Here is a 104,636-nt window from a genome sequence, read left to right as displayed (position 1 = left end):
CCTGGGAGCTGCCGTTTGCCTGTCCAGCAAGAGGGAACTCACAGGAGGGAATAGAAAATAAAACATTGCAAATAGAACTAACACAATAAAGATCAAAATATAATAATAATGATCCTTGCATTTGATATAGCACTGTTCAGTTCTACTAGACGTCCCAAAGCGCTTCACAGAATATACTGTAAAGTGATTTGACTGTATATTTGTGGGCGAACGGGGCAGCCAATTGCGCACAGCAGTGTCCCACAGAGAGTCATGGATTGAAAATGTCCTATTTATTATTGTTTTTTTGGGGGGGTTATTAAAATAGAAGATAGACGAATCTAATTTATTCTGAAGTGCTTTATGCTGTGATGGTGAATATGTATATGAGTTTGTGAGTCCTGTATCACCTGGAGACCTTGTTTGCTCATAATCATAATAATCCTTGCATTTGTTTTAGCGCTGTTCACGTCGGGAGGACGTCCCAAAGCGCTTCACAGAACACACTGTAAAGTGAATTGACTGTATATTTGTGGACGAACGCGGCAGCCAATTGCGCACAGCAATGTCCCACAAACAGTCATGGATTGAAAATGACCAATTTATCATTGTTTTGTTTTGGAGGGATTATTATTAGACGTGTGGAGTAAGGAAACTTGGCCAAGGTTTCGCCCTTGTGCCATGTGCCAAGTATAGATCATCAGGTAAAGTGTTAAGAGAATCACGATGGAATCCATGACCATATCACCACACTTTATTGAATGATTAGCATCTCTGTTGCTCAAATTATCTTATATTATTGACATTTTCAAATCTCTGTCAGCAAGTTATACGTGTCGGGGCTTGACGGATGGGTGCAGGATATTTTGTAAGAAGCGCCGCTCCCTTCAGTTAAAGTCAGGTTTCAGGAAGATTTCAGGTGACAAACAGCCTGAGAGCTGCCGCAGGAGGGCCAGACAGCAGCTGGTGAGGAAACTGGACCATCATCGATGGGTTCTGCCCCCTTGACATCACAGAAACACACGCACAGACACACACACAGAAACACTGACATTCATACATACGTACACACACACACAGAAACACACGCACAGACACACACACAGAAACACAGGCACAGAGACATACACAGAAACACGCGCACAGGCACACACACGGAAACACACACACAGGCACACAAACAGAAACACATGCACAGACACGCACACGTAAACACACACACAGACAGATACATACACAGACACATACAGACAGAAACACAGACAGAAACACATGCACAGTCAAACGCACAGATAGTCACACACACAAACACACACACAGACACACACGGAAGCACACACACAGACATACACACACAGAAACACAGACACAGACAAACATACACACATACACAGAAACACAGGCACAGACACACATACACAGACACAGAAACACACGCACAGACAAATACATACACAGACGCTCACACACAGAAACACACACAGAGACACGCACACACAGACCAAAACACAGACACTCACACACAGAAACACACATACACACACACAAACACACATACAGACAAACACACAGACACATACATACATAGACACATACACACAGAAACACAGACAGAAACACATGCCCAGACAAACACACAGACACTCACACACAGAAACACACACAGAAACACACGCACACGGACACACACACAAACACACACACAGAAAAATATATACCCAGACACATACACACAGAAACACAGACAGAAACACACACACGGATACACAGACACATACACAGATACACAGACAAACAGAAACACACACACACAAGCAAACACACCCACACAGACTCACACACAGACACACACACACAGACACACACACAGACAAACACACACACAGACACTGACACACAGAAACACACACACAGACACACACACAGACAAACACACATAGACACACACACAGGAACACACACACAGAAACACACAACAACAACAACAACAAAAAGATTCCATTTATAAAGCGCCTTTCACGTCAGGAAGACGTCCCAAGGCGCTGCACAGTTGGGTCATGACCCGAGCATTGGGGGGAAATGGTCAGGTTGAGGGGAGGGAGGGAGCGAGGAGGGGGGAAATGGTCAGGGTGAGGGGAGGGAAGGGAGAGAGCGAGGAGGGAGGAAATGGTCAGGGTGAGGGGAGGAAGGGAGGGAGCGTGGAGGGGAAGAGAGTCGAGAGGGGAGCTGAAGGCACGGTCAAAGAGAAAGGTTTTGAGACCGGCCTTGAAGGAGGAGAGGGAGGAAGCGGCGAAGGCACTGGGGGATGGAGTTCCAGAGCCTGGGGGCTGAGAGGCTGAAGGCCCGACCACCGATGGTAGGGCGGTTGGGGCGGGGGACGTGGAGCAGAACGGAGCCAGAGGAACGGAGGGTACGCGCAGGTAGGTAGGGGGATAGTAGGTTGGAGAGGTAGGAGGGAGCAAGACCGTGAATGGCCTTGTAGGTGAGGATGAGGATGTTGAAATCAATCCTCTGGGGGATGGGGAGCCAGTGGAGGGGAGCGAGGGTGGGAGTGATGTGGTCCCGAAGCCTGGTGCGGGACAGTACACGAGCTGCAGAGCTCTGAATAACCTGTAGTGTGGAGGGAGGTGGCGGGAAGGCCGGCGAGGAGAGAGGTCCCATAGTCCAGCCTTGAGGTGACAAAGGCGTGAACCAGAGTTTCAGCCGCGTGAGGGGTGAGGTAATGCCGTAGTCTGGCGATGTTCCGGAGGTGATGGAAGGCGGTGCCAGTTGTGGTGCGGATGTGAGGGAGAAAGGACAGCTCAGGGTCGAACAAAACGCCGAGGTTCCTGACTGGCTTTGAGAGGTGGAGAGTGCAGCCTTGGATGATGATGGTGTCAGCGCCTGAGGTGCGGAGGCGCTGACGAGAGCCAATCAGGAGGGCCTCGGTTTTTCGCACGTTGAGCTGAAGAAAGTTGTCTCTCGTCCAGGACTCGATGTCGGACAGGCAGGCAGTCAGGACATCGGTGGTCGTGGAAGGCTGTCAGGACATCGGTGGTCGTGGACAGACACACACACAGACACACACACACAGACACACACACACAGACACGCACACAGACACACACACAGACTCACACACAGAAACAATCGCGCAGACAAACACGCACACACAGAGACACACACACAAACCTGATTTTGCATCAAATTCAGTGACAAAAGACAGTGAAAATATCTGCAACTCAAAGGAAATCTGAACAAATCAATCACAGACACACAAGCACACACACAAACACAGACACAATTGGCACACGCACACAGACACATATAGAAACACACACACAAAGACACAAAAACACACACACACACAGATACACACAGAGACACACACACACAGACAGACACACACACACGCAAACACACACACACAGGCACAGACACAGCAAATCTATTTGAAATCTCTTCAACCCAAAAGGAAACTGAACAAATCTCTGCAGCAAATTCAGCTTCAAACCCAACAAATGAAGACACGGATTTTACTTTAAACCCATTTAAACATCGACTTTAACCAAGAAAAAGGAATTAATTCACTCACTTTGCGCGGAGCTGTGTCTATCTGTCTCTGTGTCTCTCACTGTATCTCTCTGTCTGTGTCTATCACTGATTTTCACTGACTTTTGTCACTGAATTTGATGCAGAATCAGGTTTGTGTGTGTGTCTCTCTGTCTGTGTCAACGCCCGCAAAACCGAGGCCCTCCTGATTGGCTCGAGTCAGCACCTCCGCACCTCAGGCGCTGACACCATCAGCATCCGAGGCCGCACTCTCCACCTCTCAAAGCCGTCAGGAACCTCGGGGTTCTGTTCGACCTGAGCTGTCCTTTCTCCCTCATATCTGCGCCACAACGGAACCGCCTTCCATCACCTCCGGAATGTCGCCAGACTACGGCACTACCTCACCCCTCACGCGGCTGAAACTCTGGTCCAGGCCTTCATCAGCTCAAGGCTGGACTATGGGAACTCTCTCCTCGCGGCCTTCCCGCCACCTCCCTCCACACTGCAGGTCATTCAGAGCTCTGCAGCTCGTGTACTGTCCCGCACCAGACACCGCGACCACATCACTCCCACCCTCGCTCCGCTCCACTGGCTCCCCATCCCCCAGAGGATCGAATTCAAGATCCTCATCCTCACCTACAAGGCCATTCACGGCCTCGCTCCCTCCTACCTCTCCAACCTACTATCCCCCTACTTAACTGCCCGTACTCTCCGTTCCTCTGGCTCCGGTCTGCTCCACATCCCCCGCCCCAACCGCCCTACCATCGGTGGACGGGCCTTCAGCCTCTCAGCCCCGAGGCTCTGGAACTCTATTCCCCAATGCCTTCGCCGCTTCCTCCCTTTCCTCCTTCAAGGCCGGTCTCAAGAGCTTTCTCTTTGACCGAGCCTTCAGCTCCCCTCTCGACTCTCTACCCCCTCCTCGCTCCCTCCCTTCCCTCCGTTCACCCTGACCATTTCCCCCCTCCACGCTCCCTCCTTTCCCTCCCCCTCACCCTGACCATTTACCCATTGCTCGGGTACTGACTCAAATGTACAGCGCCTTGGGACGTCCTCCCGACGTGAAAGGCGCTCAATAAATGGAATCTTGTTGTTGTTGTTGTTGTTGTGCGTGTGAGAGCACTCAGTGCGTGTGTGTGTGTGTGTCAGCAGTCAGTTTGTGTTTGTGTGAGACATCAGTCAGTGTGTGTGTGTGAGAGAGAGATAGCAGTCAGTGTGTGTGTGTGAGTGTGTGTGAGAGAGAGAGCAGTCAATGTGTGTGATCCTGAGAGAGCAGTCAGTGTGTGTCTGAGTTTTTTAGAGAGCAGTCAGTGTGTGTATGAGAGAGAGCAGTCAGTGTGTGTGTGAGAGAGAGAGCAGTCATAGTGTGTGTTTGTGAGAGAGCAGTCAGTGTATGAGTGTGTGAGAGAGCAGTCAGTGTGTGTGTGTACGTGTGAGAGAGCAGTCAGTGTGTTTGTGTGTGTGTGAGGGTAGTTTGTGTGTGTGTTTGTGTGTGTGTGTGAGAGCAGTCAGTGTGTGAGAGAGAGAGAGCAGTCAGCGTGTGCGTGTGAGCAGTCAGTATGTGAGGGTGTGTGAGAGAGCAGTCAGTGTGTGTTTGTGATAGTATTCTGTGTGTGTGTGTGAGAGCAGTCAGTGTGTGTGTGTGTGAGAGAGCAGTCAGTGTGTGAGCTGTCCGTGTATGTGTGTGTGTTTGAGGGCAGTCAGTGTGTGTTTGTGATAGCAGTCTGTGTGTGTGTGTGAGAGCAGTCAGTGAGTGTGTGTGTATGTGAGTGAGAGAGAGCAGTCAGTATATGTTTGCGATAGCAGTCTGTGTGTGTGTGTGTGAGAGAGCAATCAGTGTGTGTGTTTGTGAGAGAGCAGTTAGTGTGTGTGTGTGAGAGAGAGCAGTCGATGTGTGTGTGTGTGAGCAGTCAGTGTGTGTGTGAGGTAGCAGTCAATGTGTGTGTGTGTGTGCGAGAGAGAGAGAGCAGTCAGTGTTTGTGATTGTGAGAGAGCAGTCAGTGTGTGTGTGGGGGGAGAGAGAGCAGTCAGTGTGTGTGTGTTTGAGAGAGCAGTCGGTGTGTGTGTGAGAGAGAGAGAGCAGTCAGTGTGTGTGTGTGAGAGCGCAGTCGGTGTGTGTGAGAGAGCAGTCAGTGTTTGTGTGAGAGAGCAGTCAGTGTGTGTGTGAGGGAGAGCAGTCAGTGCGTGTGTTTGTGAGAGAGCAGTGAGTGTATATGTGTGTGTGAGGGCAGTCAATGTGTGTTTGTGAGCTGTCAGTGTGTGTGTGTGATGGCAGTTTGAGTGTGTGTGTCTGTGTGCGAGAGAGTAGTCAGTGTGTGTGGGAGAGAGAGCAGTCAGTGTTTGTATGTGTGAGAGAGCAGTCAGTGTTTGTGTGTGAGAGAGCAGTCAGTGTGTGTGTGTGTGTGTGTGTGTTAGGGCAGTTTGTGTGTGTGTGTGTGAGAGAGCAGTCAGTGTCTGTGAGCAGTCAGTGTGTGTGTGTGTGAGAGAGAGAGCAGTCAGTGTGTGTGTGATTGAGCAGTCAGTGTGTGTGTGAGTGTGTGTGAGAGCAGTCAGTGTGAGTGTGTGTGAGAGCAGTCAGTGTGTGCGTGTGTATGTCTGTTTGTGTGTCTGTGTGTGTGTGGGGGGGTGAGTGGGGGGAGTGCTAAAAGAGTTTGTGTGTTTGCTCAGCCAAGGGTTAAAAAAAATCGCGCTCCGGTGAGCGCTCGGGGAGAGGGTGGAAAGTGTTCGCGCCTTCAACCTGACGCCTCTGCTGCCTCTTTTATCTGCCTCCACTGCCTCCCTCTACTGCCTCCCTCCACTGCCTGCCTCTACTGCCTCCCTCCACTGCCTGCCTCTACTGCCCGCCTCTACTGCCTGCCTCTATTGCCCGCCTCTACTGCCTGCCTCTACTGCCTCCCTCTACTGCCTCCCTCTGCTGCCTCTACTGCCTTCCTCTGCTGCCTCTTCAGCCTCTACTACCTGTCTCTGCTTACTTACTTGCAGCAGCACAAGAGTCACCTCCTACACGAACACCCCCCACTCCCCCCCGCCCCCACCTTCTCCCTTCTCTTTCCTTTTAAAAATACCTAAATATTTATTTTAGGAGGAAGAATGTGTGTGTGGGGGGGGATCAGTGCCTGCGATGATTAGAATAAAATACCCCACACATCCACACACACACACATCCATCATCTCTTTAAATAATAATATTAGTATGATAATTTAATGATACTAATACGACAATAAAATAATATTAATAGTCCTTGCATTTGGCACAGCAACGCATTGTCACATCTTCTAGGTATCTCACCGGGCTTCACAAGATAGACTGTGAGGTGTAGTGACTGTGTATTTTCTGGGCGAAACGCGGCACCGATTGCACACAACAGTGAGCGTCCGTCACACAAACAGTCGTGAATTCAAGTGGCCGATTTACCTTAGATTTTGGAAGGGTTTATCATCAGCGTCTGTGTGTGTGTGTCTGAGTGTCTGAGTGTGTGTCTGTGTGTCTGTCTGTCTGTGTGTGTCTGTGTGTGTGTGTGTGTCTGTGTGTGTCTGTGTATATGTCTGTCTGTGTATGTTTATGTGTGTGTCTGTGTGTGTCTGTCTGTGTTTGTGTCTGTCTGTCTGTGTGTGTGTGTCTGTTTGTGTGTGTCTGTGTTTCTCTGTGTGTGTGTGTGCGTGTCTGTGTATTGGTGTCTCTGTGTGTGTGTCTGGGTGTGTGTCCGTCTGTCTGTGTGTGTCTTTGTGAGTATGTGCATGACTGTATGTGTATGTGTGTCTCTGTGTCTGTGTGTGTGTGTAGCTGTCTGTGTGTATGTGTGTGTGTGTCTGTGTGTGTGTGTCTGTGTGTGTGTGTCTGTCTGTGTGTGTGTGTCTGTTTGTGTGTGTCTGTTTGTTTCTGGGAGGGATGAGGGGTCTAACACCTGAGCTACAGGGACTGTGTGTGTGTCTGTCTGTCTGTTGTGTATGTCTGTGTGTGTGTCTGTGTATGTGTGTCTGTTTGTGTGTGTATGTGTGTCTCTGTGTGTGTGTCTGTGTGTGTGGCTGTCTGTGTGTATGTGCCTGACTGTGTGTGTCTGTCTGTCGGTGTGTTGTGTGTGTGTGTATGACTGTCTGTGTGTGTGTGTGTCTGTCTGTGTGTGCGTGTCTGTCTGTGTGTGTGTGTCTATTTGTTTCTGGGAGGGATGGGGCGTCTAACACCTAAGCTACAGGGACTGTGTGTGTCTGTCTGTCTGTCTGTGTGTGTGTGTGTGTCTGTGTGTGTCTGTCTGTGTGCGTGTTTGTGTGTGTGTCTGTGTGTGTCTGTGTATGTGTGTGTGTCTGTTTGTGTGTGTCTGTGTGTGTCTGTCTATCTGGCTGTGTGTGTGTCTGTGTGTGTGTCTGTCTGTCTGTCTGTCTGTCTGTGTGCGGGTCTGTGTGTGTGTGGGTCTGTCTGTGTGTGTTTCTGTGTGTGTGTGTCTGTGTGTGGGTCTGTCTGTGGGTCTGTGTGTGTGTGTCTGTCTGTGTGTGTCTGTCTGTGTGTGTGTGTGTCTGTGTGTGTGTGTGTGTCTGTGTGTGTGTCTCTGTATGTATCAGTGTGTGTGAACTTGAGAGAGTGTGAGAGAGAGGGTTAGTGTTGGTGACACTCTCACTCTCTCTCACAATCTCTCTCATTTTCTCTCTCTTAAACTCTCTTTCTCAAACACACTCTCTCCCTCACAATCTCTCATTTTCTCTCTCTCTCACTCTCATACTCTCTCTCTCACACTCTCTCACTCCTGTCACCAACACTGACCGTCGTCTCAGCCGCCATCACCACCTCCCGCGGTTCCACAATGCGGCCAAGTCATCCCCCCAGTCACCAGCCACACACACACACACACACACACACACAGTGACAGACACACACACACACACACACAGTGACAGACACACACACAGACCCACAGACAGACATCAGCGCAGAGTCCAGACCGGTACGGAACATATCATCTGTTAACGTGACACAATATCGCACTACATCGGCGGACACCGCGTTGCGTTTTGCACAAAACGCTGACATTTGCACTTATTGCTTCACTGCGGAGAGGTTTGACAAACGGTTAAATATTTGAGGCAAACGAGCAGCGACTTGTCCAACCGGTTCCATTTATGTTTTTCCAAGAAGCGCCGCTCCCTATAGTCAGAGCCAAATGTCAGGAGTGTCTCAGACGGAATGCGGCTCAGGGGCTGAACCTGTCTGTCACACAGGTGTGAGCGTCTCTCACAAACCTTCCCATAACCAGCCATTGGGCACATTACCAGCAGGTTGGTGCTGGTGGGTGGGAGAGATCACCGAGTGCTGCTGATTGGGGACCAGGAGAGAACTAGTTGAAGGAGCTGGTGGTTTCCAGTCACTGGGGAGCAGCTCAGCGCGTCCCTGTGATCACTGGTGAGCAAATATCTGCCAAATCTTCAGTTCTTCCTCTTCTCCATCTGATAATCTGTAAAAATGTTTCTCAATTTGGTGTCTGATGTTATGCGTCTTCTCCAGGCAGAGTGGACAGGGGAGTGGGGGCGCCTCATTCAAACGCCCTCCGTGGGGGTGAGGGGAGTGAGTGGGCGGGTTATCCGAAGGGCTGAACCGGCTCCGAGGTGGAAAGGTTTGGCTGCAGGTTATCGGAATCGAGCCGTCCTCCTGTAACCGACTCTGCTCTGTTTCCTGAGCCGGTGGCGGGTCCGTGGTATTCCAGGGCACTGCTGATAGCAGCACAGCCCAGTCCGGCTCATCGACAGCACCCGAAGGGCAGACCAGACACTGGGGCAGATATCCTCCTAGTCGGCTCCTATTAACCCTGTAAAAAAGTCCTAACTTGTACGGTGTTCCCAGCTGGAAAAGAAATAGGAAAGCTCGCCGGGCAGCAATATCAATTGCGAGCCATGGGGTTTTCGCTGATTAGATTCCAGCAGTTACTCCAACCCATGCTCTCGGGTGCCCAAACTTTGGCTCTTGCCATTCCTTGCCTTTACTCTCCGGAACAGAGTGATTAGGATGGAATTCAAGATCCTCATCCTCACCTACAAGGCCATTCACGGCCTCGCTCCCTCCTACCTCTCCGACCTACTATCCCCCTACTTACCTGCCCGTACCCTCCGTTCCTCTGGCTCCGGTCTGCTCCACATCCCCCGCCCCAACCGCCCTACCATCGGTGGCCGGGCCTTCAGCTCCCCTCTCGACTCTCTACCCCTCCTCGCTCCCTCCCTTCCTTCCCCGCACCCTGACCATTTCCCCCCATGCTAGGGTCGCGACCCAACTGTCCAGCGCCTTGGGACGTCCTCCCGACGTGAAAGGCGCTCTATAAATGAGATCTTGTTGTATCTTGTTGGGTGATGCATCACTCCAGCGGGAGTGAGAGTGCACATTCCATTAGAACAATCTCTCACTGGAAATTCCCTGTGTAGGTGGGATGCAGAAAATTCCCAGTTTGGTTTGGAGACTTATGCTTTGTGCTGGATTTCCCTCTGTGAAAGTTTTATCACAGCCATATTACGATAAATAAAACTCTTCCGATGAGATCCTGACATGGAGAAGCAGAGCTTGAACCTGCAAGTTTACTAATCCTCGCGTTTGTTATAGCGACTCATCACATGTTCAAGACGTCTCCAAGCGCTTGAACGGATGCACTGTAAAGTGCCGTGACTGTGTGAGCCACACGCAAGTCCCTGACGAGAGAGAGAGATTGGACTGATTCCTTCTCCACAGCCCCAGAACAATAAGGCTGATCGCCTCTCCTCCACCATCTGAGGGTTCCTTGTCTGAAAGCATCATTGCCGTGTGTCAAATTCTCCCAATCCCAACCCCTAACTAATCACACTGTCGACTCTCACCCAAATTAGCACCACTCCGCCCGCTCTTACCCCAACTAGTCCCACTACATCAATCTAACCCCAACCGATCCCATTCCCAGACATTTACCTCGGCTAGTGCCACTCACTTACCTAACTGTGGGGTCTTACTTTAACTCACCAGGTTTATCGCTACTCGTCCCCCCCAGCCCCCGCCCATCCCTCTGAGCTTAGTGTGTCCCATTGCCCCGCTACTAAGATGGTGACTGAAGGTCAAAGGAGACAAAGAGGGAATGAGGCGAAGGCAATGTGAGACGCAGTTCCAGAGGTGGGAGCAGATAAATCCAAAAAATGGATTTCTTATTTCTTTGATTATCGGTAACAGCTCTGTCAGTAAACACAATACAGAATGACTTGTCTGACTGGTTGGGGATGTATTTCTGAGAATCGCCGCTCTCTGTGGTGAGAGTCAAATTTCAGGAATGTTTGAGATCATAAACAGCCCGAGAGCTGCCGCTTGTCTGTACAGCAGAAGGGAACTCACAGGAGGGAATAGAACATAAAACAAAGAAACAGAACTAACAGCAGAAGACAGAAAATTAACCCACAGTTTTTCTGATGCGTTGTATGTCGCGGTGGTGAACACTTATATCAGATTTTGATTCCTGTATCGCCTGGCGACCAGGTGTTTGCTCATGTGTCAAGTACAGCTCAACAGGTAAAGTGTGAGCAGATTCATGTTGGAATACATGACCATATCACCATACTTTATTGAATATTTATAATCGCTGTTGCTGAAACCATCTCAATACTATTGCAGTTTTAAAATCCACATCAGCAAATCATACAGGTAGGGACTTGTCAGATGGTTGGAGGTGATTAAGCGAGAAGCGCCGCACCTTTCAGAGTCAGGTTTCAGGAAGGGGGGGTGCGTTGTGGGGGAGGTTAAGTGGAAACTCGTTGAAGCTAAACTCACTAAAGTAGCAACAACAACAACTTGGATGTATATAGCGCCCTCCGCGCCGGACGGCGTCTCAGAGCGCTTCACAGTAACAGATCCCGGGGCCGAGCCAGGGGGAGGGGGGGACGAAAAGAAAGGTCTTCAGCAGAGACCTGAAAATAGGAAGAGAAGGGGAGGGAGTGAGGAAGGGAGTTCCAGAGCCTCGGGACATCGTGGCTGAAGGCACGGCCGCCGAGGGTGGAGCGGACCTGTACGGCAATGGAATGGATAATCGAGCCAACCCTCTCTGATGGTCTCTAGTCCGGTTTCTGGGCCGAGGGTGTCCGCAGTTTTCCACGGCAGTGATGATGGCAGCACAGCCCAGCCTGGCTCATCAGCAACACTTATTAGGGCAGACCAGTCACTACAACAATTATCCCACTCAGCTCCCGTTAACCATGTGAACCAGTGTCAGACAACCAAGTGACACAAAAATATCAAATCGTCATTTCTCAACTCAAATATGGTAAAATAGGAATTTCATGCAGAGACTAAGGACTTGACCCTGTCTTCAAACTGCAGTTCCTGCACTTCCCTGGAGATTGTACAGTGCTCCCTGGGGCTGGAGGACAAGCTCAGTCCTGCTCCCTGGACCAGCAACAAATCCCTGGATACCGAGTGTCTGCTTGTCTGAACAACTCGTGTCATTGTGTGGATCTCCCAGGGAGTTGGGGAGGCAAAACATGATCTAACTTCAGATTTAAATTGCAAACCAGCTTCAAGTGTGAAATGCTTCCCTTGCTGACAGTTGTTATACAAATGCAATTGGTGCAATATACAGGGAAATTCACTTAACAGTGTAGGGCTTTGAGACGACTCGCAGACACGATAAGTCGCTGAATCAAATGTAAGGATTGCTATATTATTATTTATTATTAATTTCTCTCTACTGCAAAAGTGACAAGTAATGCAGAGCAGCGCTAACAGCTTCGGTTTTTGGTCAAGGGGAATCCGTCGCCCCTCAGGGCTTCAGCTCCACCGTCACTGTTGCAAATAATGAGAAGATGAGATTTTCTCCCCACATCCATATTCTCCCAACAGAACATGTTCATCACCTCCCTTTTGTTGAAGACTCTATTTCTCCCGATCACCAGAGATTCTCAGCCTCTTCTCCAAATCCCTTCTCACCCAAGGCCCTCCCTAAATCTGGAAGTATCTCCTGCGCCTCTCTCTCTCCTGATCTTCTCTCCACTCAGGCATCTCAACATCTGGTCCATCTGCAAGAACGACATGGTATTAGGTCCAGGAGTGAGAGCAGGGTATACATTAACAGCCAATGTTTACATTCAAGGTAATGAGTGATTTTACTGAAATGTCCTAAACTATTGAAGTCTCAAATAATCCAGAAACCTGCTATAAGACTATCAGAAGATCTACAACTAGAGGAAAGTGAACAGAATGTTTACATTAAAGTCTTTTTGCAGTGTGTCTACAACTAGAGGAAAGAGAACAGAATCTTTACATTAAAGTCTTTTTGCAGTGTGGTAACTTGGTAAAACTGTTTGTCTGTCCGTGGGACAGTTTGGTGGAGTATGCTGACATTGTTCACAATTAAAATCTGGAAACACCGTCACTTTACAACCTTACAACCTATCCCCCAAATGTACCTCCCTAACCATTAGAGATCAGGATTGAGGAATATAACAAGGGATTCCTGACACTGGGAAATGAAGAAAATAAGGCGTCGATAACTGCAGTGCATTGTTCAATGGTAGTGAGTATCATTTACACAGTGAACATAAAGCTCCGTATATATATATATATATATACATCCTTATCATGTTGTCCAAAAATCTGAAAGCTTTGCAGGATTTTACTCCGATGTGCAATGGCAGTGTATTTGTCGATGAACAGCCAACTCTAGCTATTGTGTGCGGTTTCGGGAAGCAGAGGGTCGAAGAGGCGGGTATTGAGACGTACGTTGAAGGAGCAAGGGATGGAATGAAGCGAAAGAACTGCGATGGTTTCCAAATGTGGGGGCAGAAAAGACAATGGATTTTGTATTTCTTTGACTCCCCCCTGTACATTATTGTCAATTTGGACAGCTCAGTCAGTAAACAAAACACACTGTAAGTTGTCACACTGGTTGGATATACATTTCTGGGAATCGCCACTCCCTGTGGTAAGATTCAAATTTCAGCAGTTTTTCAGAGCATAAACAGCCTGAGAGCTGCCACTTTCCTTTGAAGCAGCAGAGAAATCACAGGAGGGAAGAGAAGGACAAAACAGTAGATATAGAATTAACAAAGTAAGGAAAAATGTAACAGAAAGAAAATTAATGCATAGTTTTACTGAAGTAATCTGTTTAGCGGTAGGTAATAATTATATAAGTTTGTGAGTCCTGTATACCCTGGAGATCAGGTGTTTGCTCATGTGGTAAGTGCAGGTCAGCAGGTAATCTTTTAACAGATTCATGTTAGAATAGATGACCATATCACCGCACTTTGCTGAATACTTTAATCTTTGTGGCTGAAACCATCTCAATACTATTGAAGTTTTAAAATCTCGATCAGCGAATTATAGACTCAGTGACATGTCAGATGGTTGGCGGAGCTTTTGTGAGAGTCGCCTCTCCCTATAGTGAGTGTCAGGTTTCAGAAAGTTTTCAGATGACAAACAGCCTGAGAACTGCTGTAGGAGGGCCAGGCAGCGGGTGATTCTGAAGGCTGAGAGGCGAGGAGTTAGAATATATATTCCTGGGCGGTGGGGTGTTAGAATATACTCTTTTTGTATACTGCTAGAATCATAATAGATGTTGTGAATGGGATAACTTTTACGTTAAGTGTGGGGGGCAACTGGACTGACAGTCGTGGCATAGGACACATCTGGTTTTCTCTGTTTTTGAAAGAATAACAGGACAGCTTTGGAAAAAGGGCAGGGGGTCACCTCTTATCAACAAATGACAACACGCCCACAGAGATAACGGTCCAAGGTATCGGTCGACACAGGATCTCGACTGAGCAATAATTCGCTAGATTCTGACAGGGCCAAGCGACAGAAGGCAATCCTCAAGAATAGCAACTAATGAGCAAGTTGCTTAAACTGGAGGACTTTGGTACCATCCCGGGATACTGATAAGACATAACCAGTCACTTTAAAGGAAAGTACTAATGATCGCACACCACAAAATAATGAGCAGCCGATACAGCCCTAAACTGATCAGTCCTCTATGTTAGACGGTTAGATCAAATAACAGGGGTCTTAAGGACAATGTTATGTGCGTTGAGGCACGTACACCCCATGAGGTATTCAAGTTAACCCAGCATGATTTCGACTAAGTGATCTGATGTCCGCACTATGATTGGACGAGCATCGGTATAAGAGTTCTGTTAACTTTGTGAACGGGGCCGTCCCGGGTCGTGGAGACGAGGGTACGGGAGATGGGGCCGTCCCGGGTCGTGGAGACAAGGGTACGGGAGATGGGGCCATCCCGGGTCGCGGAGACCAGTGTACGGGTGATAGAAGATTGAGAGCTACAAACACTGAGACTGAGGATATCAGAGGGAAGATTGAAAGCTGTAAGCAAGAAGACTGAGAGCATGAATAATTAAGCTTGTGTGCTGTAAAAACACAGTGTTGAACTCGAGATATCTACGGTGGTACTGTTCTGTTATAAGATTTTGTTGATTGTACCGGCCTTTGGTCTGACCCATCGGGATATTGGTGAATAACGCACGAATAATAATAAAACAGTCGGATATCTGGTTGCAAACGGATTATGGCTGATTTTATTTTCTAACATGAGGTACCCATGCTTTGACTCTTGCCAATTTGTGCCGAATACTTTCAGGGACAAGGCTGAAAGTAGATATGCCTCTGGGCCATTCCATTCTAAGCAAAGCGTGTTTGATGTGTTGGTGGGTGGAAGCATTCTCAGTCTGGTTTGGATATCCTTAGTCACGGTGATGGGTTGGTACATGTGCCAGATTCCCGACAACCAAATCACATACTACAGGATCGAGTGGAGCGAGAGGATGATGGTAAAACAATAAAACATCACCTTTGTATAGCGCCATTCTGGTCGGGAGGACATAATGATAGAGATATGGAGACTGGTGTAGGATCGCAAACAAGCTGCAGTTTTGTATGGTCTGCAGTTTGAGTAGAGACCGTGTTTGAATGCCATTGAGTAAGGGATTCATATAGTCTGGCCCCAATTTAATAAAGATGTATATATGTTTTTGGACACACCAGGGGAAGGAGGTGTGAGAGGTGCAGCTGCAGGTAAGCAATATTATAGAGGTGAGCGAAAGCCAAGCGTGAGTGAGAGACAAGTTACACGGATTAAAGGACAGTTAACGTGGAATAAGACAATGATCTTCTCATTGGCACAGAAACGTGAATTTAGCTTTGTTACAAATTGATGCCGTCAATACCTAGGGTGAGTAAATACTGTCAGGACTCAAACAGGCGAGCTTCCGTCTTGACTACATTCAACTGAAGATAGACGGAGATCAATCAGCATTTGATGTCTTACAGTGTGTGTTTGTCAGTGCTAGTGTCATGGGGCTGAGTTGAAGTATGTGTGTGTCGGCGTTGGTGGCTTGAGGCTGAGTTGATGAAGTGTCTGTGTGTGTCAGTGTTGTGACTTGGGGGTTAGTTGTGGAAGTATATGTGTGTCATTGTTGGTGGCGTGCAGCTGAGATGGTGAAGTGTGTGTATCAGTGTTGGTGACATGCATCTGAGTTGGTGAAATATTTGTGTCAGTATTGGTAACATGGAGCTGAGATGGTGAAGTGTGTGTCAGTGTTGGTGGGTACACCATGGGGCTGAGCTGATGGAGTTTGTGTGTGTCATTGTTGGTGACATGGAGCTGAGTTGGTGAAGTGTGTGTATCAGCGTTGGTAACATGGAGCTGAGCTGGTTGCGTGTGTGTATCAGTGTTGGTGAGGGCACCATGGGGCTGATCTGGTGAAGTATGTGTGGGTCAGTGTTGTTGGGGACACTATGGAGCTTTGCTGGTGAAGAGTGTGACAGTGTCTGTGGCATGGGGCTGAGTTGGGGAATTGGATGTGTCAGACTTGGTTACATGGGGCTGAGCTACAGAAATCTGCGTGTGTCAGTGTTGGTGGCATAGGGCTGAGCTGGTAAAGTGTGTGTGTGTCAGTGTTGGTGGCAAGATGCTGGGTTGTAGATGTGTATCAGTGTTGATGACGTGGTGCTCAGTCGGGGAAGTATGTGATGGTGGCATGGGGCTGATTTGGGGATGTGTGTGGGTCAGTCTTGGTGAGGACACCATGGGGCTGATCTGGAGAAGTGTGTGTTTTTGTCACTATTGGTGGCATGGAGCTGGGCTGGGCAAGCGTGAATGCCAGGATAAATCCGGGAAAGAATGTTAAAACAAGGCCAGTCACACTGACGTCATTGGGATGGAAACGTCTAGATAATATAATCCGGGATAATATAAAATTTCACTCAATAAAATATAGGTTAATAAAAGACAGTCAACATTGGTTTACTAAAGACAAATCGGGCCTGAAGAACCCGATAGAGCCGTTTGATGAAGGATTGGAGAGTATAGATGAAGGAAGTGCAGTTGATGTAGTTTATATGGATTCTCAAAAGGTGTTCGGTAAAGTGCCACATAAGAAAATGGTAAGCAAACTGGAACCCCACGGTATCAAATGCAGAGTAGTAGCATTGGTACAGAACTGGCTGGGAGACAGAAAGCTGAGAGAGATGTTTTCACCGGTGTCCCCCATGGGTCGCTGTTGGATCCACTGCTGTTTCTGATCTACATAAATAACCTGGACTTTGGTGTAGGAGTACAATTTCCAAATTTCCAGTTGAGACTTAGCTCGGAAAGGTAGCAAACAGTGAGGAGGATCGTAGCATAATGTAAGGGGTACAGACAGACTGGTCAAATGGGCAGACACATGACGTATACATCTTGCTGTGGAGAAATGTGAAATAATACATTTTGGGAGGAAGAATGAGGAGGGGAAATATAAAATAGATGGTAGAATCTTAAAGGGGGTGAAGGAAAAAAGAGACTGGGGTTCATATAAGTAAATCTTTGAAGGTGGCAGGACAGGTATATAATGCTGTTAAGAAAGCATACAGGATACTAGGCTTTATAATTAGGGGCATAGTATACAAAAGTCAAGAAGTTATGATGAACATTTATTAAACAATGGCTAGGCTTCAGCTGGAGATTATGAAGAGTAATGAGCACCACATTTTAGGAAGGATGTCAATGGATTGGAGAGGGTGCAAAGGAGATTTACAGCAGGAGACCAGGAATGAGGGACTTCAGTTATCAGGAGAGGCTACAGAAGCTAGGATTATTCTCCTTGGAGCACAGAAGGTTTAGAGGAGACTTAATAGAAGTTTTCAAAATGATGAAATGATTCGATAGGGTGAACAAGGAGAAACAATTTTCACTGGTGGGTGGGTCGGTAACCGGAGGACAACGATTTAAAATAGTTGTTAAAAGAAGCAGCGGGGAGGGGAGGAGAATTTTTTTCGGATCTGGAATACATTGTCTGAAAAGGTGGTAGAAGCCGATTCTAGAGAAGAAGTAGAGAGAAGTAGATAATTATTTGGGAAGGCAAATTTGCATGGCTATGGGGAGAAAGCGGGGGAGTGGCTTTAATTTGGGTAGCTCTTTTCAAAGACGAAATTGTCTGTATGGCCTCCTTCTGTTTCCTATGATTCTGTGAAATTGGCTGCTATATAATTCACCATAAGCGGGGAAGTGTTTTGAGACATCTTCCTAACTTGAAAGAAAACAAATGCAAGAAACGTCAGTACATTTCCGCCTAACTACAATTGAGTAAGACACCTGAATATACTGAATTGCTGAATTTATCATGACGATACTCTTGCAATTTATTTCGTTGTAGGATAAATGTTAATTGTGAGGGAGAAGGACAGTCCATTAGAAATGCTAACCGGATGTTTTTGTCTGAGAGATCAAGTCTGGATTCCCTGTTAGTCTTGCAATTGTTAAAAACGCTCAGCACCTGTCGCAAATCTTACAAACTAGGCTGCACTTAGTAGCAATTGGGGGGATTTTTGAATATTGTTGGGAAAGGGGAAATATATTTCTGAAACACAGAACCACGGGAAAACAGATAATTCGATTAAATGGTCACCATCACCATTACTAAGCATGTGTACATCTGGCAGGACTGAAACAGCGACCACATCTGGTGTTGCCCAAATACATTGTGAATCGGTTCCACCAATTTGGGAGATTGGAGTGAGATGGCCTCCACGGAGACTGAACCAAGTGCCAGTGCAGAGGGCGATGGAATGACCCGTGGTATGGATCAAGCCCCCTGCAAAACACCAACAGGTAATGGCTTCCTTTAACTGAATTTAAGGAAAATTTCAAAAAGATGATGATGAACAAATGTAATGTGTTTATTAAGTACTTTTAAACAAAAGCACGTACATTTATCTCACACACTTTGGAAACGAAAGTTCAGTCAATTTCTATTGGGGTTGAGCAAATTCCCAATTTGTGAAATGGAAGATCAGGGACATGTTGGACGGTTCATGAACCAATCGCTGATAATGACAGATCATACAGACTGACCCGTGGCAGGTTTTGCAGTGAAAATACATCCAACCTGACACATGGGCAGGGCTTGCAGTGACATACCAGCCTGCCCGGAACATGGTTAGGTCTTGTTGTGGAAAATCATTCCTGGGGGATAGTATACTTCCAAATCAGTTCCTTCTAAGGTTGCCAGCCACAGCCATTATGTGTAAAGTGAACACAGCCCACATGTATGATAGACAAATCTAGTTCTCCGCTTCCTCCTTCTCCTCCAGCTGCAACTCCCAGTCCTCTAATGCTTTGTCAGTTTGTGTGACGGGCATCATGGCGTGGATGAGTGCAAACTTCCTGCAGCTGAACGTCAGCAAGATCCATCCATCCTTCCAAGCCATACACTTTGGCTCCCGTCAACGTCTTCTTTCATGTGGCTCCGAACACCTCAACCTCCTCGGGCTCTCCCACAAACACACCCTACCCGTGCGCAAACTAGGTATCAGGTTCTCTCTGTAGCCTTCTTTTCTCCCCCACATTCGTTCCCTGACCAGGACAGTTTGTTTTTCCACCTCTGTCACATTAGTGGAGTCCTGTAGCTCAGTGGTTAGAGCACTCGCTTTGCAAGTGAGAGACATGAGTTCAATTTCAGGCAGGGCGAAATCTTGGGCAAGTTTCCTTACTCCACACGCCTAATAATAATCCCTCCAAAAAAAAACAATAATAAAAAAATTGGTCATTTTCAACCTACGACTATTTGTGGGACATTGCTGTGCGCAATTGGCTGCCGCGTTCGCCCACAAATATACAGTCAATTCACTTTACAGTGTGTTCTGTGAAGCGCTTTGGGACGTCCTCCCGACGTGAAAAGCGCTATATCAAATGCAAGGATTATTATTATTATTATTATTATTACCCGCCTCTGTTCGTACCTCACATCCGCAGCAGCCCAAACCCTCATCCACGCCTCTGCCACTTCTCAGCTGGACATTTCGAATGCCCTCCCTCCTGGTCTCCTTAGTTCCACCATCAACATTATTTAATTATCTCCGCTATTCGGATGCCAAACCACAGAAAGGGAAGGATCCAAATCACTTCAGTCCTTGCCAGGCTGCACTAGATCCCAATTTCCGAAAGGATCGACTTTCAAATCCTTTTCCTCGTTTTCAAATCCCTGTATGTCTTGCACCTCCCTACCTTTCCGACGTGCTCAACCCCCACTCCACCACCTGCTGCCTTGAGAGAATAGGGGCTTTAACCTGCAAACTTCTGACTATGGTATGCATGTGTTCAACTTAATAGATCAATGAGAGATGTTCAAAATTAGGAAGGGTTTTGATAGAGTAGAGCGGAAGAAACTCTTTCCTCTGGAGGGTAGATTGGTAACCAGCGGACACAGATTTAAAATAAAGATCCAGCGAGGATACTTGCAGTGGATTGTCAGGCTGGTTTATGAGGTCAAAATCCTTATGTGGAACTTGAACCACAACCCTCTGTCTCAGGGGCGAGAGTCATACCAACTGAGCCAGGCTGACAGGTCTCTGATATCAGCTACTAAATGGTGTTTATGACCAACTGAGGTCTGTTTATTCAGGGCTTTTTTTTACGATCAACATAGTAATATTTTCCGAAACATGTTCCGAGGAAAAAGAGTAAAACAATATCTGACTAATGTTTTTATTGGTTGCTAGCAGGTACAAATACCTTATTCACTGAGACCCTGACCCTGTATGATGATTACCAGCTGCACAGACTGACAAAGTTCTACCGGGACAGATTGGAACAGGCCATTGAGGAAGGCGTGGAGGACATCAGCTCAAGGCTCAGACAGAAGGAATGTTTCAGCCCGCAGGAGCACAAAGTAGGTTTGAGACAGACTGCATCATTTTCCTTTCATTTGTTAAAGTCTCACCAAGTCAGTGCTTGCCTGCACGGCTCATGTGCTGCTTTTTTCAGAAAATCAACAATAGCAATCAAACAGCTTATACAAAAGCATAAGCAAAAGCATTTTATGTTAAAATACAGGACATGCACCATATGTGTGTCGTGGATCAGTACAGCGCAGTGTAAGAGGTGTCTATACGACCAAAAAACTGAGAACAGAAACTTGCGTTTATTTAACGCCGTTTGCGTGGCGAGGTCAAAAGGCACTGGACAGTGAAGCGGGAGCCCGAGCTGGATTTGGGAAGTGTCGGGGAGGGCAGATGATGAAAGGCGTGGTCACAGAGGAAAGCAGTTTGTGGATGGAAGAGGAAGCAAGTCCAGCAAATCCGTCAATGGAGCTGGGCATTGCTGATCACTGTCACTGTTCATGTTTCACACATTAATACATAAATGCTCACTCTGTGCAGAAACTCACTGAACTCAGACACAGTGGGCAGAGGAGACAAAGCTCCAAATTTCTTCTGAACCTGGTGATGGGGAAAGGTTCTGAGGCCCGGAGAGTGATGTGGGAATCTTTTGTGAAAATGAGGCCCACTTTGCCCAAACTGAACAAAATCATGACGGAAATACAGCAACAAGGTAATGTGTGGTGTTACTCTGTGCCTCCATTCATATTTTATTGATACACTATCCCTTAAATTTAATAATATTAACTCTATTCAAACAGGTGCCAGTCTAGTGGATGAGGTGACCATTGTCCGAAGTGTATCAGATGTCTCCAGTGATCTGAAAGGTATGTGACAGGGACAAGATACAAACTAGGCAATCACTTCTGAAATACACAGTTTGGCAGTTTACCATTTACTGATGATATACAGAAAATACGAACGAGGGGAGGGGGGATGTGGGAGGAGGGAGCGAAGATTGTACTGGAGAGAGGAGTATGTTGGGGAGAGGGGTGTATGGTGGGCAGAGAGTATTATGGAGTGGGGAGAGGGGAGTATGGAGTGGGGAAGGGAGTATAGAGTTGGGCAGGAGAGCATGAAGGGGAGAGGGGAGCATGGAGGAGACAGGTAAACATGCACGGGAGAGGGGAGCATGGAGTGTTCAGGTAAGCTTGCAGGGGAGAGGGGAGCATACAAGGGTGTGTGGAGCCGAGAAGGGAACATGGAGAGGAACACGAAGAGTAGAAGGGAGCATAGAGGGATGAAAAGAGCACGGAGGGGACCATTGAGGGGAGCATGGAGTTGCGAGGGGAGCAGGGAGGGAGCATGGAGGGCAGCATGGAGGGGAGCATGGAGGAGAGAGGAGAGGTGAATATGAACGGGAGAGGAGGTATGCAGGGGAGTGGAGAAGGGGAATATAGAAGCGAGACAGTATCATAGAGGCGAGAGGGATTATGGAGGAGAGAGGGGATTATGGATGAAGAGTGTATTATGGAGGGGTGAGCGACGTATGGAGGGGAGAGGGGCGTACGAAAGGGAGAGGGGCGTACGAAGGGGAGAGAGGCGTATGAAGGGGAGAGGGGCGTACGAAGGGGAGAGAGGCGTACGAAGGGGAGAGAGGCGTACGAAGGGGAGAGAGGCGTACGAAGGGGAGAGGGGCGTATCGATTGGAGAGGGGCGTATCATTGGAGAGGCGCATATGGAGGGGAGAGGCGCGTATGGAGGGGAGAGGCGCGTATGGGGTGGAGAGGCGAGTATGGAGGGGAGAGGCGCGTATGGAGGGGAGAGGGGCGTATGGAGGGGAGAGGGGCGTATGGAGGGGAGAGGGGCGTATGGAGGGGAGAGGGGCGTATGGAGGGGAGAGGGGCGTATGGAGGGGAGAGGGGCGTATGGAGGGGAGAGGGGCGTATGGAGGGGAGAGGGGCGTATGGATGGAGTGGTTAGCATGGAGGGGAGAGGGGCGTACGTAGGGGAGAGGGGCGTATGGAGGGGAGAGGGGCGTATGGAGGGGAGAGGGGCGTATGGAGGGGAGAGGGGCGTATGGAGGGGAGAGGGGCGTATGGAGGGGAGAGGGGCGTATGGAGGGGAGAGGGGCGTATGGAGGGGAGAGGGGCGTATGGAGGGGAGAGGGGCGTATGGATGGAGTGGTTAGCATGGAGGGGAGAGGGGATTATGGAGGGGAGAGGGGATTATGGAGGGAAGAGGGGCGTATCGAGGGGAGAAGGGCATATGGAGGGGAGACGGGCGTATGGAGGGGAGAGGGCCGTATGGAGGGGAGAGGGCCGTATGGAGGGGAGAGAGACGTATGGAGTGGAGAACGGAGTATGGATGGAGTAGTCAGCATGGAGGGGAGAGGGGCGTGTGGAGGGGAGAGGGGCGTATGGAGGGGAGAGGGGCGTATGGAGGGGAGAGGGGCGTATGGAGGGGAGACGGGCGTATGGAGGGGAGAGGGGCGTATGGAGGGGAGAGGGGCGTATGGAGGGGAGAGTGGCGTATGGAGGGGAGGGGGCGTATGGAGGGGAGAGAGGGGTATGGATGGAGTGGTTAGCATGGAGGGGAGAGGGGATTGTGGAGGGGAGAGGGAAGTGTGGGCGGGAGAGTGAAGTGTGGACGGGAGAGTGGAGTATGGCGGGAAAAGTGGAGTATGGCGTGGAGAGCGGTGTACGGAGGGGAGAGCGGTGTATGGAGGGGAGAGGGTGTATTGAGGGGAGAGAGGATTATGGCGGTGAGAGGGTAGTATGGAAGGAAGTGAGGAGCATGGAGGGGAGAGGAAGGTATGGAGGGAATAGGAGAGTATCGAGGTGAGTGGTGTATAGAGGGGAATATGGAGGGGAGAGGGGATTATGGAGGGGAGAGGGGAGTATGGAGTCGATAGGAGAGTATGGAGGCGAGAGGGGAGTATGGAGGTGAGAGGGGAGTATGGAGGGAAGAGGGGAGTATGGAGGGGAGAAAGGAGTATGGAGGGGTGTATGGAGGGGAAAAGTGAACATGGAGGGGAGAAGGGAGTATGGAGGGGAGAGGTAGGAGGGAGGGATAGTAGGCAGCCGAAGGAAGATGGGAGAAGGGAGATGAGGAGTGAGAGGAATGATCCTTATTTAATTCTTGAATTATTTCAGCAAATATTACTTTTGAATGATCTTTTCTACAAGAAGTCACGCATTCATCATATAATGCCCTGAATATCTACCATGTTTTCAATGTTCTGACGTCTGTTCAAATCCAGACAGGGCGAAAACTTGGGCAAGTTTCCTTAGTCCACACGCCTAATAATAATCCCTCCAAGAAACCAAAAAAAAGACAATAATTTGGTCATTTTTAATCTATGACTGGTTGTGGGACATGGCTGTGCGCAATTGCTGCCGCGTTTGGCCACAAATATACAGTCAATTCACTTTACAGTATATTCTGTGAAGCACTTTAGGACGTCTAGCAGACGTGAAAAGCGTTATATCAAACCAAGGATTATTGCGATTATTACTATTATTAATATAATTCAGATTGTTTACTCCCTGTTTGTTCAACTCAGTTTGTGTTCCTCTTGTCTCGCAATCAGAGTTATGGGTTTCAGTTCACAATATATAAATACGGAAATCAGGGTGGCATGCAGCAATAATAACACGGCTATAATGGGAGATTTTATTTTTCACATAGACTGGGAGAAGCAGGACACCTCAATTAGTAAAGTTAATGACGTAAAAAGCACTCTGTAAATGTAGTTTTGTTGTTGTTATTGCGGTCAGTTTTAGGCACCACATTCCAGAGAATGGAATCTCCCGGATTCCTGGCCAACAATCCCTCAAATAAATGTAGTCACGCACTTCCCGACTACTTGTGGCTGCTGTCGCTTTCCGCAAACTGGCATCTGCTCAACAAACACAGTCACCACACTTTAAACTAAGTCGTATGCAGCGCTTTGGAATGTAATCCTTCTTTCAAAGCCTTAACTGAAAATAAATGTCATTTTTTAATAATGCTAAATAATTCCTCAATTTATTCTCCGATTGATTATTGTTCCACATGAAGCCATTCAGCAATTGCACAAGGAGACGTTAAAGAAACAAACTGAGAAACTGGTAGTGAAGACCATCCTGATAAAGGAGAAGGTGAAGCAGTTTCAGTTGGTTGTTCGCTACACAGAGCTAACAATTATTTCTGATGTACGTGACCGGGATCTGGTAGAACATGAGCTGCTGGCGAGAGGCAGAGAACACGAGGAGTGGAGACAGAAGCAGCTCCGGGGAGAGCTGGAAAAAATCCGAATTGATAAACTGTTCCACAGCAGCTTCTCTGGAGGAGGTCCAATTTCCTGGTTGAAAAAATTCTTCAAGAGGAGGGGATCTGGCAATTTCACAGGGACTTCCGCAGTAGTGAGTGGAGTGGCGGGGATTGGAAAAACAACCATGGTGCAAAAGATTGTCCATGACTGGGCCACAGGCAAAATCTATCCTCACTTTCACTTTGTATTTATTTTTAAATTCCGAGATCTAAACAGATTAAACTGCAGAATTACACTAAACCGTCTGATCACAGAGCAGTATACTTACCTCAGGGGTGTTCTGGATGAGCTGTGGAAACACCCAGAGACATTGCTCTTTATATTTGATGGTTTGGATGAATTTAGGGGAAGTATTGATTTCGCTGACAGTCGGAGAGACACAGAGCCTCAGCGCAGGTGCACAGACCCTGAATTCCGTTGTAAACTTTCTGACATTGTGTACAGTTTAATACAGAAACAGCTGCTGCCAGGCTGCTCAGTGCTGGTGACCAGCCGCCCCACTGCATTACAGTTACTGGCAAAGGCTCAGGTCAGTGTCTGGGCTGAAATCCTGGGATTTGTGGGTGAAGAGAAAAGGGAATATTTTCACAAGTTCTTTGAGGATCAGGAGGTGGCGGCTGCTGTTTACAGCCACGTGGAGGAAAATGAGCTCCTGTTCACCATGTGCTTCAACCCGTCCTACTGCTGGATCCTCGCTCTGTCTCTGGGTCCCTTCTTCACACGGAAACACAGCAACAAACAGCGAGTTCCCAAGACAGTCACACAACTCTTCTCCTATTATATTTATAACATACTATCACATCACAGTGTCAAGATGGAAAGCCCCCGTGATGTGATGCTGAAGATTGGTGAGATGGCCTTCACTGGAGTCTCCCAGAGAAACATTGTCTTTAATGATGAAGATCTGTTCAAATATAACCTCCAGCCTTCGCAGTTCCTCTCTGGTTTTCTCATGGAACTTGTGGAGAGAGAGTCTTCAGAGCACAGTGTGGTCTACACATTCCCGCACCTCACCATCCAGGAGTTTGTAGCCGCACTCGCTCAGTTGCTGACTCCGAATCCAGAAAGTATTCAGGATTGCTTTTATCAAGCTCGCAGTAAAAGTGATGGCCGGTTTGAGATATTCCTGCGCTTTGTTGCGGGTCTCTCCTCCCCACGGGCAGCTCAGCCACTGGAGGAGTTTCTGGGCCCATTTGTCCATCAGACAACCTGCGCGGTGATCGATTGGCTGAAGGAGAAGGTTAAAACTCAGATCAGAGACACAGACACCGTCAATGCGAAAAGGAAGCTGCTGAACACACTCCACTACCTGTTTGAGTCTCAGAATCAAGCCCTGGCACAGCTCACACTGGGCTCTGTACACACACTGACATTTGGTGACTACTCTTCAGAGAAAGCATTGAGACTGACACCGATAGACTGTGTTGTGGTGTCTCAGGCCATTGGACTGTGTGACACAATAAAACAACTGAATCTGAGGAACTGCTACATTCAGGAGGAGGGTCTCCAGCGTCTGTTTGCTGCTCTGCACAAGTGTCAAGAGTTGCTGTAAGTTACTCTATTTGTAAATCTTATTCATATTATTCTTATTTCAAAGCCATTCTCCAGGACTTTAATGGCATTAAACACCAGCTGATCAATGGGAGAATGGTATGACACAGCTGGAGGGAACAGTAGGTCACAGTGTGATGGCCGTCACACACCACAGTCCTGTCCTGGGGGATTGGGATGTGAATGGCTGACATTCCACTGCACACCTGACTGCTCCACACCCTGAGCCCTTCGGTGGCATTCCCATTTTGCTGATGTTATTGGGATTGGTTGCTGACTCCCGACTGGGATGCTCACTTTATTGAATAAATTGTAACTTGATCCCAGGTCAGACAGACCAGAGCTTACGTTCAGAGACGCCATTCGGTTTTTCATGGTTATTCATACAGGAGATGGTTCTCCTGACCACAGAGTCTCTGACACACAGACACCCTTCTAACCTCTAAGCCTCTGAGCTTCCCACCAGCTTAGGACCCAAGGGCTCACTCTCCTGAACCGTGTGGTTCGGCCGAAAAATTCCTGTGTCCTCTGCTCCTGGCGGCAGCTCCTCCCTAAGTGCAGTATTCCAGGGTAAAAAGACCATCCCATTTATCCAGGGGCTGAAACACCCTCTCTCCAGTACAATATTATAACACTGATACAACATAATTCACCCCAAACACATCTCCCTCAGCCTGACATCAGTCTGACAGGTGTGGGCTCCCCTGGCCCTGGTGAAGAGTCTCCATTTCCATCTCCTGAGATCTCACAGCCACAGAGATTCTCTTTCCCAGGTCTGGGGCTCACAGTGTTTGGATAACGAGAGAATAGAGAGATACACTGCCCAGAACCTGGTGATTAAAGGCCGGGCTGCAGAAGCCAAGACATTAGCCTCACTCACACACTGACTGAGGGTTACAGTGCTGCTGGAATAGACTCAGCGTAAACTGTGCTGCTGCCAGGACCAGGCACTGGGGAGATCCCACTGCATGTAGCCCCAGCAGCCCAGAATGTTAAGGCGTCTTGTCCAGATAAGGTGCTGTAACAAATGCAAGGCTTATTATTACGATTATTGTTATCTGATGCTGTCTCTTACACCAGCTACACTTTGTCTCCACGAACAATTGTGTTTCTTTGTCTCTCCCAAAAAACATAGATTCGCTACACACACATATATATTCTTGCTCAGTCTCTGCCCATCTTTCTTTCTCTCTCTCTGTCTCTCCCAGCAAATACACTGGATATATATCTCTCACTGCCTTTTTCTCCCTATCGCTGTCAGTCTTTCTCCTCGTCTCTCTCTCGTTCTCTCTCATTCTCACTTTCTGTCTCTTGCTTTCACTCTCAGTCTCTCTCTCAATCTCAGTCACTCGCTGCTTCTTCCGTCGCTGCTTCAGTCTCTCTCTCACTCTTTCCCACGAAACACAGTCAATACACTTTTTAATAAATTCGCTCTGTGTGTGTGTCTCTCTCGCTTTCTCACGCACACACACACACACACAGTCTCTTTGCTTCTCTCTCTGCCTCTCTCTCTTTCTCTGTCAGTCTCTTTGTCTCCTCCTCTCTAAGAGAGAGAGAAAAAGCCTCCTATCATACACTTAATAATGTATTCTCCCTCTCAGTCTCCCTCTCTTCACTAACTCTGTCTCATTTTCTATTTCTTTTGCAGTTTTTTTCTCACTCATATCCTCTCTCTTTGTCACTCACTCAGTCACTCTCTCTCTCTCAGTTTCCTTCTCTCTGTCTCTCAAAGAAAAACACACAGTCACTTTGCATTTGCTTCCCTCTCGCTCATTCTCTGAAAGCACGAGAGACTGAGAGAGAGAGTAACTGCGAGAGAGAAAGAGACTGAGAGAGAGGTAGAGATTGAGAGAGATAGACTGACAGAGAGAGGGAGGTGGGCCGCAAGAGACACCCAGAGAGGGGGGGGGGGGTGGAGGCAGAGAAGCACTGAGAGAGAGTGAGAGACACAGAAAGAGAAAGATAATACGAGCGCGACTGTGTGACAGAAACTTAGAGCGATATACCGAGAGAGAGACTGAGTCAGAGGGCGAGGCACTGTGAGAGAGAGACTGGGAGAGAGAGACTGAGATAGAAACGGATACTGAGAGAGAGAGAGAAACTGTGAGAGAGAAAGATAAGCGAAGGACAGAAAAGGAGAGTTAGACTGAGAGAGAGTGTTACGAGAGAGAGAAAGAGCCTGGGAGTAGATACAGAGAGAGAGAGAGAGAGATAGAAGCTGGGACAGTCGGTGGAGAAAATATATTACAAACCGTAGTGACTGTGTGTTTTGTGGGAAAGACATTGGGACAGAGACTGGAGAGAAAGACTGAGAGAGGAAGATTGAGAGAGAAAGAGACTGATAGAGAGACAAAGAGATAAACAGACTGAGAGAAATGGGTAGAGACTGTGAGAGGAAATATAATTTGTGGTGACTGTGTGTTTGTGGGAGAGATTCAGCGAGAGACTGTGAGAGATGCTGATAGAGATTGAGCGAGAGGCTGAATGAGAGAAAGACGGCGACAGATGGAGAGCGAGACTGAGAGTTGGAGAAAGAGAGACACTGACTCAGGGAGCGAGAGAAAGAGAGAGAGACAGACTGGGAGAGATACTGAAAGAAAGAGAGAGAGATAGAAAATGAGAGCGATAGACTGACAGGCAGAGAGAGAGGCAGAAAGAGCTACTGAGAGATAAACAGCGAATTAGTGAGAGAGGGAGAATAAGAGACACAGAGCGAGAGACTTAGAGAGAGAATGAGAGAGAGAGACTGAGTGAGAGAAAGATAGAGCAATGGACAGATAGAGAGATAGTGTGAGTGAGAGCCTGGTAGAGAGAGAAATGGGAGAGAAAGGTCGATACTGAGAAAGAAACTGAAGCAGAAAGAGAAAGCGGCAGAGAGAAAGAAATACTGAGACAGATGGACTATGAGAGAGTGAGAACAAAATTGGGAGAGATAAACAGAGAGAGAGAGACTGAGAGCGACTGCGGAGAAAATATATTAAAAGCTGTGGTGACTGTGTGTTTTGCGTAAAAGATAGAAAGAGAGACGGAGAGAGAAAGAGGCTGAGAGACGCTGTAAGTGAGAGACAGAGAGATAGAGAGACTGAGATAGAAAGATTGTTAGAGAGACTAAGAGAAAGAGATTGATAGAGAGACTGAGAGAGAGACACAATGAGAGACAGAGAGAGAGAGAGAGAGACTACGAGAGGACATATAACATATAGTGAATGTGTTTTCTGGGAGAGCCATAGCGAGAGACTCTGGAAGAGACTGAAGGGGAGACAGAATGAGAGAAAGACAGAGCGATAATAATAATAATAATCCTTGCATTTGATATAGCGCTTTTCAGTTCAGAGAGTGATGGGTGGGGGGGGGAGATAGACAGACAGGGAGAGACACAGACAGAGAAACAGACAAAAAGAGCGAGAGATACAGACGGATAGAGAGAGAGAGAGAGAGAGACAGATACACAGAGAGAGACACAGACAGAAAAACAGACAGACACAGGCAGAGAGAGAGTGAGAGAGAGATAGTGAGACAGAGTGAGAGACAGACAGACAGACAGACAGACAGACAGAGAGAGAGAGAGAGAGAGAGAGAGAGACAGAGTATCAGAGTGACATACAGACAGACGGGCAGACAGGCAGGAAGAGTGACAGACAGATAGACGGACGGACGGACGGAAAGAGTGAGAGATTCAGAGAGAGTCTGAAAGAGACTGAGATAGCGACTCAATGAGAAAGACACAGCGACAGGCAGAGCGAGATTGAGTGGGAGAGAGGGAAAGACAGTGTGACAGAGAATATGTTGTGTATTGTAGTGACAGTACGTTTTGGGGGTGAGACAGAGACTGAGAATGAGAGAGAGTGACTGAGAGAGAGAGAGAGAGAGAGAATGACAGATACACAGAGAGAGAGTGAGAGAGAGAGAGAGAGGCTGAGAGAAAGAGAGAGATAGAATGTGAGAGGAAATATAACGTATAACTGTGTGTTTTGTGAGAGACACAGAGAGAGATACAGTAAGAGAGACTGAGACAAAAATATATTATAAGGCGCAGTGACTGTTTTCTGGGAGAGACAATGAGAACATGTGAGAGCGACTGTCAGACAGACGGGGACTGAGACTGTAAGAGACTGATAAAGAGACAGAGTCAGAAAGAGAGAATGAGAGTGACAGAGCGAGAGACAGAGAGAGATTAAGTGAGAGAAAAACAGAGTCGGGGATAGAGAGAGGCTCAGAGAGAAACGGAGTGAGAAACTGGGAGAGAAATGGAGAGCGAGAGATAGAATGAGAGAGAGGGTGAGTGTGAACATATTATAAAGTGTAGTGACTTTCTTGTTGCGAGACGCAGAGAGAGAGACTGAGAGAAAAAAGAGAGAGATAAAGAGAATGAGTTAGAGAATGAGAGACTGAGAGAGAGTCTCAGAAGGAGAGTGAGAGATAATTTGAAAGTGACTGTGAAAGAAAATATATTATAGAGTGTAGTTACTCTGTTTAGTAGGAGAGACAGAGAGAAGAATCAGAGGGAGACTGAGTTAGAGAGACAGAGACTGAGAGAGAGAGACTGAGAGGCAGAGAGAGAGACTCTGAGTTAGATAGAGAGAAACTGAATAAGAGATAAAGGGAGACTGCGAGAGAGAGAGAGAGAGAGAGAGAGAGAGAGAGAGAGAGAGAGAGAGAGAGAGAGAGAGAGAGAGACTCAGAGCGAGAGACTGAGAGAAAGAGAGACTGAGAAAGACTGAAAATATATTATAAAGTGCAGTGCCTGTGTTTCATGGGAGAGATAGAGAGACTGACTTACAGTCGTGGAGTCCTGTAGCTCAGTGGTTAGAGCACTCGCTTTGCAAGTGAGAGACCTGAGTTCAATTCCAGGCAGAGGGCGAAACCTTGGGCAAGTTTCCTTACTCCACACAGAGCCTAATAATAATCCCGCCAAAAAAAAACTCAATAATAAATTGGTCATTTTCAATCTACGACTGTTTGTGGCACAGTGGGCAATTGGCTGCCGCGTTCGCCCACAAATATACAGTCAATTCACTTTACATTATATTCTGTGAAGCGCTTTGGGACGTCCTCCCGACGTGAAAAGAGCTATATCAAATGCAATGATTATTATTATTATTATTATTACAGAGAAAGATCGGGAAAGAGTGACTGAGAGATAGAGAGAGATTGGGAGAGATTATGAGAGAAAATATATTACAAAGTGTAGTGACTGATTTGTGGTGGGTGAGATACAGAGAGTGAGACAATGAGAGATACAGAGCGAGAGAGAGTCAGTGAGCGACTGAGAGAGAGAATGGGATAGACTATAAAAGAGAGAGTGACTACGAGAGAAAGAGAGAGGGAAAGAGAGAGCACAACAGAAAGTAAAACTGAGAGAGCGACAGAGAGAAAATCTGAGAGAGAGAGACAGTGAGAGAAAATATTTTAAAGTGTATTGACTGTGTGTTTTGTTGGAGTAACGGAGAGAGACTGGGAGCGAGAGAGAGCGAGCCAGAGAGAGGGAGAGAAAGGGAGAAACCGCGGGACAGACGGAGAAAGAGATTCTGAGAGAGACTGAGAAAGCGATAGACAGAGTGAGAGAGAGACTGAGCGAGAGCCTGAGAGAGCCCGAGAGAAAGAGAGAGCGAGGGAGAGTCTTGCTGTGAGAGAGAGAGAGATTGAGAGAAAGAGAGACTGAGGGAGAGAAACAGACTGTGTTGAGAATATATTATCAAGTGTAGTGACTTTGAATTATGTGGGAAAGACAGTGAGAGACTGTGAATGAGAGAGAGAGAGACTGAGGTGGTAGAGAGAATGTGAGGAAGATAGAGACTGAGAAACACTCCGAGAAAATATACTGTATAGTGTAGTGAATGTGTTTTTCAGAGAGACCGAGAGAGAAACTGACAGAGAGGGAGACATAGAGAAAGAGAGGGAGAGACAGAAACAGAAAGAAAGACTGAGAGAGAGAGAGAGACTGTCAGAGAAAATAAATTATAAAATGCAGTGATTATGCTTTGGGGAGACACGGAGAGAGAAACTGTGACAGATACAGAGAGAATGAGAGAGAGAGACGAGGAGAGAGTGTGACTGACTGCGAGAGAGAGAGACAGACAGACAGTTGGAAAGAGAGAGAGCCATGGAGATGTACTGATAAAAGGGACTGATAAGAGACTGGGAGTGAAACTATATTTTCAAGTGAACTTACTTTGTGATATGTGGGAGAGACAGAGAGCGAAAAGAGAGGCACCGAGGGAGAGAGAGAGAGAAAGAGGGAAAACGAGTTTGAGAGAGAGCGCGATTAAAAGACAGAGAGAGTGACTGAGAGAGACTAAGAGTGAGACTCTGTTAGAGAGAGAGTGAGAGGGAATATATTACCAAGTATGTTAACTGCGGATTGAGCGAGAGACTGAGAGAGACAGAAAGAGAGAGAGAGAGCGATCGGGAGATTGAAAGAGAGAGACTGAGAGAGATTCAGAGACGGAGATTGAGATTCCGAGAGAGAGAGACGGAGAGCGAGAGAGAGACTGTGAGGGACAGAAATAGTTTGCGTGTGTGCACTTGTGTGGGTGTATCTGACTCTGGTCCCACGGTATATGTTTGTTTTGAATCTGTGTGTACATGCGTGTCTGTTTGCGGGTTCTATGTGTGTGTGTGTGTGTGTCCGGCTCAGACATGTATGATGTTGGGGCTTCCTCCCTAATCCTGAGATGTTTAACTCACTCAGGTCAATGATTCCATGTGTATTCCCAAAAGGCTTTAGCTCCCGGACGCAAATACATTTGTGGAGAAATCATGTCCTGAGGTAGTGTTTAGTTGGTAAATTTACAGCCAAAACGTCTGTGCAAAACCGTCCCCTAGAATAAAGTCTACACAGCTTTAGCCCTGAGTTAGCCTGTGTCTGCTCACACACTGCAGTCTGAGCCCTGTAGCTCAGTGGCTAGAGCCCTCGCCTCGCTAGCGAGAGGGCCTGGGGGTGATTCCTGACAGGGCAAAACCTTACGGATGTTTCCTTACTCCACTTATGTCTGTTTGCCTCACAGTCAGTCACAATCCGGTTGTTAGAGAGTTTGCAGATCGCGTTTCTAGGGTTAATAATCCCCTCAAAAAATATTTCGTGAGATATTATGAAAGAGACTGAGAGATAGAGGGGGACTGAGAGAGAGAGACGGACAGAGAGATACAGAGACTGAGAGAAAGACTGAGAGAGAGAGAGAATGAGAAAGAGAGAGACGAGGGTAGAAGAAATATAATGTGTTGTGACTTTTTTGTGAGAGGGACTAAGAGACAGAGACAGAAAGAGAGAATGAGAGAGGCAGATAATGGAGACTGAGTAGAGAAAAATCGAGCGAGAGACGAAGACAGAGACTGATATAGAGTTTAGTGTAAACAGTGAGACTGAGAGAGACAGACTGAGAGAAGAGAAAGAGGGAGAGAAAGAGAATCAAATAGAGACTGAGAAAGAAACTAAGAGGGAGATTGAGAGAGAGAAATACTGAGAGAAAGACAGACAGAGTGAGAGACTGAATGAGAGAAAAAACAGAGCGAGAGACCCAGAAAGAGAATGACAGAGAAAAAAGTAGAAAGAGCGAGACTGTGAGAGAGATATTATAAAGTAGAGTGACACTGTGTTTTGTGGGTGACAGAGAATTATTGCGAGAGCGAGATAGAGAGAGAGAGAGAAAAACAGAGAGTCAGTGAGAGAGACTGACAAAGAGAGGGAAAGAGTCAGCGAGAGAGAGAAAGAGAACAGAAAGAAAGGAGGAGAGAGCATCAGAGAGTCACTGAGAAAGACTGAGATACTGGGAGAGAGACAGAGAGTCTGAATGGCTCAGACTGAGAGATCCAATGGCTGAGAGAGAGAGACTGAGAGAGAGTGAGAGACTGGGAAAGGGAGACTGAGAGAGACAAACTGAGTGAGAGAATGAGAGATAGAGAGTGACTGCGACAGAGGAAAAGTAACAAACAGAGATAGACTCTGAGAGACAAAGTGACTCAGAGACACGGAGCGAGAGAGACTGTGAGAGTGAGACAGGAAGAGATACTGAGAGACACCGATACAGAAAGATAGTCTGAGAGTCTGAGAGGAATACAGACTGAGAGACAGAGGTAGAGAGAGAGATAGTCCGAGAGACACACAGAGAGAGAGAGACCGAGAAAGAGAGAGGCTGAGAGGCAGAGAGTTAGAGAGACTAAGCGAGATAGACTGAAAGACAGAGGCTAAGAGAATGAGAGAATTGGGGAGAGAGAGAGTGAGAGTTCGAGATTGAGAGAAAGAGAGAGACTTAAGGGCGAGAATGAGCGACAGAGAAAGGCAAAGGCAGAGGAAAGACTGTGAGAGTGACTGTCAAAGAGAGACTGAGAAAGAGAGGGGGAGAGAGGGAGACATAGTCTTAGAGAGCGACTGAGAGAGATACTGAGAGAGAGAGAGACAGAAAGAGAAAGACTGAGTGAGACATAAATGGAGAGAGATTATATTATAATGTGCACTGAGTGTATGTTTTGTCGGTGAGACAGAGAGACAGAGATAGTGACTGAATGAGATTGACTGAGAGAGAGAGAGATCGAGAGAGAGAGATAGAGACAGAGACTGAGAGAAAATATATTTTAAAGTGTAGCGAATGTGTGTTTTAGGGGGAAACAGATAACAGAGTGAATGAGAGTGAGGGGGAGAGATTGGGAGGAATTGCGCGAGAGATAGAGAAAGAGACTGAGAGAGAGACTGAGAGAGTAAATGACTCAGAGATACAGAGTGAGAGAGAGAATGAGGGACAGCCTCAGAGAGTCTGAGAGATAGAGACTGAGACAGTGAAAGAGAGAGAGAGACTGAGAGAAAGAGACAGTGAGAGAGAATATGTTATAACGTGCAACAACTGTGATTTGTGGGAGAGGCAGAGGAGAAACTGAAAGAGAGAGACCGACAAAAAGTGAAAGACAAAAGGAGACAGAGAGAGAGAGACGGTGAAAGAGAATACATTATAAAACATAGTGACTGTTTTGAGGGAGAGACAGAGAGAGAATTAGAGAGAGAGAGAGAGAGACTGTGATGTGTGGGCACATGTGTGTGTGTGTGACACTGGTCCCAGCGCCTTGGGACTTGCTCCCCACGTGAAAGGCTCCTGTATATACATGTCAATGTACATTGTGTTGTTACACTATATTCCCTGTGTTTGTGTCTCTGTGTCCAGGCTGGAGGGCAATAATCTGGGAGATTGTGGAGTGAATCGACTGTGTGAGGCTCTGAGGAACCCGGAGTGTAAAATACAGAGTCTCAGGTAAGTAACGCACTGTGTCTCCAGAGTCTGAATGACTCCAATATCTCAATGTGTTTATTGTGACTGTCTGATCAGTGCGGCTGAATATTGTGACAGGAATCGGTGTGACAGTGTGAGGCCACAAGCCATCGTTTACATCAAACTCTCAACATGTGGTAATGTGTGTGTGTCTTTCTGTGTGTGTGTGTATGTGTCTGTGAGTGTGTGTGTCTGTGTGTGTGTCTCTGTGTGTCTGTGTATGTGTGTGTTTACCTGTTGGTTGAGTTCAGTCACTATATTCAGGTCAAAATAGCAGGTAATGCACAAGTAAATGAAACAATAAAATAATACACAAGACACAAAACGGTACCGACCGGATTTCTGTCACAGCACTGGTCGTGTCCCGCACTGCTCCGCTAACTTTACCGAGAGAAAATCTAACACACCTTTGTTTAAAGACACTTTAATATCTCCAGCCAGTAATCCCTTGAGATTAAGAGATAGAGGAGGCCTGAGAGAGATGGACGGAAAGAAACAGAGATGGAAAGAGAAACTGAGAGAGAAGAGAGCCTGAGTGAGAGAAAGACAGAGTGATAGACAGATAGAGAAAAAGAGACTGGGAGACTATAGGAGAAGAAATATAACATGTGAGAGGTTTTTTTGTGAGAGGGATTAAGCGACAGAAAGAAAAAGAGAGAATGAGAGACAGATAGTGAAGAGAGACTGAGTGAGAGAAAGATAGAGTGAGAGACGAAGACAGAGAATGATAGAGAGTGAAACGTTCAGAGTGAGACTGAGAGAGAAACTGAGTTAGGGAGAGAAAGAGGGAGTGAAAGAGAATCAGAGAGAGACTGAGAGAAAGAAAGTAAGAGAGAGATTGAGAGAGACAGACTGAGAGAAAGACAGACAGAGTGAGAGAGAATAGGGTGGATGAAATATTACATGTCGTGACTGCGTATTTTGTGGGAGAGACAAAGAGGTAGAGACTGAGAGGGAAAGAGAGACAAACAGAGACACAGAGAGAGACTGAGACAAAAATATATTAAACGAATAGTGAGTGTGTCTTGTTGGAGAGCCAGAGTAAGTTACTGTGTGACAGAGAGAGAGAGAGAGACTGATAAAGAAACTGACAGATAGAGAGAGAGAGTGTGAGAGTCAAAGAGAAAGACAGAGACACAGCGAGTGACTGAATGAGGGAAAGAATAGAGCGCAAGACAGAAAAAGAGAATAAGAGAAAGAAAAGCGTAGAGAAAGAGAGACTGTGAGATATATTATAAAGTGTAGTGACACTGTGTTTTGTGGGTGATAGACTGTTACTGCGAGAGAGAAAGAGACAGAGAGAGAGAGAAACAGAGAGAGAGTCAGTGAGAGAGACTGACAAAGAGAGAGAAAGAGAGAGAGAGAAAAAGAGGGGACGAAAGAACGGAGGAGGTTGAAGAGAGTCACTGAGGGAGACTGAGAGACAAGGAGCGAGAGAGAGAGAGACTGAAAGACAGAGAGAGAGGGAAAGAGAGACTAAGAGAGTGAGTGACTGAGAGAAAGAGACTGTGAGAGGGTGAGAGTCTGGGAAACCGAGACTGAGAGAGACAAACTGAGTGAGTGAATGAGAGCGAGAGTGTGTGGCTGTGAGAGAGGGAGAGAAACAGACAAAGAGAGAGAATGAGAGAGAAAGTGACTCAGAGACACAGAGTGAGAGAAACTGTGAGAGAGAGATAGAAAGGGATACTGAGAGACCTCGATAGAGAAAGATAGTGTGAAAGACTGAGAGACAGGGATAGAGTGAGACTGAGACACACAGACACACACACACACACAGAGACTGGGAAAGAGAGAGAGAGTGAGAGACAGAGATAGAGTGAGAGAGAATCTGAGAGACAAACAGAGAGAGAGACTGAGAAAGAGAGAGAGGCTAAGCGAGATAGACTGAGAGATAGAGGCTGAGAGACTGAGAGAGAGATACTGCGGTAGAGGCAGAGGGAGAGACGATGAAGAGACAGACTAAGAGAAACAGAGAGATTGTGTGAGAGAATATGCTATAACGTGTAGTAACTGTGTTTTGTGGGAGAGGCAGAGAAAGAAATATATATATAGAGAGAGAGAGACTGAGACAAAGTGAAAGACTTAGAAAAAGACAGAGAGAGAGAGAGAAAGAGAGAAAGACGGTGAAAGAGAATATATTATGAAACGTAGTGACTGTTTTGAGGCAGAGACAGAGAGAGAATCAGAGTGAGAGAGAGAGACACTGTGATATGTGTGTGTGCACATGTGTGTGACCCTGGTCCCAGCGCCTTGGGACTTGCTCCCCACGTGAAAGGCTCCTGTACATACATGTCAATGTTTATTGTGTTGTTACACTATATTCCCTGTGTTTGTGTCTCTGTGTCCAGGTTGGGGGGCAATAATCTGGGAGATTGTGGAGTGAAGCGACTGTGTGAGGCTCTGAGGAACCCGGAGTGTAAAATACAGAGTCTGTGGTAAGTAACGCACTGTGTCTCCAGAGTCTGAATGACTCCAATATCTCAATGTGTTTATTGTGACTGTCTGATCAGTGCGGCTGAACATTGTGACAGGAATCGGTGTGACAGTGTGAGGCCACAATCATCGTTTACATCAAACTCTCAACATGTGGTAATGTGTGTGTGTGTGTGTCTGTGTGTGTGCCTCTGTGTGTCTGTGTATGTGTGTGTCACACACACAAACATAAAATTTGCGACTCTCTCCAACAATTTTAAAATGATCCGATTCCAGTTTACCTATTGGTTGAGTTCAGTCACTATATTCAGGTCAAAATAGCAGGTAATGCACAAGTAAATGAAACAATAAAATAATGCACAAGACACAAAACGGTACCGACCGGATTCTTTTCACAGCCCTGGTCGTGTCTCGCACTGCTCCGCTACCGTTCCCGAGAGATATCTAACACACCTTTGTTTAAAGACACCTTAATATCTCCAGTCAAAGCTGTTTTTTTTTAAGAAAAACAACTCCTTATATGGTTCTGTCCACAAAATGTTTCAATTCTCCCTTTAACCACATTTTATTCTCTCCTCATCAATCCCTTCATCCAGTGTATAAGTGTGAACAGACTTTCTGTGTCCCTGTACGTCCTGACCTTATATTGCCATTGTTTTGGGTTATGCCTTCAGTTACTGAGCTTTGCAGCCTTTACACTTCTATTTTATACTCTTAAACCACACTTTAACATTATCCCACGACAACACTGTGTGTATGACTCTGTGTGTGTGTCAGTGAATGCGATTATGTCTGTGTGTGTTTTGTGAGTGTATGTTTGCGTATCTCTATGTGTGTGCGTGTTTCTGTGTATGTGTGTCTGAGTATTTTTGTGAGTGTGTTTGTGTGTATTTTTAAGTGAGCTTCTGTGTTTTTCTTGTGCATGTGTCATTGTGTCTGTGTGTGTGTTTCTGTGTGTGTATTTGTGCACGTTTGTTTGTTTGTGTATATGATTGTCTTTGTGTTTGTATGTGCATTTCTGAGTGTTTGTGTGTGTTGTCAGCGCATTCGGACTTCGTCCCGACGTGAAAGACGCTATACAAATATTGTTTGTGTGTGTTTGTGTATGTTCCTGTGAGTGTGTTCGATTGTGTGTGTGTTTGTGTTCCCAACTTTTCCCTTCGCAGCTGCAGATCATCCAAACTCTGCAGCTCATATATTCACACACACCAGGCTCCCCGACCCCATCACTCCCACCCTCGCCGGACCCCGTCACTCCTGCAACCTGTCCAGCATCAAACAAACTGTGAGTGACAGTGGGTTACACACACTGTGTTTACTCTGATCCCTGTTATGTCTCTGTGTCTCTAATCTCCAGGTTGAACAGTAACAATTTGACAGCTGATTGTACCGAGGATCTGACCTCCGCTCTCAGCACAAACCACTCACTGACGGAACTGCTCCTGAGTTATAATAAACTGGAAGATTGTGGAGTGAAGCGACTGTGTGAGGTTCTGAAGAACCCGCAGTGTAAAATACAGAGTCTGTGGTAAGTAACACACTGTGTCTCCAGAGTCTGAATGACTCCAATATCTCAATGTGTTTATTGTGATTGTCTAATCAGTGCGGCTGAATATTGTGACAGGAATCGGTGTGACAGTGTGAGGCCACAAACCATCGTTTACATCAAACTCTCAACATGTATTAATGTGTGTGTCTGTGTGTGTGTTTCTGTGTGTGTGTGTGTCTGCTCTTAGAAACATTTGCATCTATCTCCAACAACTTTTCAATGATCCGATTCCAGTTTACCAATTGGTTGAGTTCAGTCACCATATTCAGGTCAAAACAGCAGGAAATACACAAATAAATGAAACAATAAAATAATACACAAGACACAAAACGGTACCGACCGGATTTCTGTTACAGACCTGGTCGCGGCTCGCACTGCTCCGCTACCGTTCCCGAGAAATATCTAAAACATGTTTGTTTAAAGACACCTTAATAACTCCAGCCAAAGCTGTCTTTTTTAAAGAAAAACAACTCCTTATATGGTTATATTCATAATGTTTCAATTCTCCCTTTAACAACATTTTATTCTTTTCTGTCTTCAGTCACTGAGGTTTGCAGCCTTTGCGCTTCTATTTTATATTAAAATACATGTTAACATTAAACCATGACAACAACTGTTTTATATTCTTAAACCACTTTAACATTAACCTGTGACTACGCTGTGTGTGTATTTTTATGTGTGTGTGTTAGTCTGTGCATGTGTTTGTGAATTTGTCTACGTGTGTGCCTTGTGTGTTTCCGTTTGCGTGTCTGTGTGCATGTGTGCGTGTGTCTGTATATGTTTGTCTATGTGTTTCTGTGAGGGTTTGTGTGAGTGTGAATGTGTGTCTGTGTGTGTGCATTTCTTTGTGTGTGTGTGTGTGTTTGTGTGTCTCTGTGTATTTCTGTGTGTGCGCGTGTGTGACTGTGTGTGTGTGTTTCGGTTTTTTTCTGAGTGCCATTGATTGTGTGTTGGTGTGTGTATGTTTGTGTATATGTGTGTCTTTGTGATTGTGTGTGCGTTTGTGAATGTGTGTTTTTGTGTGTGTGTCAGCGCCTTGGGACGACCTCCCAACGTGAAAGGCGCCATACAGATATAATCTAGTTGTTGTTGCTATTGTTGTTGTTGTGTGTTTTTGTACGTTCCTGTGAGTGTGTGCGATGGTGTGTGTGTGTTTGTGTATGTTCCTGTGAGTGTGTGCGATTGTGTGTATGTTTTTGTATGTGTTCCCAACTCTTCCCTTCACAAGCTGCAGATCATCCAAATACTGCAGTTCGTGTACTTTCACACACCAGGCGCCCCGACCCCATGACTCCCACCCTCGCCCGACCCCATCACTCCCACCCTTGCCCGACCCCATCACTCCCACCCTTGCCCGACCCCATCACTCCCACTGTGGAAAGACACCATCACTCACACCCTCGCCTGACCCCATCACTCCCACCCTCGCCCGACCCCATCACTCCCACCCTCGCTCGACTCCACTGACTCCCCTAACAGTTCAATTTCCTCGTGCTCACCTTTAAGGCCATCCATGGCCTCGTCCCCTCCTCCCCTCTCTGACCTGCTGACTCCCTACAACCTGCCGCTCCCTCCGTCCAGTGGGCTCCGCGCTGCTCCATGTCTCCCGCCTGACCCGCCCTCCCATCGGTGTCCGGGCTTTCAGCCTCTCTGCCCCACACTCTGGGACTCCATCCCACGGTCCCTTCCCCTCGCTTCCTCCCTTGGCTCCTTCAAGGCCGGTCTCAAGACCCTTTTCTTCGACCGTGCTTCTAGTTGCCCTCCCACCTCTCTGACTTGCCTCACCGCTACATCACCCCTTCCTCACCCATCACCCCTACCCCATCCCTTCCTCATGCTGGGACCCCGCCCCCTGACTATTCAGCGCTTCGGGACGTCCTCCCGACATGAAAGGCGCTCTATAAATGTTATTTTGTTTATGTTGTTGTGTCTTTGTGTGTGTTTGTGTGTTTGTGTGCGCGGCTGTTTATTCGTGCTTGAGGTGTGTATGTTTGTGTCGTTTTGCATATGTTTGCGTGGGTGTGTTCGCATGTATGTTTGTATGTATGATTATGCATGTTTCTGTGTGTGCGCTTATGTGTGTAGGTTTGTGTGTATATTTGTGTGTGCATGTTTATGTATGTATTTGTGTGTTTGTTTGTGTGTATGTGTATTTATGTTTGTGTCTTTGTGTGTGATTTTGTTTATGTTTGTGTGTGTGCTTGCGTGTGTGTTTCCGTGTGTGCGATTTTGTGTGTATGAGTTTGTGAGTGTATTTGTGAAAGTTTGTGTGAGTTTCTGCGTTTGTGTGTGTGTTTTTGTGTGTGGGTGTTTGTGTGTGTTTGCATTTGCGTGTTTTTTTGTGTTTGTTTGTGTGTATCTGCATATGTATATTTACGTGGATGTGTGTTTGTGTTAAATTTTGTGTTTCCATGTGTGTTTTTGAGTATGTGTCTGTATATCTTTATGTATGTTTCTATGTGTGTTTGTATGCTTTTGTGTGTGTGTGTGATTGTGTGTGTTATGTTTACTTGTGTGTGCATGTGTGTGCGTGTTTGTGAGTTTTTTTATGTTTATGTTTGTTTGTGTGTTTCTGAATGTGTATTTGCGTGTTTGTTTGTGTATCTGTTCATACATGTTTTTGTGTGTGTATGCGTGTTTTTGTGTGTTTGTTTCTGTGTGTATCTCTCTGTGTGTGCGATTGTGTGTATTTGTGTGTCTGTGTTTGTTTCTGTGTGTTTGTGTGTGTTTGTGTATGCTTGTGTGTGTTTCTGTGAGTGTGTTTGTGTGCAACTATGCTTGCGTGGGTAAGCGTTTGTGTGCGTGATTGTGTGTTTCTGTGTGTGTGCTTTTGTGTGAGTGTGTTTGTGTGTTTGTGCGTGTATTTTTGTGTGTGATGGTGTGTGTGTATTTTGGTGTGTGTGTTTGTTTGTGTGCATGTATGTGTATTTCTGTGTATGTGTGTCTGTGTGTTTGTGTCTGTGTGTGTGTGTATTTATCTGTGGGTCATGTGTTTGTTTTTGTGTGTGAGTGTATTTATGTGTGCGTTTGTGTGTGACATATTGTTTATCTTTGTGTGTGTGCTTGTGTGAGTGTTTGCGTGTGTGCGATTCTGTGTGTATGTGTTTATGAGTGTGTGTGTTTGTGTGTTTCTGGGTGTGTGAGTTTGTGCGTGAGTTTGTGTGTGTGTTTGTGTGTGTTTCTCTGCGTGGGTGGGATCGTGTGCGTTTGTGTCTGTGTGTTAGTTTGTGTGTGTTTGCGTATGTATGTGTTTGCATGGTGAGATTGTGTGAGTGTGAATGTTTGCTTTTCTGTGTATGCGTGTTTGTGTGAGTGTGTCTGTGTGTGTGTGCGTGTTTGTGTGCATGTGTGCGTATGTGTAATTTTGTGTGTGTGTCTCTGTCTGTGCGTCTGTATGTTGTTGTGTGTGTGTTTGTGTGTTTGTTTGTGTGCGTGAAAGTGTATGTATTTTTGTGTGTGTGTTTCTGTGTGTATTTGTGTATTTCTTTGTGTATCTGTGTGTGTTTATTTGTCTGTGGATCATGTGTTTGGTTGTTTGTGTGTTTGTTTGTGTGAGAGTAAGTGTGTATCTTTGTCTGCGTGTTTGTCTGCTATGTATGTTTGCTGGTGTGTGTGTGTGTGCACTCCTACAACCTGTCCGGCATCAAACAAACTGTGAGTGACAGTGGGTTACACACACTGTGTTTACTCTGATCCCTGTTATGTCTCTGTGTCTCTGATCTCCAGGTTGGAGGGTAACAATCTGACAGCTGATTGTACCGAGGATCTGACCTCCGCTCTCAGCACAAACCACTCACTGAAGGAACTGCACCTGAGTAACAATAATCTGGGAGATTGTGGAGTGAAGCGACTGTGTGACGCTCTGAGGAACCGGGAGTGTAAAATACAGAATCTGGAGTAAGTAACGCACTGTGTCTCCAGAGTCTGAATGACACCAATATCTCAATGTGTTTATTGTGACTGTCTGATCAGTGCGGCTGAATATTGTGACAGGAATCGGTGTGACAGTGTGAGGCCACAAACCATCGTTTACATCAAACTCTCAACATGTGGTAATGTGTGTGTGTCTGTGAGTGTGTGCGTGTGACTGTCTGTGTGTCTGTGTCTCTGCTGTTAGAAACATTTGCAACTCTCTCCAACAACTTTACAATGATCCGATTCCAGTTTACCAATTGGTTGAGTTAAGTCACTATATTCAGGTCAAAACAGCAGGAAATACACAAATAAATGAAACAATAAAATAATACACAAGACACAAAATGGTACCGACCGGATTCCTGTCACAGCCCTGGTCGTGTCTCGCACTGCTCCGCTACCGTCCTCGAGAGTTATCTAACACACCTTTGTTTAAAGACACCTTAATATCTCCAGTCAAAGTTGTCTTTTTTAAGAAAAACAACTCCTTATATGGTTCTGCCCATAAAATGTTTCAATTCTCCCTTTAACCACATTTTATACTCTCCTGATCAGTCCCTCCGTCCAGTGTGTAAGTGTGAACAGACTTTCTGTGTCCTTGTAAGTCCTGACCTTATGTTGCCATTGTTTTGGGCTCTGCCTTCAGTCACTGAGCTTTGCCGCCTTTGCACTTCTATTTTAAACTGGTAAACCACACTTTAACGTTTTCCGACGACAACACTGTGTGTTTGTGTTTATCTGTGTGTGTGCCAGTGCAGGTAATTTCTGTGTGTGTGTCTTTTGAGTGTCTGTTTGCGTATCTGTATGTTTGTGCGTGTTTCTGTGTATGTGTGTCCATGAGTGTTTTTGTGAGTTTGTTTGTGTGTTTTTGAGTGAGCTTCTGTGTTTTTCTTGTGTATGTGCCATTGTTTGTGTGTTTATTTCTGTGTTTCTGCGTGTGTATTTGTACGCGTCTGTTTGTGTGTATGTTTGTGTATATGATTGTCTTTGTGTTTGTGTGTGCATTTGTGAGTGTTTGCGTGTGTGTGTCAGCGCCTTGGGACGCCCTCCAGACGTCAAAGGCGCTGTAAAAATATTGTTATTGTTGTGTGTACTTGTGTATGTTCCTGTGAGTGTGTGCGATTGTGTCTGTGTTTGTGAGTGTGTTCCCAACTCTTCCCTACACAGCTGCAGATCATCCAAACTCTGCAGCTCGTGTCCTCACACACACCAGGGTCCCCGACCCCATCACGCCCACCCTCGCCCGTCCCCATCACTCCTACCCTCGCCCGACCCCATCACTCCCACCCTCGCCCGACCCCATCACTCCCCCCCTCGACCGACCCCATCACTCCCCCCCTCGACCGACCCCATCACTCCCACCCTCGACCGACCCCATCACTCCCACCCTCGACCGACCCCATCACTCCCACGCTCGCCCGATCCCATCACTCCCACGCTCGCCCAGGTCTCTCCGTCGTCCAGAAGATCCGTCGTTCAAGATCCTTGTCCTCACCTTTAAGGCCATCCATGGCCTCGCCCCCTCTTCCCCTGTCTGACCTGCTGACTCCCTACCAACCTGCCCGCTCCCTCCGTCCAGCGGGCTCCGGGCTGCTCCATGTCTCCCGCCCGACCCTCCCTCCCATAGGTGTCCGGGCTTTCAACCTCTCTTCTCCCACACTGTGCAAATCCATCCCACGGTCCCTTCGCCTCACTTCTTCTTTTGCCTCCTTCAAGGCCGGTCTCAAGACCCTGCTCTTCTACCGTGCCTTTGATCTCCCTCCCACTTCTCTGCCTTCCGCCACCCCTCCCACACCGATCCCACCATTCACCCCTTCCCCACCTATCCCTCATGCTCGGGTCCCGACCCTCGACTGTTCAGCGCTTTGGGACGTCCTCCCGACGTGAAAAGTGCTATATCAAATGCAAGGAATATTATTATTATTATTTTATTGATGTTGTTGTGTATTTGGGTTCGTGTTTGTGTTTGTGTGCGTGTATGTGTGTTTTTGGGTGTACTGTGTATTTGAGACTTTGTATGTGTATTTATGTGTGTTTTTGCGTTTGTTTGCGTGAGTGTGCTCGCGTGTGTGTTTGTGTGTGATTGTATGTTTTTCTTTGTGTCTGCATTTGTGTGTTTGATTGTGTGTATGTGTGTACGTGTGTTGATGTGTGTGTTTGTTTTTGTGATTTTTTTATGTTTGTGGGTGCTTGCGCGTGCGCGATTTTGTGTGTGTTTGTGAGTGTTTTTATGAGTGTTTTGTGTTTGTTTTTCTGTGTTTGCGTGTGTGTGTATATTTGCTTGTATGTGTTATGTTTGTTTGAGTGTGCATGTGTGTGCCAGTTTGTGAGTTTGTTTTTGTGTGTATTTGTGTGTTTCTGAGTGTATATTTGTGCGAGTGTTTGTGTATATATTTATGCGTGTTTGTGTATGTGTGTGAATTTGTGCTTGCATTGTATATTTGTGCGATTGTTTGTGTGTATATTTATGCGTGTTTGTGTATGTGTGTGAATTTGTGCTTGCATTCTTTGTGTTTTTCTGTTTTTGTGTGAGTGTTTGTGTGTTTGTTTCTGTGTGTGCGCGATTGTGTGAGTTTGTGTATCAGTATGTTTATTTGTATGTGTTTCTGTGTGTGCGTTTGTGTGAGTGCATTTGTGTGGGTTTGTGAGTGTAATTTTGTGTGTGTTTGTGTGCATGTGTGTGTATGTGTCTTTGTGTGTGTATTTCTATGTGCCTATGTGTCTCTATGTGTATGTCTGTGTGTTTCTGTTTCTGTCTCTCTGTGGTGCATTTTTTCTGTGGGTCATGTGTTTGTGTGTGTATATTTGTATTTATGTGTGTGTGTTTGTGTGTGATTTTGTTCATTTTTGTATGTGTTTGTGTGAGGTTTTGCGCGTGTGTGGTTGCGTGGGTGTGTTTGTGTGCATGTCTGTGTGTGTGTGCATTTCGCTGTGGGACATTTGGTCGTGTGCGTGTATGTGTATTTATATCTGTGTTTGTGTGAGATTTTGTTTATGTTTGTATGTGTGCGTGTGATTGTTTGCGCGATTTTGTGTGCATGAATTTGTGAGTGTTTGTGCGTATTTGTAGGTTTCTGTGTTTAAGTGTGTGTAAATCTGCATGTTTGTTTGTGCATCTGTGTATGTGTATTTATGTGTGCGTGTTTGTATGTGATTTTGTGTGTCTGTATTTATTTCTGTTTTTATATGTGCTTGTATGTTTGTGTTTGTGTGTTGTGTTTGTTTGTGTGTACTGGTGCGTGCGTGTTTGTGAGATTGTTTATGTATATGCTTGTTTGATTGTGTGTTTCTGTGTGTGTGTATTTGTGTGTGTTTGTGTGTACGTTTGCGTAACTATGTTTGCTTGTGTTTATTTCTGTGTTTATGTGTGTTTACGTATGTGCGTTTGCATGTCTTTGTGTGTGCGTTGCGTGCGAGTCTGTGTGAGTATTTATTTGTGTATGTTTCTCAGAGTGTGGGGGATTCTGTGCATTTGTGTGTCTGTGTGCTTGTTTTGTTTCTGTGTGCGTTTTCGTACGTATGTGTTTCCGTGGTGCGTTTTTGTGTGTGTGTGTGTGTGCATTTATTTATGTGCATGTGTGTATTTCTATATGTATGTGTGTACTTCATTGTGTCTGTGGTTGTGTCTATGTGTGCGCGTCTGTGTGTGTTTGAGTGTGTGTGTCTCTATGCGTGTATCTGCATGTGGGACATGTGTTTATATGTGTGTGTGAGTAAGAGTGTTTCGGTGGCTGCGTGTCTGTGTTGGTGTGTATCCTGGTTTGTGTGTGTATGTCGCACTCCTACTACCTGTCCGGCATCAAACAAACTGAGTGACAGTGGGTTACACACACTGTGTTTACTCTGATCCCTGTTATGTCTCTGTCTCTGATCTCCAGGCTGGAGGGTAACAATCTGACAGCTGATTGTACCGAGGATCTGACCTCCGCTCTCAGCACAAACCACTCACTGACGGAACTGAACCTGAATAACAATATTCTGGGAGATTGTGGAGTGAAGCGACTGTGTGAGGCTCTGAGGAACCCGGAGTGTAAAATACAGAGTTTGTGGTCAGTAACACTGTGTCTCCAGAGTCCGAATGACCCCAATATCTCACTATGTTTATTGTGACTGTCTGATCAGTGCGGCTGAATAATGTGACAGGAATCGGTGTGACCGTCTGACTCCAGAAGCCATGTTTTACATCAAACACTCAACATGGATTAATGTGTGTGTCTGTGTGTGTGTGTGTGTGTGAGTCTGTTGCTGGAAACATTTGCATCTATCTCCAACAATATTACAATTATCCGATTCCAGTTTACCAATTGGTTGAGTTCAGTCACTTTATTCAGGTCAAAACATCAGGAAATATACAAATAACTGAAACAATAAAAAAATACACAAGACACAAAGCAGTACCGACCGGATTCCTGTCACAGCCCTGGTCGTGTCTCGCACTGCTCCGCTACCGTTCCCGAGAGATATCTAACACACCTTTGTTTAAAGACACCTTAATATCTCCAGCCAAAGCTGTCTTTTTTAAGAAATCAACTCCTTATATGGTTTTATCCATAATATATTTCAATTCTCCCTTTAACCACATTTTATTCTCTCCTGACCAGTCCCTCCGTCCAATGTGTAAGTGTGAACAGACGTTCTGTGTCCTTGTACGTCCTGAGCTTATATTGCCATTGTTTTGGGTTCTGCCTTCAGTTACTGAGCTTTGCCGCCTTTACACTTCTATTTTATATTCTTGAACAACACTTTAACCTTAACCCATGACAACACTGTGTGTGTATGTATGTCTGTGTGTGTGGGTGTCAGTGCATGTGTTTTTGTACGTGTCTGTGTTTGTGTGTCTGTGTGTGTGAGCGTGTATCTGTGTCTGTCAGTGTTTTTCTGTTTGTGTGTGTCTGTGTATTTGCATTTGTTTTGTTAGGGTGTGATTGTGTTTTTTTCTGTGTTTGCGCGTTGGTTCATGTGTGTTTGAGTGCGTCTGTGTTGTTCTCTATATATTTCTGTGCATATCTGTGTCTTTATGTGTGCTTGAGTATATCTGTATGTGTGCGTTTCTGTGATTTTTATGTGTGCGCCATTGTGTGTGTGTTTGTGTGTGTGTCTTTGTGTGCATCTGTGTTTGTTTGTGTGCATGTTTGTGTATATGTTTGTCTTTGTGTTTGCGTGTGTGTGCATAAGAGCCTTGGGACATCCTCCCGATGTGAAAGGCACTATGCAAATGTTATCGTGTTGTTTTTGTTGTTGTGTGTGTTTGTGTATGTTCCTGTGAGTGTGTGCGATTGTGTTTGTGTTTGTGTGTGTGTTCCCAAATCTTCGCATCACAGCTGTAGATCATCCAAACTCTGCAGCTCATGTTTTCTCACAAACCAGACTCCCCGACACTAACACTCCCACCCTCGCCCGACCCCATCACTCCCACCCTCGCCCGACCCCATCACTCCCACCCTCGCCCGACCCCATCACACCCACCCTCGCTCCGCGCCCACATCACTCCCACCCTCGCCCGACCCCATCACTCCTCATTCCCCACAGGATAGTATTCAAGATCTTCTTCCTCACCGTTAAGGCCATCCATGGCCTTATAATAATAATAATAATAATAATAATAATAATAATCCTTGCATTTGATATAGCGCTTTTCACGTCAGGAGGACGTCCCAAAGCGCTTCACAGAACACACTGTAAAGTGAATTGATTGTATATTTGTGGGCGAACGCGGCAGCCAATTGCGCACAGCAATGTCCCACAAACAGTCGTAGATTGAAAATGACCAATTTATTATTGTTTTTGGTTTTTGGAGGGATTATTATTAGGCTCTGTGTGGAGTAAGGAAACTTGCCCAAGGTTTCGCCCTCTGCCTGTAATTGAACTCAGGTCTCTCGCTTGCAAAGCGAGTGCTCTAACCATTGAGCTACAGGACTCCTTCTCCCCTCCCCTCTCTGACCTGCTGACTCCCTCAAAACCTTCCCGCTCCCTCCGTCCAGTGGACTCCGGGCTTCTCCATGTCTCCCGCCCGACCCGCCCTCCCATCGGTGGCCGGGCTTTCAGCCTCTCTGCCCACACACTTTGGGAGTTCATCCCACGGTCCCTTCGCCTCGCTTCCTCCCTTGTCTATTTCAAGGCCATTTTCAAGACCCTTCTCTTCGATCGTGCCTTTGGTCTCCCTCCCAACTTCCTTCCTTCCCTCACCCCTACACCACCCCTCAAACCTACCCCACACCTCGCCAATGCTCGGGCCTCGATACCTGACTGTTCAGCGCTTTGACACCTCCTCCCGAGGCGCTCTATCAATATCATTTTGTTGATATTGTTGTATATTTGTGTGTGTTTTAGTCTGTATGTGTGTTTTGTGTGTGTACGAATATTTATGTCAGTGTGTGTTTATTTTTGCTTGTGTTTGTGTGGAAGTTTTCGCACGTGTGTGTTGCGCGTGTTTCTGCGTGTGCGCGATTTCGTGTGCATTTGTGCATATGGTTGTGTGTCTATTTGTGTGTTTGCTTGTGTGTTTGTCCGTTTGTGTGTGTTTGTGTGTGCGACTATGAGTTTGTGACTGTTTTTGTGAGTGTTTGCGTGTGTTTCTGTGTTTCTTTGTGTATTTGTGCCTGTATATCCGTTTGTGTGTTGCTGAGTGTGTATTTGTGTGTGTGTTTTTATGTATGTTTATGTATGTTTGTGTGGCTATGTATATGTGTGTTTGTGTGTTGCTTGTGTGCTTTTTCGGTGTGTGTTTACGTGCGTGTGTTTGTTATGTGTGTGCGTTTGTGTGAGTGTTTGTGCATTTGTTTCTGTGTTTGCGATTGTGTGCCTTTGTATATCTGTGTGTTTGTTTGTGTGTGGTTGTGTATGCTTGTGTGTGAGTGATTGTGTGTTTCTGTGTGTGCATTTGTTTGAGTGCATTTGTGTGTGTCTGTGCGTGTATATTTGTGTGTCCTAGTGTTTGTATTTGTGTGTGTGTTTGTTTGTGTGGTTGTATGTTTATTTCTGTGTGCGCGTTTCTGTGTGTATCTGTGTTTGTGTTTGTGTGTCTGTGTATGCATCTGGGTTATGTGTTTGCTTGTGTGTGTGTATGTGTATTCATGTGTGTGTTTGTGTTTGATTTTGTTTATGTTTGTGTGTGCTTGTGTGAGTTTTTGCGCGCGTGTGTTTGCTAAGTGTGTTTGTGTATGTGTGTCTGTCTCTGTGTGTGTGTATTTGTATGTGAGTCGTCTACTTGTTAGTGTGTGTATATGTCAATTTATGTGTGTGTGCTTCTCTGTGTGTGTTTGTGTTTTTGTGTGCATGTAAGTGCGTGATGTGAGTTTGTTTTTGGTTATGTTTATGTGTTTCTATGTTTGTGTGTGTGCTGGTGTGTATATTTACATATGTCTGCGTGTGCTTGTGTGTGTGTGTTTGTGTGTGTGCACTTGTGTGTGTGCGCTTGTGTGTGTGTGTTTGTTTGTGTGTGTTTCTGTATGTGTTTGGGGGGGTTTGTGTGTCTGTGTGTCAGTGTTTTTGTGTTTCTGTGTGTATGTTTGCGTAAGTATGTGTTTGCATGGGTGAGTTTGTGTGCGTGATTGTGTGCGTTTGTGTGTGTGATTGTATGTGTGTGTGAGATTGTGTGCCTATGTGTGTCTGCTAATGTGTGTGTGTCTATGTGCGGCGTGGGTATTTGTATTTGTTTGTGTATGTGTTCGTGTGTGTATGTATCTGTGAGTACGTGTGTGTTTGTGTGTATTTGTACATACATGTGTGTATGTATGTATATGTGCATGTATACGTGCATGTGATTGTTTTTGTAAGCGTGACTGTTTGTGTATGTGTGTGTGCATGTGTGTGCACTCCTGCAACCTGTCCGGCTCAGACATGCATGATGTTGGGGCTTCCTCCCTAATCCTAAAACGATTACCTCACTCGGGTCAATGATTCCATCCATATTCCCAACTGACTTTAGTTCCCGAAGGCTAATTTTTTTGTGGAGAAATCATGTCCTGACGTAGAGTTTTGTTGCTATCTTTACAGTCAAAATGTGTGTGCAAAAACACCAAGAATAAAGTCTACACAGCTTCAGCCCTGAGTGAGCCTGTGTCTGCTAACACACTGCAGTCTGAGCCCTGTAGCTCAGTGGTTAGAGCCCTCGCCTCGCTAGCGAGAGGGCCTGGGGGTGATTCCTGGCAGAGCAATCTCTTACGGATGTTTCCTTACTCCAGTCGTGTCTGTTTGACTCGCAGTCAGTGACAACCCGGTTGTTAGACTATTTGCAGATCAATTTTTCAGGTTTAGTAATCTCTTAAAATAAATATTTCACATCAAAAATATACAATCAATTCACTTTACAGTGCATCCTGTGAAGAGCTTTGAGGCGTCTCCAAGATACGATGAGGCGCTGTATCAAATGCCAGGATTATTATTATATTATATATTATATCTGGATATCGGGGAAACCCTCTGAGGTCCCCTCGCTGGGGGCAGGTACTGTCTGAGGGTCGTTTCCATCTCTGGATCCGCTTGTGGCCTCTAACGCCTCTTCCTTCCGTGGAAGTGAGTGACAGTGGGTTATACCCACAGTGTTTTCTCTGATCCCTGTCATGTCTCTGTGTCTCTGATCTCAAGGCTGAACAGTAACAGACTGACCGATGGCTGCACTGATGATCTGGTCTCCGCTCTCACTACAAACCGCTCACTGAGGATCCTGAACCTGGGGTCTAACTCCTTCACAGACGGCTCTGTCCCCGCTCTCCGCCGCCTCATACAGACCTGCACCAGTCTTGAGGAGATCGGGTGAGTGTTTGTGACAGTGTTTAATGTGATAAACACACAGAGAAAGGGCTGTGTATCAGAATAGGAACAGTTTGAAGAGATTTATATATGTATTAAACTGCGACACGAACAGTTTACAGTTTGTACCATTATCCCATGGGTTTATTTCCTGTTCAATGTGTTTTAGGCTGTGTGGGAATGAGTTCAGTTCAGACGGAGAGAATCAGCTGAAGTCACTGCAGGGAATCAGAGCTGAGCTGAGAGTGACAGTGTGACACTGACTGAGGCAGTGACTGTCCACACAGTCTGTGTAATATGGAATATATTCTGGACACTGTAGTGACTGATTATTAAAGATGTTGATCCTGATTCCTCTCCCATCTCTGCTCTGGGGACCGTTATTGACACACACCGCCTACGGCCGTGCGGGCGGCTGGAGAGCCCCGACCCTCAGTCACTGCTAAACTGCTGTAAGCGACCACAACTGATGCATTTTCTGTCACAGTCTCTCTCTCTCTCTCTCTGTGTCAGTTCCTCTCAGTTGATATATTTCCGTCTCCCTATTTCAGTCTCTCTCTTTCGTCGTCTCTCTTAGTCTCCGTCTCTCTCTCTGTGCCTCAGCCGTCAGTGTTTGTGTGTGAGATCCTGAGAGAAAGATCAGTCCGTGTGTTCGTGTATGTGAGAGAGAGTTTAGAGTCCGTTTGTGTGAGTGAGAAGGAGAGTGAACAGTCAGTCGGTTTGCGGGAGAGGGAGTGAGCTGTCAAAATGTGTGCGTGTGTCAGAGAGAACAGTTATTGTGCGTGAGAGAGAATGAGAGCAGTCAGTGCGTGTGTGTGTGAGAGAGAGCAGTCAGTGTGTGTGTGAGAGAGAGCAGTCAGTGTATGTGTGTGTGTGAGAGAGCAGTCAGTGTGTGTGTGTGAGAGAGAGCAGTCAGTCTATGTGTGTGTGTGAAAGTAATCAGTGTATGTCAGTGTATGTTTGAGAGAGCTGTTAGTGCGTGTGGTTGTGTGCGAGAGCAGTCAATATTTGTGTGCGTGTGTGTCTGTGTTAGAGAAGTCAGTGTGTGTGTGAGAGAGATAGCAGTCAGTGTGTGTGTGAGAGAGCAGTCAGTGTGTGTGTGTGTGTGAGCAGTCAGTGTGTGTGAGAGAGCAGTCAATGTGAGTGTGTGAGTAGTCAGCGTGTGTGTGAGAGAGAGCAGTCAGTTTGTGTGTCTGTGTGCGTTTGTGTGTGCGAGCAGTCAGTGTTTGTGTGTGTGTGTGTGCAGTCAGTTTGTTTGTGAGAGAGAGCAGTCAGTGTTTGAGAGACAGCAGTCAATGAGAGTGTGAGAGAAAGCGCAGTCAGCGCGTGAGAGAGGGAGACACAAAAGTCTGTGTGTGAGAGAGAGACAGAGAGCAGTCAGTTTGTGTGAGAGAGCGATGTTAGATTCTGGTTCTCCGTTAGCAACCGGTTACCAGATAAGTGAACAAGGATCCACCTCAATATACAGTATTGTTTGAATACACCAAGTTTATTGTCTAACTCCAGTAATGCTTTGGTACATGGCAATTATGAGTATACATATGTGGTATAAAAAGGAGTAAAATAGGAAACTATTCAATAATATCAAAATAATACACAACTAAATCTAGATATTCAGAGCAGACCAATACTCCCAGACTTCGTTGATTCAAGACGTTGTTGATTCAGCATTTTGCGTTTTCTGCAAACAAGTCTTTAGATCCTTAGGCCTTCAACCAGCTTTGTTTTCAGTTTTTTTCCGTGTCCTTCCTTTCCAAATCCCGAGGTCTCAGCAGTCTTGCTCTGGAGTTAAATAACGTTTAACTCTATTACATTGTAACATTTATACACAATTGTAAGCAATAAAGATATAAACCACATTGTCCAGTGTCACCTGCGCGGGTGATCAGTACATGTTGTCTTTCTCCATTCCTCACTGTCCGGCCTTGAAGATAAGATAAGGCTGAGGGGCCCACAATGTTACTCACAGCCATCTGTGTTCTGTTCAAATATTCAGTTCATTTCCGCTAATAAGGTTAGTACACTCGTGATAACAGCATTCTCAGCATTATGCGATTAAGTCTTTGTAAAGAGATCTACTTCTTTTATCGCCCTAAATCGAAAGTAACTTTTCCAGATGTATTTTTCAAGCTTTAGAATTATTGATGTTAACCCATTTCTTAACAGCCCCCACCTTGAGACCGAATTAATGACAATAATGAAGTCTCACAAATATACCAAGACCAATAAAACAAATAAAAAAAACATAAAGACACAATCATTGTAAATAAAATTACGGCTTCGGCAATCACAAACGGATAAGAGATGAGTAATAAAGTTCAATGCAATTAATCAATCAGATTGGTACAGCGGCTGGGATTAGGAATCGACTTGTCAACGTGGTTCGATCAACGTTGATTGTAGAATATCTCTTCTTAAGATCGGTTAGACTTGTCTTTTTCGTTCCCTAACTAAGATCTTTTTAGTCACGTCACCAAGTCAGCAGTGAGACCTTCAACAGCTTGTTTTTACCATTCATTGTAGGGTTAAAAACGTATCCTTCGAGGTCGGAATACTCCTTTAGTTCTTGGCCACCTTTATGTACTGATGTTACGCATGTCCTTGAGACTCCATATAATCTGTTCTATTTCAGCCAAACAATTGTCCCTTGGAGATTATCATCATCTGAAAGAACAGTTTCGCTTTATGTGGAAACCAAAGGGCTAACTTTCTCTGAGCAGCCGGTGCTGGTCAGCGTGAAGCAGTGAGTGTTATACAGACCAGAAGCCGAGCAGTCAGTGATCAGTGTACCCATTTCTTTCAACTGCTTCTGTAATCTTTCAAATTCAGAAGTGAACATTGGTCCCAATCTTTCTTCAAAATTTGACTCTTTAATACCTTTCTTAGTTTCACCTTTACAATCCTTCGGCATTGGTAAAATTGTCATTGGATTTAGATGATCCCTTTAACCTCGCCCCTTCTTTTACCCGAATTAATTTGTCTTGTTTTGTCTTTTAAACCTTTGCAGTTCTCCTGCACTGTTTCAGTTGTTTTCCTCCACTAAGGCTGGTACTTGTGCTTTAAATCTCTCCACTCCTTCACCTTTCTCACGTCCGTCCCTCTCACCGAGGCTCCCCCTGACATACCCTTTGCCTTGTCGCCGGGCTCTGCCTCTATCCTCGCTCTCCCATCTGTCTCTTCTGCCCTCTACCTCATCGCACATTCCTTCTTGCAGGGCATTGGGTTGTGGTTTGGGCACAGCTTGAGCGCATCGTGATCGCAGGCCCAGCAACTCGGCCCAATCGGTATTTGGATGACCACCATAACCTGCCGCAGCCCGTAACCTGGGAGTCAATTTACCCCCAAAACAGCCCTTGTTTGACACCGAGTTCTGCCACTGCTGTTGATCCATATTCCCTTCCTGACATTGGGCTCCGCATCTCCACAAACGCGCGTGGAATGCGATCGGCCCTTCCGTCCGCATCATATGCATTTCCCCATCTCGTTACGCGCGTCAAACGATCCACTCAACAACTCCGAAACAGGTCCTGAACATCGGCCGCGGTGGCCGCTGCGGTCCGCACTTGCGGATCTATCGTCGCCGTAATGTCGCCGCTGGTGTTCCCTGTCAGTGTCGCCTTCTGGTCCGCGGCGGAGAGTTCAGGGCGGCTCCGTGTGAATGCCTCCCGGAAAGCTTCCCATCGCGTCGGGGCCACTCCCGGTTTGACTGGGCAACTCGTTCCGATATCAGCGCCTTCCTATCGGACAGCGGCGAAGGTCTGTCCTCCTCCGCCTCTCCTGCCCATGGGCCCCTCACACCCCGCGGCCACCCTCATAATTCAACCTCCGAGTCACTACACACGTGCTGCCATTCCTGTTGTGTCTCTGTGTCTCTGATCTCCAGGCTCAACAGTAACAAACTGACAGTTCGTTGTACCAAGGCAATGGCCTCCACTCTCATTAAAAACTCTTCACTGTCGGAGCTGAACCTGAATAATAATAAACTGAGGGATTGTGGAGTGAAGCGACTGTGTGTGGCTCTGAGGAACCCGGAGTGTAAAATACAGAGTCTGGGGTATGTAACACACTGTGTCTCCAGAGTCTAAATGACTTCAATATCTCCATCTATTTATTGTAATTGTCTGATCAGTAAAGTTGAATATTGTGACAGGAATCGGAGTGACAGTGTCTGTATGTGACTGTGATTGTTTCTATGTGCGTGTGTTTCTGTGTGTGTTTGTGTGTTTGTGCGTGTGTGTCTGTGTGTGTGATTGTTTGTGTTTGTGTCTGTGTGTGTGTGTGATTCTGTGTGTGGGTGTTGTGGTTGTTTATTTATGTGTGTGTGCATGGGTGTTTGTGGATGTATTAATTTGTGTGTGTTTGTGCTTATGTGTCTGTATGCGTATATGTACGCAGGTGTATGTTTGTTTTTTTTGTGTGTGTGCACGCTACATTAACCTGTCCGGCTCATACATGCATGACGGTACAGATGCATGATGGCCCCCTTATCCTGAGATGTTTACCTCACTCAGGTCAATGACTCCATCTATATTCCCAACAGGCTTTCGCTACCGGACGCATATATTGTAGGTGTGTGGGTGTAGTGACTTTATTTTATGTGAGAGACAGAGGGAGTCTGAGAGTGGGATACTGAGAGAGAAGGTAGCGAGAGCCTATGAGAAAAATATATTATTCAGTTTAGTGACTGTGTGTTTTGTGGAAGAGACAGAGAGAGAGGCTGAAAGAAAGTGAGATATAGACTGTAAGAGATAGGGAGGCAGAGAATGAAAGAGAGAGAGCGAGACTGAGAGAGACTGTGAGAGAGAGAGATAGAAAGAGATACAGAAAGACACAGATACAGAGAGACAGTCTTTGAGCGAGACAGAGACAAACTGAGAGAGAGAGAGAGAGAGAGAAGGGGAGAATGAAGGGGAGAGAAAGTCTTAGAGACACAAAGTGAGAGAGAGAGACTGGGAAAGACAGAGATAGAGAATGCGGCTGAGAGAGTGTCAGAGAGAGAGAGAGAGAGAATAAGCGACAGAGGTAGAGGCTGACAGACTGATAGAGAGAGAGAGAGAGAGAATAACAGAGAGAGGTTGGCGGAGACTGAGAGAGTGACAGAGGGAGAGAGTGTGAGAGAGACTGTGATTGAGAAAGACCGTGAGAGACAGAGGTACAAACATCGGCTCAGAGAAACACTGAGAGAGATACTAAGAGAGAGAGTAAGAGACTGAAAGACAGACTGAGTAAGACAGAAATGGAAACTGAGAGACAGAGAGACTGAGAGAGACTGTGAGAGCGAAGAAACTGTAACGCGTTGTGACTGCATGTTTTGTGGGCAAAACAAATAGAGAGACAGAGAGAGAGACTGAAAGATATTGACTGAGGGAGAGAGAGCGAAAGAGAGAGGGGTTTGTGGGTGGTGGGGGGAGGGGGGAAGAGGTGGTGGCGGACAGAAAGAGAGAGAGAGAGCGGCTGAGAGAGAGACTCAGAGAGAAACTGAGACACAGAGGCTGTGAGATTGAGAGAGAGAGAGAGAGAGAGAGAGAGAGAGAGAGAGAGAGAGAGGCTGAGACACAGAGGCTGAGAGATTGAGAGAGAGAGAGAGGCAGAAAGACAGAGAGACAGAGAGAGAGAGTGATATAGTGAGAGAGTGAGAATAACAAAGCGAGAATGAATGAGAGAGTCGTAGATGGAGAGACTGTGAAAGAGTGAGACAGAGAAAGAGACAGAGACTGAGAGAGGGAATGAAAGACAGAAATGGAGACTGAGAGAGAGAGAGAGAGAGAGAGAGAGAGAGGAGAGTATATGAGGGAGGGAATAACAGTGATATAGAGGAAAAATAGGACACAGAGAGAAACTGAGAGGAAGAATATATTATAATGTGAAGTGACTGTTTTGTGGGAGAGACAGAGAGAGACTGAGAGAGAAAGCTAGAGAGAGAGAAAGAGAGAGAAAGAGTGAGAGAGAGACTGAGAGACTGAGAAAGAATGAGAGAAAATACGTTAATAATAATAATCCTTGCGTTTGATATAACGCTTTTCACGTCTTCTAGAACTATCAACGTGCTTGATAGAATATACTATAAAGTGAAATGATTGTATATTTTGTGGGCAAAACGCGGTAGCCAATCGCACACAGCAGCCCTGCACTCAATTATGGATGAGTGAACCATTTATTATTTTTTTTATCTTGAGGGGTTATTAACAGGCTTGTGAAGTAAGGAAACTTGCCCAAGGTTTCACCTTGCTGTGAATCGAACCCAGGTCTCTCGCTTGAAAGGCGAATGCTCTCACCACTGAGCTACAGGACACCACTTTACACCACAGTACTCCGTAATAAAAAAGATTACTGACAGTGTTTTGTGCGAGAGACAGAGAGAGAGACAGAGAGACTGATACAGAGATTGAGATGGAGAGGCAAACTGAGAAACACTGAGAGAATCTATATTACAAAGCATAGTGACTGTGTTTTATGGGAGAGACAAAGTGAGACTGAGAGCCTCAGAGAGATTGAGAAGGAGACACAGGCTGAGAATCACTGAGAAAAATTATATTATAAAGCGAAGTGACTGTGGTTTTTGGAAGAGACAGAGAGTATCTGAGAGAGAGACTGACAAACAGAGAGCTAGAGAGAGAGAGAAATAAAGAAAGATAGACTGAGAGAGACAGAGAGCACGAGATTGAGAGAGATTTTGAGAGAAAATATATTTTAAAATTCAGTCAGTATGTATTTTTCGGGAGATACAGTGCAAGACTGAGAGAGAGAATGAGAGAGACGATGAGAGAGAGAGAATGACAGAGAGAGAGAGACTGAAAGATGGATCTGAAGATAGGCTGGGAGACAGCGAGTCAGAGAGACTTTGAGAGAATATATTTTAAAGTGTACTTCAATGTGTGTTGTGTGGGATAAACTGATATAGTAACTGAGAGAGATAGAGCAGGAGAAATTGCAGGGAAAGAGACTGAGAGAGAGACTGAGCGAGAAAGTGACTCAGAGATATAGAGTGAGAGAGAGAGACTGAGGGACAGACTCAGAGAGCCTGAGAGATAGAGAATGAGATAGAGAGAGAAATAGACTGAGCGAGAGAGTGAATGACTGTGTTTGTGTGAGAGAGAGAGACAGAGAAAGAGAGACACTGTAGGAGAGAATAGATAATCACTTGTAGTGACTGTGTATTTTGTGGGACAGGCACAGAGAGAAAAATTTAGACAGAGAAAGAGAGAGAGTGAAAGACACCGAAGGAGAATGAGGAAGATTATATTACAAAAATGCAGTGACTGTTTTGTGAGAGAGACACAGAGTGAGACTGAGAGTGACAGACTGAGAGTGACAGATTGAGAGAGACAGAGAGAGAGAAAGAGTCGCCGAGGGAGAGGCAGAGAGAGGGACTGAGTTAGGGAGAGAAAAACTGAGAGAATGAGATACTAAAAGAGATTGAAAGAGACAGAGAGAGACTGAGAAAGAATATATTATAAGGTGTAATGACTGTGTTTTGCGGTAGATACGGAAAGAGACTGAAAGAAAGATTGAGAGCGACCGAGAGAGAGAGAGAGAGAGAGAGAGCGGCGATAATATATTGTAAATGTAGTGATTGTGTATTTTGTAGGAGTTAGAGAGAGAGAAAGAGAGAGAGACTGTGATGTGTGTGTGTGCACATGTGCGTGTGTGTGTGACCCTGGTCCCAGCGCCTTGGGACTTGCTCCCCACTTGAAACGCTCCAATATATACTTGTCAATGTGTATTGTGTTTTACACTATATTCCCTGTGTTTGTGTCTCTGTGTCCAGGCTATGGGGCAATAATCTGGGAGATTGTGGAGTGAACAACTGGGTGAGGCTTTGAGGAACCCGGAGTGTAAAATAAAGAGACTGGAGTAAGTAACAAACTTTGCTTCCAGAGTCTGAATGACTCCAATATCTCAATGTGTTTATTGTGACTGTCTGGTCAGTGCGGCTGAATATTGTGACAGGAATCGGTGTGACAGTGTGAGGCCACAAGCCATCTTTTACACCAAACTCTCAACGTGTGTTAATGTGTGTGTCTCTATGTCTGTGTCTGCGTGTCTTGTGTTTATGTTTGCTTGCGTGTCTGTGTGTTTGCGCTTGTGTTCGATTCTTTGTGTGTGTTTGCGTGTGGTTTATGTGTGTGTTTGTGGGTTTGTGTTTCCATGAGAGTTTGTGTTTGTTTCTGTGTGTATGTGTGCGATTGTGTGCGTGTGTATTTGTGTGTGTGTGTTTGTTCGGATATTTGTTTGAATGCGTGTGTTTATGCGTTTGTGTGTGTTTGTGTGTTTTTGCATGTTTGTGTATGTTTCTGTGTGTCTTTGGGTGGGTGTCTGGGCTTCTTTGTGTGTGTTTCTGTGTGTGTCTGTTTTTGTTTGTGTTTATGTTTGTGCATATCTGTGCATGTGTGTCTGTGTGGGTGCTCGTGTGTGTGTTTCTGTGTGTGCTTTTGTGGGTGTTTGGATGAGTGTTTGCATGTTTTTGTGTGTTTCTGTATGTGCTTGTGTGTGATTTTGTGCATATGTGTTTGAATGTTTCTGTTTTTATATGTGTTTCTGTGTATTTTCTGTGTGTATGTGTGCGTATTTGTCTGTGTTTGTGTGTTTGCTTGTATGTGTGATGTTGAGTGTGTGTCTGTGTGTCTTTTTGTGTGTTTCACTGTGTGTTTGCATGTTTTTTTGTATGGGTGATTGTGTGAGTTTGTGTTTCTACGTGTGTGTGTGCCTGTGTGTGTATGTCTATGAGTTTGTTTTTGTGTATGTTTGTGGGTTTGTGTGTTTCTCTGTGTGTATTTGTGTGTGTGTGTGCTTGTTTGTGTGTATGTTTGTGTAAGTGTGTTCGTGTGTGGGCTTGCGTGCTTGTTTACCTGTATTTGCGTGTGTGTGAATCTGCGTGAGTGTTTGTGTGTGTGTGTGTGTGTTTTCATGTGTTTTCTAGGTGTGTGTTTGTGTGCGTGTATCTCCTTCAAGTGCCGCATAAAACCATCGGCTTTGATCATGCCTTCTGCCACTCCCCTTCCCCTCCCTTCTTCCCCCTGAAATGCTTTACACTGCCCAGCACCTTGGAACATCCTCCCGACGTGAGAGGAGCCATACAAATGTAATCTTGTTGTTATTTGTTTGTGTGAATGCGTGTGTTTGTTTGTGCTTGTGTGTGCATTTCTATGGGTCATTGCATCTGTTCCTGTTTGCGTGAGTGTGCGTTAGTTTGTGTGTGCGTGTGTGTGTTTTTGTGCGTGTATGTGCGCGCTTGTTTTTTTTGTGTGTTTATGTGTGTGTATGTGTATTTGTGTCTGTGTTTGCGTATTTTGAGTTTATGTCTGTGTTTTATGTGTGCTTGTGTGTGTATTCCTGGTTGTATATCTGCGTGTTTTTCTGAGTGCGTGTTTGTTTTTGTGTGCATTTGTGTGTTGTATGTGTGTGCTTGTGTATGTCTGTATATGTGATTGTATGTGCTTGTTTGTGTGTTTGTCTATGTACATGTTTGTGTGATTGTTTTTGTGTTTGTATGTGTATTTGTCTGTATGACTTTTTGTTTGTGTGAATGATTGTGTATGCATGTACAAAATCATTGTGTGTTTCTGTGTGGGTGTGTTTGCATGTGTGTGCCTTTGGGTGTTTGTGTGTGTAAGTGTGAGAGTTTGTTTGCGTATTTCTGTGGTCATGTATGCGCATGTGATTTGTGTGTATGTTTGGCATGCAGGTGTGTATTTGTGTGCTTGTGCGTGCTTCTGTGTTTGTGTTTTTTGGGTGTGTGCTTGTGTGTTTCTGTGTGCGTCCATGTGTGTGTGTCTCTGTGTGCCATTGCGTGTGTACGTTTGTGTGTTTGTTTGCCTGTGTGTTTCTGTGTGCGCGTTTGTCTGGGTATTTGTGTGTGCGCGAATATTTGTGTATATGTGTTTGTGTGTATGTATTTATGACTTTGTACTTGTGTGTTCGGTTGTGTGTGTGTTTGTGTATTTTTGTGGGTGTTTGCTTCTCTGTGTGTATTTCTGTGTATTTGTTTGTGTATATGTGTGTGTGTGCATTTTTGTGTGTGTCATGTGTTTGTTTATGTGTCTGTGTATGTGTGTTTGTTTTAGTGTGTGCTTTCTGTGTGCTAGTGTACGTGTGCGTTTCTCTGTGTTTGAATCTCTGTGTGTTTGTGCATCTATGTTTGTGTTTGCGTGCGTTTGTGTGTGTGTGTGTGTGTGTACTTGTGTTTGTTTTTGTGTAAGTGCGTGTTTGGGTGTGCGTATTTGTATGTGTGTTATAACCCTAACCCTAACCCAACCGCCCTACCATCGGTGGCCTTCAGCCTCTCAGCCACGAGGCTCTGAAAATCCATCCCCAGTGCCTTCGCCGCTTCCTCCCTTTCCTCCTTCAAGGTCGGTCTCAAGACCTTTCTCTTTGACCTGTCTTCAGCTCCCCTCTCGACTCTCTACCCACTCCTCGCTCCCTCCTTTCCCTCCCCTTACCCTGACCATTCCCCCTCCTCGGGTCCTGACCCAACTGTACAGCGCCTTAGGACGTCCTCCCGACGTAAAAGGCGCTCCATCAATGGAATTTTGTTGTTGTTGTGTACATTTATGTGTGTGCTCCTGTCCGTGTGTGCTTGTGTGTTAGTTTATTGGCCTGTGTTTCTTTGTGTGTGAATTCTTTTCTGTGTTAATTCTTTGTTTGTGTGTATGTGTTCGTGTGTGTATTTGTGTGCGGTTTGTGTTTATTAGTATGTGTGTGTCTGTGTATCCTCTGTGCGTGTCTGCATGCGTGTGTGTGGGTGTGCACTCCAGCAATCTGTTCTGCATCAAACAAACTGTGAGTGACAGTAGGTTATACACACTGTGTTTACTCTGATTCCTGTTACCTCTCTGTGTCTCTGATCTTCAGCCTGGAGAGGAACGATCTGACACCTGATTGCACCGAGCATCTGACCTCCGCTCTCAGCACAAACCACTCACTGACGGAGCTGATCCTGAATAATAATAAACTGGGAGATTGTGGAGTGAAGCGACTGTGTGAGGCTCTGAGGAACCCGGAGTGTAAAATACAGAGTCTGTGGTAAGTAACGAACTGTGTCTCCAGAGTCTGAATTGCTCCAATATCTCAATGTGTTTATTGTGACTGTCTGATCAGTGCGGCTGAATATTGTGACAGGAATCGGTGTGACAGTGTGAGGCCACAAACCATCGTTTACATCAAACTCTCAACATGTGTCCGTGTGTCTGCCTGGGTGTGTGTGTCTGTGTGTGTGTGTGTGTAGGTCTGTGTGTGTGTGTGTGAGTGTGTGCGTCTGTGTGTTTGCCCGTGTTTGTGTCTGTGCCTGTTAGAAACATTTGCAACTATCCTCAACATTTTTTAAATGATACGGTTCCAGTTTACCAATTGGTTGAGTTCACACTTTATTCAGTTCAAAACAGAAGGTAATAAAACAATAAGTGAAACATTAAATAATACACAAGACACAAAACGGTACCGACCAGATTCCTGTTACAGTCCTGGTTGTGTCTCGCACTGTTCCGCTACATTTCCCGAGAGATATCTAACACACCTTTGTTCATAGGTAACTTAATAACTCCAGCCATGGCTGTTCTTTTTAAGAAAAACAACCCTTATATGGTTATATCCATAATGTGTTTCAATTCTCCTTTTAACGACATTTATTCTCTCCTGATTAGTCCCTTCGTCCAGTTTGTAAGTGTGAACAGACTTTTTGTGTCCTTGTACGTCCTGACCTTATCTTCCCATTGGTTTGGGTTCTGCCTTCAGTTACTGAGCTTTGTCGCCTTTGCACTTCTATTTTATATTCTTAAGCCACATTTACCCCCTCCTCTACCCCTCCCTTCCCTCCCCTCACCCTGACCACTTTCCCCTCCTCGCTCCCTCCCTTCCCCTCCCTCACCTTGACCATTTCCCCCACAATGCTCGGATCCTGACCCAACTGCTCAGCACTTTGGGACGTCCTCCCGACGTGAAATGCGCCCTACACATGGAATCTTGCTGTTGTTGTTATTGTGTGCGATTGTGTGCGTTTGTGTGTCTGTGTTTGTTTGTGTGCGTTTGTGTGCCTGTTTGTTTGCTTGTGTATGCTTTTGAGTGTTTCTGTGTGTGTCTTTGCGTGCGCATGTGTTTGCGTGGGTAAGCTAATGTGTGCGCGTGATTTAACAGAAACAGAAACCTTAACAGAAACCTGGCTCACCCCAGGCGACACCCTCCCCCTCACGGAGGCCACACCACCCGGCTACACCTCCCACCACATCCCCCGCCCCAACCGCCGTGGAGGTGGTGTTGCCCTTATCTCAAGGACACCACTTGCCCTATCCCCTACTCCACTGGCTCTTTCCCCTCCTTTGAGCACCTCACCCTCTCCCACCCCTCATTCCTCTCCCTTAAAATCCTCCTCCTCTACCGGCCCCCTAAAACCTCTCCCACCTTCATCTCTGACATTTCAACACTCCTCACATCTCTTTGCCTCTGCTTTGATCGCCTCATCATCCTGGGCGACTTTAACCTACACTTCACCCCCTCCTGCTCCATCTCCACAGACTTCTCTTCCCTGCTCTCCTCACTCAACCTCTCCTTACACATAAACTCCCCCACTCACAGTCACGGCCACCCACTCGATTTGGTGATCACCCGGGGCCTCAGTGTCTCGGATGTCACTATTACCGACAAGGCCATCTCTGACCACTACTTCATCTCCTTCACCACCTCCACCCCCTCCCCACCTCCACCAGACCCACCACCATCTTCTACCGCCCTTGGAAGAAGTTACCCCCACAATCCCTAACCGATGCCTTGGAGTCCTCTGAACTCCTCTCCCTCTGGCCTTCAACCCTCACCGACCCCTCTTCTCCTCTCTCCCTCCTCCACAATACCCTCTCCTCCACACTCGATACTCTTGCCCCCATCACTTCCCGCACTGTCTCCTACTCCCGCTCCTCCCCCTGGTACACCACCCACCTCCGCTCACTGAAAAGCCAGGTGCGGGCTGCTGAACGCACCTGTGTCAAATCTGGCCTAACGGTCCACCGACAAATCTGGCTGGACCTCCTCAAAATTTACCGCTCCACTCTAGCCTCGGCCAAGTCGTCCTTCTACTCCAGGATAATCCTGGAGGCGAAGAACAACCCCAGGCTACTGTTTTCCACCACAACCCGACTCCTCCGTCCCCCCCGCCACCCCGCGCAGGTCATCTCCTCCAACCTTCACTGCGAGGAGATGCTGGATTTGCTTGAATCCAAGATCAAGGGAATCCGCTCCGCGGTCACTTCCCCTCCAACATCTACCAACCCCCACCCCCTCACTCCCACACTCCGACTCCTACCCATCCTCCCCTACTCACTTTCGTACCCGTTTCCCCACCCTCTGTCACTAAACTCATCCTATCCCTAAAACCAACCACCTGCTCCCTTGACCCCATCCCCACTCCACTCCTTATCTCCCAGCTCCACTTTCTTGCCCCACATATCACTGACATCATCAACCTGTCCCTCTCCTCTGGCTCTGTCCCCATTCCCTTAAAAACTGCCACCATCACGCCCACCCTGAAAAAACCCTCCCTTGATGCGTCGCAGCTATCAAGCTACCGGCCCATCTCCAACCTCCCCTTTCTCTCCAAGGTCTTGGAAAGAGTTGTCGCCTCCCAACTGCGCTCTTTCCTTTCCACCCATTCTCTTTTCGAACCCCTTCAGTCAGGTTTCCGTGCTGCCCATAGCACAGAAACTGCCCTGGTCAAGGTCACCAATGATATCCTGACCATCTGTGACCAGGGCTCCCTCTGTCTCCTCGTCCTCCTCGACCTATCGGCAGCATTCGATACGGTCGACCACGCTATCCTACTCCACCGCTTGTCCTCCCACCTCAACCTTCAAGGCACTGTCCTTGAATGGTTTAGGTCGTACCTTTCTCACCGTCTTCACTTTGTCTCGACGAATGGCTTCTCCTCCACCCCCCGTACTGTCTCATGTGGTGTCCCTCAGGGCTCTGTCCTCGGTCCCCTCCTCTTCACCCTCTATATGCTCCCCCTCGGTGACATCATCCGCAGACATGGAGTTAACTTCCACATGTATGCGGATGACACCCAACTCTACCTTTCCTCCTCTACTCTCAACTCCACGACCACCGATGTCCTGACAGCTGCCTGTCCGACATCGAGTCCTGGACGAGAGACAACTTTCTTCAGCTCAACGTGCGAAAAACCGAGGCCCTCCTGATTGGCTCACGTCAGCGCCTCCGCACCTCAGGCGCTGACACCATCAGCATCCAAGGCTGCACTCTCCACCTCTCAAAGCCAGTCAGGAACCTCGGCGTTTTGTTCGACCCTGAGCTGTCCTTTCTCCCTCACATCCGCACCACAACTGGCACCGCCTTCCATCACCTCCGGAATATCGCCAGACTACGGCACTACCTCACCCCTCACGCTGCTGAAACCCTGGTTCACGCCTTTGTCACCTCAAGGCTGGACTATGGGAACTCTCTCCTCGCCGGCCTTCCCGCCACCTCCCTCCACAAGCTGCAGGTCATTCAGAACTCTGCAGCTCGTGTACTGTCCCGCACCAGGCTTCGCGACCACATCACTCCCACCCTCGCTCGCCTCCACTGGCTCCCCATCCCCCAGAGGATTGATTTCAAGATCCTCATCCTCACCTACAAGGCCATTCACGGCCTTGCTCCCTCCTACCTCTCCAACCTACTATCCCCCTACCTACCTGCCCGTACCCTCCGTTCCTCTGGCTCCGGTCTGCTCCACGTCCCCCGCCCCAACCGCCCTACCATCGGTGGTCGGGCCTTCAGCCTCTCAGCCCCGAGGCTCTGGAACTCTATCCCCAGTGCCTTCGCCGCTTCCTCCCTTTCCTCCTTCAAGGCCGGTCTCAAAACCTTTCTCTTTGACCTTCAGCCTTCAGCTCCCCTCTCGACTCTCTTCCCCCTCCTCGCTCCCTCCCTTCCCTCTCCGCACCCTGACCATTTCCCCCCTCCTCGCTCCCTCCCCTCACCCTGACCATTTCCCCCCCTGCTCGGGTCATGACCCAACTGTGCAGCGCCTTGGGACGTCCTTCTGACGTGAAAGGCGCTTTATAAATGGAATCTTGTTGTTGTTGTTGTTGTTGTGTGTTTCTGTGAGTGTGCGTTTGTGTGAGTAAGTTTGTGTTTGCGTTTGTGTTTCTGCGTGTATGTTTGTGTGTGAATTTGTGTGTGTGTTTCTGTGTATATGTGTGTCTGCGTGTTTGTGTCTCTGTGCGTATTGACTCTGAGTCATGTGTTTGTTTGTGTGTGTGAGTAGGTGTATTTATGTGTGTCTGTTTGTGTGCTTGTGTGAGTTTTTGCGCCTGTATATTTGCTTGAGTGTGTTTTTGTGTGTGTCTGTGTGCACATGCTTGTCTGTGGGTCATATGTTTGTTTGTTTGTGTGTGTATATGCATTTATGTGTGTGTTTGTACGTATGTCTGTAGTTGTCTTTGGGTCATGTGTTTGTTGTGTGTGTGTTTTTATGGATGAGTGCTTGTGTGTGATTTTATTTCTATGTGCTTCTGTGAGTGTTTGTGCGTGTGTTTGCGTGTGTGTTTTTTCGAGTGTGTGTTTTAGCGTGTATGCGATTTTGTGCGTATGTGTTTGTGAGTATTTTTGTGAGTGTTTATGTGTTTTTTGCGTTTCTGTATGTATTTGTTTGTGTATGTGTATACCTGTGTGTATTTTTTGTGTGTATCCGTGCATGTTTATTTATGTGTGTGTTTGTATGCGAGTTTGTGTTTCTGTTTGTGTGTGTTTGAGTGTGTGTGCAGGTGTGTGCGTGTTTTGAGTTTGTTTTCGTGCACGTTTGTTTGTTTCTTGTGGTTTTTCTGTGTGTATGTGTGTGCTTCGGTGTTTTTTATGTATGCGTGTTTGTGTGAGTGTTCGTATGTGTGTGTTTCTGTGTGTGTGTGTTTGTGTATGCTTGAGTGTGTTTCTCTGTGTGTGCGCGTTTGCGTGACAGCATTTGTGTGTATGTGTGCATTTGTTTATTTGTGTGCATATGTGTATGTGTATGTGTTTCTGTGTGTATCCATGTTTGTGTGTCTGTGTGTGTATGTGTGTTTCTGTGTGTGTGTGTTTGTGTATGCTTGAATGTGTTTCTCTGTGTGTGCTTGCGTACGTATGTGTGTGCTCGTTTGCGTGACAGCGTTTGTGTGTATGTGTGCATTTGTTTATTTGTGTGCATATGTGTATGTGTGTGTTTCTGTGTGTATCCATGTTTGTGTGTCTGTAGGTCCTGTCTGTGTGTGTGTGTGTGTCTGCGTGTGTGTGTATTTGTTTCAGGGTTATGTGTTTGTTTGTGCGAGTGTGAGTAAGTGTGTGTGTGTGCACTCCTTCAACCTGTATGGCATCACAAACCTGTGAGTGACAGTGGGTTATACACACTGTGTTTACTCTGATCCCTGTTATATATCTGTGTCTCTGATCTCCAGACTGCACAGTAAAAATCTGACAGCTGATTGTGCCGAGGATCTGACCTCCGCTCTCAGCACAAACCACTCACTGACGGAGCTGCACCTGAATAATAATAATCTGGGAGATTGTGGAGTGAAGCGACTGTGTGAGGCTCTGAGGAACCCGGAGTGTAAAATACAGAAACTGTGGTAAGTAACACACTGTGTCTCCAGAGTCTGAATGACTCCAATATCTCAATGTGTTTATTGTGACTGTCTGATCAGTGCGGCTGAATATTGTGACAGGAATCGGTGTGACAGTGTGAGGCCACAAGCCATCTTTTGCGTCAAACACTCAACTTGTGTTAAAGTCTTTCTGTCTGTGTGTGTGCATATATATCTGTTGTTAGAAACATTTGCAACTATCTCCAACAACTTTAGAATGATCCGAATCCAGATCAACGATTGGTTGAGTTAAGACACTTTATTGTTGTGTGTATGTGTATATGTACATAGGTGGATGTATGTTTTTTTAATTATGTTAACATGCGTGTGTGTGTGTGTTCACTCACTGTGTGTTGTATGTGTGTTCGCTCACTACTGCAACCTATCCTGCTCAGACATACATGATGTTGGGACTCCCTCACTCATCCTGAGACGTTGATCTCATTTAGGTCAACAATTTCATCCATATTCCCAACTGACTTTAGCTCCCGGATGGAAATATTTGTGGTGGAAAAATCATGACCTGAGGTAATTTGTTGTTGGTATTTTTACAGTTAAAAGGCCTGTGCTAAACCCTCAACCAGAATAAAGTCTACACAGCTTTAGCCCTGAGTTAGCCTGTGTCTGCTCACACACTGCAGGCTGAGCCCTGTAGCTCAGTGGTTAGAGCCCTCGCCTCGCGAGCGAGAGGGCCTGGGGGTGATTCCTGACAGGGCAAAACCTTACGGTTGTTTCCTTACTCCACTGGTGTCTGATTGCCTCGCAGTCAGTCACAACCCGGTTGTTAGACGATTCGCAGATCGCGTCTCCAGGCTTATTAATCCCTGCAAATAAATATTTCATACAATAATATACATGCACTATACTTTACAGTATATCCTGTCAAAAGCTTTGAGGCGTCTCCAAGACATGATGAGGCACTGTATCAAAGTTCAGGATTATTATTATATTACATATTATATCTGGATAGTGAGAAAACACTCTGAGGCCCCCTCGCTGGGGGCAGCGACTGTCTGAGGGTCGTTTGCATCTCTGTATCCGTTTTAGCGTCTATCGCCTCTTTCTTCCGTGGGTGACGGCCTGTAGTGAGTGACAGTGGGTTATACCCACTGTGTTTACTCTGATCCGCCGCCTCATACAGACCTGCACCAGTCTGGAGAGGATCAGGTAAGTGTTTGTGTCAGTGTTTAATGTGATAAACACACAGAGAAAGGGCTGTGTATCAGAATGGGAACAGTTTGAAGGGATGTAATTATTAAACTGCGACATGAAAAGTTTACAGTTTGTATCATTATCCCATGGGTTTAATTCCTGTTTAATGTGTTTCAGGCTGTGGGGGAATGGGTTCAGTTCAGACGGAGAGAATCAGCTGCAGTCACTGCGGGGAATCAGATCTGGGCTGTCAGTGACAGTGAGATTTGGACTGAGTCAGAGACCGACCACACAGTCTGTGTAACATGAAATGTATTCTAGACACTGTAGTAATTGATTATTAAAGATGATAATCCTGATTCCTCTCCCATCCCTTCTCTTGGGATCGTTATTGTCACATAAACCCTGACACACTCCTATCCCATTGCACGCTTTCTTTTTTTTACCTTTACTTTCTCTCTCTTTCTCAGTCTCTCGCTTTCTCTCTTTCTCTCTCAGTGTCTCTATCTCTCTCTTTCTCTCTCAGGCTCTCTCTCTTTCAGTCTCTCCCACAAAGCAAACAATCACTATATATTATAATATTCGCAATTATGAACACAGAGACACCGTCACATCCACGTACACACAAACACATGCACACACACCGACACACACATGCACACACATAAACCCAGTCATGGACACAAACACACAGGCATACACATTCCGAGACAAACACAGACATAAATACAGACACACACATAGATACACACCCAGTCGCACAGAGACACACACACAGAGACACAAATTGAAACTCGTACACAAACAGCAACACACACCTACAGATATACAGACAAGCGCGCGCATAAACACTTACACAAAGAGACATACACAGGTATACTCGCAGACACACACACACACAGCTGAATTTCCGTTTAACTCAGCGACAAATGTATTTGAGATAAAAGATTCAAAGGAAAACTGAACAAATCTCTGAAGCACAACAGATGCAAACCCAACAAATAAAGACACATAATTTACTTTAAACCCATTTGAACATTTGAACATTGACTTAAAACAAAAAAAAGGTTTGAGTAACGCACTTTGCATTACGCCGTGTGTGTCTGTCTGTCTCTGTGCGTCTCTCTCTATCTCTCTGTCTCTGTGTCACTCAGTATCTCTTTGTTTGTCTATGTCTGTCTGTGGGTCTATGTGTCTGTCTCTGTGTCTCTCTGCCTCTTTGCCTCTCTCGGTATGTCTCTGTTGGTGTCACTGTCTGGCTGTGTTTATGTGTCTGTATCTGTATCAGCTAACCCAGATCCCGTCGGCTGCCACCGATCCAATGATCAAAACGCCCCCCCGGAGACATCAGATAGTTCAACCTTCAGCCCCAAGGAAAGAGGTAACAGGAGCACACGGTCCGCTCCCCGAGACCAAACCCATGAATGAGCCATTAATTTCGGCCCCACACCCCACCAGCCAAGACCAGGGAACCGAAGATTTCAGGTAGACTTACTGAGCAAAACCTTACCAACCCACTGCCCTCCACTGCGTAGCCCTCCCGCCCCCAACGCCCTCCTCCCCTTCTGACCTCTGCACGATTTAACCGCGACGCCGGGAAGTTCTGATCCAGTGTCACCTCTCTTTGTAACGGATGGGGTATGATGTCGACGGACACGGTCTCTGTCCCCTCTCTCTAGCACTTCCGAAGCCTCATCTCCCCCAGAATCCCAAAGCCGATCCTCCCAACATCGCTTCCCGGTCACAGGCAGAGCAATGGGAACAGTCCTATTCCCACCCCACCAGTTCCCCACTGCCAGTCCTCGCCTTTATCAGCCACAGACTGCAGCACTCTGGCTATAAATATAGGGAGAATGCCCCCTGAAAAACATCCCATGGCGTTCAGACGAGAGTGGACTGCTTTCCTGTAGCGACACCCCGAGCTGGACAGTTTGGAGCAGGTCGGAGTGCTGCTAAAAGCCATTGACCCCGAACTACACGGAAGGCTCCCAACGGATGTATTTAAAATGGGAACGAGCGCAATGTATGTGAGAAAGCAGATAGCACAGGCGTCAGGGATTAACCCGGAATGCGTTAATGCCGACAAACCCCCTCTGATCAAGTATGGGTGTGCAAAATCAGCTGCTGTTGAGACCATTAACGGACAAATCTTGCAAGCAATAACCTATACTACGGGAATAGCCTCCCATGCGAAACAGATACTATTAACTCACTGAAACAACAGGGTATCATTCGAGAAGGTGCATTCACCACCAACTCGACCATATGGCCGGTACCAAAACCGGATGGGAGTTGGAGATTAACAATTGATTACCGACAACTCAATGAAGTTCCACCGTCCTGTTCCCCAGTGATCAGTGAATCCCCAACACTGTTGGCTATTCTACCAAGACACGCCTTTCTTTTCTCCACGTTAAACATTTCTAACGGCTTCTGGATTGTCTCCTTCAGAGATGAGGATCAGTTTAAATTTGCATTCACATTTAAAAAACAGCAGCACACCTGGATATGCACACCCCAAGGCTTCCATTCTCCCCGACTGTCTTTCACAAACGAGTCGCTGCTGTTATTAAAAAAGGGCGTGAATTCTGAATATGTGTTTCAGTTTGTGCATCCATTTTACTTGCAACTGCTGACTACGACACTCACATTCAAACATTGACCGAAATACTGAACCGACTGGCTGCAGCAGCACTGAAAATTAACCCCAAGGAAGCTCAGCTGCGACAAATGACTGCAACTTTTCTCAGAGTACGACTGCCTCCTAGTACGATGGACAACACTCTGCCTCTGTTACCCCCTTATCAGTCGAATTCTTCCGGACGACTGATGATACACCACTTAAACACCAACCACTGTTGCAAACGATTTGGGAAACCCCCTCTCAAAGACTCCTTTGCACCTGGGAAAAGTTAAAGGACATTCAAAGGTATTGGCATCCCAAACCCATGGGAAATCGGATGCAGACAAAGCTGCAAAGTATGCGGACAGAACTACTGCGATGTGGAAAACATCCCCTTTCTCGGTCCTCGAGGTCGCATCGTTGGAAAAGATTCCTTCTGCTTTGGACACTCGATCTTTACAGACAACAAACCAACCGTATGTTGGTGTGTTATAATTGCTCAAAAAGGCAAACCATCTCCTCCTCCGGCTGGCTGTGACTGGGCCCCTTTGACGATGACATCCGAGACAAGTAAAGACTGGATTCCTGAAACAATTTTAATGTACTCGCTCCCAAACAATATCCCAGTTGTTTGCGCACCCCCAAGCCTGCAAGAGGAAACATTGATAATATTTCACACGCACCCTACATCTGGTCACTATTCTGCAACCGTTAATTTTACGTAGTAGTTGTAGACGACATTGAGCAGCACACCCACCGATATTTTGTATGTTTGCAGCGTAATCCCTCTCCTCGAGGACAGTGAGCGTTCTTTAAATTGTCACCACCCAACCCATGGTCCTTGGACCCATAGGCAGATGGATTCGAGCGGACCATTACCAATGGAAAAGGGAAGTTTTAAGCGCTGTCTTTGAACACTAGTAAAATTTACAAAATGGGTTGAGCCTTTTCCCACTAGGAATAACACTGCGATAACAGCAGCCCGGATCCTCTTGTGCGAAGGGATGTGCAGGTGGGAAATACCAGACAAGTGGACTCAGACCACTGTCTGTACAGTACACGGCTACACACATATCTACAATTCCCGTCTCCGCACAACTGACAGTAATCACACACTGAATGGGGGGAATTGAAATTGACGCCAAGTCCAGGACGATAGGAATGGCTTTAACGCCTTCAATGCAGCCATATGTCCAGCAGGTGGCGGTGCTGCACTATAATCTCACTCGATGTACACAGTACAACACCGCCTCCCTTTGGCTGATAGCGGCATTGCTGCTCCAAGAAAATTCACTTCAGAAAAATTACTTTTACAACTTCCACAGACAACCTATGTGTATTTATCCTTCCTTCACGTATGATCGCGACTCGGTGCTGTACCTCAGTGTTGTTTTATAATTGACGAATACATTTTCATTCTTTTTCACTATCAAAATGACAGAGAGCTGCGAACACTCAGCAGGTCAGGCAGCCTCTGTGCAGAAAGGGAATTGAGTCAAAGTTTGGGGTCCAGGACACTGAGTCAGAACCGTTGACTCACTATCCTTTCTCCATAGATGCTGCCTGACCGCCTGAGGTTTCTCCGCTCTACCTGTTTTTGTTTCAGATTCCAGCTTCTGCAGTGCTTTTTGTTTTGTTCATTCGATTTCATGTGTTTATTTAAGTAAGCAGTTTCCCCACTGAATCTCATTACATTAACTTGTAACTCCTGAAGGCTGTCATGTATTTCAGTCACATAATCATTTACTGTAGATGAGTCGGTGTTCAAATTAAAAATTATTAGCTGCAGATGGCGTTGCGCTGTGTAACGTCCCACAATGTCCTCAGTGTCCTTCCTTCCTTGACTGGAGGTGAAGAGAGTCTCACTGGAGCTCATCTGCAGTTGGGCCACAGAATGTCAGAATCAGTCAGCCCTCCGTGACGGTCTCTAGTCCGGTTACTGACCCAGGAGGGGCCGCAGTATTCCAGGGCACTCACTGCTGATGACAGCATAGCTCGGCCTGGCTCATCGGCCGGACCTGTAAGGACAGACCAGTCATGTGGGGGAAGGGTATTATCCCATTCAGCACCTGTCAACCATGCAAACCAAAGCCGTAATTGGTAATGTGGTCCTACGAGTGGGAAAGGCTCACGCTCCGCTTCTCATGCCTCCCCTCGCACATGCACAGCTCACCCTTATCATCTGATCAGCCTTCGCACACATCTTCTCTGTCTGACTGTTCCCTGCATCTATCTGTAAGCGCGTCTCTCTGGGTAAGGATGGGGAAGGTCGGGGTGTGGTTCCAGACAGCAAGGGTTTCGGTGTGGGTGAGGATGAGGCGGAGGTGGATTTAGGAAAGGGTGGTGAATGGCTGAGTGTGTCTGAGGTTGGGTACGTTCTTGGTGTAGGTGAGTGTGGGGTGCGGTTAGGTAAGGGTGAGGTTGGGGATCGGCTGGGTATAAGTGAGGGTGGTGGGAGGGCGGTGTGTGTGAGATTGGAGAGGGGCTGTTTGTGTGAGGGTGCGGAACATCTGGGTGGTGACGGTGGTGGGGGTGTCAGGTTATGGCTGAGGATAGGAAGATCTGTGCGTGAGAGTGAGGAGGGGCGTGTGGGTTATTTTGTGGAGGGGTTTGGTGTCTGTGAGGATGTGGAGAGGCTGGATATGTAAGGGTGGGGCGGGGATTGGTGTAAGTGACGGTGGGGAGGTACTGGGTGTGGGTAAGAGAGGGTAGGGAGTTGGTGTGGGTAAGTGTGGAGTGTGGCTGTGTGTGCGTGAGGATGGGTAGGGGCTGGTTGTGGGTCAGGATGTGAAAGACCAGTCTGTGAACAGATTCTCAGTGGCTCAGGATTTTTCGTGCTTCATTCGAACAGGGACTGAATTAAGGATAAAAATTCTCAGTGAAAGGTTGGGTGAAAGTGTGGAGATGAGACATGTTACCATCGTTGTAGAATAACTCCTGTCTTCTCTCCACAACCCACTCATAGTCCAAGCAAACTCCCTGCTTCCTGGATCCCTCTCTGTGGAATGAGGGTGTCAGGTGTGGTCAAAGCTGTATATTAATCTGTTTCTCCACTGACGGCGTGATATATCCTTCCCTATTGATGGACCCTCTGGCCTTTCCCAGATACCACAAAGTATTGTTGGCCGTCTGCTCCTCCCAATAATGTCTCTCTAAGGGGATCCCTTCAAAGTCCAGGTCGAAAACCACTTTGAGGAGCCAGGGAGCTACTGCCATTTGTATCGTACATTTACGCTGAATAGGCGGAGGGCTGGTGTGGGTGTGTATAAGGATGGCCTCGGTGTGGTTAAGGATGCAGATGGGCTGGTTGTGGAAAAGGATGAGGAAGAACTGTGTGTGAGTACAGGGAGGGGCTGTGTCAGGATCCAGAGTCAGAGTGGCCGGAGCTGAGAGAAACAGCAGTGGAGTGAGGGGGCAAGCCAGCGGGGGTTGGGAGGAGGGAATGATTGTGTAAGGAATTGGGTGGAGGGGAGGCAGTAATGGAGAGTAGGTGAAGGTGGTGTGCGTTTGTTGCAGGAGTCTGGGCGGGGCAGTGTGATGCCGGGGTGTGTGAGCTGATGTGAGCAGGTGACAGATCCACCATGGACTCACTGTTCTTTCTCCCTTAATGCTGCCTGACCTGCTGAGAGCTCCCAGCTACTTCTCTTTTTGTTTAAACTCTTTGGGGAGTCAGGGAGCTGCTGCCGTTTCTCTCCGAGCAACGTGAATGTAGGGCCAAAGCTTTGGATTTGATCCACAATGTGGAATCCAGCTCCGCTGTCTACTTAAGTGTTGACCCTAGTTTCTGGACACATCTCTCTTGAAATAGGTATGAGGCAAGACAAGCTTTGAGACGCCGCCCGGCGGAGGGCGTTATAATGCAAGTTGTTGTATCCCCAATTCGCAGCAGGAGCTTGTGGTTATATGAAACGTGATAGTACCTTTTGATCGATGGGAGCAGCCAATTCAGTGGAATCCAAGGAATTCATGGAAACATTTGAAATTGGCATTTACTCTTTTTTTCTGTATATTTACTTACTAAGCTGATGTGAAAATAATAATAATCATTGCATTTGATGTACCACCTTTCACAACTTAAACTCCAAATTCTGGGGTCACCAAAGCTCTTGCCAAAATAATATTTTGATCATATTTATTTTATTTTTTCGGTGTAATGTTGGTTCTTGCCTGTCGCAGAGCATTCCTGATCCCCTTCCTACAGGCCTTAGTTGTTCTCCAGCATTCCAAATGCACAGGTTAGTCGGATGACTTCCTCACCTTTGTCCTGGGTGTTGACACAAGGAAAGAGAAGCGATTTGACAAGTACACTGCGTTTTCTTATCTCATTTCAAAACCCCATATGCTAACAATTATCCAATCAAGGTTTTACTTAAATATTGTTGAGTAATAGAAAAAACACGCGCTGGATTTCCTATTAACACAATTTATTTGTGATTACCAGCTAATAGATTAACTGATCCACCAACTTATATCAGTGAAGCTTTCAAATTCACACACTGATCAATAGAGTCAAGAGTCCTCGGTTCCTTGAGGAATAAAATTGTTATCAATTACCGTATGGTCCTTTTCTGTGCCAATCATTTCTATGTTTGGATGGTTCCACTTTTATTAACTTTGGAGAGTTTCCTAAATTTTGAGAGTAGTGTTCACTTGAATGTAAAATGAATTACCTCGAACTTCGACACATTTTCCAGCAATCAGAGAAAGGCTGCATTTCTGATAATGTTTTCTTTGGCTAAATACTGGTTGCTGGTATCAATGATGTAATTATATGGAAACCTGGAAAAAAGAGCAGAGCTCAGTATTACATCATGTAAGGATAAAACTTAAATCCGTGGGCTAAAGCCATTAAGATTATTTTATTGAATATCTGCTTCTATACACAATTAGCGGTTCCACTTAACTCTCATCAAGAGTAAACCAGCAGGTGCATTGCTCTCTTACTCATCCTGAAATTATGGTCTTGCCCTTTGGCAACTGCCCCGACTTCCAAGAAATCGTAAAACAGTTTTACAACCCTGTATCAGGGCAAGGAACAGTCTACATTTCATCAAAATTAATGGATAACTTGATACTCTTTGGAATGACTTATCTCAATATTGTTGTCGACGAAACCAGGTTATTTTTAACTTCCAAAAAATGTATCACAACTTTGCATTAATAAAACATCATCTGTGTCGGGAGGATGTCCCCAAACCTAAGGTGGCGATCCTCGCCGCGGTTCAGCCTGTAATGTCGTTCAGTATTACAAATTAAGATCATGAAGGATTTGAAATTCCAAAATAAGACTGTTGCCAAAAATATACATTCAGTCTACAAATTATTTCAATCAGAAAAATACCTCGAGATGGTTTAAAATTGAAAAATTCCCAATACTGTCAAGAACATAATATATTTGGTTGCATTCTTCATTGTTCTTTTAGTACTGTATTCGATCAGATTTGATAATTCTTGGATTCAGTTTGCAACACGAAAAGGTCACAACGGAGATTCGGATAAAGGAGAATTGTTGTTCCAGTCCAGCTTATACTTTTATAAAATTGCATTTTTCTTATGTCAAGCGACCCAATCATCACTGTACTGCTTTAGCAGCACTGCCCTGAGCGGGAACAAAGTTGATTTGACATGCAATGATATGTCAAAATCGAGGCTGATCTCTGTGGTGGTCTCTGCTGTTCAGTTCCTAATCCAGCCATAGACATGCAATACTCCATGACATTGTCCTGACCACTCAGCCTGGCTCAGAAATTGGACTTGGCAGTACAATCTGGTCAGAAGGTAAGAGGTTCTTCCCAATGCAAGCTAAAGCCTTTATCACGAGTGTGGTCTCAGTATCAGAAAAAGCATGAAAATGTCTGTAGATTGCCAGACATTGTGTTCAGTGGCGAGCTCTGCGTGTTTAGATATATTCCAGCCGCTACCGTGTACAGTCTGGATTCCCAAAGCTTTGGCTGCTGACAATCTGGGCCTAACGCAGTCTTGAATTAAGCGAGGAATTTGCTGTCACCCAGAATGAGAATATGCATTCCATACACAGAGACATTTTCATGTCTATGTAGCATACATACGTGGAAGTCTGTCTAGCTTGGACACACTTAAGCATGGTAATAATAATAATATTAAGAAGAAGGAGAAGAAGAGGAAGAAGAAGAAGAGTAGAAGAAGAAAAGAAGAATAAGGATAATAAGAATAATACTACTAATAATAAGTATATCACGTCTTCTAGATGTCTCAAAGTGCTTCACAGAATATACTATAAGGGCTTTGACATCCGTCAGACGTTAATGATTCCCAAATGTGCACCCAATAAATCCTTCCTGTAAGCAACATGGCTGCTCTATTTGCCTTTAAGTGGAGAGCAACTACAGATGAGTTTCCTGAGAAATGTCAAGAGTCGTCTTGGTGTAATGGTGGTCATATCAAGTTCAGAGATTAGTATTTACATCACTGACGTTTCACGACCATTCTAATGAGCCTTACCGGTTTACAGGATTAAATTGAATAATTTTAATGGCTTTAACCCACTGATTTAAGTTTTCCTCTAACATGGTGTGACACTGAGCTCTGCTGTTCTTTTCCAGATTTCAGTTTTGAAGAAGTTTTATTGTCAACTGAGCAAAGATAGTGGAGAAATTTTTTTTCATTGGTACCACAAAAGTCACAGACAGATACATCGTTGTATGCATCTGACTAGAGTTCAGCAAGGACCACACATTTGTATGGTTTAGCTAAGCTTGGAAGGAACAACCCATTCCTAACGTTTGTTAGGAAAATCTGGTGGCGATAGAACGGTAGTTAGTGAACAAGATGAGGATGGCGGTTTTGATGGGGGAGGCACCTGAAATGGTAAACAAGAAGAAGTTGACTCTATCTGTTTGAACGTTGGGAAGCAAGTGGCGCAAGAAATTCAAGCGTTGTGTGGGGAAGCGGTCGATTAACAATATGATGAGTTTCATATGTAGGATGATAGAGTAGAGTGAACTTCGATAGAAGGGGGCAAACTATGGAGGGAGGAATGGAAGAAAGCCAGGAGAGTAAATGGAGGGTACGTGAGGGAGAGGTGGAAAGTGCAGAGGCAGCAGATCAAACAATCTCCATTTGTGTCCTGAAAAGTTTATGATGCCCTGATATGTATCCTCTTGGAGGAGAGGATGAAAATGTTATTTTGTAACTGGAGAAGAGAATGAGAATGGTAATTTGTAAGAGGAGAGGTTAAAAATGGTCATTTGTAATTGGAGGAAGGATGAGAATGGTAAGTTATAATTGCAGGAGAGAATGAGAATGGCACTGTGTAAAAGGAAGAGAGGATGAGAATGGTACTGTGTAAGAGGAGGAGAGGAGGAGAATGGTACTGCTTAAGAGGAGGAGAGGATGAGAATGGCACTGTGTAAGAGGAGGAGAGGATGGGTAAAGCTTGTGGAGATGGTTCAGATGGAGAAGCAGATCCTGGTTTATAATTGCTCTCCAGGATGAGGCAGGATCCTCAAGACAATTTGGCTGCAGCGAAGGCAGAGAGATTATCATCTTTTTAACGGAGACCTTCAGCTGAGGGTGAACCTGAGGTAAAATGGCGGCGGCTCTGGCTCTGGGGCTGCTCGCGCGGTAACGGTTGGTGGCTGATGGTTGGCGGTTGACGCGCCGCGCGGCTTTCAAATTCAAAATCCTTTCAAAGTTTCCGTCGCCTATTCCCGCAAAGCGCTGCCAACCGCCCGGGGTCTCGCGGGCCTCGGCCGCCGCCATTACAGCCACCACAGGCGACTCGACGCTATGAGCCGGGAAAAGCAACGCCCCCCCCTCCTCCTCCCCAGTGACTGGTGGGGACGCCAAGAAGTTTCTGAAGGAAATGGATGAGACGGAAGGAGGGAAGGAAGTACCACAGCACAATAGGAGCTGGAGGGCAGCTGCGGGAGGAGCGCTTGAGGCTGGTGGGGGGGCGGTGGTGGGGGGGGAGAGGGGGCTTCCAGACCGGACCCGCCGGCCGCTCGGCCACGCGTGTGGTTCACACGGTTGGGCCCAATGTCCAGGAGAAAGGGAACCATCCAACCGGTCAGTTCCTCAGCTCTTATGGGAAGAGCGTGACCCATCGCTGTCTCTGTATCTCTGCTGGAATCCATGGCTCCCCCGTGGCTCTGACTGGGGGTCGTTAGGGCAATATCTGGAGGGGAACAGAAATCCGTTTGACGACGTGATGTTCTATGTGTTCTTAGAAGTCGATGGAAGGCGGTAGAAGGGGGAATACGGGCGTCTGTTTGGGGCAGCGAACATGTTCTGAGGGTCTCTAACCCCGTGTTCAGGACAGGCGGGGACTGAAGACGGCGGAATCCGCACCCGGACTGACAGACACCAGTGAGTTAGACACAGGAGCCAATTGCCGGCTCCGTGTCACACTGTCTTCACAATAATGTGTGTGTTTGTGTGTCTGTATACTCCAATAGTCTCTCCTGTGTTACACTGTGTGACTATCTCTCTCTCTACTCTGTGACTCCCATTATACACCGTGTGACTATTTAGACTATTAGATGGGTTGAGGAGCGCGGGAGATTGGCAAGGAAGTCATTTGAAATGTTGGCGGGAGGTGACAATCTATAAATTGTGATTTACAGGCGTAGAGGTGGAATCTGGGTCCATTGGCTGTTGGTACAAGAGAGAGGAAGCTGTTCAAGCTACAGATATTACACTGTATGTTGTACATGATGACAATAACTTGAATCGTGGTCGAAGGATTCTTTGCCTCGAAGGTAGGGAGAACAATACAAGTTAATCATTACTTCATTATATAACGTGTCCTTTTTGATGTTGCAGCACTTTTACAAGCTGTTCACTGGAAAAAAGCTGTGGTCAGTTGGCTCATCTGTTGTATCAGCGTTTCTCAGCTCCAGCAGTAATTTATTCTGTAACAACAAAAGAGGATGAAGGACGGTGGACCTGCCTGGTTCATGTTCCTCAGTCAAGCCAAGACTTTGTTTGTCACCAAAGTCGATGCGTGATTATATCTAACAGTTATTTTAGTGTTTTAAAAATCATGTCGCGGGCACAAAATAGCTTTCAAGGTTTTCAACATAGGCACATTTCACAATAATTCCCCGTCAAGCACTTTGAGGTATTTAATGATATTGACGCTATTTTCAATGCAGTTAGCAATTAATGTTTCCAAATAGCTAAACTCAAAGCTTACAAGTCACTAAATGATTGAGCCCAGATATAAAATGTTTTCTGGAGGGCAAAATTGCAAGACTCTGGAGTACTGTAATATAGTGCTTGGAGCACGCGTCTCGCAAACGAGATGTCCCTGGTTCGATTCCCGGGCAGGGTGAAACCTTAGGCAAGTTTCTTTACTCCAGACATACACTCCACTTTGTTGACCAAGCAGTAAGCAAAATTCCGCTGTTATTTGATGGGTGGATCACTTTGCGGGGGTAATTGTCCCTAAAAAAAATAATGTTGTCACTCAATACACAACTTTGTATACAATTGGCTGAACAACTTGTCAAATATATCGCTGTCCAGCAATCTTTTCGGCTACTTGCCCTGGCTCAGGAACCAGACTGGAGACCATCACAGAGTGCTGGCTCAATTTCCATTTTGTATTGCCAAACATGTCGCCTTCGAGCTAGTTGGCTCCGAAGAAATCCCACTTTTTGCCTCACAGCGCAAAAGCACATTGAAAGGCAATTTGGATATGCCAGAAGATAGGGTTGTGGGACCCTGCAGATACAGAGGAAGAGAGTGTGGGAGGAAAGGACAAGGAGGCAACTGAAGGTTAGAAAAGGGATTGTAAATGAAGGCATGAAGAATGAAAGAATAGGAGCACTGGAGCAAATTGGCTGAAAAGCTTCCAATGGTGGGGGGATAGAATGAGCATATGAATTAAGAATAAAGAGCGAATGGGTGGGGGTTGGAGGACCCCTGTAGATCAAGAGGTAGAGAGGGAGCGGGGCAAGGGCACGGAGGCAATTGAAGGTTAAAACAGGGAATATGCAGTACAATTTTTAATCTTATTGAAATATCAAGTTGGATTCTGGTGTGCTGGGGAAGAAGCGGGAAGGGTTTGTGAAGGGAGTGGGAGGTTGTGCGGGTTGGAGGGAGATTTTGCAGGGAGACGGCAGATAATGTTTTCTTTGGCTAAATACTGGTTGGTGGTATCAATGAGCTAATTATATGGAAACCTGGAAAAAGAGCAGAGCTCAGTGTTACACCACGTAAGGGTAAAACTTAAATCCGTGGGCTAAAGCCACTAAAATTATTCTATTCAATATCTGCTTCTATACACAATTTCAGCTCTCCTGAAGAATAAATCAGCAGATGCATTGCTTTTTTACTCATCCTGAAATGATGACCTTGCCCTTTGGCAACTGCCCCGACTTCCAAGAAATCGTAAAACAGTTTTACAACCCTGTATCAGGGCAAGGAACAGTCTACTTTTTATCAAAATTAATGAATAACTTGATACTCTTTGGAATGACTTATCTGAATATTGTTGTCAACGAAACTGGGTTATTTTTAACTTCCAAAAAATGTATCACAAGTTTGCATTAATGAAACTTCATCTATGTCGGGAGGATGTCCCCAAACCTAAGGTGGCGATCCTCTCCGAGGTTCAGCCTGTTATGTCGTTCAGTATTACAAATTAAGGTCATGAAGGATTTTGAAATTCCAAAATAAGTCTTAATGCAAGGCTTGCAATATTTTATTTGTGCTTTTCCGCTCTGAGTACTTTGAGCACAATTTGGTTTATCCCAGAGACTGTTGCCAAAAAAATACTTTCAGTCTACAAATTATTTCAATCAGAAAAATACCTCGAGATGGTTTAAAATAAAAAATTCCCAACACTGTCAAAAACATAATATATTTAGTTATATTCTTCATTAGAACTGTATTCAATACAGATTTGATAATTCTTGGATTCAGATTGCAACATGTAAAGATCATAACGGGGATTCGGATAAAGGAGATTTTTTGTTCCAGTCCAGCGTATACTTTTATACAAAAGTATACTTTTAGAAAAAGCAGGAAAATGTGTGGGAGATTGCCAGATATTGTGTTCACTGGCGAACTCTGCGTGTTTAGATATATTCCAGTGGCTGCCTTGTGCAGTCTGGATTCCCAAAGCTTTGGCTGCTTCCAATCTGTGCCTAATGCAGTCTTGAATTAAGCGAGGAGTTTGCTATCACCCAGAGTGAGAATATACATTCCAGACACAGAGAGAAGAAGCGGGAAGGGTTTGCGTTGCGAATGGGAAGTTGTGCGGGTTGGGGGGAGATTGTGCAGGGAGATGGCAGATTGTATTACTATGATGAAAATATTGTGGGAAGGGGGAGGAAGGAAATTGTGCGTGGAGGGTATCAGTGGATATTGTGTGGAAAGGGGGGAGATTGTGTGGGGTTTTGGATATTTTATGAGTAGGAGGAAGATTCTGTGGAGGTGCTTTGGGCCGATTGGGTGGGGAGGGGGAAATTGTGTGTGGTGGAGAAGATTGTGTATAGTGGGGGAAATTGTAATGTGAAGGGAGGGAATTGTGGGGGAGGGGTGATATTGTGTGGGGAGTGGGTAGAAAGGAATTCGTAAACTCTTTGGTGAGGGGAGAATGTATGGGAGGGGCAGGTTTTCTATGAACGGGGGAGATTGTGTACGGAGGAGGGACATTGTGTGGGGAGGGGTCGGGCAGAAATTGTGTGTGGAGGATGGAAGAGTAAGATTTTGTGGGGATGGGCGAGGAGGGAGGATTCTGTGGGGAGTGGGGAGATACTGTGGGGAAGGGGGATGATTGTGCAGGAACGAGAGAGTGTGTGCAGGGAGGAGGGTGCTTGTGTGGGTTGTGGGTGCAGCGGGAGTGTATATGGGTATGAGGGACATTGTGTGGGAAGGGGGGAGAAGGGAGAATGTGTGGGGAGGGGAAGGGGCATGACAGTGTGGGGAGTAGTTAGATTGAGAGGGGAATTTGCAGATTGTCTGCGAAGATGGGAGATTGAGTGGGGAAGGGGGGGAGATTGTGGGGAGCTGGAAAATTGTGTGTGGAGGGGAGAGATTGTGTGTAAAGTGGCCATTTTTGTGCGGAGGGAAGGAGATTAAAGTGAAGAGGGAGATTGAGTGGGAAAGTGGTAGGAGGGAGGTGGCAGATTGTGTGGGGAGGCGGGGATTGTGCGGGGAGGGTTTGAGATTTTCTAGGCGGGGAGCAGATTGTGGGAGAGGAATTTATCTGACCTGTCCCGACCGGGAATCAATTAAATTAAATTAAATTAAATTTAAAATCTGATTCGGTTGGGCACTCTAAAGCATGTTGACGGGTCGCTGCAAGTATCAGACATCTGGTTGACCAAAAAGTAATTAAAATTTGTTATGGCACGGAGAGAAATGTTTCAGAAAGCCAAATTTCGTTAAATTCTACAATTTCCTCAGAAGACTTTAATACCTGGTATAAGATTTTTAGTTTGACGCATTGTGTAAAGCAACTTTGAAATTAGATCAGTTGCTGTTCACTTGGGTCCTGGACAACAAACCACAAATAGGAATTAGTCGCTCATTTTATAGCTGTTTCACAGAACCATAGAATATTACAAGGCGGAAGAGGCCATTCGGACGTCGCTGTGCGCAATTGGCTGCCGCGTTTCATCTACAAAACACAAGTCGCTGCACTTAGCAGTGTATTATCCTGTGAAGCGCTTTTAGACGTCTTGAACAATGGATAAGGCGCTGTATCAAATGAAAAGATTATTATTAATAAAATAATACTAAATATCTTATTATTACGCTTATTATTGTTGTATAAATAATGTGATATTTATACAACAACTTGCATTTTCGTTAATTGAAGGGATTATTAGAACCAGAAAACTGATCTGCCAATCGACAACTAAGCGGGTTTCCATTTAGTACTCTGAAAACAGAGGTTTGTGTGTGGAGCAAGGAAACTGGTAAAAGGAATTTATCTGACCTGTCCCGACCGGGAATCAAACCCGGGTGCTTTCACTTAAAGGGGAGTGCAATAACCATCAGTTGAAGGACTCCACAACACAAGTGTTTAAAACTAAAATCTCAGTTCGTTTTGCAACAACCACAACAACTACAAGATTACATATGTATAGCGCCTTTCACGTCGGGAGGAAGTCCCAAGGCGCTGGACAGACTGTAGCATTTCAGACCCGAGCTGTGGTCGGTAGAGGAAAGGGGGATGTGGGGGCTGTGGGGTAGGGGGTGGTGGTGAAGGGGGTAGCCGATGACGTGGTCGAAGAGCAGTTTCTTGAGACCGTACTTGAAGGAATTTTGCAGACTCTTAAGCAGGTGGTTTGCTTCTTCATATATCAGCCACCTGGCTGAACACACACAAAAATAAGTTTAAAATGATACCGTGCGGAGAGGGAGGACTTTGTCAGAATGCCAGGTATTGTGCTTCTGATAAATTTCCTCAGAAACCCCTTGAATAGCGGATATAACCTGATTATATCAACAAAGTGTGCCAAACAGCCATCAATCAATGTGTGTTGCTGTCAATGAGGATAAGCCTTGCCATGTCCTCTGGCTCCAACCAGTATGTTTCGGGGCTCCACACTCTATTATACAATACGGTGACAATTCTTGCATTTGATAAAGCGCGTTCGAGACGTCGCAACACTCTTCACAGAATATACTCTAAAGTCCAGTGACAGTATTATAATAATATATAATAATCCTTGCGTTTGATACAGCGCTTTTCACGTCTTCTAGACGTCCCAAAGCGCTTCACAGAATATACTGTAAAGTGAATCTAATGTATATTTTGTGGATGTGACAGATCAGCAAATTGCAAACATCAGTGTCGCTCAATCAGTCATGGATTGATTCTCGAATTCGTATTAGTAATTTTGTTGGAGGGATCATTATTCCTGGAAATGTGATACAACATTCGACTAAGAATTGGATTCATACTTACTACAAAACAGAGGCTTGAGCTTGTGTGTTTGTGTGTTTCTACGGTAAGCAAACTTGACTAATCCTTCGTTCTGACGAGTCGGAATGGAAACCAGGTCCACTCGCTTGTGAGGCGACATCCTAAATTACGGAGCTACACCACTCCATAATAGAAATATTACAAATTAAAATTAAACTCTCATCTTCTTTTGGAGATTCTTAACCACGGTGATGTTTTTGCATGTGTCAGAGATGCTGATGAAAAAAAATTGGTATGACACGGATGGGACTTTGTCAGAATGCCAACCCTTGTTACATTGCACAATTTCCTCATAAAACTTTAATAGGTACATATTAACTCATGATGGCAAACATCTTTTAATCAAGATGTGATGCTGTTTTCCCTGTATCCTGGCCAACAATCCCACAAAATAAGAATTAGTCAATCATTTTATAGCTGTTTTAAAGAATGATAGATTTTTACAACACAGAAGGAGGCCATTCGGACACATCGTGACGGTGCTCTTCGACACTGCTACCAATTATTCCCTACTCACCCGCTCTTCCCCATATAAGACTACAAACCAAGTATTACCTACAACTATTCTCACTAACGCAAATAGTCCCACTACCTCACTATTACTACAACTGGTCCCACTCCATGAACTTACCCAACCTCGCCCCCTTCCCACCAATTGGACATTCTTAACCCAACTAGTCTTGCTCCCCCACTCTTAACCCAATTTGACTCACCTCTCTTGCCACAACTATTTCCTGCTTTTGTCCGAACTGGTCTCTGACGCACTGCTCATACATAGAAAAATTCACAACGCACAGTCTTACACCAACATGTCCCGCTCCCCCCATTCTTACCCCAAATAACCCATTCCCTTCATTTTTAACCCAAGCAAACTCACAGCCCAGCTCTTACTCGAATTTGTCCCTATCCCACATTCTTACCTCAAATATCCCAGCTCTTATCCCAACTCGTCCCACTTCAGCAACACAAGTGTTTAAAATTGAAATCTCAGCTTGCTTTAGAGACACTTAAGCGCGGTGAAGGATTCACATATGTGTTAGACACCTGCATAACAAAAAAACAAGACATTACTTGCAGAAGACTTTGTCAGAATAGCAAAATTATAAACTAATTGTATCAACAAACTGTGCAACTCAACCAACAATTCAAGGTGTGTTGCGGTCAATCCACATAAGCCTTGCCATGTCTTTGGCTCTAATCTGTATGTTACATGTCTACACACTCTGTGTATAATATAATAACAATTCTTGCATTTCGTAAAGCGAATTATCACGTCTTCGATACGTCTCAAACCGCTTCACAGAATACACTGTAAAGAGCAGTGACTGTATATTTTTGGGAGAGGCACGTCAGCCAATTGCACACATCAGTGTCCCACAATCAGTCGTCGATTGAGTGATCAAATACACATTATTAAGTTTTTTTGGACGGTTTATTATTCCTGCAGGTCTGACCCAGCAATCGACTAACAAGTGGTTTCCTACTTACTGCTAAACAGAGGCGTGAGTGTGTATGTATTTATGCAGTAAGGAAACTTGCCTAAGGTTTCGCTCTGACCCGTCCGGGAATCAAAACTATGTCCACTCACTTTTCAGACTAATGTTCTAACCAGTGAGCTACACGAATCCACAATAATAGTGTTCCAAACTAAAATTTAAACCTCGTCTCTTTTTGACTATCCTTCAGTACTGTGATATATTTCTTCATTTGTCAGAGATCCTGCTGAAAAAAATATATAATTTGTTACAACACGGAGGGGCCTTTGTCAGAATGGCAAATTTTGTTGCATTGTACAATTTCCACAGAAACATGTAATACCTGGTATAATGTGTTTCCGATGAATCATCATGCGAAACAGACTTTAATCAAGATGTGGTTCTGTTTCTTTTGGATCCTAGCGAACAATCTCACAGTATAAGAATTGTTCTCTTAGCTAATTTTATAGCTGTTTCTCTGAATCATAGAATCTTATAACACAGATGGAGACCATTCGGATCAATCGTGTCTATGCCAGGTCTTAAACAGTGCTACCAATTACTCTCTGCTCCCCCACTCTTATCCCAAAAAGGCCTAGAAACCAAGTGTTACCTACAAGTGTTCCCAGCTAACATACTCTTGCCACATAAAGTTCCCCGACCTAACTCTTAACCCAAGTAGAATCCCCTCTGTTATCCCACATTTTTACACTCCCTTGTTTTACCCCAAATTGTCTCCCTCGCACAGCTCTTAAATACAACAATTCCCAACTTTCCTAATGTTACACCAACAGGTCCCACTCCCCACTTCTTACTGCAAATAAACCCATTGCCCCATTCGTAGCCCAAAGAATCCAACAGTCTCTCTCTTGCCCCCAAATAGTCCCATTCCCACAGCACGGGTGTTCAAAATTGAAATCTCAGCTAGCTTTAGAGACTCTTAAGTGCATTGATGGATTTACCCTTGTGTCTGGCACCTGGAAAACAAAATAAAATTGAATGACTTGCAGAAAGTTTTGGCAGAATGCCAACATTTATTTTATTATTCAAGTTACTCAGAAACGTTTGATCACTTGTATAACCAGTTTACATTCAAATATAATGCCAAACCCAATTCAGATTGGCTGCGGTTTTCCATGGTTCCTGGCCGACAATCAATCAAAATATGAATTGTTCGTTCATTTTATGGCTCTTTCATAGAACCATACAATCGTGCAGCACATAAAGAGGCCATTCGGTCCATTCTTCCTGTGCCAGCTCTTTGACAGAACAACGAAATAGTCCCTCTGCACCGAAACATACCCCAAAATGTCCCAATCCCCCGCTATTAACGCAAATTATCTTTCCCACTCTTACACAAACCAGTCTCGCTCTTGCTCCATAATCGTGCACACTTGACCTTTTCAATTCCTTGCCGAATTCACTTTTGAACGCTCCTATCAAATTTGCATCCACCGACCTTTCATATGTTGTGTTCCAGATCATATAAAATCAATAATTTAAACATAATTCTCCTCATATGCCCGTGTTTCTTTTGCCACTTATCCTAATTAATAATATTTTAATGCATTTGATATAGCGCCTTATCAAGTCTTTGTGACATATAAATGCACTTCACTGAAGAAACATTGAAGTAAATTTTCTGGGTGAATCGTGGAAGCTAATTGCGCCACTGATCCTCGAACAGACGTGGATTGAGTGACCAAATGATTACTGTTTTCATTATTTGAAGGGATTGTTACCTCGGGGAAAGGATCCCCGAGGTAATCGTCATCCGCGGAGGTTCCTACGAGCTGCTCGGTAAACAGAAGTGAGTTTGAGGAGTAAAAATATTTTCCTAAGGAATCGAGTTGACCTGTCCAGAACGGGAATCAAGCCCAAGCCCTGTGGCTTGCGGGGCGAGTACTCTATCCGTGCAGCTGAGGAAGTGTTTACGATCGAAATCTCAGCTTGTTTGGCAGAGTCTTAAGCTCGGTGATCTGTTTCTGCATAAGTCAGACACCCGGTTGAAGCCACACAAAATTAATTAAAAAATGATATCACGGAGAGAGACAGTAAATTGTCAGAGTGCCAGCCAGTTTGCTTCTGATCAATTTCCTCAGAAATTTTCAATGACTTGATTATATCGACACACTGTCCAAAAGAGCCTTCAATCGAGGTATGTTGCTGTCAACGAAAATAAGCCTCGACATGTCCTCAGGCTCTAACCAGCATGTTACAGGACTCCTCACTCTGTACTACATAATATAGTAACAATTCTTGCATTTGATACAGCGAATAGTCACGTCTTCGAGACGTCTCAAAGCGCTTCACAGAATATATTGTAAAGTGCAATGACTGGATATTTTGTGGGAGAGGCACGTCAGCCAATTGTGGACATCAGTGTCTCACAATAAGTTGTGGATTCATTGATCAAATTCACGTTAGTAATTTTTTTGGAAGGTTTATCATTCCTGCTAATCAGATCCAGCAAACAACTAGTATGTCGGTTCCTATTCACTGCTGAAGAGGGTCGTGTGAGTTTGTGTCTGTTTGTGCAGTAAGGTTTACCTCTTACCCGTCCGGGAATCGAATCCAGGACCACTCGCTTGCGAGGCGAGTGCTCTGATCACTGTCCTACACGTTTCTCCAGTAAAAGTATTTCTAATTAAAATTAACATCTCATCCATTTTTCGAGATCTTTAAGCATGGTGATGGGTTACTGCATGTGTCAGAGATCCGGCTGATTTTCTTTATAATTTGATACACACGGAGGGGACTTTGCCAGAATGGCAAATTTTGTTACATTTTACAATTTCTACAGAAACATGTGAGACATGTTACAAGGTGCTTCCTTTGACTCATTATGTAAAGCAGCGTTTCTCTTGGATCCTGGCCAGCAATCCCACAATATAAGAATTATTTTCTTAGCTCATATTATAGCTGTTTCACAGAATCACTCTTACCACGTCACTCTTACCAAAACTACCACCAGCCCCCAACTGATGTCCCAACTATTTCCACTTCCCTGCTTTTACCCCAATTGGTCTCTCTCGCGCCGCTCTTAAGTACACGAATTCCCAACTTCCCCAATCTTACATCAGCATGTCCCAATCCACCACTCTTTACTCGGAATAATCCAATTGCACCAATCATAGCCCTAAAAGTCCGACAGACCATCGCTTACCACAACTAGACCCACTCCCACAACACTAGTGTTTAAAATTGAAATGTCAGCTTGCTTTGGCGACTCTGACGCGCGAGGATGAGGTTATACAAGTGTCAGACACCTTGATAGCGAAACAAAAATTTACATGTCTCGCAGAATCTTTTGTCAGAATGCCAACATTTGTTTTATCATTCAATTTACTGAGGAACATTTTCTCACTGGTATGAGCAGCTTACATTCACACATAATGCCAAACAACCATCAGACAAGACGTTTTCCATGATTCCTTTCCAACAATCCCTCAAACTATGAAGTGTTCGCTCATTTTATGGCCGGTTCATAGATTGTTACAGCACAGAGGGAGGACATTCTGTCCGTCGTGCTGGTGCCAGTGCTCTTCAACCGAGCAACCAACCAGTCCCAATGTTTCTTTGGCCAATTATCCCAAATAATAATAATAATAATAAATCTTGGATTTGGTAAGCGCCTTATCACATCTTCCAGACGTATCAAAGCACTTCACTGAATGTACATTTAAGTGAATTTTCTGGGTGAATCGCGGCAGCTAATTGCGCACATCAGTGTCCCACAGTTGTCGATTGAGTAACCAATTTATTATTATTTCAGTTATTTGAAGGCCAATTGTCATACGAGCGGGTTCCTGCGAACTGCTCGGTAAACAGAAGTCATTTGGGGGAGTAAGAAATGTTGCCTAAGGTTTCTACCTGATCAGATATCGAAGCCATGTCCTCCCGCTTGCGAGACGAGGCTTTTAGACATTGAGGACTCCACAATAGAAATAATTTCAATTAAATTTAAAATCTGATTTCCATGGGCACTCTTATGCATGTTGATGAGTCGCTACAAGTGTCAGACATCTGACTGACCAAGAAGTTATTAAAATTTGATATGGCACGGAGAGATCTTTTGCAGAAAGCCAAATTTCGTAATATTCTACAATTTCTTCAGAAAACTTAAATATCTGAAATAAGGTTTTTACATTGACACAAAACAACTTTGAAATAAGGAATTTTTGCAGTAAGGAAGTTTGTCTAGTATTTCGCACTGACCTTTCCGGTAGTCGAAACCAGGTCCACTCGCTTGTAAGGCGAGTGCGCTAACCACTGAGCTACGCGACTTCACAACCTGGGTTCAATTCCAGAATAGCGAAAGTTTGGGCCAGTTTTCTTACGCCACAATCCTAATAATAATCTCTCCAAAAAAAAACATAATACATTGGTCATTTTCAATCCACGACTGTTCGTGGGACACTGCTCTCCGCAAATGGCTGCCGCGTTTCACCTGGAAAGATAGGGTCAATTCACTTTACAGCATATTCTGTGAAGTGCTTTAAGACATCTGGAAGACATGAAAAGCGCTACATCAGATGCAAGGATTATTATTATTATAATAGTATTTCAAACTAAAATGAAAAATCTCATCTTCTTTTGGAGATCCTTAAGCACGGTGATGGGTTTCTGCTTATGTCAGAGATCCTGTTGAAATAATAATTAAAATTTGATATGGCAAGCAGGGAAATTTGTCAGAACACCACTTTTGTTACACTGTATAATTCGCTCAGAAAACTTTATTAGTTGGTGCAAAATGTTTTCATTAACCCATTGTGTAAAACGGCCTTTAATCAAGATGTGATGCTGTTTCCCTTGGGTCCTGGCCAACACTCCCATAAAATAAGAATTAGCCGTTTGTTTCAAAGCTATTTCACAGAATCACAGAATCTTACAACACAGAAGGAGGCCATTCGGACCCACCGTGTCTACGCCAGCTCTTCGGCAGCGCTACCAACTATTCCCTACTCCACCTCTCTTATTCCAAATAGGCCAACAAACCAGGTCTTACATACAATTCCCATCTTCCCCAATCATGCACCAACATGTCCCACTACCCCATTCTTACCCAAAATATTGCCTTTCCCCTATTCATAGCCCAAGTATTCCCAGAGCCCATCCCTTTCACCAATTTATCCCAATCCCACATACTTACCTTAATTGATCGCACTCCAACGCTCTTACCCCAACGAGACCCAATCCTATAACATAAGTGTTTAAAATTCAAATATCATCTTGCTTGGATGACTCTTAAGTGCGTGGTGTGTGTACACATTTGACCGACACATTGATAGCGAAGAAAAATTGACATGATTTGCAGAACGTTTTGCCAGCATTCCAATAAATCTTTTATTGTTCAATTTACTCAGAAGCTTTTGCTAACTAGTATAACCATGAGTTTATGACTGCTCTTTGGTAGTGCAACTAACTGGTGCCACTGCCCACACAAATGTACCAACTCGACTCATTCTTCAGCTCTGACCCCAACTGGTCCCAAATACCCCGCTTTTACCGTAAAGAGACTCAATTTCCCGCTCTTACCTCAACTAGTCTCACATCCCCGCTCCTACCCCATAGCCGTGCATATTTGACCATTTCAATTCCCTGTCGAATTCCCTTATGAAATCTCATATCAAATCTGCACAGCAGTGTCCCACATTTGTGGATTGAATTAATAAATTATTATTATCTTAGTTATTTGAAGATTTTTAACTCCGGGAAACCAATCCATCAATTGTCATACGAGTGGGTTCCTGCGAACTGCTCGGTAAACAGAAGTGATTTGGTGGGAGTAGGAAACGTTGCCTACGGTTTCGCCCTGTCCAGAAATCGAGGCCACGGCCTCTCGCTTGCGAGACGAATCGTTTAGCCATTTAGGACGCCACAATAGAAATATTTCACATTAAACTTAAAATCTCATCTTCGGTTGAGCTCTCTTAATCATGTGGATGGGCCGCTGCAAGTAACAGGCATCTGGCTGACCAAAAAGTAATTAAATTTGATATGGCACGGAGAGAACTTTGTCAGAAAGCCAAATTTCGTTATGTTCTACAATTTCCTCAGAATTGACGAATTGTGTAAAACAACTTTTTAAACAACATGAGCTGCTGTTCACTTGGGTCATGGACAGCAGTCCCACAAATAAGAATTAATCGCTCATTTTATTGCAGTTTCAGAGAAACATATCATCCTACAACACCGAAGGGCACTATTCGGACGACGCTGTCCGCAATCGGCTGCTGTGTTTTATCCACAAAACACACAGTTACTGCACTTAACAGTGTATCCTGTGAAGCGCTTTGAGACGTCTTGAAGAAGAGATAAAAGGCTATATCAAATGCAAGGATTATTATTATTAAAATAACCATAAAAAACTTATTACGCTTAATATAGTTATATAAATAATATATGTATACAACAACTTGCATTTTCTTTAATTGATCGGATTATTACAGCCAGAAAACTGATCAGTTAATCGACACACAAGCGGGTTTCTACTTACTCCTCTGTAAACAGAGGTTTGTGTGTAGTGCAAGGAAACTTGCCTAAGGAATCAATCTGACCTGCCCCGAAAGGAAACAAACCCGTGTCGTTTCGCTTGCGAGGGGAGTACAATAACCGCTCAGCTAAAGGACTGCACAATAGAAGTATTTAAAATTAAAATCTCATCTTATTTTGCAACAACAACAAAATTACATTCGTATAGCGCCTTTCACGCCAGGGGGAAGTCCTAAGGCGCTGGACAGACTCTAGCATTTCAGACCCGAGCTGTGGTCGGTAGAGGAAAGGAGGGTGTGTGGGGTGTGGGTTAGGTGGATGGTGGTGAAGGGGAGTAGCCGATGGCGTGGTCGAAGAGCAGATTTTTGAGGTCGGACTTGAAGGACTTTTGCAGACTCTTAAGCAGGTGATTTGTGACATCAGATATCAGACATCCGGCTGAACACACAAAAGAAATATTTTAAAACGATGCGTTGCGCAGAGAAAACACTTTGTCAGAATGCCAGTTATTGTGCTTCTGATGAATTTCCTCGGTAACCTTGAATAGCGATTATAACCTGTTATAATTATATCAACAAACTGTACAAAACGGCCATCAATCAAGGTGTGTTGCTGTTAATCCGAATAAGCCTTGCCATGTCCTCTGGCTCCAACCAGTATGTTTTAGGGCTCCACACTCTGCATTATATAATATAATAACAATTCTTGCATTTCATACAGCGCCTTATGGCGTCTTCCAGACGTCGCAACACGTTTCACAGAAAATACTGTAAAGTCCAGTGACAGTATATTTTGTGGGTGTGACACATCAGCCAATTGCACACATCAGTGTCGCACAATTAGTCGTGGATTGAGTGATCACATTCATATCAGTAATTTTTTTGGACTGGTTATTATTCCAGGAAATGCTCTCCATCAAACGACTCCTGGATTCCTGCTTACTGACGAACACAGCCATATGTGTCTGTAGGGTTGGGGGGGTTGGGGTGTTTGTGCAGTAAGCAAAGTTAACTAAGTTTTCGTTCTGACCCATCCTAATCGAAACCAGGTTCACTCGCTTGCAATGCGTGTGCTCTAACCACATAGCTACACGACTCCACAATAGAACTATTTCAAATTAAAATTATAATCTCATCTTCTTTTGAAGATCCTTAAGCACGGTGATGGATTTCTGCCTGGGTCAGAGATTCTGCTGAAAAAAATAATTAAAATTTGATAATGCACAGAGGGGAATTTGGCAGAACGCCAAACATTTGTAACGTTGTACAATTTCCTCAGAAACCTTTAGTACTGATATAAAACGGCCTGTAATCAAGATGTGATGCTGTTTCCCTTCGGTCCTGGCCAACAATCCCACCAAATAAGAATTCGTGGCTCATTTTATAGCTGTTTCACAGAATCAAAGAATCTTAAAACACAGAAGGAGGCCATTCGGACCCATCGTGTCTGTGCCAGCTCTTAGACAATGCTACTAAATAATCCCTATTATACCGCTTACCCCAAATAGGCCTTCAAACCATATCTTACTTAAAACTCTTCCCCACTAACTCACACTGACTACAACTTGTCCCAGTCCATGAACTTACACGATCTAGCCCCCACATCCATGCTCTTAGCTTAAGTAGTGCCACTGCCATACTACTAACCCAACTTGACTCTGTGCTGTTATTCCAAGTATTCCCACTCCCCTGCTTTTAGATCTATTCGTCTACCTAGCACCGCTCTAACCCTCAACAATTCCCATCTCCCTCAATTTTACTCCAACATGTCCCACTCTCCCATTTTTATCCAAAATAATCCCTTTCCCCCGTTCATAGCCCCAATATTCCCAGATCCCCGTTCTTAACTCCATTTGTCCCAATCCCACATTCTTTTTTCAAATAATCTGGTCCCATTCCCACAACACACGTGTTTAGAATGCAAATCCCATCTTGCTTTGAGGATTCTTAAGCGTGTGGAAAGGTTTCACATGTGTCAGACACCTGATAACAAAAACAATTGACATGACTTGCAGAAGATTTTGTCAGAATGTGAACTTATTTTATTGTTCAATTTACTCAGAAACTTTTGCGAAATTGGAAAACAGTGTGCCTGTGTCAGCCCTTTGACGGAGCAACCAACTGGTCCCACTACCCACACACTTGGATCAACTCGTCTCATTCCACCGCTCGAACCCCAACTTGTCCCAATCCCCCGCTCTTACCAGAAATAGACTCACTTTCCCGCTCGTAAGCGAACTCGTCTCACATCCCCGCTCTCACCCCTTAGTCGTGCATATGTGACCTTTTCAAGTCCATGTCGAATTCCCTTTTGAAAGCTACTATCAAATATGCTTCCACCGGCTTTTCTTCCTGCGTGTTTCACGTCATATGAAATCTCCGAGTCAAACAAAATTTTCCTCATCTCCCCTTCGTTTCTTTTGCCAATTATCCTGATTAATAATAATAATAATCCTTGCATTTCACATAGCCCCATATCAGGTCTTCGAGAAATATCAATGCACTTCACTGAAGAAACATTAAGTTGAATTTCCTGGGTGAATGCGCGCAGCTAATTGTGCACAGCAGTGTCGCACCAACATTCGTGGATTGATTGACCAAATTATTATTATTTTCGTTATTTGAAGGGATTATTACAGCCGGAAAACCGATCTTCTATTCGACACCAGCGTGGGTTTACGCTTACGTTTCGGTCAACAGAGGTGTGTGTGGAGTAAGGAAACTTGCCGAAGGAATCGACTTGACCTGCCACGACCGGGAATCAAATGCAAGTCCTTTCGTTTGCGAGGCGAGTAAAATAACCGCTCAGCTAAAGGAATTCACAAAGAAGTGTTTAAAATCAATAGAAAATTACAATCTCAGTTTGATTTGGAGACTGTTAAGCACGGTGATGAGCTTCAGCACGTGTCACCCCACTCTTAACCTCAGCTAGCGACACACACTCTATTACTTAAAAAAATCCCCATTAACCCCACTCTTTCTCGAACTAATCCCACTCCCCTACACTTGCCCCAACTCGTCCCACTTACCTGCTCTCACCCCTACTAGTTCCAAACCCGCACACTTAAACCAACTACTCCCATTCACACCAAATTAACCCAAATTGTCCCACGTTCGCACCCTTACACCAAATACACCCACCTACTCTTATCCTAACTTGTCCCATTCCTCCATTCTGATCCCGAGCTAGTCCGCACTTCTTCCCTCTTACCCGAGCTAATCCCACTCCGCCACTCTTACCCAACTTTCCTCACACAACCCCCTCTTACATCAACTAGTCCCAATCTGCCAATCTTACCCCATAGCCATGCATAGTTCATCTATTCAAGTGCCTATCCAATTACCTTTTGAAAAATACGATGAATTCTGCTTTGCCAACCCCTCTTTTTTTTGTTTTGGAGACTCCTAAGCACAGTGATGTGTTTCTGCATATGTCAGACACTCGGCTGACCACACACAAAAAAAAATTATATCACGCAGATGGAGAGGACTTTCCAGAATGCCAGCTAATTTTCTTCCAATGAATTTCCTCAGAAACCTTCAATACCTGTGATAATCTGATTACATCGAAACATTGTGCAAAACAACCTTCAATCAAGGTGTGTTTCTGTCAACCCAAATAAGCCTTGTCATGTGCTCAGGCTCTTACCAATATGCTACGTGAATGCACACTTTCTATTACAAAGTATGATAGCAATTCTTGCATTAAATACAGCGCATTGTCACTTATTCTAGACGTCTTAACGCGCTTCACAGATTATATTTAAAGTGAAGTGACTGTATAGTTTGTGGTGGAAATACGGCAGTCAATTACACAGACCAGTATCCCAGATATTGTCGTGGATTGAATGATCAGATTCATATTAATATTTTTTTGGATGGTTTATTGTTCTTGGAAATGCGAACTACGAATCGACTAACAAATTGATTCCTCCTTACCACTAAGGAAATAGCGGCAAGCTGGTGGAGTAACGAAACTGGCTTAATATTTCGCCCTGACCGGAAATCCAACCCAGATAATCTCGCTTGTGAGACGAGCGCTCTAACCACTGAGCTACAGGTGTAAGATTGATGAAATAAATAGGCTGCTTCCACTACTTGTGGAGTCTGTAATCAGGGAACATTGATCGAAGTTTGTGGTTTGGGGGAATGTGACACAGAACTGAGGAGGAACTACTTCAATAAGGCCATAAGACTAGGACAGGGGTAGTGTGTATGTCCCCATTCTGTCCCCTCGATCGTGTCCCGTATCTAAGTTCATCGTTGATATCCTAACCTAATTCATTCGTTAGTAATCTACTTCACAGTGAAGGGAGAGAGATTGCGGACTGTTTTCACACAAAGACGGTTGGAAATCTGGAATTCTCTCCCTGCCCTCTGTGGATTATGGCTGGAATGATTCACAATGTCCAGAATGTGGTGGATAAATGCTTCTTAGGTCAGCGTATCAAGGGAAATGGGGCAAGGCGGGAAATTGGAGTTGAGGTACAGATCAGTCATGATCTTAGAGAATGACGACTTGTAGATTAGTGGCTAAAGCGCTCCTCTCGCAAGTGGGAGACCTGGTTTGATTTCCCGCCAATGCAAAATGTTGGACAAGAGCCTCTGTTTGCCAGCAGTAATTAGGAACACAGTTTCTAGTCGATTGATGGATCGCTATTCCGGGGATAATAATCCATTCCCAAAAAGTAAAAATAGTAATAATTTAGTCACTTCGATCCATGGCTGTTTGTGGCTGTCCGCAATTGCTTGCCATTTTTGGCCCACAAAACACACAGTCACTACACTTGACAGTGCATCTTGTGAAGCGCTTTCAGACGTCACGAAGACGTGTTATCGCTCTGTTTGAAATGCGAGGATGATTAGGATACACGAGGGGGAGGGGAATAGAAGGATAATGGTAGAAATAAGGAATGGGATAAGGCTTGCGTGGGTTGGTGTGTTTCCATGCTGTGCATTGTCAGCAAGTCTATCGTCAGTGGGATGTGTGTGTGTGTGCGTGCGTTGGATGGAGCTCACATATCATTACAGTAAACCAATAAATAATGAATGTGGAGCCGTGCCAAAAGCAATGCCAATTCGCCCTGAATCAGCAGATACGAGGGTCTGATTGTCCTCCCAGTAAAACTAACCCTCACATGATTACAAATTGGCTGTACGTGAGGAATTGCCCAATGTTACCTCGCTACATCCTATATAAAGGTAAGCAGAGAGCAGCAAACACCAGACACTCGCTGCTTCCAGCCTCCAGTCAAGTCTTTGCCAGACTCCGCTTGAGACGAACAGAAAAGATGGGCAGAATCATTCTCTATGAACAGCCCTTCCTCAAGGGAAACTGTAAGGTTTTCACCGATACTGTCCCAACCTTGACGAAGTACGGTTTTATGAACATGGCTCGCTCGCTGAAGGTTGAGGGCAATCCCTGGGTTGCGTTCGACGATGAATCATTCCGTGGTAATTTCAAAATCTTCAAAGAGGGCGATCACACAAATCTGGGAACCTTTGCCCAGTGCATCTCCAGCATTCAGGAGATTACGGTCTGTCTGGAAAACCCGGAGATTGTTCTGTACGAACACGTCAACTATTGCGGGAAAGGTATCGATATTCGAGGTCACCAGGGATATGAAGGGCACTGGTTTAGACGACATCGTCTCCTCACACAAAGTCAAGAAAGGAGCCTGGATTCTGTATAAAAATACAGGATTGCGTGGGACACGTATGTTTACCACGGAAGATCACCCCAACCATTGCTATCTCGGATGGAATGACCAGATGTCTTCTCTGAAGCCTGTCACCGATGAAGATTGCGAAAAGCCTCAATGAAGAGGATCAGAGGAGACCCCCCGCTCCTGCCACACTCCAAACCCTCCCCCATTCCCCTCTCCAGTCTATACCCTTCGGTCGCTTCGCTCAAACCTGTCGATGGGGCGTTTCACTGACGTCAAGGACAAATTTGTTCCTTTATCAACATCGTTGCACCTAAAAAAGTTATAAAATGTTTCTGATAAAAAAAGTGATGGAATATTATAAATCAGCTTGTACTTGTCATGTCACGGCTAATTATTGTCTGTCATGAATGGCTTTACTGCGGCAGGGAGTGGGTGGCGGGAGCTTTTAATTTTCTCTGTCATTGGAAATTCTGAAATCTAATCAATAAAGTGATGCAAATCTATTCTCTGTGTCTGTCATTTCTTCAGATCTTCACAGAACCATGGAACTGTTGAATTGTACAGCACAGAAGGAGGCCATTCGGCCTACCGTGCCTGTGCCAGCTCTTCAAAAAGCCCTGATACATTACTGGATCCACGTCTGTTTGTGGGATACCGCTGTGTGCAATTGGCTGCCCTTTTTACCCTCCAAATATACAGTCACTGGACTTTACAGTATATTCTGTGAAGCACGTTGAGCCGTCTGAAAGACTTGATAAGCCGCTGTATCAAATGCAGTGATTATTATTATTATTCCCCCCCACTACCCCGCGCTCTCCCAATAGCACTTCATCAACCCCAGTTCCTTCCCCACGCTCTCCCCATAGCCATGATCAACCCCACTCCCCCGCGCTCTCCCCATAGCACTAAACAAACCCACAAACCCGCTCTCTCCCCATTGCCATAATCAATCCCACGCCCCCGTGCTCTCTTCGTAGCCCTGATCAACTCTCCTCCACCGCTCTCTCACGATAGCCCTGCAAACATGTCCTCCGCAATTAATTATCTACTTCTCTCTTAAAACTATCGAATCGTTTTCCACCATATTTTCCGGCAATGCATTCCAGATCCCAACAACTCGCTGTGTGAAAATATTTCTCCACACATCCCCTCTTTATATCCGTGTCCTGCCGCCTTCAAAGCTTTATTGATATGAACCCCCAGGTCTCTCTGTTCCTTCACCACATTTAATATTCTACCATTTGGCTTATATTGGCTCTCGTTCTTCTGTCTGTATCCGTTTGCAGTCTGCGATTAAACGACTCACTGTTTACTACTTTTCCAAGCTCAGTAACATCTGCAAACTTGGAAAGTTTACTCCTTATACCCAAGCCCAGGTCATTTATATAGGTCAGACACAACAGTGGTGCCAATACTGACCCCCGGGGCATACCACTGCAAACTTCCCTCCAGTCAGAAAAACAACCGTTCTCCACATTGAAATTCATCTGCCATTTGTCTTCCCATTTTACCATTCTGTCTATGACTTCCTGCAGTTGGCTACTGTCCTTCTCACTGTTTGCCACCCTAACAAGTTTATTCGTCCGCAAACTTGAAAATGGTACTTGCTATACACAAGTCCAGATCATTTATGTATATAAAGAAGAGCTATAGTCCTAATAACCATCCCTGGGGGACGCTACTGTACACTTCGCTCCAGTCAAAAAAACAGCCGTTCACCACAACTCACTGCTTTCTGTCTCCCAACCAGTTCTGTATTCATGCTGCCACTGTCCCTTCAATGCTGTCGGCTTCTGTTTTGCTTACAAGTCTGTTATTTGAGACTTTATCAAACGCCTTTTCAAAATCAGTATAAACTACATAAACTGCACAACCTTCATTCCCTCTCTCCGTTTTTTCATCAACATTTCTATGAAGTTCGTTAGATATGATTCGCTTTGAACAAATCCTTCTTGGTTGTCATTCATATTCTTTTAAGTGAAAAAGTATTTTGTCTCGGATTATAGTCTCCAGAAGTTTCTCCACTGCTGACGTTAGGCTGACTGGCCTGTATTTTCCAAGTATATCCTTCTGCCCCTTTTTATAGGGAAGTAACATATGCCCCCCCTCCAGACCTCTGGCTCAACCCGGTATTCAAGAAAGTTTGAAAGATTTTGACCAGAGCCCCCGTTATTTCCACCCTTAGTTCCTTCAGTAACCTAGGCTGCATTACTTCCGGAGCGGTTAACTTATCTACCTTTAGAACCCATAAACATTTTAATATCTCCTCTCAGTATATTCTTATCTTATCCATGTTTTCTACCCTCTCCTCCGATACTGTGCTATTGGCTGCATCCTATTTTGAAGGCAGATGCAAAGTACTCATTCGGTACATCAGCCATGTGTGCTGGCTCCAGAAGATTTCCTCTTTGGTGCTTATTGGACCTTCCATACCTGTGACTAAACTATTCTTCTTTAAACGTTTATTAAATATCTTCGGTTTCCCTTTCACATTACCCGATAATCTTTTCTCATACAATCTCTTTGCCCCGAATCTCTGGAATTCCATCTTCCAATCACTCCGCCTCGCTCCCTCCTTAGCCTCCTTGAAGTCCTGCCTCAAAACCCAATTCTTCGACCATGTCATCGGTCTCCCCCCACCCCCCCAACCCCCTTCACCTCCCCTCCCTTCTCCCTCGCTGACCTTAGCTCGAGACTGAAATGCTGTTTGTGGGCCTATTTGTGGGACATTATTGTGGGCTATTGTCTGCCCCCACAAAACACACAGCCACTAAACTTTGCAGTATATCCTTTGAAGCGATTTGAGACGTCTAGAGGAGTGTATATATCATATATATATATATAAGGCGTTATATCAGATGCAAGGATTATTACAAGAAGTAGTATCACGGTTTGGCCGGAGGGTGTCAATAGTTCACTGAGAGAAACTCAATCTAGCTCTTCCAATCAAGCATTATCCCTCAGTTTATCTGTCTATCTGTCCGTCCACAAAGAACTCAATAAGCAATTGATATAGAGACATGATTTATTCCTGATCAGAGAGGTCTTGCAATGGAGAGTGTCAAGCGCATATTTTTATTCCGTGGATCTCATATTCTTGATCAGCTATGACATAAACAAAATCATCACAAATGTATGACAGTGTTTCTTAAGATGCACACACAGTGTTTATTGAATGTTAAGCGGTTTGTGAGTGAGTATCTCTGAAATCTTCATTCCATTTTTGGATATTTTGGTTGGAAGAGAAGTTGCAACAGGTACAACTAACATGAACCAGCATTTTACAATACAAAATTATTAGTTGGCACTTAAAATCTCGGAGATGGTACTCTGGCTACACAAATGCAAGTTGTTGTATAAATATCACATTATTTAAATGACAACAATAAGCGTGATAACAAGATTATTATTATGTTAAAAATAATAATCCTTGCATTTGATATAGCGCCTTATACCTTCTTCAAGACGTCGCAAAGCGCTTCACAGGATACACTGTTAAGAGTAGTGACTGTGTTTTGGGGTGAAACGTGGCAGCTAATTGCGCACAACAACATCCCTACAAACGGATTATGCCAGGATTATTCTCATTGGAGTAGAGAATGTTACGAGGAGACCCAACATCAAAAGCAAGATTCCATTCATAGAGCGTCATTCACGTCGGGAGGACGTCCCAAGGCGCTGTACAGTTGGGTCAGGACCCGAGCATTGGGGGGAAATGGTCAGGGTGAGTGTAGGGAAGGGAGGGAGCGAGAAGGGGGTGAGAGAGTCGAGAGTGGAGCTGAAGGCTCGGTCAAAGAGAAAGTTCTTGAGACCGGCCTTGAAGGAGGAAAGGGAGGAGGCGGCGAAGGCACTGGGGGATAGAGTTCCAGAGGGGGTCGAGACGCTGAAGGTCCGGCCACCGATGGTAGGGCGGTTGGGGCGGGGGATGTGGAGCAGACCGGAGCCAGAGGAACGGAGGGTACGGGCAGTTAAGTAGGTGGATAGTAGATCGGTGAGGTTGGAGGGAGCAAGGCCGTGAATGGCCTTGTAGGCGAGGATGAGGATCTTGAATTACGGTGTGGAAAAGTAATCCTTTCAATTTCAAACATGACCTCACCAATGATCTGCAAAAGGTTAAATAATGTTTAAACTTGCAGTCAAATATGATTGATACGTACACTTCAATATGTGATTATAACTGCTTTCTATTGATTAGTAGAACTGGCATGAACACCAATCACTTTCTTTTTCTAATGGACATTCATTCACCCTGTGGCATTTTTATGTATCCTGTTTCAGTGAGCATAACCTTACATTTATTCACATTAAAATACATCTACTCGCTACGTGGAGTCCTGTAGCTCAGTGGTTAGAGC

At 45.4% G+C, this 104,636-nt stretch overlaps 1 protein-coding gene, 1 long non-coding RNA gene and 1 other non-coding gene across 3 annotated transcripts; 2 read left to right on the top strand and 1 right to left on the bottom strand.

Moving 5' to 3' along the window:
- Window positions 1-18,562: 18,562 nt before the first annotated feature.
- On the top strand, window positions 18,563-56,353 carry LOC121851581 (NACHT, LRR and PYD domains-containing protein 3-like; the record flags this gene model as incomplete). The annotated part of the gene is made up of 12 exons (XM_042345569.1): window positions 18,563-18,593; window positions 20,483-20,652; window positions 21,143-21,314; window positions 21,403-21,468; window positions 24,644-26,444; window positions 35,600-35,621; window positions 43,438-43,583; window positions 44,157-44,172; window positions 47,505-47,650; window positions 52,188-52,355; window positions 54,985-55,095; window positions 56,236-56,353. Coding segments are annotated over exons 1-12 (2,967 nt in total), but the record flags the coding sequence as incomplete, so codon positions are not given.
- Window positions 56,354-58,571: 2,218 nt separating this feature from the next.
- Window positions 58,572-58,644, bottom strand: trnae-uuc. Its single transcript has one exon. It is a non-coding gene; the product is annotated as a tRNA-Glu (tRNA).
- Window positions 58,645-70,063: 11,419 nt separating this feature from the next.
- On the top strand, window positions 70,064-70,455 carry LOC103173345. Its single transcript, XR_487086.2, has 2 exons — window positions 70,064-70,111; window positions 70,274-70,455. It is a non-coding gene; the product is annotated as an uncharacterized LOC103173345 (long non-coding RNA).
- The last annotated feature ends 34,181 nt before the right edge of the window (window positions 70,456-104,636 follow it).

This window comes from Callorhinchus milii, unplaced genomic scaffold, assembly GCF_018977255.1.
Source record: "Callorhinchus milii isolate IMCB2004 unplaced genomic scaffold, IMCB_Cmil_1.0 Scaffold61, whole genome shotgun sequence".
NCBI lineage: Eukaryota > Metazoa > Chordata > Chondrichthyes > Chimaeriformes > Callorhinchidae > Callorhinchus > Callorhinchus milii.
Note: the sequence above shows the minus strand (reverse complement) of the source record. Positions and strands in the feature narration are given on the sequence as shown.